Source organism: Narcine bancroftii, chromosome 5, assembly GCF_036971445.1.
Source record: "Narcine bancroftii isolate sNarBan1 chromosome 5, sNarBan1.hap1, whole genome shotgun sequence".
NCBI lineage: Eukaryota > Metazoa > Chordata > Chondrichthyes > Torpediniformes > Narcinidae > Narcine > Narcine bancroftii.
In genome coordinates, this window is record NC_091473.1 from 199,953,446 (window position 1) to 200,066,122 (window position 112,677).

The 112,677-nt window shown below is 45.6% G+C and overlaps 1 protein-coding gene across 1 annotated transcript; it reads right to left on the reverse strand.

Moving 5' to 3' along the window:
- Positions 1-6,967: 6,967 nt before the first annotated feature.
- LOC138765457 (zinc finger protein 850-like) lies at positions 6,968-75,287 on the reverse strand. Its single transcript, XM_069942497.1, has 15 exons — positions 74,616-75,287; positions 65,412-65,511; positions 63,552-63,680; positions 49,583-49,821; positions 48,013-48,148; positions 45,379-45,502; positions 39,273-39,382; positions 38,228-38,308; positions 37,928-38,075; positions 37,626-37,820; positions 37,405-37,526; positions 22,005-22,802; positions 20,299-20,304; positions 8,808-9,010; positions 6,968-8,723 (listed from the first exon to the last, which is right to left on the reverse strand). The coding sequence occupies exons 1-15, from the start codon at positions 75,197-75,199 to the stop codon at positions 8,054-8,056; spliced, it is 3,645 nt and encodes a 1,214-aa protein (XP_069798598.1). The 5' UTR covers positions 75,200-75,287; the 3' UTR covers positions 6,968-8,053.
- Positions 75,288-112,677: the final 37,390 nt, after the last annotated feature.

Genomic DNA, 112,677 nt, shown 5'->3' on the forward strand with positions numbered 1-112,677 from the left:
ACTCATATATGATGTGTGTTCCCTGTTAATGTTTGGAGGGGTATGGTTGTGAGCGCGGATGCATGTTGTGGTGTTGTGGGAGAATGGATATGTGGGGATGGAGTGGAGCAACAGGCAGATGGTAAGAGATTGGGTCTGTGGGGGGGGGGTGACAGTGGAGATGGCGAGGGGGGGGAACATTTAGAGAGGGAGCCCAGATGTAATGGCTAAAAGTGTAAAGTTTCATTGTTAACGGCTTAAACGGACTGGGTGAAACAAGAAAGGGTCTTGGCACACAAAAATGGGGATAGATCTGGCCTTCTTCCAAAAGACGCATTTAACAGAGCAGGAGCATCAGAAGCTAAAAAGGGGATGGGTGGGTTAGGTCATATCCTCTTCATTTGGGTCAAAGGCAAGGGGATAGCAATTCTAGTGGGGAAGTGCAGGTACAGAGAGTGATTAGACAAAACGGGAAGATCCATTATGGTGCACTGTCAGATATATTCAGATATATCCCTAGTGAGTGTCTACACCCCCAATTATGATGATGAAAATTTTATATGGGACATTTCCCTACAATTGGCAGTAGCAAATGAAAATATTCTAATGACTTTAATCAATGTCTGGACCTGGTGCTGGATAAATCCACAAAATGGATAACTAGGACTATAGCGACGAAAGCCACCATTGACTATATGAGAGAGCTGAATTTGATCAATGTGTGGTGGACAAAGCATCCAAGAGAGAGGGATTACTCGTTTTACTCTAAGCAACATGATTCCTACTCTAGAATAGACTATTTTCTGACTTCAGCCCATATAGAGGGTAGGATCATGGAAAATGAGTAGGGGGCAAAGCTTCTCTCAGCCCTCTCACCCCTAGTTTTGACTATAGAAATGCCAGATAAGCAGGACACAGCATACAAGAGACATCTTAATACCCTGTTGTTGAAAAAGCCAGAATGTAGTAGTTTCATAAGAGCTGAAATAGCCCTGTTTTGTGAAGCCAACTGCCCCTCTAGTCCAGATAAATTTCTACTGTGGGACACCATCAAGGCATACTTGAGGGGCCAGATAATTGGGTACTCAAAGACAGTCAAGAAAAATTATATGAGGGAGGTGGAGGAATTGGAAAAGGATATTACCCAATTAAAGAAGTATTTTCAGAAATCAGGCTTAGAGGACCTCTATAGAGGTCTTACAAACAAGAAATTGGAAAATAATATGCTTCAAATGTATAGTATGGAGAAGGCCCTTATGAGGTCGAGGCAAAAGTATTATGAGTTGGGGGAAAGAGCTGACAAGGTCCTTGCTTGGCAGTTAAGGGCAGAACAAGCCTCTAAAACAATCAATGCAATACAAACAGGGAATGGCCAGATCTCATATAAACTAAAGGAAATTAATTGAGACCTTCAGAGAATTTTATCAAAGACTGTACAAATCTGAATTGACTGGGGATTCTAATCAAATAGATGACTCTCTGGCCAGATTAGATCTCCCAAACCTAAGCCTGGAAGAGCAGGAGGGAGAGGAAGAGCTGGGGAAAGCATTGAGTGTGTTATTAGCTGGAAAGTCTCTGGGGGAGGACGGATTCCCACCTGAGTTCTATCGAGATATTAAAGATTTACTAATGCCTTTGTATATGGAGGTGATAGACCAGGCAAGGGAGATATGATCCTCCCCAATCTTTCACAACAGCGATTGTTATGACGACCTTGAAGAATGGTAAAGATCCACTTTTGCCTTCTTCTTATAGACCAATCTCCTTGCTGAATACTGATTATAAGATCCTTGCCAAGGCCCTGGCCAACAGATTGGGGTTGCATTTACCAAAATTAATAAACAAAGACCAGGTAGGCTTTGTGCAGGAGAGGCAAGCAGCGGATAACATTAGCAGACTGCTGAGTGTAATGCATCTGGCACAAATCAGAAATGAGAAGGGATTGGCTGTTTTCCTGGATGCAGAGAAGGCTTTTTGATGGACTGAAGTGGGAATTTTTATTTCAGGTGCTGGAGAAGGTGGGGTTGGGACCAACATTTTGAAATTGGATTAGGGCGCTATACCATGCACCCAAGGCAAAGGTTTCGACCAATGGACAAATCTCTTCAGCTTTCCCACTTAGCAGATCTAGTAGACAAGGATGTCCACTGTCACCGGCTCTCTTTGCGCTAGGAATGGAACCTCTGGTGGAGGCCATTCATCAGGATCCAGACATTAAAGGTTACAGAGTGGGCCAGGAGGAGCACAAAATGAACTTGTTCGTTGATGACATGCTGATATATCTGACAGACCCTGCAACTTCTCTGCCTCAACTGCACGTGGTACTGGAGGGTAATGGGAAACTCTCCGGGTATAAAATCAATTGGGGAAAAAGTGAGGTGATGCCAATCAGCGAGGGGAATTATAGCCAAATTAAAGAAAATAGTAATTTAAAGTGGCCACAGGAGGGGATCAAATACCCAAGAGTTAATATTGATGACAACTTGAATAATCTATATGTTAATCTATTCTCTCTTGCTGGAAAGAGTCGAGGAGGATTTAAATTGATGCATATCTCTGCCCATAACATTAGTGGGCAAAGTTAACTGCATCAAAATGAATGTGTTGCCAAGATTCCATGATTTTTCTCAGACATTGCTTATGCTGTTGTGCCGAGGTTTCTTCAAACAGCTGCTATGCAAGGTCAGAATGTTTCTCTGAAATGGTAAGGTGGCAAGGGTTTCTATGGAAAAATTAACATGGGATTATAGTTTGGGTGGATTGAGGATGCCAGACTTTAAAAAATATTACTGGGCAGCCCATTCGAGATACATCGCCTCTCTTCCAGGGAGGAGGTGTACCATCTTGGGCACAAATTCATCTGCACCTGGTGGTGAAGGGATGGCAGAGGACTTTATTTATAAATGGGATGCTAAATTGCTGTCAGGAAATGACAGCCATATATTAAAACAAGTGATTATTATCTGGAACAAAATTTAACCAATATTTGAACATCAAAGTGGGGCTGTCCCCAAAAATGCCCAACTCCTAATAAATTAATACCATTAACAGCAGGTAACAAGATTCTGGACACCTGGTACTGTAATGGCTTCAAATGCATAGACAACTTTTACGAGCAGGGGCAATTAATGCTGTTTGAGCAACTCAAAAATAAATATCATTTGCCAAATCAGACATTCCACTACTATCTTCAAATAAGATCTTTTTTACGGGATGTATTGGGTCCAAGTATGGCCCTACCTCAGTGCAGTGTCATAGAGGACATGATTTGAAGGGGGAGTGGAAAGAAATTCATTTCTGCCATGTATTTCCTGCTCCAGTCGGATGGAGCCAAGCCGGGAGTCCATAGATTGAGGGAAAGATGGGAGTTGGACTTGGGTATTATAATTGATGAGAAGTGTTGGTCTGACTTGTGCCGAGACAGCATGACCACGAATAATTTCTAATGCCACAGAAATAAACAGGTCAAAACCAGAACTCTCGGATCAATGCTTCATATGCAGCATGGTGACTGGGACGTTCATGCACGCAACCTGGTCATGTACCAAGGTGAGGTCCTTTTGGGTAGATCTAGGCCAAGTCCTGGAGAAAATTATAGGCAAACTATTCCCTCAGGACCCAGAGTTGTTCCTGTTGGGAAATATAATAAACATAGGGCTTACAATAAAGCTGTCCAAATTTCAAATCCAATTTATGTTAATTGCATTGGCAGTGGCCAGGAAGGGCATTGCAGTGACTTGGAAGCCCAACTCTAGTCTTAGTATTGAACGATGGAACAATGAAATGCAGAGCTGCGTTCCCCTGAAGAAAATAACATAACCTGAGAAACAGGTAAGATCTGGCAGCCGTACATGCGCTACATAGGCACATGGCGGTGATTGGTTTCCCCGTTCCTTGCTGCGCCTTCCACTCCCTCACACTGATCCCAATCAAGGAAAGTCAAGAATGAATATCGCCCCAGAGGCCACCCACTGAGCTGTGACAATCCCTGCCCCTCATTAGTTATTTTCCTGGTGTGAAAGTTTTGTTGTTGTTGGTTGAGTCACCTTGTTTTATATGTGGGGGGAGGGGGGTTGGTAGAGGGGGATTGTATATATAATCATAAAGAAAAGGAATATATGTATTTTTTCTTTGGCTTGGCTTTGCGGATGAAGATTTATGGAGGGGTATATCCACGTCTGCTGCAAGCTCGTTGGTGACTGACAAGTCTGATGCGGGACAGGCAGGCACAGTTGCAGTGGTTGCAAGGCAAAATTGGTTGGTTGGGGTTGGGTGTTGGGTTTTTCCTCCTTTGTCTTTTGTCAGTGAGGTGGGCTCTGCGGTCTTCTTCAAAGGAGGTTGCTGCCCGCCGAACTGTGAGGCGCCAAGATCCACAGTTGGAGGCGATATCAGCCCACTGGCAGTGATCAATGTGGCAGGCACCAAGAGATTTCTTTAAGCAGTCCTTGTACCTCTTCTTTGGTGCACCTCTGTCTCGGTGGCCAGTGGAGAGCTCGCCATATAACACAATCTTGGGAAGGCGATGGTCCTCCATTCTGGAGACATGACCCACCCAGCGCAGTTGGGTCTTCAGCAGCGTGGATTCGATGCTTGAGTACTTTGCCAGCTTGAGTACTTCGATGTTGGTGATGAAGTCACTCCAATTAATGTTGAGAATGGAGTGGAGACAGCGCTGATGGAAGCGTTCTAGGAGCCGTAGGTGATGCCAGTAGAGGACCCATGATTCGGAGCTGAACAGGAGCGTGGGTGTGACAACGGCTTTGTACACGCTGATCTTTGTGTGTTTCTTCAGGTGGTTGTTTTTCCAGACTCTTTTGTGTAGTCTTCCAAAGGCGCTATTTGCCTTGGCGAGTCTATTGTCTATCACGTTGTCGATCCTTGCATCAGATGAAATATTTGAATGCAAACTGCCATTGTTGGCAGGATACTGTATATGGCTGTACAAGTTTGTTTGAAAATATAAATAAAACATTCCAAAAAAAAGTGGCAAGTACTAAAGGGAGAAATGTAAACAAGGAAGTGTAAACTAATTGTACAATACTGGAAATAGACATTCAATCATATATAATGCTGCAGTCCTTAAATGAGTCCCTGATTGAGTTTGTTGTTGAGGAGTCTGATGGTGGAGGGGTAGCAGCTGTTCCTGAACCTGGTGGTGTGAGTTTTGTGGCACCAATACCTCTTTCCTGATGGCAGCAGCGAGAACAGAGCGTGCGCTGGGTAGTGTGGATCCTTGAGGGTTGCTGTTGCCCTCTGACAGCAGCGTTCTCTGTAAATGTGTACTCCATAGTGGGGAGGAGTTTGCCTGTGTTGAAGTAATAGCCAATGAACCAGACAGTGTTTAATTTTAAGACACTATTCTTATTTCTAACTCTTAAACTATAGTCTTTTAACGTTTAAATTATCCTGAACACTAAATCTATCCCCACCCTTGCACAAGTGTGTGTGTGATATACCCAAACCATTACAATCCAGGACAAAATACAAGTTACTTCAAAGTTCAGTCTTTCAGATTCAGTGTTGAATCATAGGCCTTTGAAATGTGATGCCCAGAATTAATTTTGAACTGATGGGAAGACTGGAGTTGTGGCTGCTACAGACTCATGAATTCTCCTTGCGTTGCCTTCGAGAAAATGTCCATCCACACGAGCTGTGGTCACAACACTCCTGATCCTTTTGTAGGTGAGACTGGGAACTCCACGTAGCTTCCAAGACCCTGGCACCAGTCTCTCCAAGTCACTTTACTGTTTGTCACAATCAAAATGAAGCACTTTGCTTCCCAAAAGACCCTCCTGGCACAGGCCAATCCACTGAAAAGGCCCAGTCATTGACAGAACCGGCTTTGCTCTGAATTCCACAGAAATGGCCGGCTACAAGAGCTGCTTCCTCTGCAGTCGTCAGCTTGGGACTCCCTTGCAAAATCACAGTGTCTTTACAAATGTATTGGATCTGGAACAGACTATGACAAACCTTCCTTCAGTTCTTCCAATGTATCGAATTGTCGCTGGACAGTGACTTGTGATGTGATGGTGCTTGTGTGAAATGTTAACTGTGACCATTCAGTTCCTCCTGTTTATATACTATCCCTTACAGTGAAAATCCCATTTTACTAAAACAGAAGCTTGTAATACCCATGAAGTCCTTATGTTTATACTTAGGTTTATACTCGGAGGCATTGGTGTCCCCATACCAGACCGTGATACAGCTGGTCAACACACTTTCATTATCATTTCTATATGCAATAGTGGGGTGGTGGGGGTACCCTTTCCCAAACAGAGAGAGAGATAGATATGGGTGTGTGGTTCAGAGGATAAGAAAAGGAAGAGGAAGGCAGTCATGATAGGGGACTCGATAGTGGGTCAGACAGGCGACTCTGTGGACGCAGGAAAGAAACTCATAGTTTGCCTTCCAGGTTCCAGGATATCCAAGATATCCTGTATTATGAGCTCCTATTTTAGTAAAATGGGATTTTCACATGTGGATGGACATTTCTTCAAAGGCAACAAAAGGAGAATTCTTGAGTCTGTAGCAGCCACAACTCCAGTCTTCCCATCAGTTCAACATTAATTCTGGGCATCACATTTCAAAGGCCTACACTTCAACACTGAGTTTGAAAGACTGAACTTTGAAGTAACTTTCTAGATTTTGGCCTGGACTCTAATGGTTTGGACACACACACATCTGCACATAATTGGGGATAGATTTATTGTTCAGGATAATTTAAAAGTTAAGACTATAGTTTAAGAGTAAGAAATAAAATTAATGTTTTAAAATTAAACGCTGTCTAGTTCATTGTCTATTGCTGCTTGTTACGCACGGTTCGTATCATCTGCTGTGGGATGGAGAACAGCCAGAGGCCATAGTACATATTGATGCCAATGACATAGGTAGGAAAAGGATGCTCCCAGTGTGGCCCCAGATGGACTGAATGGCCTTGTCTTTGTTCTCTGCATTGAGTGTATTACAGACGTACAAGGGTATGAGACAGTTTTCAAACACAGCTGCTTTATTTGGTATAGATCCAGGACATAAAATTGTAATTGGGTGGCATGGAAAGTGGCGCCTCTCACAACACCACTTTGTCCAGCACCCCTGAAAGAAACCAGGTGCTGTAGTTTTCTGTGAGGGGCGCTGGACAAAGTGATGATTCTCTGTCTACTGTACAGTAGACAAAGAATTTCATGTATGTTACATTTAGAATGTAGCATTACATGACAACAATGGAACCTTTACCTTGGTTAGTGAAACATTATTACAGCACCAACAACCCAGGTTCAAATCCAGTCCGTCTGTAAGGAGTCTGTACATTCCCCCGTGATTGGTAGGTTAATTGGGCATGAGCCGGAGAGCCTTCAACATTGCTGAATTGTTAATGTTTAAAAATATTTAATCAGTCACCTGCTCTGTCAATGACATTGACGGAGAGAATCCATTCCACCTCCACTTCCCACTGCCTTGGAAAAGCAACCAACATATTAAAAGACTCACCCCTCCCCAGACACCCTCTACCCTCCTCCCCGTGGGGAAGAAGATTCCCCAGTGTGAGATCACACCCACCAGATTCAAGGACATTTCTTTCCCCATGTTATCAGACTTTTGAATGATCTTCACACTTGTAAAATAATGCTGCTTTTGCCTTGTACCCATTGATCTGTCCCTGGAACTTGCACTCTGGCACTGTGATTTATTTGCTGGACTATGTACAGGATGTCCAGCTGAACTGCTCCAAAACAAACCCCCACTGCACCTTTGTACATGTGACAATAAATCTGAACCTGAAAACAAATTACAAATTGACAACAAAACCAAGACCTGTTCTGATTTGTTTCATCAATAACCACAAGACTCCAGTCCTTCCTGGTGTTTGAGTGAGTGATGATTAAATATTGCACACCCTGCAAACTTTCTGTATGAACTCACTGGTGTTTTACCAGGCTGTGGGACTGGTACTGAGGGACTACTTCCTGCACTCAGAGAGGGTGAATGGCCTCTCCTGCGGTGTGTTTTCGCTGGCGGGTCAGCAGGTTGGAGATTGGCTGAAACCCTTCCTGATTTTGACCCAGATGAACAGCCTCTACCCATTGTGTTCTCGCTGGTGGGTCAGCAGGTGGGAGGATCGGGCAAACCCCTTTCCACACGTGGAACAGATGAATGGCCCCACCCCAGAATGGACCCATTGGTGGGTCATCAATTGGGAAGACTGGGTGAACCCCTTTCCGCACTGGGGGCATATGAACGGCTTTTCCCTGGTGTGAACCTGCTGATGGGTCAGCAAGTGGGAGGTTTGGGTGAAGCCCTTCCCGCACTCTGAGCAGGTGAATAGCCCCTCACCAGTGTGACACTGCCGGTGGATCCTCAGGCTGGATGACTGGGCGAATCCCTTTCCACAGTCGGGGCAGACGAACGGTCTCTCCCCAGTGTGGACCCGCTGATGTCTCAGCAGGTCGGAAGACTGGGTGTACCCCTTCCCGCACTCGTGGCAGATGAATGGCCTATCGCTGTTGTGAATCTTCTGGTGGGTCAGCAACTTTGATCGCCAGCTGAAGCTCTTGCCACATTCAGGGCAGGTGAAGGGCCTCTCCCCAGTGTGCACCCGCTGGTGGGCCAGCAGGGAGGAGGATTGGGCAAACCCCTTTCCACATTCAGGGCAGATGAATGGTTTTTCCCCAGAGTGAACTTGCTGGTGTCTCAGCAGGTGGGAGGATTGGGTGAATCCCTTCCCACACTCAGGGCAGGTGAACGGCCTCCCATTGATGTGGATCCGCTGGTGCCTGCTCAACTTGCGAGATTCACTAAACCTTTCATCGCACTCGGGACAGGCAAAAGACCCCTCCACTTTGTGCATCCGCCGGTGTGTTTCAAGGTTGGACCATCTGGTGAAAGCCTTCTCACACTTGGGGCAGGCGAACGGCTTTTCCCCGGTGTGAACCCGTTGGTGCCTCCGCAGGTTGGAGGTCACGGTGAAGCCCTTGCCACACTCAGGGCAGGTGAAGGGTCTCTCCCCAGTGTGGACCCGCCGGTGTTTCGTTAACTCACTTGACCTTTTAAATTTCTTCCCACAGACAGAGCACAGAAACGGGTTCATCGCTATGGGGATGAGAGGGTGTATTCAGGAGTTAAATCAGTGCAGTCCTGTCCCAGGGAAAGCTGGTTGGTGGGTTAAATCAACACCGAGGCTGGGATTAGGGCTGAGACCTAAGGAGAAGCGTCCTCTAGCCAGGTGTTGCAAGCCCCAGAACCACAGGAGCCCTCTGTTCTGGTACCCGGTGCTGCGCTCTGCTCCTGGCACCCGGTGCTGAATTGCCTTCAGTCCCCAACAAAGGCCTTACCTAGAATGCAATGGCAACTCCCCCAGAAGGCAGTTGCGTGGTGCTCAGAATGGTGCCTGCGGAACCCTTTACTGAGTGTGGGGCATTGTGGTAAGAGAAGCTGCCAGGTGCTTCGTGGGTGGTGAGCAAAACCCCCACCTTGGAAATGCAGGTGGGGAGAGTGATGTCCGGGCGCTTGGAGTTGGGGTTGCCTCTGACACACAGGGGCTGATTTCCGATCCAAGTGAGGAAACCTCTCTTGATGCTGCAAACTTCATGGACGTGATGTCAGTTGCTGACTGAAATACAATAAGATCATAAGCAGGTTAAGTCATTCGGCCCATCTAACTTGTCCTGGCTAATTTACTATCCTTTTAAACCCCATTCTTCTGCCTTCTCCCCCCCCCCAATCCTTGATTCCCTTCCTACTGCCACCTTAAATATCCCCAATGAATTGGCCTCCACATGGCAACGAATTCCCCAAATTCATCACCGACTAGTTAAATAAATTCCTCCTCTCTGTTCTAAAGGGACGTTTTGTATTCCAAGGCTGTGCCTCTGGTCACAGATACCCCCACCAGAGGAAACCGTCTCCACGTCCACTATATCCAGGCCTTCAGTATTCCATGGGTTTCAATGAAACCCCCACGCTCATTCTTTTCAATCCCAGTGAATACAATCACAGAGCTTTCGAATTCTTCTATGAAAATCTGAAGCTTCAGGGATCACCCTTGTAAACCTCCTCTGGGTCCCTCTCCAATGCCAACACACCCTTCCTTTGATATAGAGCCTATGACAGAGTATATAGATACGTTTTTGGGAGATAATTTGGTAGACTAGGTCACATAAACACACTTTAGAACAGATCTTATTTGAAATATTGGAGCTCTGCAAATGCACGGCATAGTGGCTTCTCATGCCTTTTGCAAGAGCTTTGAAGAGTGCTTAAGTGACTTCATTAGCTGAGACTGGAACAGGACAAGCTGGCAAGCTCATTTGGAAGACGGCCTGGTGAAAGCCCTTGTGGTTAATGAAAGAGGAGAGGACTACCTGTCTAATGTTTCACTTGGAATAAGGAAAACAAAAAGGAACTCTGTGGTGACCTGAAAGAAAGAGGTTTTCATCTGTTGAATCCTAAAGGGGCAAGTTTCGTCAGCAAGACACTGGAGTGGCTGATGGACGTACATCAGTTGTGGATGTCCTGGAACAACAAATCTCTCTCTAAAAACCGATGAGAACCTTCCTGAGCTGTAACTATTTACCTTTCAAGCACAAAAGCCTGGTGAACTTTAGAAATGTTAAATTCTGTACACAGTATAAGAATTGCCTGCAACCAGTGAACTTGGAGGAATGAGAAGTGAGATTGGACTGTGAACCAAAGAACTTTTCTGAACTTACACACACATTACATACACGTGAGCTTAGAATTAGAAGGGGGTTAAGTTAAGTTAAGTAAGTCAATAGAGATAAGTTAAAGTTTGATTCTATTTTCATGTTTAAAGATAATTAAAAGCAACATTTGTTTAAGAAACCATTTGTCTTGGTGAATATCTATTGCTGCTGGGTTTTGGGGTCCCCTGAACTCGTAATACTGCCCATTTCAATTCTCCATCCCATTCCCTTGCTGACATGTCTGTCCATGGTTTCATGGACTGCCAATCTGAGACCACCCACAAATTTGAGGAACAACACCTCACTGGTCACCTTCTAACTGGATGGCATTAATTTCCACTTCTCTGCCATTTGTTAAACCCCCTTGCCCGGTGGCCTTTCCTTATCCCTGTCTCCTTTCACACAAACATGGTCAATTCTCACCTCGACCCTTATCCAATTAACACCTTTAGTTAAACTGGATTCCTCCCCCTTTGTGAGAATTCTGAGATTTTCTGCTTCTGACATTCTAATTATTCCTTGAAGAAGGCATCTGGCCTGAAACATTGGTAATTTATCTTTGTCTCCTATGGACACCGGCATTTTGGTGTGTTTTTAACTACCTGCCTGTTCTCCCATCTTTGTATCAGCTGCAAAGGAAAACCCTTCAGGGTGGGCATTCCTCAAAGTGACTTTGCAGTGGAGCTGAATGGAGTTAAAGAAAGAAGCCCCGAGTTGCTGGTTGAGAGCAGAGGATTACAGAGGGGGAACAATAAGAGAGACTCTCACAGACCTCCCTTCAAACATAGAAATGTATATTAGTTCTGTGTATGTATCTCAATCAAAGGTTTTCCCCTCTTATCCACTGATGTGATCAGCAACTGAAAAGAATTGGTTATGGAGTTTGTTAAGATCAGCCAATACTGAAGACTTTGGAGGGATGATGTGAAGAGAGTATTGCATTCAGTCCTGGTTGCCTCATTACTGGAGAGATGTAGATGCTTTGAATTGGGTGAAGAAACTGGGGTGACTTGGTTAGCATAGCGGTTAGCGCAACGTTGTTTCAAGGCCAGCGATCGGGACCGGGGTTCAAATCCACGCTCCCTGTGTCTGCATAGGTTTTTCCTGGTGGATCTGGTTTCTTCCCACCATTCAAAACTTATTGAGGATTGTAGGTCATTTGGGTGCAATTGGGTGGCACAGGTTCGTGGGCCAAATGGGTCAGTTACCGTATGTCTAAAAAAAATTTAACCTAAAAACCCTGTACATTTAAAAAGGCATTTTTAACTGCAGCATCCAGCAAAAATGCACGCAGACACTGGGAGAACATACAAACTCCTTGCAGACAGCACGGGATTTCTGCCCACGTTGCTGAAACTATAACATCATTGCACAAGTCGCTAAGCTGACTGTGCCACCGTTGGCGGTGATATCGTTCTCTGGGAACTTTAAGCATATCTTTGGATATTTTGAAGATGAATTGGGAAATTGTCCCAGTTCATTCACAGGATGAGGGCTTTCCATTACCTGGTTTGTGGAAAAGCTGCACAACTCGCTTAGGAATCGAGGAAATTTGTAATGAGCTTTCTAAATGGAGAGAAAGGCAGATTGTGACCATGAATCAAATATTGACCCCCAGCCATTTTATACTCTTCAATTACCTTATTTGATAGATGTTGCCTATACCTGTTATATGCATCTCTCTTCTTCCAAACCCCTAAATCCCTCGAAAATCAAGGTTCCCTCTGCCTGCTAACCTTGCCTTTGATCCTGACAGAACATACAAACTCTGTACTCTCAAAATTTCACCTTTGAAGATCCTCCACTTAACTCACACATTCTTGCCCAAAAAAACAATTTATCCCAGTCCACGCATTCTGGATCCTTCCTCATTTCCTCAAAATTGCCCTTTCTCCAATTCAGAATCTCATGGCGAATTAAATCAAGTCTGTCCATCCGCACAGTTCAATGTGCAGCAGCGAAGTGGATATTTCCCCATCTTTAACTGGAAACTAATGGCATGATGATCACTGGACCCAAAATGTTCCCCTACACATATTTCTGTCACCTGTCCTGTCTCTTGTGGGTAACGGAGTTAAGGGTTATGGAAAGGGGTACTGATGGTAATGATCAGCCATGATCTAAAATGGCGGTGCTGGCCCGACGGGCCAAATGGCCTACTCCAGCTCCTATTGTCTATTGTCACCTTTAAATATTGATTTTGAAAACTTTCCTCAACAGATTTGACAAACTGCAAGCTACCCAGCCCTTTGACAGTATGGGAGTGCCAGTCAATATGTGGAAAGTTAAAATGTCCCACTATCACCACCTGATGTTTCCTGCAGCTGTCTGCTATCTCCCTACAGATTTGCCCCTCCGATTCTCGCTGACTATGGGGCAGTCTATTATACAGCCCCATGAGTGCAGTCATGCCTTCCCGTTCCTCTGCTCCACCCATCAGTGGATGCCCTCTAGTCTGTTCTGCCTGCTATTTTCCCTGACGAGCAATGCCACTTCTCCCCCTTTTACCCACCCCCTCCTTTCTAACACGTCTAAACCAATGATAGTCCGAAACATTGAGCTGCCAGTCCTGCCCCTCAAGCAAACAAGTTCCACTAATGGACACAATGTCGTAATTCCACGTGCCATTTCACGCTCTAAGCTTGTCTGTCTTTCCTACAACACTCAGCACATTTCAAGAGATGTACCGAAGAACATTTCCACCATATTCAACCCATTGCCTCTGGTTCCCCTGGGCACCGGGACTGAGCGTCACCAGGCTTCACAGCAGCTCCAGTGGTGGGGCCACGGACCAGGCTGATGCTGCTGTTCCCGCAACAGCCGGGGACTGTGACAGTGGCCTCCTCCCCCTCCCCAGCGAGCCGGCCCGCCCTGTGGTGGGGACCCCGTCCCTGCCCATCCTGTTTGGGACCCAGTCTGCCTCCTGTCTCCACGTCAGTCCGACTGCTGCCCCCACCCATCCGTGCGTCAGGGGGGACAGGGGCTGCAGCCGGACACACTCGCTGCCCACGGCGTTGTCAGGGATCGCTGATCCCGATCCCTCCCCCTCCCCCTCCCCCTCCCCGTGTGACAGGAGGCGCGGTCCCTGCCCTCACACCCTCCCCTCCCCTCCCCTCCCCTGCCCGACTGTGCGGGGACGAGGCCCCGACCGGACTTTGGTGTCGCTCGCCGCGGCTCCAACAAGGGCCCGACCGGGTGAAGTCTCACCTCCCCTCGTCCTCCTCCTCCTCCTCCAGAGATCAAACCAACCGGTTGCTGAAAGAACGGCGCTCAGAAACGCTCCCGGGCCCTGTGACGTCAGGGCACACACGCCTGGGCCGGGCCAATCCGTCACGTGACATGGAGGAGGGATGGAGGGAGCTGTCAATCAGAGGAACTGTCAACCTACTTCCACGGGCCCCCGGGCCAGAGGGGAGCATTAATCTCCAGTGCGGAAGCAATAAATGGGAACCTTTCCAACAGCCCTAACTCCACATTGGATGAGAACTCAGATCAATGACGGATCTTCACTCACATGGTTCCAATTCTGTTCAATGAGGAAGCTCATGTTCACCAAGTCCAGCCCGATGACGGAGCTCCGCCCCTTGAAGGAGGCGGGACAAAGAGGGACACACTGGGTGAACGTCATCACGGTACACGGCACGATGACGCGGGTCTGCAGCAATGAATGCGTTTACAGACATGCGCAGTGATTCAGCGCTGGGAGCAGGCCGCAGCACCGGGTCCCGAAATGGGAGGGTACTGTGGTTCCAGGGCTTGCAACGCCCGGTTAGATGACGTTTCTCTCCGGGTCCTGGCCCTTGTCCCAGCCTCGGTGTTGATTTAACGTGCAGCCCAGCTCTCCGGGACCCTCCAGGACTTCATTAATTTTTATCCTGGTCACATCCTCTCGACCCACATTGATGAACCGGTTTCAGTGCTCTGACTGCGGGAAGAACACTGGGGAGACACCCTTCGCCTGCCCCGATTACGGGAAGGCCTTCACTTGCTGACCCATTAAGCTGCTCCACACTGGGGAGAGGCCATTTGTCTTCTCCAAGGCCTCCTACCTGCGGAGGCACCAGCGGGTCCACACCGACGAAAAGTCTTTCCCCTACCCCGAGTGCGAGAAGGTGTTCAATAGATGCGCAGTGTCCATCCACACTGGAGAGGCCCTTCACCTGCTCTGAGTGTAGTAAAGGCTTCAGCTATGCCTCCCGCCTGATGAACCACCAGCGGGTCCACACCAGGGAAAAGCCCCAAATGCGTAAAGGGGTTCGCCCGGTCTGACATACTCCAATTGCACCATGCTGGGGAAAGGCCATTCGTCTGCCCCGACTGCGTCAAGACCTTCATCCATATCTCCAACCTGTGGACCGACCAGAACATTCACAGCAGCAACAAGCCGAATGTGACAAGGGCTTCCACTCCTCCCATTTGCTGACTCACCAGTGTGCCCGTAACAGAGAGTGGCTGTTTGTCTTCCCACAGTGGAGAAAGGGGTTTGCCCAGTCCTCTCACCTGCTGGACCACTCTGGGTAGAGGCCTTTAGTTCAGAAAGGAGTTTGCCCAGTTCTCTCACCTGCTGATCCACCAGCTGCTCCACACTGGGGAGAGGCAGTGGAGAGCCAAGTGTGGAAAAGACCATTCAGTCAAACAGTCTGGTGAAATACCAGCGAGTTCACACAGAAAGTTTGCAGAGTGTGGACTATTTAAATAGGGTTGGTGGGGGGGGTTAGGACAGCACTTTGGTTAATCACAGGGACCAGGTGGAATTTCCTTTGGGAATCCACCCTTTGACTTTAAATCTCAAACACCAGGAGGGATTGGAATTTTTGAGGTTATTGAGGAAACAGGTCTTGGTTTTGTTGTCAATTTGCAATTTGTTTTCAGGTTCAAGTTTATTGTCGCATGTGCAAAGGTGCAGTGGGGAAGTTTGTTTTGGAGCAGTCCAGCTGTACATCTCGTAACTTAGTCCAGCAAATAAGTCACCTTGCAGGAGTGCAGAGTTCCAGGGACAGATCAGTGAGTACAAGGCAAAAACAGCATTATTTTACAAACATAGAAAATAGGAGCAGGAGGTGGCCATTTGGCCCTTCAAGCCAACACCACCATTCATTTTGATCATGGTTGATCATCTACTCAGTCCCCAGTACCTGGCTTCTCTCCAGAATCCCTGATACCCTTAGCCACAAATGCCAAATCTCACTTCCTCTTAAATATAGATAAGGAACTGGCTTAAACTACTTCCTGTAAAACTCGCTAGTGAAAAAAAATCTAATCTGTCCTAAAAGCCTTCCCCCTCATTCTTCAACTGTGACCCCTGGTCCTGGTTTTCCCCAATCGGCAACACATATCCTGCATCCAGCCTGTCCAATCCCTTAAGTATTTTAAATATTTCTATAAGCTCTCCCCCCCCCCCCCACAATAGTTTTAATTCCAATGAGTGCAAGCCAAGTCTTTCCAGCCTTTCTTCATATGCAAGTCCTGTCATCTCTGGTATCAATCTAGTGAACTTTCTTTGCACTCCCTCTTTGGCAAGGATGTCTTTCCTCAGATTAGGAGACCAAATCTGTCCAGCTGCAGTAGAACTCAGCTCCTGTACTCGAATCCTCTTGCTATGAATGCCCATATACCATTCAGATTCCTCACTACCTGCTGTACCTTGCATTAAAAATACGCCCACTCTCAATGACTGGTGCACAGTGACACCCAGGCCTTGTTGCATCTTTCCTTTTCCTAATCTGACACCATTTAGATAATAACCTTCTATCCTGTTCTTGCCTCCAAAGTGAATAACATCACCATTATCCACATTATATTGCATCTGCCATGCATTTGCCCACTCACCTAACCGTCCAAGTCACCCTGTATCCTCTTAGCAACCTCTACACAGCTAACCCTGCCATCCAGCTTCTTGTCGTCTGCAGACTGGGAGATGCTGCTTCCTATTCCCTCATCTGAGTCGTTGGTATATATTGTAGATAACTGTGGTCCCAGCAGTGAGCCTTGCGGTTCCCCACTAGTTACTGGCTGCCATTCTGAAAAGAACTCATTTATTCCCTCTCTGTGCTTCCTGTCTGTCAACCACAATACAATGTCAATACCAATGACAATCCACCTCAATACCAACCTCAATACTATATCAATACCAACCTCAATCCACCACAATACCATATCAACACCAACCTCAATCCACATCAATACCATATCATCACCAACCTCAATCCACATCAATACCATATCAACACCAACCTCAATCCACCTCAATACAAACTCAAACCACCTTAATAAAATATCAATATCAACCTTGATGCACCTCAATAGAATATCAATAGCAAATTCAATCCACCTCAATACCATATCAAAACCAATCTCAATCCACATCAATACCATATTAATACCAACCTCAATCCACCTCAACGCCATATCAATAGCAACCTCAAACCACATCAACACCATGTCAATACTAACCTCAGTACATCTCAATACCATGTCAACACCAACCTCAATCCACCTCAATACCATGTCACCAACCTCATTCCACCTCAATACCATGTCAACACCAACCTCAATCCACCTCAATGCCATGTCAATACAATCCCCATCCAACTCATTCCAACTCAATACAATGTCAATATAATCCTTACCTACCTCAATAACATGTCAAGATCAATCTCATTCCACCTCAATACCATATCAATACCAACCCCAATACCATATCAATACCAACCCCAATCCACCTCAATACGTCGATAGCAATAGTAACATCAATCCACCTAAATACCATATCATTACCAACCTCAATCCACCTAAACACCATATCAATTCCATCCTCAATACCATATCAATTCAAATCTCAATCTACCTCAATACCATATGAATACCAACCTCAATACTATGTCAACACCAACCTCATTCCACCTCAATACTATATCAACCAGCCTCAATTTCCAAAAACCTATCCACTTCAATAGCATGCCAATACCAACTTCAATCCATCTCAATACCATATCACGTGTTGCAGCAAATTCTATGAAGGGCCCTAAAGGTGAAGTCACTGATGCGGGGTGGGGGGGGTTGGTGGGGGGGGGTTAGGACAGCACTTTGGTTAATCACAGGGACCAGGTGGAATTTCCTTTGGGAATCCACCCTTTGACTTTAGTGGTTTAATGAAAGGCACCTCGACTAATTACGACAGGAACCATGTTTAACGTTGATTGCGATTTTCTATCTTTGTCATACGACAGATCCCATGCCATACCCTGATGGTGCTAATGTTCATAGACCAGGAGTTCATCTGAGGATTGAAGTGGTATGGATGCTCCCTGGACTCCCTGGCTGGTGTCTGGGGCCAATATTCGATTCATACAAAACCTTGTTTAGAGGGAGGGGAAGATGAGGAGGGAGAATTATTTTTCCTTTTTATTATTAAGACGAGCAAGTAAATAGGGTTTGGGTTTAACAGATTATATCACAGAACAACATGATCATATCAGAGAAGTATAAGGGAATTTTATGTGTAATTTTCATATAGTTTTTGTATCATCATCCCACCAGGCATGTAGCGAGCAAAAGAACCACTCAGAGTCGAAAGTTAGTTGAACCAACTGACTTTAGTAGAACTCTCGCACATGTTTAAATCCCTCAGAACCCGATGGTGCGACTCCTGAGATCTTTATAACATCAGCCACCAGGCTGTGGGCTTAACCCGCACCCAGAGCTCTCACGATCACATCTGCCGTGGACTTGCCCATGACTCCGTGAGTCAGTTCGTTTGTTGTGTTGCCGAGCCGTCCCAAATGCTTATACTATGTAGACATGGACAAACCATTTTACTTGTGTTATATCTATTCCCCTTTTACTGTGTTTATTATGAAACGTTAAATAAAAAGATTGAAAAAAAACTTTCTCCTTATTCTTTGACCCCTGGGGATAAAGACCCAACCTATTCAACCTTTCCCCATAACTCAGCTCTTCAAGGCGCAGCAACGTCCTTGTCAATTTTCTCTGCCGTCTTTCAACTGTGTCCACATCTTCATTGTGTTCATACTTAAGGAAAAGTCTATTCTATCGCAGGCCATTCACAGAAGGTTCAGTGGGGTGACCCTGGGTGCAGAAAGTTTGCCTTAAGGGGATAGGTGAAAGAGTTTGACCCGTCACTTAATGAAGTCGAGAAAAATGTTGAGGTGGGGAACAAGCTGAGCAGATGTTTCCTCTAACTCAGGAGTGGCCAAACTTACTTAATGCAAGAGCCACAATGTTATCAACTTCAGATGTCTGAGAACTGCAACAATCACTCAAGCCCTGTCCACCAAAATTCACATTGTGAGCAGCGGCTTGAACCATTCCTGTCACAGTCAACAGCACAGGCACTGTATGTGCTGTTGTATAGGATGTCATAAGAGTGAGTGTGTGTGTTAGTTAGAGTGTGAAGTCTTTCTCTCTCCCCCTGGAGAAACACTATTCCATCTGGGTGTTTAATGTAGTCAGGTGATATTGAACTTGAACTCAGTGCCTGCACTCATACCTTTGGAACCCAAGGTTTGCACGTTCTCTCCAATTCCTGAAACTCGACGCGGGAATCCAGCACGATGGATATGGGGAAGGGGGAGTGTCGAATGTGGACTTTCTCCAGACAAGATTTCAACCAAGAGACATGAGCTCGCATGGGTGAACTTGAACATCAAAGATGTTCAATCTCACACGGGGTTCCAGTAGGAAAGGAGGACAAACAAGAAGCCCGTAGATGATGCAAAACTGGAGCAGGGCGCAGAGTGCTGGAGGTACTCAGTGGGTCGGGCAGCATCTGTGGAACAAAAATGATAGTCAACGTCTTGAGCAGGAACATTCTGATTGGAGGAAGGGAAAGGGGTGGGGAGCTGGAGTAATGTGTGGATGACAGACAGGGAAGCTGGTTGGGGGGAGGGGAAAGAGGAGGAAAGGTACCAGGGAGATGGTGAAGTAAGTTGGAGGGTGTGTGGGTCAATGAAAACTGAGGGAGAGGGGGAACGGGCTAACAGGTAGATACTGGTGAAAGGGCAGAAGGGAAAGAAGCTGAGAAGAGGTGGGAAAGAGGGTCATGAAGGGGTGATGGGGGGAACATGTTAGAAGAGGTCAAGAAGCAGTAAGTCCTGGGCATGTGTTAGTATAAACTATATAATTCGTAACAGGGAACAAACTCACTGTGGTGAAGCCACTATTGTATATTACTGTACATGAAGATAACATGACCTGGTATGGGTGACCCTGTTCTCACAGGCCGGCTTGTGACTCCTCCCCTGTCGCCCCCATAAAGGCTGTCATGCAACAAGCCTGCCCCCAGTTCAAGACTGGGTCAGTGAGAGCCAGCAACACAAGAGATGCTGTCCATCTCTTGCTAATAAAAGCCTTCAGTTCTGATACTTCAGTCTCTGCATAATTGATCGTGCATCACTCACACACACAAAGCAACAACACACGAATCACAAACATTGGACACTGGTTAATCACAAATAATCACACCTCCAAATTGTGAAACAAGGGTCAAACAAACGATACCCACCTCCTCTCTACAACAAGCAGATTCAGCGCTCCAATCAGTACAGGATCACAAATGAATCATAAACGTCTGCAGATGCTGTGATTGTCATAAAAACACACAGGGCTCAGGACTGAAACATCGAGAATATATCTTTACCTCCCACAGATGTTGCAAGACCAGCTGACTCCTCCAGCATTTCTCTGTGTGTTTTATGAGGGAACATGTCCAGTTACAAATTACAAAGGGTGAGACACAATAGCCTCTCCCAGGCATATGTCAAAATAACCTCCACCCTTTACCAACACACACCATTCACCGCCCACGGCCCACAACCTGGAGTGGACCCTCCACCCTTTACCGACGTACACCATATATTGCCCATGGCCCACAACCTGGAGTGGACCCTCCACCCTTTACCGACATAACCATACATTGCCCATGGCCCACAACCTGGAGTGGACCACTCACAAATAGTTTTCCAGCATAAACCGGCAGCTCAAAACCTGGAGCGGAGTCAGGAGCCAGCTCAAGGGGAAAAGAAGATCAATTTGGTCAACGTGATGGGCTTTTTGTTGCTGCCATAACAGAAAGGCAGCTCTCTGATCGGACTGGAAGAGGGTGGGGAGGGAGAGTCTGGGGGAAGGTGTTAAAGGAAATTGGAGAAAGCAATATTCACGCCATGCAGTTGAAGGTGCTGTTCCTCCCATTTACGAGTAGCCTGAATCTGGCAATAAATGAGGCCACGGACTTACAGGTCAGTGTGGAAATAGTGCATGGAAATTACATGGTTGAGAACTGGTAGGTCCTTGTGGTTGCAGCAGACAGAGGGAAGGTGCTCAACAAAGTGATCTCCCAGTCTGTGTCCAATCTCCATGATGTAGGGGCCCCGGACACAGGGGATGACACCTTGCAGAGTCAGATGTTGCTTCACTTGTAACAACTGTTTGGGAGGCGAGCCAAATGTGGGTGGTTATCGGGTGGGGGGGAACTAGGAGGAAGGGACGAGCGGGTGAGGGAGTTGCAGAGGGAGCGGGTCCCTGCGGAGAGTGGAGGAGAAAAGTGTGTTTGGTGGTGTAATCCTGTTGTAGGTTGTGGACCTTGCTTAGAAATTCCCATTTGATGCAAGGGAAAGAAACAAGGGAGTTGGTTACAAAATGATTGGTTACAAAATGATAACTTAATTACAAAATTAGGAAAGTCCCTTCCGTGCAGGGGTCTGGGAGAAGCTGCAACAAAGGCAGGTGGACACCAACTCAATTTCTTATTAAAAATATTAAATTTAGACATACAGGTCATTTCGTCCCACAGCCCCTGTAGATTTCAGGAAAATTATGTAAGTGCAGAGATATTGCCTCAAACTCAGCTGAATGAGCAAAAAAAATGAAATCAACATCCTTGTGAATTGTGAGGAGAGGCTGGAGCAGAGGGGGCTGAGGGTGACAGGACCTTATGAAGGTTTATAAAATCACCAAGGGCACGGAGAAAGTAGTCAGTCATCATCTTTTCCCCAGGGGAGGGGAAATCTAAAACTAGAGGGTGGAGATTTAAGGCAAGAGGGGCAAGATTTTCAACAGTCCAAAGAGGGCTGTTCAAATAATCCAAACTAAAGCCCAAGTCCAGCCCTCAGTATTCAACAGACAACACGTCGGATGTTCAAGGTCCAGTCATTTATTTGGCATGTGCCAAGTACATTAAACTCCAGGACAGTTACAGGGGCCATTAAGATCAGCTGGACAGGCTGGTTGGAATGACAAGGATGTGGGATCAGATCAGGAACAGAATCTGTTTCACTTGTGGACACGCTGGTGCTTCAACAGACTCGCTGACAGGGTGAAGCTCTTGCCACACTCGTGGCAGGTGAAGGACCTTTCCACTGTGTGGACCCGCTGGTGGGTCAGCAGACTGGCGGTCTGGGTGAACCCCATGCCACACTCAGTACAGATGAAGGGCCTCTCCCCAGTGTGGACCCTCTGGTGGGTGATCAAGTTGGATCTCTGGGTAAACCCCTTGCCACACTCAGTGCAGTTGAAGGGCCTCTCCCTGGTGTGGACCCACTGGTGTAACTCAAGGCTGTACAACCTGGTAAAGGCCTTCTCACACACGGGGCAGGTGAAGGGCTTCTCCCCCGTGTGGATCCGCTGGTGTCTCAGAAGGTGGCAGGACCGGACGAACCCCTTCCCACACTCGGAGCAGATGAATGGCCTCTCCCCGGTGTGGACCCGTTGGTGTCTCAACAGGTTGGACGTCTGGGTGAAGTCCTTGCCGCAGTCGGGACAGTTGAAGGGCCTCTCCCCGGTGTGGACCCGCTGGTGTTTCATTAACTCATTCGACTTTCTAAAGTTCTTCTTGCAAACGGAGCATTGAAACGGCTTCATCGCTGTGAAGAACGAGTGTGTGACCAGGGGATAAATCAATGCAGTCCTGCCCTGGGGCCCACAACGCTCGCTCAGCCAAATGGGCGCTCCCGGAGAACTGTGCCGCACCGAGGCCGGGATCCGGGGAGAAGCGTCCTCTAGCCGGGCGTTGCAAGGGAACCCCGGGAGCCCCCCGTCCCGGCGCCGTATTACCCTCAGTCCCCAACCAGTGGTGGGACGATCATAATTGTTACACACACCCGGATAACGTTATGGCGTTACTCCCGCCCTTCCAGCTGATTGACAGGAGCAGCGTCAAACAGCGTGCGGGCCGGTGTCAATCACAAAAACAGTAGTAACTGCAGCGGTTGGAACCTGGAGCAAATAGAAGGAAATGCGGGAGAAATTCTCGCAGCGTCCACGGGGAGTGAAGGGAACCACCGTTACGGAACATTCTCTGTCTTTCCCTCCTCTGTCTTCTTCCCTCCATCCCCTTCCATTCTGCTCTCTACCCTCGCCCATCACAGCTCTCCTCACATCATTTCCCTGTGCGTGTGGAAGGGGTGTGTCCTCCCCTGGGGAGAGTTAGTTCTCCTGCCGAATGTAGAAGGGGTGTTATCACCTGGGGAGATTTGGTTCACAAGCTAAAAGTGGGGGTAGGGGTGTAATCCCCCGGGGAGCGTTGGTTCACCTGCCGAATATGGTGGAAAGGGTGTGTTCCCCTGGGGAGCGTTGGTTCACCTGCCGAATGTGGGGGACGGGGTGTGTTCCCCTGTGAAGAGCCTGTTCACCTGCTCGTGTGTGGAAAGGGGTGTGTTCCCCTTGGGGAGTGTCCTTTCATCTACTGTGTGTGTGTCAGAAGGGGTGTGTTCCCCTGTGGAGAGTCTGTTCGCCTGCCTCCTGCAACACGAGAACACGCACTCTGGGGAGAGCCTTTAAATGCCGAGTGTGAAGAAAGGAGTTGATGCGATCCCTTAATCTGCTAAGGCACCAGAGCAATTACATTGATGAGAGACTGTTCACCTGCTCCCCGTGTGGGATGGGGGCTTTTCAGCCCTCAGGACTCTTGGTGCACCAGCGCATTCACACCTGGGAGAGATTGTTCTCTCGTAGCAAGTGCGGGATCTCAACTCTCCAACCTGCAGCCACCCCAGAAGGTTCACATTGGGGAGATATCATTGACCTGCTCCCTGTGCGGGAAGGGGGTTCTGACACTCTTCCACCTTGCTGGGAGTTACTCCAATGCCACCATGGCCATTTGATACTGTACAGATAGATTTTATTGACCTACCAATTATGTTTTGTTTAATAATAATTGACCTTTTCAGCAGATGGATCGAAGCCATACCCACCAGTAATGCTACTGAGGAAACTATGGTGGAAATCCAACTACAAGAGATTTTCCCCAGATTCCCAAATATCATCAGTTCAGACAACGGGCCACACTTTAAAAAACAAATTTAGCAAAGCTGACTGAGGAGACAGGTTTGAAATGGGTCAAGGTCCTGCCACTGGCGCTATTCGAAATGAGGGTAACCCCACACACAGCCACCAGCTTGACTCCAGCAGAGATCATCTATGGCCGACCCCTGCGGACCCCATGGGGGGCAGAAACCAGCGTGCAGGTGACCCTCGACCTACACGCCCTAAGTGAGAGAATGACCAAGTACGTAAAGAAACTAACCCACATGCTGTAAGCTCTACATTCACAGGTTATCATGACCCAGAAGCCAGTATCCAAAAGACAAGGCGACACTACCATCCAACCAGGGGACTTCATGCTCATTCGCAACTAGGGCTGCAAGAAGCTGCAACCACGGTGGAAAGGACCTGCCCACACATTTCTCTCCATGCCAACCGCACTGAAAGTCGAGGGAAATCCCAGGTGGATTCACCATACTGACTGCAAGAGAATCATTACCACTGCCGAGAAAAAGACATTTTGAGTGATTGAACTGAAAAATGTGATTCTTTTATACTATGCTCCATACTCCAACCACATTATTTAGTAAATTATCATTTCCATGATAAACAGGGGGGAGTGTGGTATTGGTTGACAATGTCATGAAATGAATGTGCCGTGTATAAGAGTTAAGAATTAAAAGGGACAGACAGAGTAAACGTGGATAGGCTTTTTCAGTTAAGAATGGGGGAGATTCAAACTAGAGGGCATGGTTTAAGATTGAATGGGGAAAATTATAAGGGGAACATGAGGGGAAATTTCTTTACGCAAAGGGTGGTGGGGATGTGGAATGAGCTTCCGACAGACGTGGTCGAGGCGGGATCATTGGTTACATTTAAAGAAAGACTGGATAGTTACATGGATAGGAGAGGACTGGAGGGGTATGGACCGGGTGCTGGTCAGTGGGACTAGGAGGGTGGGGATTTGTTACGGCATGGACTAGTAGGGCCGAACTGGCCTGTTCTGTGCTGTAAGTGGTTATATGGTTAAGATGTTATTATAAGACTTAAATGATTGCTGTGAATTACTAAGAAATGGGTATTGGGACACTCACACAGACAGGTCAGCTGCAACTAACAACTTCCAGACAACTATCCATTGTCACCTCTTCCATAAAACTATCTCCTGGTCCTGTACACAATAACACTATTACCTGCTGTTACACATAAGCAGTTGTCAGACGCAGCACATTCATAAACATGTTCGCGCCCAAAAACAGCTGCCAGCGCTACAAGCTTGTGGATATCAAAAGCCGATGGAAATCAACTAACCATGTTCAAAATAATGAATATGGAGATCACTGGGGAAGCAAGATTTAAATGTTCCAAGAGCCAGGCTAACACAGTCTTAAAGGCTCCTTTTGATCATGTCTGCCACGATTCCATATCTTTTAATTATAGAAAGCCAATTCAATTATAACTTTTTTTCTGTCTTTAGAAATAAGCAAACACTGACTATAACACCTCAGGTTGAAACAATCCCCTCAAAGAAATGGTTACTTAATTAAATGCAGCAAAATGCCTTCAATATTGTACTCTGTAAACTTGTAGTTTGAATGAGTTTTGACAGTAATGGGGAGGTGACCTTGTCGATCCAACCCTAATTACTGCTCATTCCCGCTAGCAGGACTCGAATCAATTCTCTGTGAGTTGTATTTTGTGGTTTGGTTAGACTTCTTCTACCTTGACAGGACTAAACTATAACAGCATTACGTGACAATAATGGAACCTTTACCTTGGTTAGTGAAACATTATTATCGCACCAACGACCCAGGTTCAAATCCAGTCCTGTCTGTAAGGAGTCTGTACATTCCCCCTGTGACTTCTCACTTCTCACGGCTTTTGCAAGAGCTTTGAAGAGTGCTCAAGTGACTTCACTAATGGATTGTCACTTAACAAAGGCTAGAAAAGAATGCTAGAGCCGCTGCTGTCTGGAAAGAGAACTTGCTGTTGTAAGAGTGTGGTTTTGCATGCAGAGAGAGAGAGAGAGAGAGACAGAGACAGAGATCACTTGACAGTGTTACAGACAGCAGAAGTAGCTGAGACTGCAACAAGCCCATTTGAAAGACGGCCTGGTCAAAGCCCTTGTGGTTAATGCAAGAGGATAGGACTGGCTGTCTAATGTTTCACTTGGAATAAGGGAAACAAAAAGGAACTCTGTGGTGACCTGAAAGAAAGAGGTTTTCATCTGGAGAATCCTGAAGGGGCAAGATTGGTCAGCAAGACACTGGAGTGGCTGATGGACGTACATCAGTTGTGGATGTCCTGGAACAACAAATCTCTCTCTAAAAACCAATGAGAATCTTCCTGAGCTGTAACCATTTACCTTTCAAGCAAAAAAGCCTGTGAAATTTAGAAATGTTAAATTCGGTACACAGTATAAGAATTGCCTGCAACCAGTGAACTTGGAGGAATGAGAAGTGAGTTGGACTGTGAACCAAAGAACTTTTCTGAACTTACACACACATTACATACACGTGCGCTTAGAATTAGAAGGGGGTTAAGTTAGGTTAAGTAAGTCAATAGAAATAAGTTAAAGTTTGATTCTGTTTTCATGTTTAAAGATAATTAAAAGCAACTTTTGTTTAAGTAACCATTTGTCTTGGTGAATATCAATTGCTACTGGGTTTTGGGGTCCCCTGAACTCGTAATACCACCCATTTCAATTCTCCATCCCATTCCCTTGCTGACATGTCTGTCCATTGTTTCAAGGACTGCCAATCTGACACCACCCGTAAATTTGAGGAACACCTCATCTTCCCACTGGTCACCTTCTAACTGGATGGCATTAATTTCCACTTCTCTGCCATTTGTTAAACCCCCTTGCCCCATGGCCTTTCCTTATCCCTGTCTCCTTTCACACAAACTTGGTCAATTCTCACCTCAACCCTGATCCAATTAACACCTTTAGTTGGTCTTGATTCCTCCCCCTTTGTGAGAATTCTGAGATTTTCTGCTTCTGACATTCTAATTATTCCTTGAAGAAGGCATCTGGCCTGAAACATTGGTAATTTATCTTTGTCTCCTATGGACACCGGCATTTTGGTGTGTTTTTAACTACCTGCCTGTTCTCCCATCTTTGTATCAGCTGCAAAGGAAAACCCTTCAGGGTGGGCATTACTCAAAGAGACTTTGCAGTGGAGCTAAATGGAGTTAAAGAAGGAAGCCCCCATTTGCTGGTTGAGAGCAGAGGATTACAGAGGGGGAACAATAAGAGAGACTCTCACTGAACTCCCTTCAAACATAGAAATGTACATTAGTTCTTGTGTATGTATCTCAATCAAAAGATGTGAACTGATGTGAACAGCAACTGAAAATAATTGGTTATGGAGTTTGTTAAGATCGGCCAATACTGAAGAGTCTGTAGGGATGATGTGAAGAGAGTATTGCATTCAGTCCTGGTTGCCTCATTACAGGAGAGATGTAGATGCTTTGAATTGGGTGAAGACACTGGGGTGACTTGGTTAGCATAGTGGTTAGCGCAATGGTGTTTCAAGCTAGCGATTGCGACCGGGGTTCAAATCCACGCTCTCTGTAAGAAGTTTGTATGTTTCCCTGTGTCTGCATAGGTTTTTCCTGGTGGATCTGGTTTCTTCCCACTATTCAAAACTTATTGGCGATTGTAGGTCATTTGGGTGCAATTTGGTGGCACAGGTTCGTGGGCCGAATGGGACAGTTACCGTATGACTAAAAAAAAATTTAACCTAAAAACCCTGTACATTTTAAAAAGGCAGTATATAACTGCAGCATCCAGCGAAAATGCACAGAGACACTGGGAGAACATACAAACTCCTTGCAGACAGCACGGGATTTCTGCCCACGTTGCTGAAACTATAACATCATTGCACAAGTCGCTAAACTGACTGCCACCGTTGGCGGTGATATTCGTTCTCTGGGAACTTTAAGCATGTCTTTGGATATTTTGAAGATGAATTGGGAAATTGTCCCAGTTCATTCACAGGATGAGGGCTTTCCATTACCTGGTTTGTGGAAAAGCTGCACAACTCGCTTAGGAATCGAGGAAATTTGTGATGAGCTTTCTAAATGGAGAGAAAGGCAGATTGTGATCATGAATCGAATATTGACCCCCAGCCATTTTATACTCTTCAATTACTTTATTTGATAGATGTTGCCTATACCTGTTATACGCATCTCTCTTCTTCCAAACCCCTAAATCCCTTGAAAACCAAGGTTCCCTCTGCCTGCTAACCTTGCCTTTGATCCTGACAGAACATACAAACTCTGTACTCTCAAAATTTCACCTTTGAAGATCCCCCACTTACCTCACACATCCTTGCCCAAAAAAAAACAATTTATCCCAGTTCACGCATTCTGGATCCTTTCTCATTTCCTCAAAATTGCCATTTCTCCAATTCAGAATCTCATGGCGAATCAAATCATCTGTCCATCCGCACAGTTCCAGACAGGAAGATCTCATGCTGCTCAGGGTCAACGTTGCCTACAATGTGCAGCAGCGAAGTGGATAATTTCCCATCTTTAACTGGAAACTAATGGCATTATGATGATCACTGGTCCCAAAATGTTCCCCTACACATACTTCTGTCACCTGTCCTGTCTCATTGGGAATAGGAGATCCAGTATTGCCCTCTCTCTAGTTGGCACCTCTAAATATTGATTTAGAAAACTTTCCTGAACAAATTTGACAAACTGCAAGCCATTCAGCCCTTTTACAGTATGGGAGTCCCAGTTAATATGTGGAAAGTTAAAATCTCCCACTATCACCACCTGATGTTTCCTGCAGCTGTCTGCTATCTCCCTACAGATTTGCCCCTCCGATTCTCACTATGTGGCAGTCTATTATACAGCCCCATGAGTGCAGTCATGCCTTTCCCGTTCCTCTGCTCCACCCATCTAACCTCAGTGGATGAGCCGTCTGGTCTGTTCTGCCTGCTATTTTCCCTGACGAGCAATGCTACTTCTCCCCCTTTCACCCACCCCCTCCTTTCTAACACGTCTAAAGCAACGATAGTCCGAAACATTGAGCTGCCAGTCCTGCCCCTCCTGCAACCAAGTTCCACTAATGGACACAATGTCATAATTCCAAATGCCATTTCACGCTCTAAGCTTTCCTACAACACTCAGCACATTTCAAGAGAAGTACCGAAGAACATTTCCACCACATTCAACCCATTGACTTCAAACAGTGCTTGCAACTTTCACATCATCTTTTCCCTCCTCCACCCCTCTATCTGCTCCTGCTCTCTGGTTCCCCTCCCCCCTGCAAATCTAGTTTACCCACCAGAGAAGCATTAGCAAACCTTACTGCAAGGATATTAGTCCCTTTCCAGTTCAGATGCAAACAGTCCCATTGCTACAGGCTCCACCTTCCCTGGAAGAGAGTCCAATGATCCAGAAACCTGAAGCCCCCCCCACCCCCGCACTATGTCATAAGCCACATGTTGAGCTGCTTTATCCTCCTATTTCAAACCTCACCAGCACTTAACCAGGTAGCAATCTTGAGATCACTTCCCTGGAGATCCTGTCCTCAATCCCAGTGCCCAACTCTCTGAATTCTCCATCTTCCCTACCCACGTCGTTGGTCCATAATGAACCATGACATCTGGCTGCTCACCCTCCCTCCTGAGAATACCATGAACTCGATTTGATAAATCTCGGACCCTGGCACCAGGGAGACAACATACCATCTGGGATACTCGATCTCCTCCACAGAACCTCTTATCTGTCCCCCTAACTATGGAATCCCCTATCCCTACAGCTCACCTCTTCTCCTCCCTTCCCTTCTTAGCCACAGGACTATTCTCCATGCCAGAGTCTCCGTGGCTTGTCCCTGGTAGGTCATCCCCCCACAATAATATCCAAACTGGTATACGTTATTGAGGGGGGACGGCCACAGGGGTTCCCTGCACTGCCTGCCTAGTCCTTTTCTCTCTCCTGTCACCCATCTACCCACCTCTTGAGTTCTAGGTGTGATAGTGCCCCTGTAACTCCTGTCTATCACCCCCTCTGCCTCTCGAATTATCCCTAGTTCATCCAATTACAAATCCAATTCCTTAACTTGCCGAAGCCTGTTGAGTTTCTCACAACCTCAGGGAAAAGCCTGCTTGCATTTACTTTCTCTGTACCCCTCCTCTGAAATTCCAGGTACTAGTTCTAAACAATGTAATCTTTCCCTGAAACTCAGTTCCTTAATTCCTGGAAACATCCTTGTAAATATTCTCTGCACTCCTTCAATTTAACTGATACCTTTCCTGTAGCTGGGTGACCAAAACTGCACACAATAATCCACACTTGGCCTCACCAACTTCAGCAAAACATCCCAACTCCTATTACTCAATACTTTGATTTCTGAAGACCAATGTGCCAAAACCTTTGAATTTTCTAATCATGGGCTGATCCATCCTCCCACTCATCCCCACTCCCCAGCCGACCCATAACCCTTGAGGCCCTGACTAATCAAATACCTGTCAATTTCTGCCTTAAATGCAGCCAATAACCTTGCTTCCACAGCCGCCTGTGGTAACAAGTTCTAAAGACGCACAACCCTTTGACTAAAAATTTCTCCACATGTTTTTATAAACTGACACCCTTTTATCCTGAAGTTATGCCCTTCGGTCCTCGACTCCCCTACCATGGGAAACATCCCAGCCACATCTACTCTGTCCAGACCTTTCCACATTCAAAATGTTTCTATGAGTTCCCCACTCATCCTTCTGTACACTAATGAGTACAGTCCGAAAAATGACAAACGTTCCTCATATGCTAACCCCATCATTCCTGGTACCATTCTGGTAAATCTTCAGTGAACCTTCTCCAACTCTAGCACATCTTTTCTCAAATAAGGTGCTCAACTTGTACATAGTTCTCCAAGTGAGGACATACCTGTGCTTTATAGAGCCTCCACATTACATCCCTGTCCTTGTAAGCCATTCCTCTAGAAATTATTGCCAACACTGCATTCGCCTTCTTCACTACTGTCTCAACCCGGAGGTTAACCTTTTGGGTATCCTGCACGAGGATACTTCAAGCCTTTTGTACCTTAGAACTTTGAATTTTCTAATCTAAATAGTCTGCCCGACTATGTCTTCTACCAAAGTGCACGACCATTGTGACAGAGTATATAGAAATGTTTGGGAGATAAATTGGGAGGTTTGTTAGAGCAGGTTACACACAAACACTTTAAAACACAGAATTTTTGCAGGAGCTTTTACAGAGTGCTCACAGATTCATGATGGACTGCTATTTCCAGGACCTTTTTCAAGAGCATTGATTACAGTGATATCAGAGAAAGATAGGGACCCTTTGAAAGTGGCTTCATATAGACCAGTATCATTATTGAATGTTGATTATAAGATTATGACTAAAGTTTTAGCCAATAGATTAGCTAATTATTTACCAAATTTGGTGCATATTGATCAAGGTTTTGTTAGAGATAGATATTCAGCGGATAATATAGTTACATTAATTTCATGAATTAATGCAGCTAAACAATAATTGAATATCTTTGGATGCTGAAAAAGCTTTTCATCGAGTTGAGTGGAAATTTTTGTTTAAAGTATTAGAAAGATTTAAGTTTGGTCCATTATTTAGAGGTTGGGTTAGAGCTTTATATGACGAACCTACAGCAAGAGTAATGACGAATGGTCAGATTTCAGAATCCTTTATTTTATCTCGCTCAACAAGATAGGGTTGTCCTCTTTCCCCTGTGTTGTTCGCTTTGGTAATAGAACCTTTGGCTCAGGCTGTTCAACAGAATTTGAATATTCATGAAATAACTGTGAAAAGAAATGAATATAAAATTAGTTTGTTTGCATATGATGTTTTGATCTATTTAACAAATCCAAAAAATTCATTGAAGTTATTACAAGATTTGTTAAATCAATATGGTAAGTTATCAGGTTATAAAGTTAATTGGGAAAAAAGTGATGAAGACTATTCAGATTGCAAGCAAACAACTAAATTTAGATGGACTACTAAAATTAAATATTTAGGAGTATTTGTAAATATAAAATATCAAGATTTATATAATTTAAATTATATACCATTATTAAATAAGATTAAAATTGATTTGAATGTGGAAAGATTTACCATTGACTTTAATTGGAAGGGTTAATTGTATAAAGAAGAATTTGTATCCTCGTGTTCAATATCTTTTTCAATCAATACCATACTTATTACCAAAAAAGTTTTTTAAGGAAATAAATAAAGCAATTAGGTTATTTTTATGGAAAGGTAAATTGTCGAGAGTTTCTATTCAAATATTAACTTGGGGTTATGAATTGGGAGGTTTGCAGTTGCCTAATTTTCAAAATTATTATGAAGCAGCACAATTGAAGTTTATTAATAGATTATTTGATACAGTACAACTTCCTAGATGGGGAAGGATAGAAATGGATCAGATTTCTGAGAATAATATTGTTGGTTTTATTTATAAATGGAATCCTGTATTATTACAAACATAATGAATATTTTAAATTTAATTATAGGTTTAAAAGGGAAGATATCTATAAAGGCACCATTATATTAAAATAAATTAATTCCATGTTCTTTAAATAATCTCCATCATAAGGAATGGCAGATTAGAGGGTTAGTTCGTATATTAGATAGTTTTGAGGCAGGGAAGTTCTGTTTGTTTGAAAGGTTACAAGTCAAATTCTTTGTTTGTTTATTATCAACTTTGTAGTTTTTTGAGGAAGAATTATGGACAGGAATTAATTTTGCCAGGTCAAACAAAATTAGAGTTATTAATTGGGGATCAAGGTGAAAAAGGTTTTATTTCTGATATGTATAGGTTGTTGCAGGAAAAGGTTAATATTAATAAGAAATGGGAGAATGATTTAGGTATTGTTTTGACAAGGGTAGGTCTAAAATATGTGTAGATAGTGTTACAAAGTTAATTAATGTGAGGTACAATATAGTTAATTATAATTTTTTGCATCAATTATATTTGACTCCTGAGAAATTGAAGAGATATGGATTTAGTTTAACAGATTTGTGTTTTAGGTGTAGGAAGCAGAAAGGGACTTTTATACATTCAGTTTGGACATGTGAGAATGTTATATACTTTTGGGAGGAAATTATAAAATTTTTGAGATTTTTTTCAAAATAAATTTGAAATTGAATCCGTTGATGTGTTTAATGGGTTATATTAATTTACCTTTTTTAGAATTACAAATGACTAAACTAGGACTAAGGCTAGGATTAGCAGTTGCAAGAAAATGTATTGCTGTAACATGGAAAAATGATATTGAGTTTGCAAAGATGGCAATAACAAAATGCAATCATGTTTATATTTAGAAAAGGTAACATATAATTTACAGAATAATTTTTATTTTTTTACTGATATGTGTAACATATTTAGAGTATATGTTATTAGAAGTTATGTAAGTGGCACTTCAAACATAAAGGTTTTAATATTTAAAAAATTAAGCTCTGAAGTGGGAGGGGGAGGGGTATTTTTCTCTTTTTTTAATTAGTTTAGTAGGGGGTGAGGTGAGGGTTGTGGTTGATAGTTTATTTTATTGAAATTGTAGAGGATTTTATATGTAATTTTAAAATAAAGTTTTCAAAAAAAAATGATGGGCTGCTATTTGCAAAGGGCAACAATGTAGCAACGTACAGCAGCAGCAATGCCTGAAAAATAGTTGGCTGTCTGGAAGAGCAGGTGATCTTTGTAGGCAAGAGGAGAACAGCTTGGCTCTCAGAGTGGGAGGGAGTGAGAGAGAGGAGAGACACAGACTTCAGTTCCAGAGAGACAAGCTGGAAAGTTTAGAAGGCTGCCTGATCAAAGGAGAAGACTGGCTGTCTGGTGTTTCCCTTGGAATAGGAATAAACAGAAAGGAACTCTGTGGTGACCTAAAAGAAAGAGGTTATCATCTGGAGAACCCTGAAAGTGGGCAGGTTTCATCAGCAAGACACTGGAGTGGCTGTCCTGGAACTTTAGATCAAGGTCCCACATAGGAGGTTAGTCAGGAAGGTTCAGAAGTTAGGTATTCATGGTGAAGCAGTTTGACAATGGCTGGACAGGACAGTTGTGGTGGATGATTGCTTCTCATATTGGAGCCTGTGACTAGTGGTGTGTCTCAGGTACCATTGTTGTTTGTCATCTGTATCAATGATAATGTGGTAAACTGGATCAGCAAGTTGACATGAAGATTGGAGGTGTTTTGGACAGCAAAGAGGGATCTGAACAAGCTGGAAAAGTTGGCTGTAAAATGGCAGATAGAATTTAATTAAGACAAGTGTGAGATGTTGCATTTTGGAACGACAAACCAAGAAAGGACATACACGGTAAATGGTATGGCACTGAGGAGTTGCGGGAACAGAGGGATCTAGGAATGCAGATACATAATTCCCTGAAAGTGGTGACTCAGGTGGGCAAGTTGGAAAGAGAGCTTTTAGTATATTGGCCTTCATCAAAGTATTGAGTATAGGAGTTGGGATGTTATGGTAAAGTTGTACAAGACAACTTTAGAGTACTATGCGCAGTTTTGGTCACCTATCTACAGGAAGGATATCAATTAGGTAGAAAGAGTAAACGTAGGCTTTTTCCACCAAGGCTAGGTGAGATGTAAACCAGATGATATCGGTGAAGAGTGCTGGGGTGTGGAACGAGCTGCCAGCAGAAGTGGTGAATGCATGCTAAATTTTAACATTTAAGAAGAATTTGGACAGGTACATGGATGGGAGAGGTCTGGAGGGCTATGGACTAGATGCAGATCAGTGGGTCTGCGTAAAAAAATGATTCGGCACAGACTAGAAGGGTCGAAAGGGCCTGTTTCTGTTCTGTAATGTTTTCTGGTTCTGTGGTTCCACCTATCCAGGTGCCTCTAAAATTTTGTGTCTGTTCCTGCTTCCACCACCTCTTTTGACAGCTCATTCCAGACACCAGCTCGTGTGTGTGTGTGAAACATTTACACCTCAGATCCCCTTTAAACCTCCTCCCTCTCACCCTCAACCCAATCCCTCCAGTTTTTCACACTCCTACCGTTGGAAACAGACCCTGTCCATCAACCCTATCTGTGTCTGATCTAATGTTCTGTCCCCTCTCATGTCACCCCTCAGCCTCCTTCACTCAAGGGAAACCAGGAAACAGCCAATCCAATCTCTCCTTGTAACTCCAGACCCTCCAATCCTGGCACCATCTTGTGACCCTTTCCTGCACAAGGCCCAGTTTAATCACATCCTTCCTGCAGTACGACGACCAGAATTGCACATCACATTCCAGGTTTGGACCAACCAGCACCATGTCCAAGTGGATCATCACTTCCCAGCTTCTGCACTCAATGCCTCGGCTGATGAAGGCAAGCATGTATCTACCTTCTTCCCCACCCCGTCTACCTGTGTCCCCACTGTCAGAGAACTGTGTACTTGTACGCCAAGGTTTCTCTGCTCCACAACACACCTGCCCCAACCATTCCAATTCATGAACAAGCACAGAAACATACTGCAATTGCTTGGAATTTAAATAATAATCTGATCTTCCATTTTTCCTTCCAAAGTGGATCACCTCATATTTGCCAACATTATACTCCATCTGCCAGACCCTTGCAAACTTATTTAACCAATCTATAATGTCTCTGCAGCCTCTACAATTCCTCTGCACAATTTGCTTTTCCACTCAATTTAGTGCAATCAGCAAATTTCGATACACTACACTCTGACCCTTTTCCAGATCATTGATGCGTACTGTGAACAGTTGCAGGCCCAGCATCGACCCCTGACTTGCCTCTTGTCCTCTCAACCTGCATCCTTTAATCTGTTTATCAGCCACAGCTTTCTTATCTGAAAGACGACTGGTTTGGGTCAAATCCCCTGCCAGATCAGCCCCAGCACATCTCCCTGACATGGACCTCCACTTCAGGCACACCTGCCCCATCCTTCACCAGTTGTTCAGCCAAAGAATCTTCACTATCTTTCAATTCCTTGCTGCTCTGTGGCATGTGAGTAAACCTCAGATTGGAAAACTCGAGAGCTTTTAACTTGTTATCAAAAGCTTGAATTTTTCTTTGAGAAACCTCATCTTGTTTATGTGACTGATTGTTGTTGGTACGAAGAACCCCACTGATCTGCCCCATTGTACCCATCCCACCCACTTTGAAATAGAGCCTTATATCTGAAGCCATCACATCTACAACAGCTCCTTAGTCACAGGTTTGACTAGAAGGTTTTCCAATTTCTCCCCTCACTACATCACTGGTTCAGGACATTCTGAGACGACAACACTGCATTTCTAATTTTGGATGCTGCAAACTCTACCTGCAAGATTTCATCTCTCTTCCTGCCAATGTCATCAGTACCACGATGAACCACCAACTCTGGCTGCTCTTTCTCCCCGTCCAGAAGACTGGACCCTGAACCTGCTGTGAAACATCCGTGACCCTGGCACCAAGGAGGCACCTCCCTGTCCTGGATCCCCTCCTCCCCCCCCCACCCTCACACAAGTGCGTGCCTGTGCCCCGGACCCCAGAGTTCCCAATCACTGGGCACCGGGACTGAGCGCCACCCGGCTTCACAGCAGCTCCAGTGGTGGGGCCACGGACCAGGCTGATGCTGTAGTTTCCCCTGCGAAGGGATCTCCCCCCAACAAAATGCCCCGGGTGTCCGTGTGTGAGACGGGGACTGTGACAGTGGCCTCCTGCCCCTCCCCCAGCGAGCCGGCCCGCCCTGTGGTGGGGACCCCGTCCCTGCCCCTACTGTTTGGGACCCAGTCTGCCTCCTGTCTCCTCATCAGTCCGACTGCTGCCCCCACCCATCCGTGCGTCCGGGGGGACAGGGGCTGCAGCCGGACACACTCGCTGCCCACGGCGTTGTCAGGGATCCCTGATCCCGCCCCCTCCCCCCCCGCCCCCCCTCCCCTCCCCTCGCGCCCTGCCCAACTGTGCGGGGACGAGGCCCCGACCGGACTTTGGTGTCGCTCGCCGCGGCTCCAACAAGGGCCCAACCGGGTGAAGTCTCACCTCCCCTCGTCCTCCTCCTCCTCCTCCGGAGATCAGACCAACCGGTTGCTGAAAGAACGGCGCTCAGAAACGCTCCCGGGCCCTGTGACGTCAGGGCACACACGCCTGGGCCGGGCCAATCCGTCACGTGACATGGAGGAGGGATGGAGGGAGCTGTCAATCAGAGGAACTGTCAACCTACTTCCACGGGCCCCCGGGCCAGAGGGGAGCATTAATCTCCAGTGCGGAAGCAATAAATGGGAACCTTTCCAACAGCCCTAACTCCACATTGGATGAGAACTCAGATCAATGACGGATCTTCACTCACATGGTTCCAATTCTGTTCAATGAGGAAGCTCATGTTCACCAAGTCCAGCCCGATGACGGAGCTCCGCCCCTTGAAGGAGGCGGGACAAAGAGGGACACACGGGGTGAACGTCATCACGGTACACGGCACGATGACGCGGGTCTGCAGCAATGAATGCGTTTACAGACATGCGCAGTGATTCAGCGCTGGGAGCAGGCCGCAGCACCGGGTCCCGAAATGGGAGGGTACTGTGGTTCCAGGGCTTGCAACGCCCGGTTAGATGACGTTTCTCTCCGGGTCCTGGCCCTTGTCCCAGCCTCGGTGTTGATTTAACGTGCAGCCCAGCTCTCCGGGACCCTCCAGGACTTCATTAATTTTTATCCTGGTCACATCCTCTCGACCCACATTGATGAACCGGTTTCAGTGCTCTGACTGCGGGAAGAACACTGGGGAGACACCCTTCGCCTGCCCCGATTACGGGAAGGCCTTCACTTGCTGACCCATTAAGCTGCTCCACACTGGGGAGAGGCCATTTGTCTTCTCCAAGGCCTCCTACCTGCGGAGGCACCAGCGGGTCCACACCGACGAAAAGTCTTTCCCCTACCCCGAGTGCGAGAAGGTGTTCAATAGATGCGCAGTGTCCATCCACACTGGAGAGGCCCTTCACCTGCTCTGAGTGTAGTAAAGGCTTCAGCTATGCCTCCCGCCTGATGAACCACCAGCGGGTCCACACCAGGGAAAAGCCCCAAATGCGTAAAGGGGTTCGCCCGGTCTGACATACTCCAATTGCACCATGCTGGGGAAAGGCCATTCGTCTGCCCCGACTGCGTCAAGACCTTCATCCATATCTCCAACCTGTGGACCGACCAGAACATTCACAGCAGCAACAAGCCGAATGTGACAAGGGCTTCCACTCCTCCCATTTGCTGACTCACCAGTGTGCCCGTAACAGAGAGTGGCTGTTTGTCTTCCCACAGTGGAGAAAGGGGTTTGCCCAGTCCTCTCACCTGCTGATCCACCAGCTGCTCCACAATGGGGATAGGCAGTGGAGAGCCAAGAGTGGAAAGGACTTCATTCAGTCGAACAGTCTGGTGAAACACCAGCGAGTTCACACAGAAAGTTTGCAGAGTGTGGAATATTTAAACATCATTCACTCAAACACCAGGAGGGACTGGAGTTTTGTGGTTATTGAGGAAACAAATCAAAACAGGTCTTGGTTTTGTTGTCAATTTGCAATTTGTTTTCAGGTTCAAGTTTATTGTCGCATGTACAAAGGTGCAACATGGAAGTTTGTTTTGGAGCAATCCAGCCGTAACTTAGTCCAGCAAATAAGTCACCATGCAGGTGTGCAGAGTTCCAGGGACTGATCAGTGAGTACAAGGCAAAAACAGCATTATTTTACAAACATAGAAAATAGGAGCAGGAGGTTGTGATTTGGCCCTTCAAGCCAACACTGCCATTCATTTTGATCATGGTTGATCATTACTTAGTCCCTAGTACCTGGCTTCTCCCCAGACTCACCTATCCCCTTAGCCACAAGGGCCAAATCTCACTCCCTCTTAAATATAGATAAGGAACTGGCTTCAAGTACTTCCTGTGGAAAAGAATTGCACAGATTAATCCCTCTCTTAGTGAAAAAAGTTCTCATCTTGTCCTAAAAGCCTTCTCATCCTTAAACTGTGACTCCCTGGTCCCCAAACACCAGTAACACACATCCTGCATCCAGCCTGTCCAATCCCTTAAGAATTTTTATGTTTCTATAAGCTCCACCCTCAATCTTCATAATTCCAGTGAGTGTAAGCCTAGTCGATCCAGCCAATCTTCATATGTAATTCCTGCCATCCCTGGTATTAATCTAGTGAACCTTCTTTGCACTCCCTCTCTGGCAAGGATATTTTTCCTCAGATAAGAAGACTAAAACTGTATACAATACACCAAGTGTGGTCTCAGCAAGAACCTGTCCAGCTGCAGTAGAATTTCTCTGCTCCTGTACTCAAATACTTTTACTATGAATGCCCACATACCATTCACTTTCCACAATGGCTGTTCTACCTGCACACCCACTTTCAATGAATGGTGCACAGCGACACCCAGGCCTCGTTGCATTGTTCCTTTTCCTGATCGGACATCATTTAGATAATAATCTTCTCTCCTGTTCTTGCCTCCAAAGTGAATTACATCACATTTATCCACATTACATTACATCTGCCATGCATTTTCCCACTCACCTAACCTGTCCAAGTCACCCTGTATCCTCTTAGCAACCTCTACACAGTTAACCCTGCCACCCAGCTTCGCGCTGTCTGCAGACTGGGAGATGCTGCTTTCTATTCATAGAACTCATTTATTCCTACTCTGTGCTTCCTGTCTGTCAACCTCAATACAATGTCAATACCAACGTCAATTCCGCTTAATCTGCCTCAGTACCAACCTCAATATCTTGTCAATACCAACCTAAATCCACCACAATACCATATCTACACCAACCTCAATCCATCTCAACACCAACCCATTCTACCTCAATTCCACGTAAACACAAACCACAATCCACCTCAATACAATGTCAATACTAACCTCGATCCACCTCAATAAAATATCAAAATATCAACCTCGATGCACCTCAATACCATATCAATGCCAATCTCGATCCACCTCAATGTACCATTTCAATATCAACCTCAATCAACCACAATACCATGTCAATACGATCCTTTATCCACCTTAATACCATATTAATACCAACCTCATTCCACCTCGATACCATATCAATACTAACCTCAATCTACCTGAATACATATCTATACCAACCCAAATCCACCTCAACACCACATCAATACCAACCTCAAACCACATCAACACCATGTTAATACTAACCTCAATATATCTCAACACCATATCAATACCAACCTCAATACCATGACAATACAAACCTCAAACAACCTCAATACCAAATCAATACCAACCTCAATCCACCTCAGTACCATGTCAATTCCAACCTCAATCCACTTCATTACCATATCAATACCAACCACAATCCACCTTAATACCATGTCAATACCAACCTCAATTCAATATAAATACCCACCTTGATCTACCTCAATAACATGTCAATATCCACCTCGGTCAACCTCAATTCCAAATCAATACCCACCACATTCCACCTCAATACCATGTTAATAACAACCTCAATCCATTTCAAGACCATGTCAATACCAACAAAAATATGATATCAACTCGGAACTGAATCCACCTCAATATCATGTCAATACTAATCTGAATCCACCTCAATACCATATCAATACCAACCTCACTCAACCTCAATACCATATTAATACCAACCTTGATATACCTCAATAAAATATCAATATCAACCTCAATGAACCTCAATACCATATCAATACCAACCTTGATCAACCTCAATACCATATCAATTCCAACCTCAACCCACCTCAATACCATATCAATACCAACTTCAATCTATCTCAATACCAACCTCAATACCATATCAATAGCAACCTCACTCCACCTCAATACAATATAAATACCCACCTCAATCCACCTCAATAATATGTAATACCCACCTCAATCCACCTCAATACCATGTCAATAAAAAACCTCAAACAACCTCAATACCATATCAATACCAACATCAATCCACCTCAATACCATGTCAATACCAACCTCAATCTACCTCAATACCATGACAATACAAACCTCAAACAACCTCAATACCAACCTCAATCCACCTCAATACCATATCAATACCAACCTTGATGCACCTCAATACAAAACCAACACCAACCTCAAACCACCTCAATACCATATCAATACAAACCTCAAACAACCTCAATACCAACCTCAATCCACCTCAATACTATGTCAATACAAAACTGAATGTACCTCAATACAAATCCAAGACCAACCTCAATCCACCTGAATTCCATATTAATATAAATGCCAAACCACCTCAATCCCATATCAATACCAATCTCAATCTACTTCCAAACTGTATCAATATCAACCGCAATCCACCTCAAAACCCTGTCAATACCAACCTCAGTCCACATCAATATCAACCTCAATACCAAAAATCTTTCCACCTCAATACCATTTCAATACCAACCCCAATCCACTTCAACACCATATGAATACAAACCTCAATGCAACTCAGTACCATATCAATATCAAACTCAATGCCATGTCAATACCAACCTCGATCCACCTCAATATCATATCAATACCCACCTCAATATCTCAATATAAACCTCAAACAACCCCAATACCATATATATTGCAACCTCAATACCACAGTAATACCAACCTAAATCCACCTTAATACAGTCAATACCAACCACAATCCAACTCAATACCATGTCAATACGAAACTCAAATCAACACAATACCGCATCAAAACAAACCTCACTACAAATCAATCCCAATTTCAACCCACCTCAAAACCATATCAATATCAAACACAAAATACCATGTCAACACCAACCTCAATGCACCTCAATACCATATCAACTCCAACCTCAATCCACCTGAATTCCATATCAATATCAACCCCAAACCACCTCAATGCCATATCAATACCAATCTCAATCTAACTTCATGCTGTATCAATATCAACCACAATCCACCTCAATATCATGTCAATAAAAACCTCAAACTACCCCAATACCATATATATTCCAACCTCAATCCACCTCAATACCATATCAATACCAACCTCAATTCACCTGAATTCCATATCAATATCAACCCAAACCACCTCAATGCCATATCAATACCAATCTCAATCTACCTCCATACCGTATCAATACGAACCGCAATCCACCTCAATAACATTTAATACCAATCTCAATATACCTCAATAGTATATCAATATAAACATCAATCCAAATCAATACCTTACCAATATCAATCGCAATCCATCTCAATACCATGTCAATACAAACCTAAATCCACCTGAGTACAGTATCAATACCCTCAAACAAACCCAATACCATATAAATTCCAACCTCATTCCACCTCAATACCATATGAATACAAATCTCAATGCACATCAGTACCCTATGAATACCAATTCAGTCCACCTCAAATATCAAACTCAATACCATGTCAATACCAACCTTGATCCAGCTCAATATCATATCAATACCCACCTCAATCCACCTCTACACTATGTCAATATAAACCTCAAACAACCCCAATACCATATATATTGCAACCTAAATCCACCTTAATACAATGTCAATATCAACCACAATCCACCTCAATTCCATGTTAATATCAACCTCAATCCACCTCAATATCAACGTCAAAACACCTCAATGCCATATCAATATGAACCTCAATCCACTTCAATACCAACCTTATTCCAATACACTACCATTTCAATACAAACCTCAATGCCACATCAATAACAAAAATCTATCCACCTCAATACCATTGCAATACCAACCTCAATCCATCTCAATACCACAGGAATACCCACCTAAATCCACCTTAATATAATGTCAATACCAACCTCAATCCACCTCAACAGCATATGAATACCAACCTCAATGCACCTCAGTACCATATGAATACCAATTCAGTCCACCACAATAGCATAATCAACCTCAATCCATATCAATACTATGTTAATACCATCCTCAATCCATTTCAACACCATGACAATAACAACCTCAATAAACCTAAATAAAATATCAATATCAACCTCGAAGGAACCTCAATATTATGTCAATACCAAACTCGATCGACCTCAATACCATATCAATATCATCCACAATTCACCTCAATACCAAACTCAATCCAACTCAATACCATGTCAATACGAAACTCAAATCAACACAATACCGTATTAAAACAAACCTCACTCCAAATCAATCCCAATTTCAACCCACCTCAAAACCCATATCAATATCAACCTCAATCCACCTCAATACCATATCAATACCAACCTCATTGCACCTCAATACAATATCAATACCAACCTCAATTCACTTCAATACTATATCAATATCAACGTACATCAACCTCAATACAATATTAATACCATCCTGAAGTCACCTCAATACCATATCAATACCAACCTCAATCCACCTCAACATCATATTGATGTCAACCTCAATCCACCTCAACACCATGTCAATACCCACCTCAATACCACCCTCAATCCATCTCAATACCATGTCAATACTGTTAGAAATAGATGTACCTTTAAAGAAATTGCTCGAGACAAAAATTGAGAACAAAGAACATTTATTACAGCAACAATGCAAAGTTGGGTGCTTCCCCTTACCCTGGGAATACACACATACACTGGGGCTCACCCAACTTTTATACAGTTGATTTCAGTATAGGAATACCCTCCCCCTTACATTCTTCTGCCTCCTGCTGGAGAGGTTTGGCATTAGGCGATCTTTCCTGCCTACGTGCAATTTCAGTATACTTGGAGGACCAGGGGGTATCCTGTCGGTGTCCCTTCATGTTATTGTCCTTATTCACACCTTCCTGATTCTCGGGGCTACAGTCTCTTGGTATGCAGAGTTGGCTCATCCTGTCTAGGGTTGGCTAATTTAGTATGTATAAATCTGTGTAAGGTTAGCTAATTAGATATGTAGGACTTGGTACTTCTGTCCAGGGCTAGGAGACCCTTATCTGATCCAGACTACCTCAACTTCCTACATTCTATTGTTCCTTACCACTCCTTATCTTAGTCTTATGGTGGCTCTTGTCACAAAGAGTAGAAGATTCTTATGTTAATCGTGCTGACTCTGCTTTCCTGCATCCTAATCCCCAAGCTCATCCTGTTTGTACTGGTTACAGCCATTAACTGATGTATGAATTTTAGTTTCCTTCATGTTCATAATTTTAGATCAGTTTTCCCATCTCTCACAATCCTCACTTTTCTTTTAGATCAGTAATACTGATCTTTGGTTACTGGTCTCAGTGTGACTGATCCCCCCCTTCCTCACTTTTCTTTTTGATCAGTATTACTGATGTTGTAAAGTGCAAGGTGTTGTTTTTCCCAGCTGGTCAATAACCGAATTGTAATCTCTGTGTAAAGTCTTTAGGTAGGGGAGCACCATAAAGGTCAGAGTAGCGAGTCCAGCTGCTATTAGGGTTGCGAGTATCAGACTCCAGTTCTCAGTAGAGTCTAGTCCATCCCACATCAGTCCGAGGTTGCCAAGTCTGAACATGGGCATGGGCAGATTCTCGTTGAAGTCCTGAAGCAGTCTGTGAGAAACGCTGCCTTCAGCAGCGAATGAGTCCTAAAGAAGTCTGTGAGAAACGCTGCCTTCAGCAGCGAACGTGCCCTGAAGAAGTCTCTGAGAAATGCTGCCTTCAGCAGCGAACGTGCCCTGAAGAAGTCTCTGAGAAATGCTGCCTTCAGCAGCGAACGTGCCCTGAAGAAGTCTCTGAGAAATGCTGCCTTCAGCAGCGAAGGAGTAGCGAGAGTCAGGCGATTCCGTTGAATTGTGGCTCGTATCTGCCGTTCCTCTTCAGCCCCGAACCCTAGGGACACCGATCTCCGAAGGCTGTCTGGAGTCTGATATTGAAATGCCAAGCAGCTTTAGAGTACTGTAGCAGCTCACGTTGTTTGTAACTGGTGCTCCCCTTCACGGGGTGGTGTTTGTGATGAAAAGAGACCGAGCTGGGGGGATTGTTTCTTGTGATTTAATTGTGTGTTGCAGCTTGTCTGCTAACATTAGCATGGGTATCATTGAACTTGTGAGTTGCAGCCTGTCTGTGTACATTAGCATATGTATTAACTCTCTCTCTCTGCGACATGTACAATCCTGACTACCATTCTGTATGTCTTTGTCCCACCATGTCCTTTGTGCTATCGCTTTAAAACTCCTGTCTTTAATACCTGTGTAGGCTAAGATACAAATTAGATGTACTCCACTAAAGCTGTTCAGTTCCCCTGGTCCGTATTGGAATCCCTTGTTAACCCATACCCCACTATGACTATACATTAAATCTATGCCCTGTCTACATTCTAAAGGAAAATAATTGTGACCTCTGCTGCCCCTATCCCAGGAGGACTTAATACATTGTGAGTAATTAAGTGATGTCCCAGAAATGGAGAAGCAACAATTAAACAATACAATAAATGGTAAAAAACAACATTACGGCACTTTTTCACGGTGTAGTGTCACTTTCAGGTCAGAAGGATGAGGCACTGCACGCCAGGTGGAGGGTTGAGTTTGACCGTCGTGATTCTGTGGTTCGGTGGGTCCAGCCTTTTTCTCTTGTTTGTACTGCGGTGTCTGTAATTAAAAGTACACAGTAGGGACCATCCCAGGCAGGTTTTAGTTGATCCTCTTGCCATGCTTTTACATATAACCAATCACTAGATTTTAATAAAATGAATAACAATCTGACTTTCCTTAGTGTTAGTGTAAAAATTGTAAAATGAAACACAAACCATATTTCCATGGGTTTTGAATATGTTAGACCTTATTAAAATGCAGTTGGAGCTGCTTGTCTGTATGGGGCACAACCCTCCAATTTGTTAGAGTGAGTACATAACAGACATTGCAGCACAAGAGCCCCTGCAAGAGAACTTGAAACATATTCAACCTTTAGTTCTGCCTTAAGTAAAATGCCTTGTGCCACAGCTCACAGGAGCTGGCCTTATTTAAAACAGTCTGTAAAACAGGCACCAAAAAAAGTGAAAAGATGTTCTTATGAAGATTGCACACACAATCATTTAAGTACAGGCTAGTTTCTATTATATTCCACTTAAAAGTTCTGCTGCATGAATCCTGTAGCTTGTGGAGTCATTATTGAATCAAGAAATATTGGTGCCGTGCCAATCTCATTCTAACATGCCAATTTCTCCAGTCCTTAAGTCAAGATGTACTGAATAGCATCTGGTACAAGATCTGTGAGTTATTAATGATATTATTATTCTTATGCACCCAATTGTTCTGAACTATGCCACCAATTTAAGTCATATTCCACCTATTGTAGTACTCACACAGCACCATAGACCAGTTCGCAGGTTTATTTCTCTATTAAGCTGAATCCAGTTGCGCAGGGTTTACCTCCGTGATTATTTACAATGTAACTTCCACACTACCAGATTTAAATATAAACCTGATGAATGGGGGGGGAAAGTTATCATGAATTAAATAACAGCGGCAATACAGAGAAATTGTGCTGAGGCATTAATTTCACTCCGGAGGTAAATGCACCAGAGAAATGAATGATTAAACTTATGGGAATCCCCAGAGGTATCTTTATTCTCCAGAGGTGGGCAATCTTTAAACTCACGGACCTTGACTGCTGAATGTGTAGAAGAAATGTACTAAATCTGTTGATAGGGCTCCATACCTCTAACTGCAAGACAAGAGCCTGAAGCCTCAATTTCAAGTGCCACAGTGCACTTAAAGGGACATGCACACTCCCCCTTCAACTGGCTGATCCAGCCACTTTACACATCAGATCCTTTCTTTATCTCACATACACTTAAAGTTAAGATGTATAGAACTCACCCTATTTGCGCAAACATTTCTCCCTGCAAATGTTATAACATCACTCAACTCTCAGGTACTCCCTGTGCAAAATCACATTTGAATACAATTTATTTCATAAATTGGAATTAACTGGTAGTTAAATTCGCTCATTCTACAGTATTCATAAATGATCATTTATGACATTTAAATTTTAGCATGAATTTTAATCAATATTGGTCAGTGACTGAAGTGGGAAATCATGATTTATGAAATTATCTCTGGTCTCTACTCTCCCATTCCGGCACTTCTCCCAACATTCAGGAGCTGGCACACAGTCCCTTCCTTTTTCATGTTACTCATCTACTATTCCTTTAACTGCTTGCATTAAAATTTTAGCCTTTGCTTTCTGCTTATCCTCAGATGTCTGGACAAATGCTTTTTTGTGCTATCTGTAGAAGCTGGGTTATTCCCTGCTCATGCCAATTTTCTGTCTTTTGTAATTTTCTTCTAATGTCTGGGGCTGAATTGGTAACAAAACCTGTTAGTACCAATTGTTCCCCTGCTGGGGATTCTATGTCGAGACCCCCATATTGTATATATATTTGGTCCCAAAAATTGGTCTAACTGTTCGGCACATCCCTGGGGATCTTTTATCAGGGAGGTCAGTTCTTTCTTAAAGTTACGCACTTCAGTACTGGTCAGGGGCACATTTACGAAACCGAGACCCTCTCCCATGGGAACTTCCCGCAGTGGTCTCATCCAGTTGGTTTCTAGCTTATTAGGTCTGGGTTCCTGCTCCCTGGGAAATGAATCAAAGGGTTCTGCCCTTTCTTCCTGAAGAGTCTCGCGCTGTTCTGAATTAAAGTTACCTCTCTCTCCTGTCAACAGAGGTGGTAATCGAGTGCTTTGTGAGCAAGTCATCATACCACTCCTATTCTCTTCTCTCTTCTCTAGCTGTGGGGGAGGAGGGGAAGGTGCAGAAGGGTAGGGCATAGGAGGGGGAGGAAAGATAGGAGCCGGCATAGGAGGAACATAAGGTGGAGGGAGGGAATGTAACACATCCCACCCTTGTGGTTCAGGGACAAAAGGTTCCTCCTCTCTCTTGTCTTTGTACTCTTTTTCTTTCAAAACCAATTGATCAAACGATCCCTAAGCCAGTAGGCTGCATATTCTCTCCTCTCGAGGTTATCTCTCTGGTTTTGATAGAGCCAGATGTTCAATGCTTGACACATCCAGTCATCCTCGGATCCGAGTTTTGGCCAGTACACGGAGCTCCCTTTTATCGGGTATTTAACCCAGTCCCTACAACAATACCTGACCATGGTCAGTTTGTCCTTTCCACGGGTCCTTCCCGTGCCCCACTCAGATAACATCAACCCGGGCGGGCTGTATGTAGTTATCTGATCCTCACATCCTGAACCAGGACTCTCTTCCTTGCTACCCATATTTCCCATACTGAGAGGCAAGTAAAATTCCTCTTACCGGGTTCCAGTAGCAATGCTCTAGCGCACTTCCTTCCGTCGTTTGTTCTCAATGCCTCTTCTCGGATATCACTCGCTTCTTCCACTGACCAGCCACCCGTCGTCCGTGAGTCCAGCTGAATCAGCCGGGGTGCACCTACTCTCGTCGTCGGGGTACTCTGTCAGTGGAGGGAGTGTGATCCCGGAGGAGCCCCCATTTGTTAGAAATAGATGTACCTTTAAAGAAATTGCTCGAGACAAAAATTGAGAACAAAGAACATTTATTACAGCAACAATGCAAAGTTGGGTGCTTCCCCTTACCCTGGGAATACACACATACACTGGGGCTCACCCAACTTTTATACAGTTGATTTCAGTATAGGAATACCCTCCCCCTTACATTCTTCTGCCTCCTGCTGGAGAGGTTTGGCATTAGGCAATCCTTCCTGCCTACGTGCAATTTCAGTATACTTGGAGGACCAGGGGGTATCCTGTCGGTGTCCCTTCATGTTATTGTCCTTATTCACACCTTCCTGATTCTCGGGGCTACAGTCTCTTGGTATGCAGAGTTGGCTCATCCTGTCTAGGGTTGGCTAATTTAATATGTATAAATCTGTAAGGTTAGCTAATTAGATATGTAGGGTACTACATGCCAATTTTCTGTCTTTTGTAATTTTCTTCTAATGTCTGGGGCTGAATTGGTAACAAAACCTGTTAGTACCAATTGTTCCCCTGCTGGGGATTCTATGTCGAGAATACTTCTGTCCAGGGCTAGGAGACCCTTATCTGATCCAGACTACCTCAACTTCCTACATTCTATTGTTCCTTACCACTCCTTATCTTAGTCTTATGGTGGCTCTTGTCACAAAGAGTAGAAGATTCTTATGTTAATCGTGCTGACTCTGCTTTCCTGCATCCTAATCCCCAAGCTCATCCTGTTTGTACTGGTTACAGCCATTAACTGATGTATGAATTTTAGTTTCCTTCATGTTCATAATTTTCGATCAGTTTTCCCATCTCTCACAATACCAACCTCAATCCACCACAACACAATGTCAATACCAACCTCAATCCAGCTCAATACAATGTCAATACCAACCTTGATACACCTCAATACCATATAAATACCAACCTCAATCCACCTTAACGTCATATTAATACCAACCTCAAACCACCTCAATACCATATAAATACCAACCTCAATCCACCTTAACGTCATATTAATACCAACCTCAAACCACCTCAATACCATGTCAATACCAACTTCAATCCACCTCTACACCATGTCAATACCAACCTCAATCCAACTCAACACCATGTCAATACCAACCTCAAACCACCTCAATACTAACCTCAATCCACCTCAATATCAACCTCAATCCTCCTCAAAACCAACCTCAATCCACCTCAACACCAAGTCAATACCAACCTCAACACCGTCAAAACGAGTTTCAAAAGACTTCGAGGGACTGAAGAGTGAGATAGAGAGAGGGGGGGTGGAGAGAGCGAGCACTGGGGTCTTGAGTTGAGGCAAGACAACACATTATCTTGCAAAATGCAGCCATGCATCCTTTTCTCGCTGGCATTTGTGCTGGTGATAGTCCTGTTGGCAGGAGGCTCAGAAGCTGGGAGGAATAAGAAAGAGAAAGGCAAGAAATCCAACTCAGCCTGCAAGGAATGGGAGTGGGGAGTGTGTGAGCCAGCCTCAGGTGATTGCGATATTGGGCACCACGAAGGAACCTACAAGGAAAACGAGGAAACGAAAATCGTGAAGTGCAAGGTGGTATGTAACTGGAAGAAGCAATTTGGAAGTGACTGCAAGCACAAGTTTGGAAATTGGGGCGAATGTGACTCTGAGACTGGGATTAAGACTGGTAATGGCACCCTAAAAAAGGCTCTGTTCAATGTGAAGTGTGAGCAGTCGGTGAAGTCGAAGGCAAAAGGAAAGAAAGGAATATGAAGAATTTCCAAGATATTTCATCATATAACCCACCTTCTGTTGTCCTGAGCTTCAGCACAATCTGTACAGCCTCCCTTCACCAAAATACCTTTTTACCAAGCTGTAAAATACAATGTGTTCACAAGCACTACTCAGGAGACAAAGTCTTGGAGAACAAGTTCGATTTTATTTCGGGTCTGCAGAGCCGGGTGTCTCTTAGTCCCAAGACACACCGGAGGTCCAGATCATCACTCTTTTGTACAGACCCGCACTCAACATCACCACACCTCCGTTTAGTCTTTTCCAATTGGAATTTCAATACCTTACAACCTTCCCCTTTTCCCTCTCATCCCTGCAGATACCACAGTCCCTCCCTCATCATACATCGCATGTTATGTTAATTAGGCAGTCTCATCATGAGGGGCATCTAAGTTAATATTCATGTCTTCATTAAGCAAGCGCAATGGTTACTGTGGGGTACCCTAGGTCACCGTGCCAGTCTGAACCAGACTCCTTTATCCTTGAGGCTTCTGATAAGAAAGTGGCCCACTAGTTTGTACTGCATATTCTCAAGCTCTAATCTACATATTTTTCATTACATCACCTTTCACAGAATGTGGCTAGTTTAATCATCTTCAGCCATTTTTCACAAAGCTTTGTTGTAATCCCTAATTTGTAGAATTTAATTTCAAGGAACAGCCTTTTTGAATGGTTGTTCTTTTTTAGTCATCGCTTATAAACTTGAGACGTTGGCCTGTGTACAGTTTATTTTTGCAACAATTTCGTTTCCAAACAGAATGCCTTGGAAATCTTTAGCATTGTAGAAGTTATAACTGTGTATCAATTGTCCTTTTAAATCTCATTCAAAATGATTTTTAGCGTCTTGGTATTCTTCATAGAAGTTTAGGGCATTCATTTTCCCAGTCTGTTTCACCTGCACATCGGAATGCATTCAGTATTTGTTTTGTAAAAAATAAGTTGTAATCGTTCCTTTTCAGTGTGGACTACAGATAAATATTAAAGCAGTGGGTGATGCAATCAGAAGTGGCAATTTTGCTCTACTGGTAATGGATGTTATTGACATATTTAAGACATTTAACAAACCCACACAACTAAAACAGATTTTTTTCAAAGCTGTGAATTGAAGATTTGGAAGGCATAAAGTTCTTCATTAACAATAATACATTTCCTGTCATAAATATTTCCCATTCACTGAACATCTTTTTTTAACAAATGCCATGTCAAAACCAACCTCAATCCACCTCAACACCATGTCAATAAAAACATCAATCCACCTCAATAACATATAAATACCAACTTCAATCTCCCTCAATTCCATATCAATACCAACCACAATCCACCTCAACACCATGTCAATATTGTGAGAAACAGAAGTACCTTCACAGAATTTGCTCAAGACAAAAATTGAGAACAAAGAACATTTATTATACAACAATGCAAAGTTGGGTGCTTCCCCTTACCCTGGGAATATGCACACACACTGGGGCTCACCCAACTTTTATGGAGTTTTATATTTCAGTATAGAAATACCCTCCCCCTTACATTCTTCTACCTCCTGGATGAGTTTGGCATTAGGCAATCCTGTCTGCCTTCCTGCTGTTTCTGTGAACTTGGAGGACCAGGGGGTATCCTGTCAGTGTCCCATTGTGAGAGATGGGAAAACTGATCTAAAATTATGAACATGAAGGAAACTAAAATTCATACATCAGTTAATGGCTGTAACCAGTACAAACAGGATGAGCTTGGGGATTAGGATGCAGGAAAGCAGAGTCAGCACGATTAACATAAGAATCTTCTACTCTTTGTGACAAGAGCCACCATAAGACTAAGATAAGGAGTGGTAAGGAACAATAGAATGTAGGAAGTTGAGGTAGTCTGGATCAGATAAGGGTCTCCTAGCCCTGGACAGAAGTACCAAGTCCTACATATCTAATTAGCTAACCTTACACAGATTTATACATATGAAATTAGCCAACCCTAGACAGGATGAGCCAACTCTGCATATCAAGAGACTGTAGCCCCGAGAATCAGGAAGGTGTGAATAAGGACAATAACATGAAGGGACACCGACAGGATACCCCCTGGTCCTCCAAGTACACCGAAATTTCACGTAGGCAGACAGGATTGCCTAATGCCAAACCTCTCCAGCAGGAGGCAGAAGAATGTAAGTGGGAGGGTATTCCTATACTGAAATCAACTGTATAAAAGTTGGGTGAGCCTCAGTATATATGTGTATTCCCAGGGTAAGGGGAAGCACCCAACTTTGCATTGTTGTTAAAATAAATGTTCTTTGTTCTCAATTTTTGTCTCGAGCAGTTTCTTTAAAGATACTTCTATTTCTAACAAATGGGGGCTCGTCCGGGAAACACTCCCTCCACTGACAGAGTACCCTGACGACGAGAGTAGGTGCACCCCGGCTGATTCAGCTGGACTCACGGACGACGGGTGGCTGGTCAGTGGAAGAAGCGAGTGATATCCGAGAAGAGGCATTGAGAACAAACGACGGAAGGAAGCCGGATTGAGGTTGGTTTTGACATGGCATTTGTTAAAAAAAGATGTTCAGTGAATGGGAAATATTTATGACAGGAAATATATTATTGTTAATGAAGAACTTTATGCCTTCCAAATCTTCAATTCACAGCTTTGAAAAAAATCTGTTTTAGTTGTGTGGGTTTGTTGTGTGGGTTAGTTGCTACTGGAACCCGGTAAGAAGAATTTTACTTGCCTTTCAGCATGGGAAATATGGGTAGCAAGGAAGAGAGTCCTGGTTCAGGATGTGAGGATCAGATAACTACATACAGCCCGCCCGGGTTGATGTTATCTGAGTGGGGCACGGGAAGGACCCGTGGAAAGGACAAACTGACCATGGTCAGGTATTGTTGTAGGGACTGGGTTAAATACCCGATAAAAGGGAGCTCCGTGTACTGGCCAAAACTCGGATCCGAGATGACTGGATGTGTCAAGCATTGAACATCTGGCTCTATCAAAACCAGAGAGATAACCTAGAGAGCAGAGAATATGCAGCCTGCTGGCTGAGGGGATCGTTTGATCAATTGGTTTTGAAAGAAAAAGAGTACAAGGACAAGAGAGAGGAGGAACATTTTGCCCTGAACCACAAGGGTGGGATGTGTTACATTCCCTCCCTCCACCTTATGTTCCTCCTATGCCGGCTCCTATCTTTCCTCCCCCTCCTATGCCCTACCCTTCTGCACCTTCCCCTCCTCCCCCACAGCTAGAGAAGAGAGAAGAGAATAGGAGTGGTATGATGACTTGCTCACAAAGCACTCGATTACCACCCCTGTTGACAGGATAGAGAGGTAACTTTAATTCAGAACAGCGCGAGACTCTTCAGGAAGAAAGGGCAGAACCCTTTGATTCATTTCCCAGGGAGCAAGAACCCAGACCTAATAAGCTAGAAACCAACTGGATGAGACCACTGCGGGAAGTTCCCATGGGAGAGGGTCTCGGTTTCGTAAATGCGCCCCTGACCAGTACTGAAGTGCGTAACTTTAAGAAAGAACTGACCTCCCTGATAGAAGATCCCCAGGGATGTGCCGAACAGTTAGACCAATTTTTGGAACCAAATATATATACAATATGGGGGTCTCAACATAGAATCCCCAGCAGGGGAACAATTGGTACTAACTGGTTTTGTTACCAACTCAGCCCCAGACATTAGAAGAAAATTACAAAAGACAGAAAATTGGCATGAGCAGGGAATAACTCAGCTTCTACAGATCGCACAAAAAGCATTTGTCCAGACATCTGAGGATAAGCAGAAAGCAAAGGCTAACATTTTGATGCAAGCAGTTAAAGGAATAGTAGATGAGTAACATGAAAAAAGGCAGGGACTGTGTGCCAGCTCCTGCATGTTGGGAGAAGTGCCGGGAGTGGGAGAGTAGAGACCAGAGATAATTTCATAAATCATGATTTCCCACTTCAGTCACTGACAAATATTGATTAAAATTCATGCTAAAATTTAAATGTCATAAATGATCATTTATGAATACTGTAGAATGAGCGAATTTAACTACCAGTTAATTCCAATTTATGAAATAAATTGTATTCAAATGTGATTTTGCACAGGGAGTACCTGAGAGTTGAGTGATGTTATAACATTTGCAGGGAGAAATGTTTGCGCAAATAGGGTGAGTTCTATACATCTTAACTTTAAGTGTATGTGAGATAAAGAAAGGATCTGATGTGTAAAGTGGCTGGATCAGCCAGTTGAAGGGGGAGTGTGCATGTCCCTTTAAGTGCACTGTGGCACTTGAAATTGAGGCTTCAGGCTCTTGTCTTGCAGTTAGAGGTATGGAGCCCTATCAACAGATTTAGTACATTTCTTCTACACATTCAGCAGTCAAGGTCCGTGAGTTTAAAGATCACCCACCTCTGGAGAATAAAGATACCTCTGGTGATTCCCATAAGTGTAATCATTCATTTCTCTGGTGCATTTACCTCCGGATTGAAATTAATGCCTCAGCACAATTTCTCTGTATTGCCGCTGTAATTTAATTCATGATAACTTTCCCCCCCCCATTCATCAGGTTTATATTTAAATCTGGTAGTGCGGAAGTTACATTGTAAATAATCACGGAGGTAAACCCTGCGCAACTGGATTCAGCTTAATGGAGAAATAAACCTGCGAACTGGTCTATGGTGCTGTGTGAGTACTGCAATAGGTGGAATATGATTTAAATTGGTGGCATAGTTCAGAACAATTGGGTGCATAAGAATAATAATATCATTAAGAACTCACAGATCTTGTACCAGATGCTATTCAGTACACCTTGACTTCTTCTTTGGCTTGGCTTCGCGGACGAAGATTTATTGAGGGGGTAAAAAAGTCCACGTCAGCTGCAGGCTCGTTTGTGGCTGACCAGTCCGATGCGGGACAGGCAGACACGATTGCAGCGGTTGCAAGGGAAAATTGGTTGGTTGGGGTTGGGTGTTGGGTTTTTCCTCCTTTGCCTTTTGTCAGTGAGGTGGGCTCTGCGGTCTTCTTCAAAGGAGGCTGCTGCCCGCCAAACTGTGAGGCGCCAAGATGCACGGTTTGAGGCGTTATCAGCCCACTGGCGGTGGTCAATGTGGCAGGCACCAAGAGATTTCTTTAGGCAGTCCTTGTACCTTTTCTTTGGTGCACCTCTGTCACGGTGGCCAGTGGAGAGCTCGCCATATAATACGATCTTGGGAAGGCGATGGTCCTCCATTCTGGAGACGTGACCCATCCAGCACAGCTGGATCTTCAGCAGCGTGGACTCGATGCTGTCGACCTCTGCCATCTCGAGTACCTCGACGTTAGGGGTGTGAGCGCTCCAATGGATGTTGAGGATGGAGCGGAGACAACGCTGGTGGAAGCGTTCTAGGAGCCGTAGGTGGTGCCGGTAGAGGACCCATGATTCGGAGCCGAACAGGAGTGTGGGTATGACAACGGCTCTGTATACGCTTATCTTTGTGAGGTTTTTCAGTTGGTTGTTTTTCCAGACTCTTTTGTGTAGTCTTCCAAAGGCGCTATTTGCCTTGGCGAGTCTGTTGTCTATCTCATTGTCGATCCTTGCATCTGATGAAATGGTGCAGCCGAGATAGGTAAACTGGTTGACCGTTTTGAGTTTTGTGTGCCCGATGGAGATGTGGGGGGGCTGGTAGTCATGGTGGGGAGCTGGCTGATGGAGGACCTCAGTTTTCTTCAGGCTGACTTCCAGGCCAAACATTTTGGCAGTTTCCGCAAAGCAGGACGTCAAGCGCTGAAGAGCTGGCTCTGAATGGGCAACTAAAGCGGCATCATCTGCAAAGAGTAGTTCACGGACAAGTTTCTCTTGTGTCTTGGTGTGAGCTTGCAGGCGCCTCAGATTGAAGAGACTGCCATCCGTGCGGTACCGGATGTAAACAGCGTCTTCATTGTTGGGGTCTTTCTTGGCTTGGTTCAGCATCATGCTGAAGAAGATTGAAAAGAGGGTTGGTGCCAGAACACAGCCTTGCTTCACGCCATTGTTAATGGAGAAGGGTTCAGAGAGCTCATTGCTGTATCTGACCCGACCTTGTTGGTTTTCGTGCAGTTGGATAATCATGTTGAGGAACTTTGGGGGACATCCGATGCGCTCTAGTATTTGCCAAAGCCCTTTCCTGCTCACGGTGTCGAAGGCTTTGGTGAGGTCAACAAAGGTGATGTAGAGTCCTTTGTTTTGTTCTCTGCACTTTTCTTGGAGCTGTCTGAGGGCAAAGACCATGTCAGTGGTTCCTCTGTTTGCGCGAAAGCCGCACTGTGATTCTGGGAGAATATTCTCAGCGACACTAGGTATTATTCTATTTAGTAGAATCCTAGCGAAGATTTTGCCTGCAATGGAGAGCAACTTAAGGACTGGAGAAATTGGCATGTTAGAATGAGATTGGCATGGCACCAATATTTCTTGATTCAATAATGACTCCACAAGCTCCAGGATTCATGCAGCAGAACTTTTAAGTGGAATATAATAGAAACTAGCCTGTACTTAAATGATTGTGTGTGCAATCTTCATAAGAACATCTTTTCACTTTTTTTGGTGCCTGTTTTACAGACTGTTTTAAATAAGGCCAGCTCCTGTGAGCTGTGGCACAAGGCATTTTACTTAAGGCAGAACTAAAGGTTGAATATGTTTCAAGTTCTCTTGCAGGGGCTCTTGTGCTGCAATGTCTGTTATGTACTCACTCTAACAAATTGGAGGGTTGTGCCCCATACAGACAAGCAGCTCCAACTGCATTTTAATAAGGTCTAACATATTCAAAACCCATGGAAATATGGTTTGTGTTTCATTTTACAATTTTTACACTAACACTAAGGAAAGTCAGATTGTTATTCATTTTATTAAAATCTAGTGATTGGTTATATGTAAAAGCATGGCAAGAGGATCAACTAAAACCTGCCTGGGATGGTCCCTACTGTGTACTTTTAATTACAGACACCGCAGTACTGTTAGAAATTAAAGTACCTTTAAAGTAATTGCTCGAGACAAAAATTGAGAACAAAGAACATTTATTACTACAACAATGCAAAGTTGGGTGCTTCCCCTTACCCTGGGAATACACACACATACTGGGGCTCACCCAACTTTTATACAGTTGATTTCAGTATCAGAGTGCCCTCCCCCTTACATTCTTCTGCCCCCTGGATGGGTTTGGCATAGGCAATCCTTCCTGCCTACGTGCAGTTTCAGTACACTTGGAGGACCAGGGGGTATCCTGTGGGTGCCCCATCATGTCATTGTCCTTATTCACACCTTCCTGATTCTCTGGGCTACAGTCTCTTGATATGCAGAGTTGACTCATTCTATCTAGGGTTGGCTAATTTCATATGTATAAATCTGTGTATGGTTAGCTAATTAGAAATGTATGACTTGGTACTTCTGTCCAGGGCTAGGAGACCCTTATCTGATCCAGACTACCTCAACTTCCTACATTCTATTGTACCTTACCATTCCTTATCTTAGTCCTATGGTCTTGTCACAAAGGATAGATGATTCTTATGTTAATCGTGCTGACTCTGCTTTCCTGCATCCTAAGCCCCAAGCTTATCCTGTTTGAACTGGTTTCAGCCATTTTACTGATGAACTTTAGTTTCTTCCATGTTCATAATTTTAGGTCAATTTTCCCATCTCTCACAATCCTCACTTTTCTTTTAGATCAGTAATACTGATCTTTCACCATGATCAGTGTTACTGATCTTTGGTTACTAGTGTCAGTGTGACTGATCCCCCCCCCCCCCCCCCTTCCTCACTTTTCTTTTAGATCAGTAACACTGATCTTTCAAGTGTAAGGTGTAGTTTTACCCAGCTGGTCAATAACCGAATTGTAATGTCTGTGTAAAGTCTTTAGGTAGGGGAGCACCATGAAGGTCAGGGGAGTGAGTCCAGCTGCTTATTAGGGTTTGGAGTATCAGGCTCCAGTTCTCAGTAAAGAGTCTAGTCCATCCCATACGTTGAAATATTGAAGCAGTGTCTTTGAAGCACACGACCTTTGTAAGTGTTGTCCCGACGAAGTCTGTGAGAGGCGCTGCCTTCAGCAGCGAACAAGTAGCAGTCTCTGAGAAGCGCTGCCTTCAGCAGCGAACGAGTAGCAGTCTATGAGAAGCGCTGCCTTCAGCAGCGAACGAGTAGCAGTCTATGAGAAGCGCTGCCTTCAGCAGCGAACGAGTAGCAGTCTATGAGAAGCGCTGCCTTCAGCAGCGAACGAGTAGCAGTCTATGAGGAGCGCTGCCTTCAGCAGCGAACGAGTAGCAGTAGTCAGGCGGTTCCGTTTGATTGTGGCTCGTATCTGATGTCCTCTTCAGCCCCGAACCCTAGGGCCACCGATCTCCGAAGGCTGTTTGGAGCCTGATATTAAAGTGTCAAGCAGCTCACGTTGTTGGAAACTGGTGCTCCCCTTCACGGGGTGATGAAAAGAGACCAAGCTGGGGGGGGGATTGTTTCTTGTGATTTAACTGTGTGTTGCAGCTTGTCTGCTAACATTAGCATATGTATCATTGAACTTGTGAGTTGCAGCCTGTCTGTGTACATTAGCATATGTATTAACTCTCTCTCTCTCTGTTACATGTACAATCCTGACTACCATTCTGTCTGTCTTTGTCCCACCATGTCCTTTGTGCTATCGCTTCAAAACTCCTGTCTTTAATACCTGTGTAGGCTAAGATACAAATTAGATGTACTCCACTAAAGCTGTTCAGTTCCCCTGGTCCGTATTGGAATCCCTTGTTAACCCATATCCCACTATGACTATACATTAAATCTATGCCCTGTCTACATTCTAAAGGAGCACAATTGTAACCTCTGCTGCCCCTATTCCAGGGGGACTTAAAACATTAACGAACAATATTCCAAAAAATGAGTAAAACAACAATGAAAGTAAAACCCATTGAAAGCAGCAATAAAATATAACAATAACTGAATAAACAACAATAAATGTAAAGCTCATTGAAAACAGCAATAAAATACAATAACTGAATAAACCACAATAAATGTAAAGCTCATTGAAAACAGCAATAAAATACACAAAACTGAATAAACCATTAAAAAACGAATAAAATTGTAACATTATGGCACTTTGTCATTAATTCTTTGAATGTGGGTCCAGCCTTTCTCTCTTGTTCTTACTGCGGTGTCTGTAATTAAAAGTACACAGAAGGGACCATCCCAGGCAGGTTTTAGTTGATCCTCTTGCCATGCTTTTACATATAACCAATCACTAGATTTTAATAAAATGAATAACAATCTGACTTTCCTTTGTGTTAGTGTAAAAATTGTAAAATGAAACACAAACCATATTTGCATGGGTTTTGAATATGTTAGACCTTATTAAAATGCAGTTGGAGCTGCTTGTCTGTATGGGGCACAACCCTCCAATTTGTTAGAGTGAGTACATAACAGACATTGCAGCACAAGAGCCCCTGCAAGAGAACTTGAAACATATTCAACCTTTAGTTCTGCCTTAAGTAAAATGCCTTGTGCCACAGCTCACAGGAGCTGGCCTTATTTAAAACAGTCTGTAAAACAGGCACCAAAAAAAAGTTAAAAGATGTTCTTATGAAGATTGCACACACAATAATTTAAGTACAGGCTAGTTTCTATTATATTCCACTTAAAAGTTCTGCTGCATGAATCCTGGAGCTTGTGGAGTCATTATTGAATCAAGAAATATTGGTACCATGCCAATCTCATTCTAACATGCCAATTTCTCCAGTCCTTAAGTAAAGATGTACTGAATAGCATCTGGTACAAGATCTGTGAGTTCTTAATGATATTATTATTCTTATGCACCCAATTGTTCTGAACAATGCCACCAATTTAAATCATATTCCACCTATTGCAGTACTCACACACCACCATAGACCAGTTCGCAGGTTTATTTCTCCATTAAGCTGAATCCAGTTGCGCAGGATTTACCTCCGTGCTTATTTACAATGTAACTTCCGCACTACTGGATTTAAATATAAACCTGATGAATGGGGGAAAGTTATCATGAATTAAATAACAGCGGCAATACAGAGAAATTGTGCTGAGGCATTAATTTCACTCCGGAGGAAAATGCACCAGAGAAATGAATGATTAAACTTATAGGAATCCCCATAGGAATCCCCAGAGGTATCTTTATTCTCCAGAGGTGGGTGATCTTTAAACTCACGGACCTTGACTGCTGAATGTGTAGAAGAAATGTATTAAATGTGTTGATAGGGCTCCATACCTCTAACTGCAAGACAAGAGCCTGAAGCCTCAATTTCAAGTGCCACAGTGCACTTAAAGGGACATGCACACTCCCCCTTCAACTGGCTGATCCAGCCACTTTACACATCAGATCCTTTCTTTATCTCACATACACTTAAAGTTAAGATGTATAGAACTCACCCTATTGGCGCAAACATTTCTCCCTGTAAATGTTATAACATCACTCAACTCTCAGGTACTCCCTGTGCAAAATCACATTTGAATACAATTTATTTCATAAATTGGAATTAACTGGTAGTTAAATTCGCTAATTCTACAGTATTGAAAAATGATCCTTTATGACATTTAAATTTTAGCATGAATTTTAATCAATATTGGTCAGTGACTGAAGTGGGAAGTCGTGATTTATGAAATTATCTCTGGTCTCTACTCTCCCACCCCTGCACTTCTCCCAACATTCAGGAGCTGGCACACAGTCCCTGCCTTTTCCATGTTACTCATCTACTATTACTTTAACTGCTTGCATCAAAATGTTAGCCTTTGCTTTCTGCTTATCCTCAGATGTCTGGACAAATGCTTTTTGTGTGATCTGTAGAAGCTGGGTTATTCCCTGCTCATGCCAATTTTCTGTCTTTTGTAATTTTCTCTTAATGTCTGGGGCTGAGTTGGTAACAAAACCTGTTAGTACCAATTGTTCCCCTGCTGGGGATTCTATGTCGAGACCCCCATATTGTATATATATTTGGTCCCAAAAATTGGTCTAACTGTTCGGCACATCCCTGGGGATCTTCTATCAGGGAGGTCAGTTCTTTCTTAAAGTTACACACTTCAGTACTGGTCAGGGGCACATTTACGAAACCGAGACCCTCTCTCATGGGAACTTCCCGCAGTGGTCTCATCCAATTGGTTTCTGGCTTATTAGGTCTGGGTTCCTGCTCCCTGGGAAATGAATCAAAGGGTTCTGCCCTTTCTTCCTGAAGAGTCTCACGCTGTTCTGAATTAAAGTTACCTCTCTCTCCTGTCAACAGAGGTGGTAATCGAGTGCTTTGTGAGCAAGTTATCATACCACTACTGCTCTCTTCTCTCTTCTCTAGTGGTGGGGGAGGTGGGGAAGGTGCAGAAGGGTAGGTCATAGGAGGGGAAGGAAAGATAGGAGCCGGCATAGGAGGAACATAGGGTGGAGGGAGGGAATGTAACACATCCCAACCCTGTGATTCAGGGACAAGAGGTTCCTCCTCTCTCTTATCCCTGGATTCTTTCTCATTCAAAACCAGCTGTTCAATGGATCCCTTGAGCCAGCAGGCTGCATATTCCCTGCTCTCAACATTGTCTGGCTGGTTTTGATAGAGCCATAAGTTCAAAGCTTCACACATCCATTCATCCTCGGATCCGAATTTTGGCCAGTACACGGAGCTCCCTTTAACCGGGTATCCCACCCATTCATTACAACAATACCTGACCGTCGTCAGTTTGTCTTTACCGCGGGTCTTTCCTGTGCCCCACTCAGATAACATCATCCCAAGCGGGCTGTACGTAGCTATCTGGTGGTCACGTCCTGTGTCAGGACTCTCATCTCTACTGCCCGCTATTCCCATACTTAGGAACAAGTAAAATACTCTCACCGAGTTCTGGCAGTACTGCTCTAGCGCGCGTCCTTCCGCCGTTTGTTCTCAATGCCTCTTCTCGGATATCACTCGCTTCTTCCACTGACCAGCCACCCGTCGCCCGTGAGTCCAGCTGAATCAGCCGGGGTGCACCTACTCTCGTCGTCGGGGTACTCTGTCAGTGGAGGGAGTGTGATCCCGGACGATCCCCCATTTGTTAGAAATTAAAGTACCTTTAAAGAAATTGCTCGAGACAAAAATTGAGAACAAAGAACATTTATTACTACAACAATGCAAAGTTGGGTGCTTCCCCTTACCCTGGGAATACACACACATACTGGGGCTCACCCAACTTTTATACAGTTGATTTCAGTATCAGAGTGCCCTCCCCCTTACATTCTTCTGCCCCCTGGATGGGTTTGGCATAGGCAATCCTTCCTGCCTACGTGCAGTTTCAGTACACTTGGAGGACCAGGGGGTATCCTGTGGGTGCCCCATCATGTCATTGTCCTTATTCACACCTTCCTGATTCTCTGGGCTACAGTCTCTTGATATGCAGAGTTGACTCATTCTATCTAGGGTTGGCTAATTTCATATGTATAAATCTGTGTATGGTTAGCTAATTAGAAATGTATGACTTGGTACTTCTGTCCAGGGCTAGGAGACCCTTATCTGATCCAGACTACCTCAACTTCCTACATTCTATTGTACCTTACCATTCCTTATCTTAGTCCTATGGTCTTGTCACAAAGACTAGAAGATTCTTATGTTAATCGTGCTGACTCTGCTTTCCTGCATCCTAAGCCCCAAGCTTATCCTGTTTGAACTGGTTTCAGCCATTTTACTGATGAACTTTAGTTTCTTCCATGTTCATAATTTTAGGTCAATTTTCCCATCTCTCACAGTACAAACAAGAGAAAAAGGCTGGACCCACATTCAAAGAATTAAACCAGCTACCGAACCACAGAATCACGACGGTCAAACTCAACCCTCCACCTGGCGTGCAGTGTCTCATCCTTCTGACCTGAAAGTGACACTACACCGTGAAAAAGTGCCGTAATGTTGTTTTTACCATTTATTGTATTGTTTAATTGTTGCTTCTCCATTTCTGGGACATCACTTAATTACTCACAATGTATTAAGTCCTCCTGGGATAGGGGCAGCAGAGGTCACAATTATTTTCCTTTAGAATGTAGACAGGGAATAGATTTAATGTATAGTCATAGTGGGGTATGGGTTAACAAGGGATTCCAATACGGACCAGGGGAACTGAACAGCTTTAGTGGAGTACATCGAATTTGTATCTTAGCCTCTACAGGTATTAAAAAGAGTTTTAAAGAGATAACAGAAAGAAGATAGTGGGACAATGACACAGAATGTTAGTCAGGATTGTACACGTAGCAGAGATAGAGTGAATACATATGCTAATGTACACAGACAGGCTGCAACTCACAAGTTCAATGATACCCATGCTAATGTTAGCAGACAAGCTGCAACACACAATTAAATCACAAGAAACAATCCCCCCAGCTCGGTCTCTTTTCATCACAAACACCACCCCGTGAAGGGGAGCACCAGTTACAAACAACGTGAGCTGCTACAGTACTCTAAAGCTGCTTGGCATTTCAATATCAGACTCCAGACATCCTTCGGAGATCGGTGGCCCTGGGGTTCAGGGCTGAAGAGGAACGGCAGATACGAGCCACAATTCAATGGAACCGCCTGACTCTCGACTATTCGTTCGCTGCTGAAGGCAGCATTTCTCAGAGACTTCTACAGGACAATGCTTACAACAGTCGGGTGGTTAAAGACACTGCTTCAGGACTTCGACAAGAATCTGCCCATGCCCATGTTCAGTCTTGGCAACCTTGGACTGATGTGGGATGGACTAGACTTTTTACTGAAAACTGGAGCCTGATACTCACAACCTTTATAGCAGCTGGACTCGCTACTCTGACCTTTATGGTGCTCCCCTGCCTAAAGACTTGGCTGCAGTTTTTAATTCATCGAACCCCTCGTCAGAACACTATACCCCAAAGAAAGTATGTTTCCCTAACTCTATCCAACGACACAGAGACTGCAATTCGGTTATTGACCAGCTGGGTAAAACAACACCTTACACTTTACAGCATCAGTAATACTGATCTAAAAGAAAAGTGAGGAAGGGGGGGTGGTGGATCAGTCACACTGAGACCAGTAACCAAAGATCAGTAACATTGATCATGGTGAAAGATCAGTATTACTGATCTAAAAGAAAAGTGAGGATTGTGAGAGATGGGAAAACTGATCTAAAATTATGAACATGAAGGAAACTAAAATTCATACATCAGTTAATGGCTGTAACCAGTACAAACAGGATGATCTTGGGGATTAGGATGTAGGAAAGCAGAGTCAGCACGATTAACATAAGAATCTTCTACTCTTTGTGACAAGAGCCACCATAAGACTAAGATAAGGAGTGGTAAGGAACAATAGAATGTAGGAAGTTGAGGTAGTCTGGATCAGATAAGGGTCTCCTAGCCCTGGACAGAAGTACCAAGTCCTACATATCTAATTAGCTAACCTTACACAGATTTATACATATGAAATTAGCCAACCCTAGACAGGATAAGCCAACTCTGCATATCAAGAGACTGTAGCCCCGAGAATCAGGAAGGTGTGAATAAGGACAATAACATGAAGGGACACCGACAGGATACCCCCTGGTCCTCCAAGTATACTGAAATTGCACGTAGGCAGGCAGGATTGCCTAATGCCAAACCTCTCCAGCAGGAGGCAGAAGAATGTAAGGGGGAGGGTATTCCTATACTGAAATCAACTGTATAAAAGTTGGGTGAGCCTCAGTATATGTGTGTATTCCCAGGGTAAGGGGAAGCACCCAACTTTGCATTGTTGTTAAAATAAATGTTCTTTGTTCTCAATTTTTTTCTCGAGCAATTTCTTTAAAGGTACTTCTATTTCTAACACCATCATGTCATTGTCCTTATTCACAAACCTGCCTTTGTTCTTATTCACACCTTCCCGACTCTCAGGGCTACAAACTTCTTATATGCAGAACTTGCTAATTCTGTCTAAGGCTAGAAGACCCTTATCTTATTCAGACTAACTCTACTTCCTACATTCTAATATCTATCCTTATCCTATTCATACTGGCTTTATTCATTATACATATATCCATACTAGTTTCCTCATCTTTCATATTTTCATATTAGCTTTACTCATCTCTCACAATCCTCACTTTTCTTTTAGCTACGCTTCGTGAATTCTCAACTGGAATGTATTACTTGTAAACTTGATCTTTTTCCCAGCGGGTCAGTAAACGAACTGCAGTCTCAGCATCATCAGACAGAATTTGGGAAACATACATCCTTTGGGTTATAGTGATCTGACGAGGGGTCTGTTGAATTAAATACTGCGCACAAGTCTTTAGGCAGGGGATCACCATAATGGCCAGAATAGCAACTCCAGCTGCTATAAGGGCTATGGGTATCAGACTCCAGTTACCAATAAAAAGTCTAGTCCATCCCACACTGGACCAAGGTTGCCCTGTCTGAACCTGGGCATGGGAAGATTTTCGAACTCCTGAAGAAGTGTCTTTAACCGCCTGACCATTGTGAGCATTGTCATTAACCAGTCTTTCACAAACGCTGCCTTCAGCAGCCAACGAGTAATCGAGAGCCAGGCAGTTTTGTTGAACTGTGGCTCATATCTGTCGTCTTTCTTCAGCCCATAAATTCAGGGCCATCGCTGTCTGTTCGGTGATTATCTCCAAGGCTGCCTGGAGTCTGATTAAACGATTTAAATGCCTAGCAGCTGTGGTGTTCTGGAGCAGCTTATGTCGTTTACAGCTGGAACTCCCCTTACCGAGGTGGTGCCTAACATTCCGAATGTCTGTGTGACCCAAAGGATGATTTACAGGAGACCAAATTGGGGAGGGGTGTTTCTTGTCACTGGACCTGTGAGTTGCAGCTTGTCTGCGAACATTAGCATAAGTATCACTGAACCTGTGAGTTGAGCTGCAGTCTGTGAACATTAGCATATGTATTCACTCTATCTCTGCTACATGTACAATCCTGACTAACATTCTGTCTGTCATTGACCCACCATCTTCTTTATGCTATCTCTTTAAAACTCCTATTTTTAATACCTGTAGAGGCCGAAATACAAATCAAATCTACTGCCCTAGGGCCGTTCTGTTCCCCTGGTCCATGTTGGGATCCTATATTAACCCATACTAAATAAGGTACCCCACTATGACTATACTCTATACCTGCGCCCTGTTTGCATTCTAAAGGTAAATAATTGTCACCTCTGCTGCCCCTATTCCAAATTGTTCCATTTTGAACAATTTGGTGATTTCCCAAGAATTGGGAACCAACAAGTAAACAAAACAGTAAATGGTAAAAACATTGCAGCACTTTTTCCCGGCATAGTGTAACTTTCAGATCAGAAGGATGAAGGACTGCACACCAGGTGGAGGGTAGATTATCAATGTCATTAGTCTGTGCTTCAGCAGCTCGTTTAATTCGTTGGTTGTGCGCTCCATCCCTTTTCTTTCGTTCGCACGGCAGTGTCTGTTATTAAAAGTACACAATAGGGCCATCCCAGACAGGTTTTAGTTGGTGATCTTGCCATGCTTTTACATATACCCAATCACCAGGTTTAATAAAAAGAATAGGATGCTCCAGGGGTGGGTTTTGAACTAATAAACCCTTCTGTCTTAATTAACTGCCAATGTATTCCCAGGATTTATTAGTTCACGATCCTGTTTACTTGGTGAAACTCTAATTAAAAGTGAATAGCTGCAATTTAATGCCTTATCTGTTCTTACAATAGTTTCCAAAATCGTTGTGGGGCAAGACACCGTTTACCATAACAATCTGACATTTCTTTGTGTTAGTGTAAATGTTATATGTAGAATTATTGTGAAATGAAACACAAACCATATTTTCATGGGTTTTGAATATATTATACCTTATTAAAACGCAGTTGAAGCTGCTTGTCTGTATGTGACAACCAACCTGCAATTTGTTAGAGTGAGTACATAACAGACATTGCAGCACAAGAGCCCTTGCGAGAGAACTTGAAACATATTCAACCTTTAGTTCTGCCTTAAGTACACAATTAGCCATAATGATTCGGCGAGTGATATTAACTGTATTCTAAATGAATTTATTTTAAAAATAGCCGAGTGGGAATAAGACATGTCTTTGTCACTGCAGACGGCAATGAATTTGACAATTATTTAACGTCGTTATTGTAATTTAAACATTAAATGCCTTGCGCCACAGCCTACAGGAGCTGGCCTTATTTAAAGCAATCTGTAAAACCGGCACCGAAAAACATTTAAAATATGTTCTTATGAAGATTGCACACACAATCATTTAAGTACAGGCTAGTTTCTATTATATTCCACTTAAAGTTCTGCTGCATGAATCCTGGAGCTTGTGGAGTCATTATTGAATCAAGAAATATTGGTGCCATGCCAATCTCTCTGTAACATGCCAATTTTTCCAGTCCTTAAGCCGAGACGTACTGAATAGCATCTGGTACAAGATCTGTGAGCTATTAATGATATTGTTATGCCTATGCACCCAATTGTTCTGAACTATGCCACTAATTTAAATCATATTCCAGCTATTGCAGTACTCACACACCACCATAGACCTGTTTGCAGGTTTATTTCTCCATTAAGCTAAATCCAGTCGCGCAGGGTTTACCTCCATAATTATTTACAATGTAACGACCAGATTTAAATATAAACCTGATGAATGGGGGGAAAGTTATCATGAATTAAATAACAGCAGCAATACAGAGAAATTGTGCTGAGGCATGAGTTTCACTCCGGAGGAAAATGCACCAGAGAAATGAATGATTACACTTATGGGAATCCCCAGAGGTTTCTTTATTCTCCAGAGGTGGGTGATCTTTAAGCTCACGGACCTTGACTGCTGAATGTGTAGAACAAATGTACTAAACCTATTGAGAGGGCTCCATACCGCTAACTGCAAGACAGGAGCCTGGAGCCTCAGTTTCAAGTGAACAGAATACAATTCATTAGTGCCACAATGCGCTTAAAGGGGCATGCACACTCTCCCTTCAACTGACTGATCCAGCCACTTTACACATCAGATCCTTTCTTTATCTTACATATACTTAAAAAATAAGATGTATAGAACTCACCCTATTTGAGCAAACATTTTTCCATGCAAATGTTATAACATCGCTCAACTCTCACGAACTCCCTATGTAAAATCACGTTTGAATACAATTTATTTCATAAAATGAAATTAACTGGTAGTTAAATTCGCTCATTCTACAGTATTGATAAACGATCATTTATGACATTGACATTTTAGCATGAATTCCAATTAATATTGGAAGTGAGAAGTCGTGATTTATGAAATTATATCTGGTCTCTACTCTCCCACTCCCGGCGCTTCTCCCAACGTCCAGGAGCTGGCACACAGCCCCTAACATTTCCCTGCTGTCCCTCTACAACTTCCTTGACTGCCTGCATCAAAATCTTAGCCTTTCCTTTCTGCTTATCCTCAGACCTCTGGACATATGCCCTTTGTGCGATCTGTAAAAGCTGTGTTATTCCCTGTTCATGCCAATTCTCAGTCTTCTGCAATTTCCTTCTAATGTCTGGGGCTGAGTTTGTAACGAAGCCCGTTAATACCAATTTTTCACCTGCTGGGGATTCTATATCCAGACCCCCATATTGCTGTATGGCCGTACGCAATCTATTCAGAAATACAGAGGGGGTCTCCTCGGGACCTTGGGGAACCTCAAATGCTTTCTTAAAATTCTGTCCCTTTGGAACAGATTCCTTGATTCCTTTTATCTGATTAACCCTATATTCCTCCATTAATGTGCGACCATCATTATTATTCTTACCCCAGTTTGGTTTTGCGAGAGGGAATTTAAGTTCCCCAGGTATCGCCTTTGGTCCCCCTTGGTGTTCCCTATCCCAGACTCTAATCCCTGCCTGGCGAATCATTCCACGTTCATCCAAAGTGAACAGAGCCCTAAAGATTGATGTTAACTCATCCCATGTATATATATTTGGTCCCAAAAATTGATCTAATTGTTCGGCACATCCCTGAGGATCCTCCATCAGGGAGGTCATTTCTCTCTTAAAGTTACGCACCTCCGTACTAGTCAGGGCACATTTACGAAACCGAGACCCCCCTCCCATGGGAACTTCCCGTAGAGGTCTCATCCAGTTAATTTCTGGGTTATAATGTCTAGGTTCCTGCTCTCTGGGAAATGAATCCAAGGGTTCTGCCCTTCCCTCCCGGAGGGTCTCACACTGTTCTGAATCAAAGTCTCCTCCCTCTCTTGTCAATAGAGGTGGTAATCTAGTACTTTGTGAATGGGTCATCATACTTTCTTCTCCTTTCTTTAGCTGTGGGGAGGAGGGGAAGGTGAAGAAGGGTAGAGCATAGGAGAGAGGGGAAAGATATGTGAGAGATGGGAAAATTTTAATGAACATGGAAGAAACTAAAATTCATCAGTTAATGGCTGTAACCAGTACAAACAGGATGAGCTTGGGGATTAGGATGCAGGAAAGCAGAGTCAGCACGATTAACATAAGAATCTTCTTTGTGACAAGAGCCACCATAAGACTAAGAAAAGGAATGGTAAGGTACAATAGAATGTAGGAAGTTGAGGTAGTCTGGTTCAGATAAGGGTCTCCTAGCCCAAGACAGAAGTACCAAGTCCTACATATCTAATTAGCTAACCTTACACAGATTTATACATATGAAATTAGCCAACCCTAGATAGGATGAGCCAACTCTGCATACCAAGAGACTGTAGCCCCTAGAATCAGAAAGGTGTGGATAAGGACAATGACATGATGGGACACCCACAGGATACCCCCTGGTCCTCCAAGTGTACTGAAACTGCATGTAGGCAGGAAGGATTGCCTATGCCAAACCCATCCAGGGGGCAGAAGAATGTAAGGGGGAGGGTATTCCTATACTGAAATCAACTGGGTGAGCCCCAGTATATGTGTGTATTCCCAGGGTAAGGGGAAGCACCCAACTTTGCATTGTTGCTGTAATAAATGTTCTTTGTTCTCAATTTTTGTCTCGAGCAATTTCTTTAAAGGTACTTCTATTTCTAACAGATAGGAGCCGGCATAGGAGGAGCATAAGGTGGAGGTAGGGAATGTAACACATCCCATTCTTGTGTTTCAGGGACAAAAGGTTCCTTATCCTTCTTGTCCTTACATTCCTTTTCATTCAAAACCAGTTGATCAAACGATCCACTTAGCCAGCAGGCTGCATATTCTCTGCTCTCAAGATTATCTCTTTGGTTTTGATAGAGCCAGATGTTTAATGTCCAGTCCTCCTCGGATCCGAACTTTGGCCAATATACCGAATTTCCTTTTATCGGGCTTTTAACCCGTTCCAGACAGCAATACCTGACCATGGTCTTTCCCATGGGTTTTCCATGCACCCCAATCAAATAGCATTAATCCTAATGGACTTTGCTTAGTTATTTGATTGTCCCGTCCTTCCTTAGGACTATTTCCCTTGCTTCTCACACCTCCCATACTAACAGGTAAGTAAAATTCCTCTTACCGGAATTGTCGGACTCTGGCTTTACCTTACTCTTAATTTAGTCTATGTGTGGTCTGAGTCCAGCGTGTTCTTTGAATGAAGTGATAGGAGAAGGTATTCGGTTCAACAGTCAATTTATTACACAGTACAAGAATAAAGCTTAACAGAGCTCTGGATCAGTCGTTAGTTCATAGGTCACCTGCACAGTGAGCTATTCCCCAAGACTGACCCCTATTGTCCAGTTGGCTCAGTTTATATAGATCAACCTTATCATACAGAACAAAAGTTGTCTTCCTTTGCTAGATCTTTTTGCATAAGGGTTATCACAAGTCATCTCCTGTTTTGCAGATATCTGGGGTGTAGCGCTCCCATCTTAATCCTCCAAGCCAGACTATCCTGTTGTTTTGATCAGAAATTAGTTCATCCCCAGATATTTCTAATCACCATTCTGTTCCTGTCTGGCCAATTTTTGATGTTCTCTTTAACACCTCCTCATGCCTTAATCTTCCTCCTAGACTGGTTTTCCATTCCCTTTGTTTCTTGCAGGCATTCTTTGTTCTGGTCTGGCCTGTGTCTCCTGTGCTACTCAACATCTCCTTCAGTTTGAACATTCCTCCTAAATCGTTTTATGCATTTCCTCTCCTTGTATTTTGGGAGCAGACATTTTTGCTCAGCCAACTTTGCTCCATGCTGTGATTGCCACTCAATCACATTCCTCTTTTTCCCTGAACCATGAAGTAAAAATAAAATTATTAATTAATCATTTCTTTCATAATGTTTTAACCCCTAGATTCCAACAGTCCCCCTTTTGGTCTCATGAAACTGAGACCAACCAGCTGTTACCTTATTCGGCCGAGACCTCAGGAGTTATTACCAGGATTGGCATTTCTGACCCCTTATAGTCATTATACTCTTGGGAGGGCAGTAGGGACAAATACATGCCTTGGGGTCTGGTGCAAACACTTCGTACAGTGGTTTTCTTCCCCAGCCCCTTCAAGGGCTCGGAACACCAGTACCCATAGTCCCCACATAGTATACATCACAGCTCCCTTCATTGTTTTGATGCCAATAAATTGATTATACCGTCAACCACTGATATACAGTCACCGTAGTCCAATAATCTCTTTAAAAAGGGACGTGTTAAGTGTTCTTAGTCCGTGGTTTCTTCACAGAGTCCCAGTCATCTCCGTTCGAATCTTTTCCAGTGTCCGTGTTGGTGGGTCCGTTGCTGTTCACTGACTCCAATGATACCACGTCTCGCCTTTTCCCTGTAGTTGAACCACGTGGGACGTTCTTTCCACCACTCTGTAGGGCCCTGTCCACCTGGGCTCTGAATACTTTCTCTTGATCACCTTTAGCAGAACCCACTCCGCAACTGATGGTATCGGGGTTTCACCTTTTCATTCGGTACTTGTAACCTGTTGTGAAAAAGCTGATACCAGAGCTGTTAATAAAACTTACATCTCATTGGACTTGCCTCTTCCTTCGTGGCCTGAATTCCGGCACCAGGTCCCGGAAACTGGTGCCCCATTTGCAGTTCATACGGAGTAAATCCTGTCACATAACTTACTGAACTCTTTATTGACATCAATGCCAGGGGCAGCGCATCCACCCAATTTAATTTGGTCTGTGCCTGCACTTTCCTGATCTTACCTTTTATTGTTTGGTTCATTCTCTCCACTTTTCCTTGGGATTGTGGATGATACACAGTTCCAAAGGCATGTTTTAACCCCAACATCGCTTCTACCTCTTGTAAATCTTTACTCTTAAAATGACTTCCATTATCGGACCTAATTTTTCTAGGAAATCTGTATCTCGGAATATACTGCTTGATCAGGAACTTACATACTGTCCTTGCATCTTCTCTTTTGGCAGGGATTGCCTCCGGCCACCCTGTGAACACATCTACTGCTACTAAGAGGTATTGATAGCCACTTACCCTCTCAATCATGTCCGTATAATCAAGTACAATTTCCTGCCCTGGTAACTTAAGTAACGGGAACTGTCCTTCATGTGGCTTTACAGTTGCCTTGACATTGAAAGTTATACATACCTCACACTCTCTAATATGGTTCTCCACCATCGCCGGCAGGAAGGGGTGCCACCAATGTATCAACTACCTTATCATCTGCTTCTTTCCACAGTGTGTTAGCCCATGCACCTCCTCGAGGAGGGGTTTCATGAGTCCAGATGGTAAAACTGGCCTCCCGTCTATCGATCTCCATAGTCCTTGATCCTCGGTTGCCCCCCTTTCCTCCCACACCATCCTTTCCTGAGGTGATGCCTTTGCTTGTTCCTGTATTATTACATCTACCCTACACAGTGGTAATAAGTCATGTTCTGTTCTGTCTGCCTGTATCATTGGGTTAACTTAAGGTGAAGGGATACTGGAATGTGAGGAGTCAAGCAAGTGCCAATTAAGAATAAAGTATTATGGGTTAACTTAAGGTGAAGGGATACTGGAATGTGAGGAGTCAAGCAAGTGCTCATTAGAGATGAAGTATTATGGGTTAAATCAGGGTGAAGGGATGCTGGAATGAGAGGAAGGGTTGTAAAAGTGTAATAAACTAAGGATCTTCAAAACAGGATAACAAGTAGATAGCTTTAGCAAGTCTTAGGGATTGATTAATGAGTGAAGAACAAAGACATGATACTTCTCTGGCTAACAAGTTTGCAGGAAGACACATAAACTGATGAGAAGTTAGAATCCATGTGGGCAGAATTACCTAATGCTAAACCAATCCAGGAGGCAGAAGAATGTTGGGGTGAAGGTATCTCTGTACTGAAATGAAATGTACAAAGGTTGGGTCAGTCCCAGTATCTGTGTGTATTCCCAGGGTAAGGGGAAGCACCCAACTTTGCATTGTTGTAATAGTATAATAAAAGTTCTTTGTTCTCAATTTTTGTCTCGAGCAAATTCTGTGAAGGTACTTCTGTTTCTCACATTGACAAGGGATGTTCCCATCCCTCAGAGAGTCTAAACTTCAGCAGTAGGACCACAGGCTCATATACCCCAAAAACAATTAATCATGCACCCACTCCCTCTAACATTTGTCAGTCAAAATCAAAGCTGAACATACTATTCTACAATTTAGAAGAGTGATTATTATGGAACCAGGATGCTATGATTTCCTGTTTTATCTCGTAGATACAAAGACTCATTAAAACTTCTTGAGCAAGACAGGTTGTGACCAATTCGTCAATTTCAGCGTGTCGTATTTGACAACTGCTTTCCCTGGGCCTCACAGTGGAATTCCATTTCAAAGTGTATCTTCAGATAAATCCCCATGGCTGAGTTTAATTACATCTGCTAGTTCTGAAAGTAAGGTGACCTAAGTGTGGCCCCAGTGTCGTCAGTTTCACATAAGCAAACAAGCATCTGAGCACATGGTTTTAATCCTCCATTACAGGACCTTGCAGAGAAATTCCCATTTGATGTAGGGGAGAAGAACCAAGGGAGTTGGTTACAAAATGATTGGGGCTGGCATTAGGAGAATCCCTTCCGTGCAGGGGCCGGCATCAGTCTGGGAGAAGCTGGAACAAAGGCAGGTGGACACCAACTCAAATTCTTATTAAAAATATTAAATTTAGATATCAGGCCATTTCAGCCCATGTCCAATTGACCTACATCCCCAGTAGATTTCAGGAAAACTGTGGGACTGTGGAGAAATTGCCTCAAACGTGACTGAATGAGTAAAAAATTTGAAATCAACATCCTTGTGAATTATGAGAGGCTGGAGGAGAGGGGGCTGAGGGTGACAGGACCTTATGGAGATTTATAAAATCACCAAGGGCACGGAGAAAGTAGTCAGTCATCATCTTTTCCCTAGGGGAGGGGAATCTAAAACTAGAGGGTGGAGATTTAAGGCAAGAGGGGCAAGATTTACAACAGTCCCAAGAGGACCATTCAAATAATCCAAACTAAAGCCCAAGACCAGCCCTCAATATTCAACAGACAACACATCAGATGTTCAAGGTCCAGTCATTTATTTGGCATGTGCCAAGTACATTAAACTGCAGGACAGTTACAGGGGCCATTAAGATCAGCTGGACAGGCACGCAATGGTGGACACAGTCCGACCCTGGTTGGAATGACAGGGATGTGGGATCAGATCAGGAACAGAATCTGTCTCACTTGTGGACACGCTGGTGCTTCAACAGACTCGCTGACAGGGTGAAGCTCTTGCCACACTCGTGGCAGGTGAAGGGCCTTTTAGCTGTGTGGACCCGCTGGTGGGTCAGCAGGCTGGCAGTCTGGGTGAACCCCATGCCACACTCAGTGCAGATGAAGGGCCTCTCCCCAGTGTGGACCCTCTGGTGGGTGATCAAGTTGGATCTCTGGGTAAACCCCTTGCCACACTCAGTGCAGTTGAAGGGCCTCTCCCTGGTGTGGACCCACCGGTGTAACTCAAGGCTGTACAACCTGGTAAAGGCCTTCTCACACACGGGGCAGGTGAAGGGCTTCTCCCCCGTGTGGATCCGCTGGTGTCTCAGAAGGTGGCAGGACCGGACGAACCCCTTCCCACACTCGGAGCAGATGAATGGCCTCTCCCCGGTGTGGACCCGTTGGTGTCTCAGCAGGCTGGACGTCTGGGTGAAGTCCTTGCCGCAGTCGGGACAGTTGAAGGGCCTCTCCCCGGTGTGGACCCGCTGGTGTTTCATTAACTCATTCGACTTTCTAAAGTTCTTCTTGCAAACGGAGCATTGAAACGGCTTCATTGCTGTGGAGAACGAGTGTGTGACCAGGGGATAAATCAATGCAGTCCTGCCCTGGGGCCCACAACGCTCGCTCAGCCAAATGGGCGCTCCCGGAGAACTGTGCCGCACCGAGACCGGGATCCGGGGAGAAGCGTCTTCTAGCCGGGCGTTGCAGGCCCCGGGAGCCCCCCGTCCCGGCGCCGAATCACCCTCAGTCCCCAACCAGTGGCGGGGCGGCGCGGAGGATCATAATTGTTACACACACCCGGATGACGTCATGACGTTACTCCCGCCCTTACAGCTGATTGACAGGAGCAGCATCCAACAGCGTGCGGGCGTCAATCAAAGAAACAGTAGCAACTGGAACCTGGAGCGAATAGACGGAAATGCGGGAGAAATTCATGCTGCGTCCACGGGGAGTGAAGGGAACCACCGTTACGGAACATTCTCTGTCTTACCCTCCTCTGTCTTCTTCCCTCCATCCCCATCCCCTTCCATTCTGGTCTCTACCCTCGCCCTGTGAGAAGTACCTTCGCGTTCACAAAATATGCTCAAGACAAAAGTTGAGAACAAAGAACATTTATTTATATTTACAACATTGCAAGATTGGGTACTCTCCACTTACCTCGGGAAAGTACCCCGAGGGCGGGAAGCCTCTTTGTTTCTATACAATTTTCACTTCACCTCCCCTTACATTTGTCTTACGTTTATCCTTCTTGGATTGTGTTATGGATAGAGAACTTGAGTTAAAAAAGGTTTAAGTTAAAATGTGATGATTAGTCATAAAAGGAGAAGCAAGAGTAGACAGGGGGCTAACCACAAGAGTTTAGCTGGAAAATGTTACAACAGACTTGCAACAGATTTAACTACAGAGAGACATGCAGGAGCCAAAGATTGATAAAGAGTGAAAAACAGGATTTGGTGTGGGCAGAGGTCATGAATGATCGTGGTGTTCGTGACTAACATGATACTAAACAAGTACAAGTGTAATCAGGATGATTCTGCAAAAACTAACCAATTAAAGCAGTGTAGTGGAGATGCCGAAGGACAAGCAAATTGTATAAAAAACAACGCACTGTATGTATCGGGGCTCGACTTGGCGAGAAGCCGGTTGAGTCCAACTCTGCAGACTTGTGAATAAAGCTTGTCGTGTCACCGATCTTAAAGAGACTCATTTGTGAGAATTTGTGTTTCTGACAGATTGGTTTGGCACTTTTCCCTATTCGTCTGACTCTTGACTGACTCCAACTTTCTCTTATCCCGTGCTCACACCTCCTTTCCCCACCCCCTATTAAACAAGCTCTTTCTGTGTATGTGCATATTTCTATGTCTGCTTGAATTCCTCTGTTATCTTGTTTACTTTGTTCTGCTGTTTTTCATGCACCATTTTACACAAAGAACATTTTAGCTTTTTTCTTGCTTTTTCTTTCTACCTTCTATAACTGTTTCAGAACTCCTACCATTAAAATAATAACTGTTTCTAAACTCCTACAATTAAAATAATAACTGTTTCTAAACTCCTACAATCCACCCCTTCAAAAGAGCTAAACGTTCAAACCTGTCTAAATAATAGAGGTATCTTTTTCCCATAGTTTCAGAAGGTTCTCTGCCGCTTCAGCAAAATCCTGTTGTTGCAGAACCATAATGGGACTGATGTGTCAAACGGCTCGTCTAACCAAACACTGGAGGCAAGAAAGGATGCAAGGGATCAGTATTAAGGCAAGAAGTATAAAGGCAATGAAGATAAGTGCTGAATGTATCCATGACCAGGAGCCACTAAACCATGTAGACAACCATGAGCCAATGGCAGGGTGCCATGTTTACACAGGCACATGGGAGAGTTTTCGTATACCTGAAGAGATATCTTAACAGCTTGTCCATTATTATCAATTTTAAGGCAGCAATTAGAGAGATTCAGCTTGCCACACACACCACCTTCTGCAGCCAATAAATAGTCCAGGGCTAGGCGGTTCTGATAAACGGTAGCCCGGATTTGCTGTTATTCCTCTGCCAACAAATCTAAGGCAGTAGCTGTCTGGTTAGTAATTACTTCTAGGACAGCCTGCAAACGGATTAACAATTAAGCATGTAGATTGGAGGTTGATACCCCCATGAACCCATCCCGTACCCACGTAGCTGGTCCATAGTATAAAATTATGCATTCAGGGGGCCAGTCATCCCCCCATTTGCCGATCTCAACCGAACGGCGTTGTATTGGGGAATGTAATCGAGTGGAAATATGTTCATCGGAATCTGGAGGAAGAAGATGAAAATGTGGTTGAATCATACCAATACAACAAGTCCCACTCCAGTCGGGTTCAAGGTATGTATAAGCCATATTCCCACAAATCCAATATAATCCGTCGGGTGCTTAGCCGGAAGGACTAGAATCTTCCCATAAGGATCTCAGTGCAGGAATGGCCTGATAAGGGTTGAAACCAGTGCAATTCCAAAACTCAATGTCGGCAAGGTCAGATGTGTCATTAATGGGAACCGGGGGTAAACAGGGAACATCTGATCGATTAGAAAGGGACAGGAAACAGGTAGGCGGGGTTGGAACCCAATTTCCACTAGTAATATTTTTCCAGCGCCGGCAAGCCAAATCGCCCTTTGGGTACCTGCCGTGTTCTTTTACCAAGCACTCAAAGCCTTGTGGATGATTTTCCAACTTCCAAGACTCACGGGATCGACCAGAAGTGCTAGTGGAAAGATTGGAGGCAAGAAGTGTACGATCATCTAATGGCTCACCTCTCCATGGCCAAGTTCCATCCCGGGTTGGTCCACTACAAATCCAACAGTTATGGACCCCAAGCTCCTGGACTGTAAGCTGGTGTAAATCAACCCATAAATTATCCCCAAGTCTGTGTCTATTCACCTGTTTCCTGGCCCTCTCATACAGGCTCCTGCGGACTCCATCTGGGGAGGTGGTAGTTGGAGCCATGGTCGTTTCCAGTTCCAGGTACGTTGCCGTTCTAATTAAGGGGTCCCTGGATTGCCGAAGCCAGGAGACATACATATCCGGCCCCGGGGTCGACAGCCACGAGACCCACTGCCCTCACGACACCAAAGAACCAAAATCGTCCTGCCCCCGAAGGAGTAAATCTTAAAGGTAACATTTGCTACGCATTGGACTGGCACATTCGACCAACCCCTCAAAGGTCCTCTCCTGTCTCATTCCACCTCCCTTCTCACCTCCCTCAGTGCTGCCCCGTATCCAGTAGGACTTTTCACAACCCAGCTGGGAACAGAGGGGTAAGGTAGTCCTCTTACAAATATTTTTCACACAGCTTGTAACATCAATTAGTTTAACAGCAGCAATGAAACAACCCATCCCCACAATAGAGAGTAAAAGACAAATTTTTAACATTTTCTTGGATCCTTCTTTCACAAAGTCAATTTAACTCTATCGGGGTGTAACTCGGACCACCACTCAGAGTCCCGTGGGTCCTCGTGAGTCTCGGGGGGCGAACGATACCGCTTTACTCGCTGAACATGTGTCCAACCCTTTTCTCGAGTGCGAACTGCAGTGTCTGTAACAAGAAGGACACAAAAAGGACCATCCCAGGTTGGCGTCAACTTAACATCTTTCCAACTCTTTATCAATACCCAGTCACCGGGCTTAATGGTATGTATGGGCAATTCCAAAGGCGGCACCTGCGCTAGAATCCCCCTTCTTCTCAGATCAGCCAACGTGGTGGAAAGTTCCTGCAGATACTTAGATATAAATTGGTCATTTGCCTCCGGTATTGGGAGGTCTGTATGGGAATCCAGATAAGGAAGGCCGAACATAATTTCATACGGGAAGACGGGAATATCACGACGGGGAGCAGTACGAATACGAATCAAAGCCAGGGGTAAACATTTAAACCAGGAAAGACCTGTCTCAGCACACAGGCGGGTGAGCTGAAGTTTAAGCGTTTGATTCATACATTCTACTCATCCTGAACTCTGAGGGTGCCATGGGGTAAGTAATTGCCAATCTACGCCCAAAAATCTACAGACTTCCTGCAACACACGGGTCATAAAGTGTGGTCCTCTATCCGAATCAATGGTCTCGATAATTCCGTATTGCGGAATTATCTGCTCTAGAGTTAATCGAACCACTGTTCCGGCTCGGTCATTTGAAGTAGGAAAAGCCTCAACCCAATGGGTAAAGTGGTCCATCATTACTAACAGGTACTTATAATTACCGGACCTGGGTAATTCAGTGAAATCAACCTGCATGCGCTGAAAGGGGCGCACAGTCAGGCCACGACTGCCACTCATGGACTTATGCATGGAGGCTTTATTTACCCATTGACATAGGGGACACCCCTGAACACTTTGCTTAGCGAGGGTATAAATACCAAAGCAATAGTACCGGCTACTAAAGGCATCAACCAATGCCTGTGTTCCCCAGTGCGATTGCAGATGGAGTCCGGTTATAACCTGTCTTGCTACTGCCGGATTTAATATTTGTAACCCACCTGTTGTCCACCACAGTCCATCTCGGGTTTTATACATCCCCTGTGTCTCCATCTGCCTTTGCTCTGCCTCGGTAAAAATAGGATTTTTCTGTAACTCCTGGGGTATAGGTAACAACACGTACATTTGTATAGTCTCTCCCATGGATGCTTCCTTTGCGACCTCATCTGCCTGTCTATTACCTCAGGCTTCAGGGCTTTCCCCTATCTGATGTCCCCGTACATGGACCACGGCCACCTCCTTAGGCACCATTAAAGCATCCAAACATTTGATTATTAAATTTTCATGGACTAATTTTTGGCCCTTTCCTGTAATTAACCCCCGTTCCTTCCAAATTTTTCCAAAGGTGTGTACAACTCCAAAAGCATATTTAGAATCTGTGTAAATTGTTCCTACTTTCCCCTGTAGCCCCTGGAGGGCTCGACACAGCGCATATAATTCGCATGTCTGAGCCAACCAGAGAACGAAGAGGCGACCAGCTTCGATAACAGAACCATCTTTTCCATCCACTATGCCATATCCACTGTAACGGGTTCCTTCTATACAATGAGTAGAACCATCTATAAACCATCTCTCACCCTCACATAGAGGCTCATCCCCTAGATCGCTCCAAATCTTAGTTTGCAAATCAATTATTTCCAAGCACTCATTTTCCAGCTGATCATAGGCCGTTTCACTTGACAGAGATACTAAGAATGCAGCTGGGTTCTGGTCCCGATTAGTAACCAGCATCAAGTCATCTCAGTCCATCAAAATTGCCTCATATTTTAGATTTGTCGAATCAGTCAACCATCTACCCGCACGCTTTAACAGAATAGTTCTAACTGTGTGCGGGGTATGGACAGTCATGGGTGCACCAAAGGTAATCTTTCGACCCTCTTCTACCAGGACAGCGGTGGCAGCAATAGCCTGGACACACTCCGGCCATCCGCGCCAAACTGGGTCCAATACTTTGAACAAAAACGCCACTGGTTGATGGAGCCCCATTCGCTCCTGGATCAATACACCCGTAGCTGCCCCATCTTTTGCATTAGTAAATAAGTCAAATGGTTTATTCAAATCAGGTAATGCCAACACTGGAGCCTTGGCGAGATAACTCTTTATCCTCTTAAATCACTCCATTTCTTCCTCTGTCCAGACAACAAGAGAATTATCTAGGCCAGCTAACTTATCATACAAAAATTTTACCAAACTAGAATAATTTTCTATTCAAATTCGGCAATATCCAACCAGACCAAGGAACTTCCTGAGCTCTCGGACATCCTTGGGAGGTGGGACCTGCAAAATACCATGTATTCTCTCCGGGCTTATTCACCCTGACCGATTAGATGGCCCAGGTATTTCACCTCAGGCTGCACAAATTGCAATTTTGCCTCACTTACTCTCAGCCCCTTTTCTCCCAGTAAGTTTAACATATCCACCGTATATTGTTTGACAGCCTCCTGTTCTTTTCCTGTGATTAATAAATCATCTACATATTGTATTAGTTGACAATCTGATCTTTTTGGAGCTTCTTCCAACACTTGTTCTAATACCTGGCCAAACAGATTAGGGGACTCTGTAAAGCCTTGCGAGTGAACTGTCCAGCGATACTGGTTCTTTCGTCCTGTATACAGGTTTTCCCATTCAAAGGCAAACATATCCCTATTACCCTCATCCAGAGGGCAAGCCCAAAATGTGTCTTTCAGGTCTATCACACTAAACCATTTACTATTTGGATCTATTTTTCCCATAATAGTATATGGATTAGGCACAACGGGGTATCGGGCCAGAATTACATTATTTAACTCTCGTAGGTCCTGTACCAGCTGAAGTATTGGGGTGTTAAAGGGGGACATACAGGGTTCAAGTAACCCATCCAATAATAATTGATCAATTACGGGTTGCAGTCCCTTCCTTCCCTCCATTGGGATTGGATACTGCTTTTGTCTAACTATCTGATTGGGATCTTTCAATGTGACCCAAAGAGGAGGTACATCAAGCCCCCCTCTATTTTCTTTCCTTCCCCATACCCTGGGGTCAACCAACTTGCGGTCTTCCTGTGTCAATGTGTAGAACTGGACCCCAATTCCCTTTCATTGAGGCCAGGTCCCGATACCCAATAAATCCTACAAATCCCGTCCCAGCAGGCAAACTCCTGCCTGGGGAATCAGTAGAATGTCTCCCCTTATTACTTTACTCCCCATTTGTATCCTGAGGTCCTTTACTTCTGGAACTTCAAAATTAGATCCCCCGACTCCCCAAATGACTACTTTTCCATTAGGCACCGTTCCTTTGGGTTTGGTTCGAATACTAGAACGAGCTGCTCCTGAGTCTACCATATAGATCATGTCCCCTTCGTAGGGTCCTATGCTTAAGTTTACCAATGGTTCTCCATGCAGCCCCACAGCACTCTTTACGGGAGAACCCTGACTTCCCTAATCATCCTCCTCCATCAGGGCATAGGACCGTGTGTCCCTGGCCCTCTGGGGGCATTCCCTCTTGAAGTGTCCCTCTCTTTCACAATAGTAACAAACCTTGGGCCCTGTCTGCCATTCTTTGTTGAAACTGTTAGAGATAGAGAATTTAGGTTAAAATGGCTTAAGTTAAAATGTGATGATTAATCATAAAAAGGGAAGCCAGAACGGACAGGGAGCTTACTAGCAGCCAAGGACAAAAAGTTCAGCTGGATATGTTTTTTTAAACATATCTTTTCATGGTCATAGTGAGAGACATGCAGGAGACAAAAGATTGATAAGAAGGGTGAGAAACAGAATTTAGTGTATGTAGAGTTCGCAGCGTACGTAACGAACGTGATAATTAAAAATGCAGTTGTACTTAGAATGCTTTTGCAATACTAACCAATTAAAACAGTATTAATAAGAAGGGGAAGGGCAAACAACAAGGGTATAAAAATCAATGCACTGTATGTATCGGGGCTTAACTGGTGAGAAGCCAGTTGAGTCCAACTCTGCAGACTTGTAAATAAAGCTTGTCGTGTCATCAGTTTTAAAGAGACTCATGTGTGAGAAGTTTTATTTCTGACAAATGGGGGCTCGTCCGGGATTTGAACCCGGGACCTCTCGCACCGGTAAACCGACCCTGGACAAGATCCCAGACTGGTCCAGGACCATCAAAGTTTTCAGTAAGCCTAAATCCCCTGAGGGAAGTTCCTATGGGAGGACCGGGAGGGGGAACGGGATATGTGAATGTTCCCCTAACTAGTACAGAGGTGCGGGGATTTAAGAAAGAAATGAAAAAGTTATTGGAAGATCCTATAGGACTGGCCGAACAGCTCGACCTATTCCTGGGACCAAACACATATACGTGGGAAGAGATGCAGGCAATAATGGGAACATTATTCTCACCCCAGGAGAGGCAGATGATTCGACGGGCTGCCCTCCTCATGTGGGAATATGAACAACCTGGGGACCCCAGACCCCATGAACAAAAATATCCCTTAAATGAACCCAGGTGGGACAAACGAACACCCGAGGGATTGGCAAGTATGAGACAATATAGAGAGTGGACAATTAAAGGGATACGGGAGGCTGTGCCAAAGGGTCACAATTTCACCAAGGCATTTGGGAACCACCAGGGGAAAGACGAGTCCCCTACTGATTTCTTGGAGAGGGTGAGAAAGAATGTCCAACAGTATGCGGGCGTGGACCCTAGTACACCAATGGGTGAACAGCTTATTCGAATTGAATTTGTTTCCAAATCATGGCAGGACATTAGAAAGAAACTAGAAAAGGAGGAGGACTGGAGCGAAAAACCCCTAAGCGACCTGTTAAAAAAGGCGCAAAAAGTATATGTGCAGAAAGAAGAAGATCAAAAGAGGGCGACAAAGGTTATGGTACAGACTATCCGACAGATGAATGCCGAATCCAGAGGGGAAAGAAAACAAAACCTTCCTCTAAACAATCCAAGATATCCAAGAGAGGGAAGACCCCGGAGGTTCGTTAAGTGCTATTACTGCAATGAGGAAGGACACTTTAAGAGGGAATGCCCCCGATACAAGAGGGAATTGCGTGCCCTCGAACTTATGGAAGAAGATTAGGGGGGTCAGGGGTTCCAAATGTTGGGGACCAAGTATAAGTGGGAACCCCTGGTAAAACTAAAAATTGGTCCCAAGGGAGAAGAGGTGGTGTTTATGGTGGACACAGGAGCGGAACGAAGTAGTGTAATAACTGTGCCAATCGGGACTGAACCTGTAAAAAGTAATTTAAAAATTTCTGGGATAGAAGGGGCTCCCAGAATGGTATCAATAATTCCCCAAGTAACAGTGAAACTGGAAGAAAGAGAAGGGGTACAAGACCTCTTGTTGTTACCGTCGGCTGGATTTAACCTCCTAGGAAGGGACTTACAGGCTCTCCTAGGTTTGGGTGCTCTCCCTGTGGACGGAGAAGTGCAAGTCCACCTCTGTGCTCTAAAGGAAGAGGATGAACGGCAGATTGACGAGAGAGTCTGGTATAAGGAGGGAAATCGAGGAGGTCTGGACATCCCACCTTTACATGTCACATTAATACCAGGTCATCAGCCTGGTACGTCAGTATCCTATTTCTTTGGAAGGGAGAAAAGGGCTACAGCCGGTAATTGAGATTCTAATACGAGACGGACTATTAGAAGAATGCATGTCACCTTATAACACCCCTACACTCCCAGTGAAAAAGTCAGATGGATCCTATCGCCTAGTTCAGGATCTAAGAAGTTTGAATGCTATTGTTCAGACCCGCCACCCAGTGGTGCCTAATCCCTATACTATTATGAGTCGGATTACCCCAGACCATGAGTGGTTTAGTGTTATCGACTTGAAGGATGCCTTCTGGACGTGTCCATTAGAAGAGGAAAGTAGAGATATGTTCGCGTTTGAATGGGAAAATCCATGGACAGGTAGACGGAGACAGCTTCGGTGGACTGTATTGCCCCAAGGGTTCACTGAATCTCCGAACCTGTTTGGACAAATGCTAGAACAAATCCTGGCGGACTATCCACAATCTGATGATTCCCAACTAATGCAGTATGTGGACGATTTACTATTATCAGGACCCAAGGAACAAGAAATGAGGGGAGATACAATTAGACTCTTGAATTATCTGGGGAAAAAGGGTCTACGGGTGTCCAGGAACAAGTTACAGTTCGTTGAGAGAACTGTGGTATATCTGGGACACCAGATAAGTAAAGGACAGAAACGGATTACCCCTGAACGGATTGCGGGAATCACTAGAATGCCGTTACCCCGTAATATGAAGGAAATAAGACAATTCCTGGGACTCTTAGGTTACTGTAGGTTATGGATAGAGGACTACTCAGCGTTGGTGAAGTTTATGTATGAAAAGCTGACAAATGAAAATGAATATCCATTGAAATGGACCCAGGAGGAGGAGGGATGGTTTGAGGACTTGAAGCATCGCCTGACACGAGCCCCGGTACTCACTCTGCCCTCTTTAAAACAGCCCTTCCAGCTATTTGTCACTCATAACCAAGGAACAGCTGTGGGAGTTTTAACACAGGAAAAAGGCGGTCAGCGACACCCAGTGGCTTTCCTTTCCAAAATGATGGACCCACGTCGGATGGCCGACGTGTATCCAGGGAGTAGCGGCTGCTGCTCTGTTGGTAGAGGAAGCACGTAAACTTACTTTTGGAGGAAAGATGACTGTGTACACCTCCCATTCTGTGAGTGTTTTATTAACACAAACTGCCCATCGATGGCTGACTGATTCTCGCATATTAAAGTATGAAACCATTTTAATGGTCGGAGAAGATCTACAGTTTGCAAAGATTAATAGCTGCAACCCAGCTCAGTTTTTATACGGCAGTGAAACAGAGAGAGAGGTGGAGCACGACTGTGTCGAGTTGACGGATCTTCAGACCAAGACCCGAGAAGACCTTTGCGATACTCCTCTGGGAGAAGGATATGAATTCTACATTGACGGCTCCGCCAGATGTGTTGACGGAATGAGAAGAAGTGGGTATGCTATAATAGAAGGAAATACTTGGAAAGTAGTAGAATCCACGAGACTACCCGGAAGCTGGTCAGCACAGTCCTGTGAACTATATGCCTTGCAGAGACCCCTCAGAATACTGGCAGAGAAAACTGGAACGATTTACACTGATTCCAAATACGCATACGGGGTAGTGCATACCTTTGGTAAGATCTGGAAGGAGCGTGGTCTAATTACATCAAGAGGAAAGGAATTGGCACACGAACAGATGATTACTCTGACTTTAGAAGCCTTGACATTACCCCAGGAAATAGCAGTGGTCTACATACCAGGCCATCAGAGGGGAGATACCCCGACAGCAATTGGAAACAGACTGGCTGATGAAGAAGCCAAAAGGGCAGCCATGCAACAAGAAGTCCGTTTGCTGACCTTAATCCCAATAAGACAAGGCATAAAGAAGGCTCCCATTTTCACTGCTAAGGAAGAAAAGGACATGGCTCAGCTGGGCGCAAGCCAGCTGCCTGATGGAACATGGAAGACACCAGATGGAAGAATGGTTCTAAATAAAGAAATAACTCGCAATATTTTAAAACACCTGCATCATCAGAGCCACTGGGGCACCCAAGCCTTATGTGACACAATGCTTCGAGAATATGTGTGTAAGGGAATCTACACCTTGGCCCAACAGGAGGTGCAGAACTGTCACCTATGCACAAAAATTAATAAGAAGATAATGAGGACAGGGACCATGGGAGGTCAACCATTAGCCATACGCCCTTTTCAAAGTATCCAGATCGACTTCACAGAGTTACCTCAAGTCCAAAGATGGAAGTATCTGTTGGTGGTAATAGATCACTTTACCCGATGGGTGGAAGCCTTCCCAACAGTAAATGCTACAGCCTCTACAGTAGCTCGCCTCCTCCTAGAGCAGATAATCCCCAGATATGGTATAATGGATTCTATAGACTCAGACAGGGGTCCACATTTTTGTTCAAAAATCCAGCAATTGATTTGTAATGCATTACAGGTCTCTTGGAAATTGCATACCCCTTGGCATCCACAAAGCTCAGGGAGGGTTGGACGTATGAATGGAACCCTAAAAATGCAATTGACAAAATTAATGGTGGAAACTAAAATGCCTTGGATAAAGTGTCTGCCCCTGGCTTTATTGAGAATTCGTACTGCCCCACGAAAAGATGTAGGGTTGTCCCCTTATGAAATGATGTTTGGGCTTCCCTTCTGGAGTACAGTTGAGGGGTGTCCCACCTTGGGGGAAGGGGATATATTTGTTAGGAACTATTTACAGGCACTGTCACGCTCTCTTACAGATTTACGAAAGAGAGGACTATTGGCACAAACACCGTCTCTAGACTTTTCTTTACACAAAGTGCAACCAGGAGACTGGATTCTCATCAAGACCTGGAAAACTGAAAAACTCCAGCCTCAGTGGGAAGGTCCATACCAAGTTCTCTTAACTACAGAGGCTGCAGCACGAACAAGAGAGAAGGGGTGGACACACGCATCCAGATTTAAGGGACCTGTAGAGGCGCCTCAGGACCCTGATACGAACTCAGATTGGACTTGTGTTCCTGGAGAAAAACCTCTTACCTTGCGATTTCGCAGAAAGACTTGATTCACAATGTTATTGTTATGTTCTTTGATTTTTCTTAGTTTGCCTATGTCTTTATCAGGTGTGAAATGTAAGAAATGCAGAGACACAGTGGTCCTGTTTCAGGACCGCACTTGGGGAAGAAAGGAGGGTAATTTTATTTCCCATACCTCAGTTCCTGAGAAATGCTGGGCAGAAAATACCACCCAACATCCATATACCCCTTGTGTGGAAAAAGAAGGAAATAATATGGGTCATTATATACAGATTCCTAATACCACTCCTTTCCCTCTTAACGGTTGGAAGGGTGACTCAGACCCACCATGCCCTGATGGACTCTGGTTTTGCATACACCAGCGTACTGTTCCAATAAGAAATTACACTCCACACTCAAAAGTGCCTGCCCCTTTAAGACAGCCGGACTTAGTTCGAGTCCATCCAAATAACCATGAAAGTTTCGGTCACGCAGTTGGGGGAGATAACCTTTTTGTTGATCTTGCAACTAGAATTGCAGGAACTTTTAATGTAACCAATTGTTGGGTCTGCGGGGGTCCACGGATGTCAGAGCAATGGCCTTGGTGGGGGGAGTCCCTCAATTCATTGACCATGATTTCCCGAATTTGGACAACTAACCGAACGAGATCAAGAGAAACTTGGTCTCTCTCTAACGTCCCCTCTGGTTTTTATTGTCTCTCACGAACCGGCAAATACCCAGTAGGAAAAAGTCCCTGCAAGGCTGTATGGATTCGCATTTCGCCTGGTAATTTCATTTGGTTTCCTAAACCCCTGACTTGGTTCTTATCCACTGTTTTTAAAACTAATTGCCTACCCCTGTCTAATAGCAGTATTCAGCTTTGGAATTGTACCAGTTCCACCATCACAGGACCATACCAATCAAACCCCACTCTTAAAAGAGTTTGGGAACGGGGATATGGAGTATCCCCAAATGGATTATTCTGGGTATGTGGTAATAAAGCTTATACTCGTCTCCCCTTACAGTGGAGTGGAACTTGTTTCCTAGGAATAATCCGCCCAGAATTTTTCCTCCTACCCCACGATCACGGTCATAAATTAGGAGTGAAGATTTTTGATACATTACACCGTCAGCCCCGCTCTAGCACGGTACATTTGGGACAATGGGGAGATGATTGGCCTCCAGAACGCATAATTCAATATTATGGTCCCGCTACATGGGCTCAAGATGGATCCTGGGGTTATCGTACTCCTATTTATATGTTAAATCGCATTATTCGCTTGCAAGCAGTCCTTGAAATTGTTACAAATCAAACAGCTCTAGCCCTGCAATTACTTGCATCCCAGCAAGGTCAAATGCGCTCTGCTATATATCAGAACCGTCTGGCCCTAGACTATCTCCTAGCCACAGAAGGAGGTGTATGTGGAAAGCTTAACTTGACTAACTGCTGCTTACAGATTGATGATAATGGCCAAGCCATTCGAAAAATCGCTGATAATATTCGTACTTTGTCCCATGTACCGGTTCAAACCTGGCATCCTTTTGCAAAATTAAATTGGATGGACAAATGGTTTGGAGGAACCTGGTGGCGTACCTTATTGTGGGTCATCGGAGGTATTTTATTCCTCCTACTTGTTTTGCCCTGTATTATTCCCTGTCTACGCAGCCTGGTGATTTCCATGGACCAACAGGCTATGCAACCAGGGGAACTGGGAGACCCCGTTAGAATTTTACTTCAGCACGAAATTAATTTATCATGAGACGTTTCTCTTCCCCGAGTTAAAATCCCCATTCATATATATAATACACACATTTTAAAGAGAGAAAGGGGTGGATTGTTAGAGATAGAGAATTTAGGTTAAAATGGCTTAAGTTAAAATGTGATGATTAATCATAAAAAGGGAAGCCAGAACGGACAGGGAGCTTACTAGCAGCCAAGGACAAAAAGTTCAGCTGGATATGTTTTTTTAAACATATCTTTTCATGGTCACATGCAGGAGACAAAAGATTGATAAGAAGGGTGAGAAACAGAATTTAGTGTATGTAGAGTTCGCAGCGTACGTAACGAACGTGATAATTAAAAATGCAGTTGTACTTAGAATGCTTTTGCAATACTAACCAATTAAAACAGTATTAATAAGAAGGGGAAGGGCAAACAACAAGGGTATAAAAATCAATGCACTGTATGTATCGGGGCTTAACTGGTGAGAAGCCAGTTGAGTCCAACTCTGCAGACTTGTAAATAAAGCTTGTCGTGTCATCAGTTTTAAAGAGACTCATGTGTGAGAAGTTTTATTTCTGACAGAAACCACCTCTTGGGGCCCTCGCTCATGGTTGGGGATCCTGTGGTTCATCCCATCCTTCAAATCCTGGCCCTCCTCTTTCTCTCATTCCCATCCATCTGCCCGGACCATTGGTCCGGCATCTTTGACTTTCCTGCTGTCCATCTACGACTTCCTTTATCGCCTGCATTAATATCTTCAGCTTTCCTTTCTGCTTAGAACGTAAGTTCTCTGGGCTATTTGTAGAAGTTGTGATAATCCCTGTTCGTGCCAATTTTCAGTCTTTTGGAGTTTCTTTCTTATATCTGGGGCTGAATTTGTAACAAATCCTGTCAAAACTAACTGTTCCCCTGCCGGCGACTCTATATCTAACCCCCCATATTGCTGTATTGCCACCCGCAATCTAGTCAAGAAAGCTGAAGGAGTCTCCTCTGGGCCCTGAGGGACTTCAAATGCCTTTTTAAAATTTTGTCCCTTGGGTACTGACTCTCTCATTCCCTTTGTTAAATTAACCCTATATTCTTCCATTCGAGTTCGGCCTTCAGCAGTTCCTTTATCCCAATTTGGATTCACCAAGGGAAACTTATCTTCTCCCGCCACAGCTCCTGGACCTCCTTGGTGTTCCCGATCCCATACTCTAATTCCCGCTTGTCTAATCATTCCCCTCTCATCTAGAGTAAACAAAACCTTAAAAATGGACATCAGTTCGTCCCAGGTGTAAATATTTGGTCCCAAAAACTGATCTAATTGCTCTGCACAGGCTTGGAGGTGCTCTATCAAAGACTTCATTTTTCGTTTAAAATTCCTCACTTCTGTACTAGTTAGCGGAACATTAACAAATCCCATCACACCTCCTGGACCCCCCCAAAGGCACCTCACGAAGGGGACACATGTGTGCCTGGGACGGATCCGATCCCCAGGCTCCTGGTGAAGCGGAGTCTCCTTAACGTCGTCTCGGACCCAAATCAAATTCCCTGGCTTCTTCCTCATGGAGGGTCTCACACTGCTCTTCCGGTAATCCCGTACAGCCTGGGTTATATGCCTGGGGGGTAAGAGGCGGCGGAGGTCCCTTAGCTTGTAACCTAGACCTTATCGTATTTTCTCGTTCATTTTCATTAATGAGTCGTGGAGGGGTTGGAGTGGAAGACATAGGGAGGGGAGGATAAAGCGGGCGGGGAGGAGAGGGCAAGGGAGGAGCTGGCTCAGAACATGGTGGAGGTAATGCCTGCAAGTGGTCCTAGTTTTCAGGGAGAGGAGCCAAGGGCTCCTGTTCCTTAGGTTTTGCCAGATCCCTTGTAGTCATCACCATTTGGTTCGATTCTACAAATAACCAACAGGCAGTGTAATCCCTTCTCTCGGAGTCATCAGGTCTATTTTCATAAAGCCATGTATTCAGTGCCTGACATACCAAATCCTCATCCAAACCATATTTTGGCCAAAATACTGAAGACCCCTTAATTGGATTCTCAGGCCACTCATGGCAACAGTACTGGATCATTTTCTTTTTATCTTTCCTGCAGGTCTTTCCCGCACCCCAATTCATCAATTGCCTCCCCAATGGGCTTCCCGGGGGAATTCTGTCAACCGGTCCTATTCTCAGACCTTTCTTTTTGCTCCCTCCCCCACCCATGGTGGAAAAAAAAAAGATCTTACCTGGCTGTTGAGCCTTCCCAGCACGTCACTTATATGTCTGTCCCGTTGTTTGTTCTCAACGCCTCTTCTCGGATATCACTCGCTACGTCCACTGACCGGACACTCGATGACCAGGAGTCCGGCTAAATCAGCTGTGGTGCACCAACCCCCTTTCAGACAAGCACCAGTCAATGGAGGGAATGTGATCCCGGACGAGTCCCCAAGTTGTGAGAAGTGCCTTCGCGTTCACAAAATATGCTCAAGACAAAAGTTGAGAACAAAGAACATTTATTTATATTTACAAAATTGCAAGGTTGGGTACTCTCCCCTTACCTCGGGAAAGTACCCCAAGGGTGGGAAGCCTCTTTGTTTCTATACAATTTTCACTTCACCTCCCCTTACATTTGTCTTACGTTTGTGCTTCTTGGATTGGTTTGGCACTTTTCCCTATTCGTCTGACTCTTGACTGACTCCAACTTTCTCTTATCCCGTGCTCACACCTCCTTTCCCCATCCCCTATTAAACAAGCTCTTTCTGTGTACATGCATATTTCTATGTCTGCTTGAATTCCTCTGTTATCTTGTTTACTTTGTTCTGCTGTTTTTCATGCGCCATTTTACACAAAGAGCATTTTAGCTTTTTTCTTGCTTTTTCTTTCTACTTTCTATAACTGTTTCAGAACTCCTACCATTAAAATAATAACTGTTTCTCAACTCCTACAATTAAAATGATAACTGTTTCTAAACTCCTACAGCCCCATCACAGCTCTCCTCACATCAGTTCCCTGTGCATGTGGAAGGGGTGTGTCCTCCCCTGGGGAGAGTTAGTTCTCCTGCTGAATGTGGGGGCAGGAGTGTGCTCTCCCTTCGGAGTGTTTTTTCTAATTTTTCACACTATGAACCATATTGACCAAAATACACATGAACCTTTCCCTCTTGAATATACAGTGTTATTTTCTCTCCTTTTCCCCCCTCCCTTCCCTCCCTCCTTCCCACCCCCCTCCCCACCCACTCAACATTCAACATATATGATACATTAAACCCATTAAACAATGTCATCACACAATGAAAATAAACAAGAAAATTGTGTCATCTACTTTTACACACTGGGTCAGTTCATTTCATTTTCTTCTCATTCTGTCATTTTAGGGGGTGGAAGTCCGTGGTAGGACTTCTCTGTTGTGTTCCATGTACTGTTCCCAAATTTGTTTGAATACAGTGATGTTATTTCTTAAATTATATGTTATTTTTTCCAATGGAATACATTTATTCATTTCTATGTACCATTGCTGTATTCTCAGGCTATCTTCTGATATCCAGGTTGACATAATACATTTTTTTGCTACAGCTAAGGCTATCATAATAAATCTGTTTTGTGCTCCATCCAAATCGAGGCCAAGTTCTTAACTTGTATTACTTAGAAGAAAGATCTCTGGATTTTTTGGTATGTTGCTTTTTGTGATTTTATTTAATACCTGATTTAGATTTCCCAAAACTTTTTCACTTTCTCACATGCCCAAATTGCATGTACTGTTGTTCCCATTTCCTTATTGCAGCAAAAACATCTATCTGATCCCATTTATTTAACTTTTGGGGCATGGTGTATAGCCTGTGTAAACAATTATATTGTATCATGCGTAACCCCGTGTTTATTGTATTTCTCATAGTTCCAGAGCACAGCTTTTCCCATGTTTCATTCTTTATCTTTATGTTTAGATCTTGTTCCAACTTTTGTTTGGTTTACAGCTTATTTCATTGTTCTCTTTCTCTTGTAGTTTGATATACATGTTTGTTATAAATCTTTTAATTATCATTTTGTCTGTAATCACATATTCAAAGCTGCTTCCTTCTGGTAACCTCAGCCTGCTTCCCAATTTGTCCTTCAAGTAGATTTTCAGTTGGTGGTATGCAAACATTGTACCATGAGTTATACCATATTTGCACTTCATTCGTTCAAAAGATAATAATTTATTTCCCTAAAAACAATTTTCTATTCTTTTGATCCCTTTTCTCTCCCATTCTCTAAAGGAAAGGTTATCTATTGTGAAAGGGATCAGTTGATTTTGCGTCAATATTAATTTTGGTAGTTGATAATTTGTTTTTTTCCTTTCTACGTGAATCTTCTTCCAAATGTTGAGTAGATGGTGCAGTACTGGTGAATTCCCCTGTTGCACCAGCTTTTCGTCCCACTTATATAGTGTATGGCCAGGTACCTTCTCCCCTATTTTATCTAGCTCTAATCTGGTCCAATCTGGTTTTTCCCTTGTTTGATAAAAATCTGATAGGTGCTGCTCTATAATAATTCTTAAAGTTTGGTAGCTGTAAGCCCCCTTGTTTGTACAATTCTGTTAATTTATCTAGTGCTATCCTCATTTTCCCCCCTTTCCATAAGAATTTCCTTATTATTTTCTTTAACTCCTTGAAGAATTTCTCTGTTAGGTGAATTGGTAACGATTGAATCCTTGGGAAGATATTCATTTTAATGCAGTTTACCCTTCCGATCAGTGTTAGTGCTAAATCCTTCCAATGTTCTAAATCATCTTGTAATTTCTTCATTAATGGCTGATAGTTTAATTGGTATAGATGGCCTAGATTATTATCTAGTTGTATACCTAGGGATCAGATTGCTTGTGTTTGCCATTTAAATGGTGATTCTTTCTTAAACTTTGTGAAATCCACATTATTCATTGGCATCGCTTCACTTTTATTTGTGTTGATCTTGTACCCTGATACTTCTCCATATTTCTTCAATTTCTTATGTAATTCTTTTATTGATAATTCTGGTTCTGTTAAGTATACTATGATGTCATCTTCAAATAGACTGATTTTATATTCCTTCTGTTTTATTTTTATCCCTCTTATTTTATTTTCTGTGGACATCCCTGCCTAGTTGACCTGCTTAATTTAAATTGGTTTGATATATTTCCATTTGCTGTCACCTTTACCAATGGTCCTCCCTCGGGAGTGTTGATTCAACTGACGGATGTGAAGGAAGGGCTGTGTTCACCAGGGGAGAGTTGTTTACCTGCCGAATGTAGGAGAAGGAGTGTGCTCCCCTGGGGAGAGTTGGTTTAACTGCCAAATGTGGGGAAGGGATGTATTCCCCTGGGGTGACTTGGTTCCCTTGCTGAATATGGGGCCAATGGTGTGTTCCCCCTGCCGAATGTCGTGGAAGTGTTGTGTTCCCATGGGGAAAGATGGTTCACCTGCTGAATGTGGGGGGAAGGAGTGTTTCCCTCCTAGGGAGAGTTGGTTCACCTATCGACTGTGGGTGAAAGGGTGTGTTCCCCCGAGTAAAAGTTGGTTCACCAGCCAAATATGGGGGAAGTGTTTTGTTCCCCTGAGGAGTGTGGATTCACCTGTAGGGACAGGGGTGAGTTACACTCGGGAGACTTAGTTCACCTGTCGAATGTAGGAGAAAGGAGGTGTTCCCCGGGGAGGGTTGGTTCACCTGCTGCATTGGGCAAAGGGGTGTGTTAAACTAGTGTGAGTTGGTTCACCTGCCAAATGTAGGTGAAGGGGTATGTTCCCCTTGGGGAGAGTTGGATCACCTGCAGAATGTCGTGGAAATGTTGTGTTCCCCTGTGGAGAGTTGTTTCACATGCAAAATGTGGTGGAAGGGATGAGCTCCCCTGGGGAAAGTTGGTTCATCTGCCAAAAGTGGGGGAAGGGGTGTGTTCCCACTTTGGAGAGTTGGTTCACCTGCCGAATGTGGGGGAAGGAGTGTGTCCTCCCCTGGGTGGAATTAAATCACCTGCCGAAAATGGGGGTAGGGGTGTGTTCCCCCTGGGGAGCGTTGATTCACCTGCCAAATGTGGGAGAAGGGGTGTGATCCAACTGAGGGGAGTTGGTTCACCTGCCAAAAGTGGGGGAAGGAGCATGTTTCACCTGCCGAATGTGGGATAGGGGTGTGTTACCCGGGGAGAGTTCATTTACTTGCTGTTTGTGGTGGAAGAGGTGTTTTCCCTGTGGAGAGTTGGTTCAACTGCCAAATGTGCCCGCAGGGGTGGGTTCCTCCTGGGGAGAGTTGAGCCACATGCCCAATGTGGGAGAAGGCTATGATCCTGTGGGGAGAGTTGGATCACCTGCCAAAAGTGGGGGAAGAGGTGCATTCCACCTTTGGAGATTTGGTTCACCCACCTATGTGGGGGAAATGGTGTGTTCCCCCTGGGGATCAATGGCTCTCCTGCCGAACGAGAGGGTAAAGGCATGTGCCACTGGGGAGAGTTAGTTCACCTGCCGAATGTGGGTTTGTCAGTGTGCTCCACCTGGGGAGAGTTAGTTCACCTGCTGAATGTAGGGGAAAGGGGGTGTTCCCCGGGGAGTTGGTTCACCTGCCGAATGTGGGGGAAGGTGAGTGTTCACACTGTGGATAGTTGGTTCACCGGTCGAATGTGGACGAGGGGTGTGTACATCCTGGGAAGAGTTGGTTTGCCTGCCGAATGTGGGGTTCAAGTGTGTGTTCCTCCTGGGGAGAGTTGGTTCACCTACCGAATGTGTGGGGAGGAGTGTGCTCTCCCTAGGGATTGTTTATTCACCTGACGAATGTGGGAAGGGGATGTATTCCCCCTTGGGGAGTTGTTTACCCTGCTGAATGTGGGGGTAGTGGTATGTTCCCCCTTGGGAGGGTTGGTTCACCTGCCGAAAGTAGGGGAAATGTTGTGTTCCCCTGCCGTAAGTTGGTTCACCGGCCGATTGTAGGGGAATGGGGGTGTTCCCAGGGGAGTGTTGGTTCACCTGCCACATGTGGGGGAAGGGGTGTGTTAAAATAATGAGAGTTGGTTCACCTGCCAAATGTAGGTGAAGGGGGATGTTCCCCCTGGGGAGAGTTGTTTCACCTGCTGAAAGTAGGGAAAAGTTGTGTTCCCCTGCGGAAAGTTAGTTCACCTGCTGAAAGAAGGGAAATGCATGTGTGCCCTTGGGGAGAATTGGTTCACCTGCTGATTTGAGATAGGGGTGTGTTACCCGGAGAGAGTTCGTTAATCTGCTGATTGTGGTGGAAGGGGTGTGTTCCCCTGGGGAGAGTGGTTTCATCTACCAAATGTGGGGGTAGGGTGTGTTCCCCCTGGGAGAGTTGAGCCACCTGCCAAATGTGTGGATAGGGGTGTGATCCCCTGGGGAGAGTTGGATCACCTTCCAAAAGTGGGGATGGTGGTGTGTTCCCCCTTAGGCAAGTTGGATCACCTGCTGAATGATGGGGAAAGGGTCTGTACCCCCTGGGGAGCAATGGCTCACCTGATGAATATGGGGTTAAGTGTGTGTTCCACTGGGGAGATTTGGTTCACTTGCCAAATCTTAGGGAAGGGTGTGGTCCCCCTGGGGAGAGTTGATTCACCTGCTGAATGTGGGGAAAGTGTTTTGTTCCCCTAGGGAGTGTTGGTTCACCTGACAAATTTGGGGGCAGGGGTGAGTTACATTAGGGAGAGTTAGTTCACCTTCCGAATGTAGGGGAAAGGGGGTGTTCCACGGGGAGAGTTGGTTCACCTGCCATATGTGGGGGAAGGGGTGTGTTAAACTAGGCAGAATTGGTTCACTGCCAAATATAGGTGAAGGGATATGTTCCCCTGTGGAGAGTTGTTGCACATGCCAAATGTGGTGGAAGGGGTGAGCTCCCCTGGGGAAAGTTGGATTACCTGTCGAAAGTGGGAGATTGGGTGTGTTCCCAGTTGGAGAGTTGGTTCACCTACCGAATGTGGGGGAAGGAGTGTTTTCCTCCTGGGGAGAGTTGGTTCATCTTCTGTCTGTAGTTGTAAGGGTGTATTGCCCCTGGGGAGAGTTGGTTCACCTGCCAAATGTAGGGGAAAGGGGTTGTTCCCCGGGGAGAGTTGGTTCACCTTCCGCATGTGGGGAAAGGGTTGTGTTAAATTAGGGATAGTTGGTTCACCTGCCAAATGTAGGTGAAGGGGGATGTTCCCCGTGAGGAGAGTTGGTTCACCTGCTGAAAGTAGGGGAAAGGTTGTGTTCCCCCAGGTGAGAGTTGGTTCACCTGCCAAATGTGGGGGTAAGGGTGTGTTACCCGGAGAGCATTTGTTTACCTGCTGTTTGCGGTGCAAGGGGTGTTTTCCCCTGTGGAGAGTTGGTTCAGCTGCCAAATGTGCGTGCAGGGGTGGGTTCCCCCTTGGGGAGAGTTGAGGCACCTGCTCAATGGGGGGATAGGAGTGTGATCCCCTGAGGAGAGATGGTTCACCTGACGAATGTGGGGGTGGGTTGTGTTACCCATGGAGAGTTCGTTTACCTGCTGATTGTGTGTGAAGTGATGTGCTCCCCAGGGGAGAGTTCTTTCTGCTGCTAAATTTGAGCGCTGGGGTGTGATCCCCCTGGGAGAGTTTGGCCACCTGCCGAATGTGGGGGTTGGGGTGTAATCCCTGGGGAAGAGTTGGATCACCTGCCAAAAGTGGGGGAGGTGGTGTGTTAATCCTGGGGAGAGTTGGTTCACCTGCTGAATGTGGTGTAAAGGGTGTGTTCCCCTGCCGAGAGTTTGTACACCTGTCAAATGTGGGGGAAGATATTGTTCCCACTGGGGATAGTTGGTACCCCTGTTGAATGTGGGGGAGGGGTATGTACATCCTAGGGAGAGTTTGCTCACCTGCCGAATGTGGGTTTAAGGGTGTGTTTGCCAGGGGAGAGTTGGTTCACCTGCCGAATGTGGGGTAAAAGTGTGTGTTCCTCCTGGGGAGATTTGGTTCACTTGCCGAATGGTGGGGAGGCGGGTGTTCCCCCTATGGAGAGTTGGTTCATCTGATGAATGTAGGGGAAGGGGTGTGTTCATCCTAGGGAGCTTTGGTTCACCTGCCGAATGTGTGGGGTGGAGTGTGCTCTCCCTAGGAAATCTCTATTCACCTGACAAATGTGGGAAACGGACATATTCCCGTTAGTTGAGTTGTTTACCCTGCCGAATGTGGGGTCGTGGTGTGTTCACCCTCGGGAGAGTTGGTTCACCTGCCGCAAGTAGGGAAAAGATCATGTTCCCCTTGGGAGTGTTTGTTCACCTGCCAAATGTAGGTGAAGGGGGCTGTTACCCCTGGGGAGAGTAGGTTCACCTGCCGAGTGTAGGGGAAAGTGTGTGTTCCCCGGGAGGAGTTGATTCACCTGCCGCATGTGATGGAAGGGGTGTGTTAAACTAGTGAGAGTTGGTTCACCCACCAAATGTAAGTGAAGGCGGATATGCCCCCTGGGGAGAGTTGGTTCAGCAGCTGAAAGTAGGGTAAATGTAGTGTTCTCCTGGGGAGAGTTCGTTCACATGCCGATTGTGGGATAGCATTGTGTTACCTGGAGAGAGTTGGTTTATCTGCTGATTGTGGTGGAGAGTGGTTTCATCTGCCAAATGTGGGGGTAGGGTGTGTTCCCCCTTGGGATGGTTGAGCCATCTGCCGAATGTGGGGGTAGGGTGTGATCCTATGGGGAAATTGGATCACCTGCCAAAAGTGGGGGAAGAGGTACATTCCCCCTTTGCAGATTTGGTTCACCTGTTGAATGTGGGGGAAAGGGTGTGTTCCCCCTGAGGATCAATGGATCTCCTGCCGAATGTGACGGTAAAGGCGTGTTCCACTGGGGAGATTTGGTTTACCTGACAAGTGAGGGGAAGGGGTGTGTTCACCCGAGGGAGAGATGGTCCACATGACGAATGTGGGGAAAAGGGTGTGATCCCCTGGGGAGACTTGGTTCACCTGCCGATTGTGAGGTAGGGGTGTATTACCCCGAGAAAGTTGGTTCACATGCCGAAAGTAGGGGAAAGTGTGTGTTCACCAAGGGAGACTTGATTAACTTGCCATTTGTGGGGGTAGGGTTGTGTTACCTAGAGAGATTTGGTTTACCTGCTGATTATGGTGGAAGGGGTGTTTTCCCCTGTGGAGAGTTGGTTCAGCTGCCAAATGTGCGCGCAGGGGTGTTTTCCACCTGGGGAGAGTTGAGCAACCTGCTGAATGTGGGGATATGGGTGTGATCCCCTGGGGAGAGATGAATATCCTGTCAAAATTGGAAGAGGTGGTGAGTTCCCCCTGCGGAGAGTTGGTTCACTTTACAAATTTGAAGAAAGGGGTGTCTTTCCCCTTTGGAGAGCTGTTTACCCTGCCGAATGTGAGGGTAGAGTTTTGTCCCCCTCGGGAGAGTTGGTTCACCTGCCAAAAGAGGGGAAAGGTTGTATTCCCCTGGGGAAAGTTTGTTCACCTGCCGAATGTGGGGTTCATGGTCTGTTCCACTGGGGAGATATGGTTCACGTCAAATCTTGGGGAGGGGTGTGTTCCCCTGGGGAGAGTTGGTTCAACTACCGAATATCGTGGAAGTGTTGTGTTCCCCTACAGAATGTGGTGTAAGGGGTGTATTTTCCTGTGGTGATTTTGTTCACCTGTCGAATGTGGTGGAGGTGTGTGTACATTCCTGGGGAGAGTAGGTTCACCTGCCGAATGTGGGGTTTTCGGTGTGTTCCCCCTGGGGAGATTTGGTACACCTGCTGAAAGTTGGTAAATGTGCATGTTCCCTGGGGAGAGTTGGTTCACCTGCCGATTGTGAGGTAGGGGTGTGTTACCCCGAGACATTTGGTTCACATGCCAAAAGTAGGGGTAAGCTTATGTTCACCAAGGAAGACTTGGTTCACCTGTTATTTGTGGGGGTAGGGGTGTGTTCCCCAGGGGAGTGTTGTTTCAGCTGCCAAATGTACACGCAGGGCTGTGTTCCCCTTGGGAGAGTTGAGCCACCTTCCGAATGTGTGGATAGGGGTGTAATCCCCTGGGGAGAGTTGGATCACCTTCCAAAAGTGGGGTTGGTGGTGTGTTCCCCCTTAGGCGAGTTGGGTCACCTGCTGAATGATGGGTAAAGGGTCTGTAGCCCCTGGGGAGCAATGGCTCACCTGTCGAATGTGGGGTTAAGTGTGTGTTCCACTGGGGAGATTTGGTTCACTTGCCAAATCTTGGGGAAGGGTGTGGTCCCCCTGGGGAGAGTTGGTTCACCTGCTGAATGTGGGGAAAGTGTTTTGTTCCCCTAGGGAGTGTTGGTTCACCTGATGAATTTGGGGGCTGGGGTGATTTACATTAGTGAGAGTTAGTTCACCTTCTGAATGTAGGGGAAAGTGGGTGCTCCCCAGGGGGAGTTGGTTCACCTGCCGCATGTGATGGAAGGGGTGTGTTAAACTAGTTAGAGTTGGTTCACCCATCAAATGTAGGTGAAGATGGATGTGCCCCCTGGGGAGAATTAGTTCACCAGCTGAAAGTAGGGTAAAGGTCGTGTTCTCCTGGGGAGAGTTCGTTCACCTGCCGAATTAACGTTTTTCTGTGTGTTCCCCTGGGGAGATTTGGCTCACCTGCAGAAAGTTGGGTAATGCATGTGTTCCCCATGGGGGAGTTGGATCACCTGACAAAAGTGGGGTAAGGGGTGCATTCACCCTTTGGAGAGATGGTTCACCTGCCGAATGTGGGGGGAGTGTTGTGCTCTCCTCTGGAGAGTTGGTTTACCTGATAAATGAGGTGAAGGGGTGTGTTACCCCTGGGGAGAGTTGTTTCACCTGCTGAAAGTAGGGGAAAGTTGTGTTCCCCTGGAGAATGTAGGGAAATGCGTGTGTAGCCCTGGGGAGACTTGGTTCACCTGCCAATTGTGGAATAGCGTTGTGTTACCCGGAGAGAGTTGGTTTATCTGCTGATTGTGGATGAGAGTGATTCCATCTGCCAAATATGGGGGTAGGGTGTGTTCCCCCTTTGGAATGTTGCGCCACCTGTCGAATGTGGGGGTAGGGTGTGATCCTATGGGAAAATTGGATCACCTGCCAAAAGTGGGGGAAAGGATGTGTTCCCCCTGGGGATCAATGGCTTTCCTGCCAAATGTGAGGGTAAAGGCGTGTTCCACTGGGGAGATTTGGTTCACTTGCCGAATGTGGGGGGAGTGTTGTGCTCCCCTGGGGAGAGTTGGTTTACCTGACAAATGAGGGGAAGGGGTGTGTTCACCCTAGGGAGAGATGGTCCACATGCCGAATGTGGGGGAAAGTGTGTGATCCCCTGGGGAGACTTGGTTCACCTGCCGATTGTGAGGTAGGGGTGTGTTACCCCGAGAAAGTTGGCGTGGGGCTAGGGGTGTGTTACCTAGAGAGATTTGGTTTACCTGCTGATTGTTGTGGAAGGGGTGCTTTCCCCTGTGGAGAGTTGGTTCAGCTGCCAAATGTGCGCGCAGGGGTGTTTTCTACCTGGGGAGGGTTGAGCAACCTGCCGAATGGGTGTGATCCCCTGGGGAGAGATGAATATCCTGTCAAAAGTGGAGGAGGTGGTGTGTTCTCCCTGTAGAGAGTTGGTTCACTTGTCGAATTGGAAGGAAGGGGTGCGTTTCACCTTTGGAGAGTTGGGTCAGCTGCCGAATGAGGGGGAAGAGGTATGTTCCCCCTGGGCAGCAATGGCTCACCTGTAGAATGTGGGGTTCAGGTCGTGTTCCACTGGGGATATATGGTTCACTTGTCAAATCTTGGGGAGGGGTGTTTCCTCCTGGGGAGTGTTTGTTCACCAGCCAAATGTATTTGAAGGGGTGTGTTCCCCTGGGGAGAGTAGGTTTACCTCTCGAATGTGGGTTTTTTGGTGTGTAACCCCTGGGGAGATTTGGTACACCTGCTGAAAGTTGGGAAATGTGTGTGTTCCCCTGGGGAGAGTTGTTTCACCTGCCGATTGTTGGGTAGGTATGTGTTACCTGGAGAGAGTTGGTTTCCTGCTGATTGTGGTGGAAGGGTTGTGTTCCCCTGGGGAGAGTGGTTTCATCTTCCAAATGTGTGGGTGGGGTGTGTTCCCCCTGGGGAGATTTGGTTCACCTGCTGATTGTGAGGTAGGGGTGTGTTACCCCGAGACATTTGGTTCACATTCTGAAAGTAGGGGTAAGCTTGTGTTCACCAAGGAAGACTTGGTTCACCTGCCATTTGTGGGGGTAGGGGTGTGTTCCCCAGGGTAGAGTTGTTTCAGCTGCCAAATGTGCACACAGGGCTTTGTTCCCCCTCGGAGAGTTGAGCCACCTGCCGAATGTGTGGATCGAGGTGTGATCCCCTGGGGAGTGTTGAATCACCTTCCAAAAGTGGGGATGGTGGTGTGTTCCCCTTAGGCAAGTTGGGTCACCTGCTGAATGATGGGGAAAGAGTCTGTGCCCCCTGGGGAACAATGGCTCACCTGCCGAATGTGGGGTTAAGTGTGGTTCCACTGGGGAGATTTGGTTCACTTGCCAAATCTTGGGGAAGGGTGTGTTCCTCCTGGGGAGAATTGGTTCACCTGCTGAATGTGGGGGCAGTGTTTTGTTCCCCTAGGGAGTGTTTGTTCACCTGTCGATTGTGGGGGCAGAGGTGAGTTACGTTAGGGAGAGTTAGTTCACCTGCTGAATGTAGGGGAAAGTGGGTGTTCCCCAGGGACAGTTGGTTCACCTGCCGTATGTGGGGGAAGGAGTGTGTTAAACTAGTGAGAGTTGGTTCACCTGCCAAATATAGGTGAAGGGGTATATTTCCCTTGGGGAGAGTTGGATCACCTGCAGAATATGGGGAAAGGTGAGTGTTCCCAATGGTCATAGTTGGTTCACTTGTCAAATGTGGGTGAGGGGTGTGTACATACTGGGGAAAGTTGGTTCACCTGCTGAATGTGTGGAAATTTTGTGTTCCCGAATGGAGAGTTGGTTCACCTGCCGAATGTAGTGTAAGGGGTGTGTTCTCCTGCCGAGAGTTTGTTCACCTGTCAAATATGGGGGAGGGGTGTGTACATCCTGGGGAGAGTTTGTTCACCTGCCGAATGTGGGTTTAAGGGTGTGTTCCCCTGGGGAGAGTTGCTTCACTTGCCAAATGTGGAGGGAGTGTTGTGCTCCCCTGGGGAGAGTTGGTTTACCTGACAAATGAGGAGAAGGGGTGTGTTCATCCTAGGGCGAAATGGTCCACATGCCGAATGTGGGGGAAAGGGTGTGATCCCCTGGGGAAACTTGGTTCACCTGTCAATTGTGAGGTAGGGGTGTGTTCCGCCAAGAAAGTTGGTTCACATGCCGAAAGTAGGGGAAAGCGTGTGTTCACCAAGGGAGACTTGATTCACCTGCCATTTGTGGTGGTAGGGGTGTGTTACCCGGAGAGATTTTGTTTACCTGCTGATTGTGGTGGAAGGGGTGTTTTCCCCTGTGGAGAGTTGGTTCAGCTGCCAAATGTGCACGCAGGGGTGTTTTCCACCTGTGGAGAGTGGAGCAACCTGCCGAATGTGGGGATATGGGTGTGATCCCCTGGGGAGAGATGAATATCCTGTCAAAAGTGGAGGAGGTGGTGTGTTCCCCCTGTGGAGAGTTGGTTCACTTGCCAAATTTGAAGAAAGGGGTGCATTTCCCCTTTGGAAAGTTGGGTCACCTGCCAAATGAGGGGGAAGAGGTGTGTTCCCCCTGGGCAGCAATGGGTCACCTGCAGAATGTGTGGTTAAGGTCGTGTTCCACTGGGGAGATATGGTTCACTCGTCAAATCTTGGGGAGGGGTGTGTTCCTCCTGGGGAGTGTTTGTTCACCTGCCGAATGTATCTGAAGGGGTGTGTTCCCCTGGGGAGAGTTGGTTCAACTATCGAATATCGTGGAAGTGTTGTGTTCCCCTACAGAGAGTTGGTTCACCTGCCGAATGTGGTGTAAAGGGTGTGTTCCCTGTGATGATTTTGTTCACCTGCTGAATGTGAGGGTAGGTGAGTGTACCCCCTGGGCGTAGTTGGTTCACGTTCTGAATGTGGGTTTTTCGGTGTGTTCCCCTGGGGAGAGTTGGTTCACCTGCCGATTATTGGGTAGGTATATATTACCTGTAGAGAGTTGGTTTCCTGCTGATTGTGGTGGAAGGGTTGTGTTCCCCTGGGGAGAGTGGTTTCATCTTCCAAATGTGTGGGTAGGGTGTGTTCCCCCTGCGGACATTTGGTTCACCTGCCGATTGTGAGGTAGGGGTGTGTTACACTGAGACATTTTGTTCACATTCTGAAAGTAGGGGTAAGCTTTTGTTCACCAAGGAAGACTTGGTTCACCTGCCGAATGTGTGGATAGAGGTGTGATCCCTGGGGAGAGTTGGATCACCTTCCAAAAGTGGGGGTGGTGGTGTGTTCCCCCTTAGGTGAGTTGGATCACCTGCTGAATGATGGGGAAAGGGTCTGTACCCCCTGGGGAGCAATGGCTCACCTGTCGAATGTGGGGTTAAGTGTGTGTTCCACTGGGGAGATTTGGTTCACTTGCCAAATCTTAGGGAAGGGTGTGCTCTCGCTGGGGAGAGTTGGTTCACCTTCTGAATGTGGGGAAAGTGTTTTGTTCCCCTAGGGAGTGTTGGTTCACCTGACGAATTTGGGGGCCGGGGTGAGTTACATTAGGGAGAGTTAGTTCACCTTCTGAATGTAGGGGAAAGGGGGTGTTCCACGAGGAGAGTTGGTTCACCTGCCATATGTGGGGGAAGGGGTGTGTTAAACTAGTGAGAATTGGTTCACTGCCAAATGTAGGTGAAGGGGTATGTTCCGCTGTGGAGAGTTGTTGCACAAGCCAAATGTGGTGGAATTGGTGAGCTCCCCTGGGGAAAGTTGGTTTACCTGGCGAAAGTGGGTGATTTGGTGTGTTCCCACTTTGGAGAGTTGGTTCACCTACCGAATGTGGGCACAGGAGTGTTTTCCTCCTGGTGAGAGTTGGTTCACCTGCCGAATGTAGGGGAAAATGGTTGTTCCCCGGGGAGAGTTGGTTCACCTTCCGCATGTGTGGAAAGGGTTGTGTTAAATTAGTGACAGTTGGTTCACCTGCCAAATGTAGGTGAAGGGGTATATTCCCCTGCGGAGAGTTGTTGGACATGCCAAATGTGGTTGAAGGGAAGAGCTCCCCTGGGGAGAGTTAGTTCACCTGCCAAATGTGGGCTTATCGGTGTGTTCCCCGCAGGAGAGAGTTGGTTCACCTGCCGTTTGTGGGGGTAAGGGTGTGTTACCCGGAGAGCATTGGTTTACCTGCTGTTTGTGGTGGAAGAGGTGTTTTCCACTGTGGAGAGTTGTTTCAGCTGCCAAATGTGCATGCAGGGGTGGTTTCTTTCCCCCTGGGGAGAGTTGAGGCACCTGCTCAATGTGGGGGTAGGAGTTTGATCCCCTGGGGAGAGATGGTTCACCTGATGAATGTGGGGGTGGGTTGTGTTACCCATGGAGAGTTCGTTTACCTGCTGATTGTGGGTGAAGTGGTGTGTTCCCCAGGGGAGAGTTGTTTCTGCTGCTAAATTTGAGCGCTGGGGTGTGATCCCCCTGGGAGAGTTTGGCCACCTGCCGAATGTGGGGGTTGGGGTGTGATCCCTGGGGGAGAGTTGGATCACCTGCCAAAAGTGGGGTAGGTGGTGTGTTCCCCCTTTGGAGAGTTCAATTACCTGCCCAATATGGGGTTAAGTGTGTGTTCCACTGGGGAGATTTGGTTCACTTGCCAAATCTTGGGGAAGGGTGTGTTCCCCCTGGGGAAAGTTAGTTCACATGCTGAATGTAGGAGAAAGTGGGATAAATATCCCTGGGGATCGTTGGTTCACCTGCCGTATGTGGGGAAAGGGGTGTGTTAAACTAGTGAGAGTTGGTTCACCTGCCAAATGTAGGTGAAGGGATATGTTCCCCTTGGGGAGAGTTAGATCACCTGCAGAATGTCGTGGAAGTGTTGTGTTCCCCTGTGGAGAGTTGTTTCACATGCAAAATGTGGTGGAAGGGGTGAGCTCCCCTGGGGAAAGTTGGTTCACCTACCGAATGTGGGGGAAGGAGTGTTTTCATCCTGGGGAGTGTTGGTTCACCTTCTGTCTGTGGGTGAAAGGGTGTGTTGCCCCTGGGGAGAGTTGGTTCAACTGCCAATTATGGAGGAAGGGGTGAGTTTTACCACGCAGAGTTAGATCGCCTGCCGCATGTGTGGGAAGTGGGGAGTGTTATGTTCCCCTCGGGAGAGTTGCTTTACCTGACAAATGAGGGGAAGGGGTGTGATCTCCCTGCGGAGAGTTGGTTCACCTGCCAAATGTAGGTGAAGGGGGATGTTCCCTAATTTAACTAGGGAGAATTGGTTCACCTGCCAAATGTAGGTGAAGGGGGATGTTCCCCCTGGGGAGAGTTGGTTAACCTGCTGAAAGTAGGGGACTGGTTGTGTTCCCCTGGGGAGAGTTAGTTCACCTGCCGATTGTGGTTTAAGAGGTGTGTTCCCCTGTGGAAGTTTATTCACCTTCCGAATGTTGGGGAAGGTGAGTGTTCCCACTGGGCATAGTTGGTTCACCTGTCCAATGGGGGGGGGGAGGGATATGTTCCCCCTTGGGAGAGTACATTCACCTGCCAAAAGTAGAGGTAAGGTTGTATTCCCCTGGGGAGAGTTGGTTCAACTGCCGAATCTAGGTGAAGGGGAATATTATACCTGGGGACAGTAGGTTCACCTGACGAAAGTAGGGGGAAGATGAGTGTTCATACTGGGGTGAGTTGGTTCATCTGCCGAATGTAGGGGGATGGTGAGTGTTCCCCTGGGAAGAGTTGGTTCACCTGCCGATTGTAAGGTAGGGGTGTGTTACCCAGAGAAAGTTGATTCACATGCCGAAATTAGGGGAAAATGTCTGTTCACCAAGGGAGACTTGGTTCACCTGCCATTTGTGGGGGTAGGGGTGTGTTACCCGGAGAAATTTGGTTTACCTGCTGATTGTAGTGGAAGGGGTGTTTTCCCCTGTGGAGAGTTGGTTCAGTTGCCAAATGTGCGCACAGGGGTGTTTTCCACCTGGGGAGAGTTGAGCAACCTGCCGAATGTGGGGATATGGGTGTGATCCCCTGGGGAGAGATGAATATCCTGTCAAAAGTGGAGGAGGTGGTGTGTTCCCCCTGCAGAGAGTTGGTTCACTTGCCGAATTTGAAGGGGTGTGTTTGCCCTTTGGAGAGTTGGGTCACCTTCCGAATGAGGGGGAAGAGGTGTGTTCCCCCTGGGGAGTAATGGCTCACCTGCCGAATGTGGGGTTAAGGGCGTGTTCCACTGGGGAGATAAGGTTCATGTCAAATCTTGGGGAGCGGTGTGTTCCTCATGGGGAGTGTTTGTTCACCTACCGAATGTATCTGAAGGGGTGTGATCCCCTGGGGAGAGTTGGTTCAACTACCGAATATCGTGGAAGTGTTGTGTTCCCCTACAGAGAGTTGGTTCACCTGCCGAATGTGGTGGAAGGGGTGTGTTCCCCTGTGGTGATTTTGTTCACCTGCCGAATGTGGGGGAAGGTGAGTGTTCCCCCTGGGCATAATAGGTTCACCTGCCGAATGTGGGTTTTTCAGTGTGTTCCCCCTGGGGAGATTTGGTACACCTGCTGAAAGTTGGGAAATGTATGTGTTCCCCTGGGGAGAGTTGGTTCATCTGCCGATTGTTGGGAAGATGTGTGTTACCTGGAGAGAGTTGGTTTCCTGCTGATTGTGGTGGAAAGGGTGTATTCCCTTGGGGAGACTGCTTTCATCTGCCAAATGTGTGGGTAGGGTGTGTTCCCCCTGGGGATATTTGGTTCACCTGCCAATTGTGAGGTAGGGGTGTGTTACCCCGAGACATTTGGTTCACATGCCAAAAGTAGGGGTAAGCTTGTGTTTACCAAGGAAGACTTGGTTCACCTGCCATTTGTGGGGGTAGGGGTGTGTTCCCCAGGGTAGAGTTGTTTCAGCTGCCAAATGTGCACGCAGGGCTGTGTTCCCCCTGGGAGAGTTGAGCCACCTGCTGAATGTGTGGATAGGGGTGTGATCCCCTGGGGAGAGTTGGATCACCTTCCAAAAGTGGTGGTGTTATGTTCCCCCTTAGGCGAGTTGGGTCACCTGCTGAATGATGGGGAAAGGGTCTGTACCCTCTGGGGAGCAATGGCTCACCTGCCGAATGTGGGGGAAAGGGGTTGTTCCCCAGGAAGAGTTGGTTCACCTTCTGCATGTGGGGGAAGGGTTGTGTTAAATTAGTGATAGTTGGTTCACCTGCTAAATGTTGGTGAAGGGGGATTTCCCCGTGAGCAGAGTTGGTTCACCTGCTGAAAGTAGGGGAAAGGTTGTGTTACCATGGGGAGAGTTAGTTCACCTGCCAAATGTGGTGTAAGAGGTGTGTTCCTCTGCAGAAAGTTTGTTCACCTGCCAAATTTGGGGGAACGTGAGTGTTCCAACTGGGGATAGTTGGTTCACCTGTCGAATGTAGTGGAGGGGTGTGTACATCCTGGGGAAAGTTGGTTCACCTGCCAAATTGGGGTTAAGGGTGTGTTTCCCAGGGGAGAGTTGGGTCACCGGATGAATGTGGGGTAAAAGCGTGTGTTCCTCCTGGGGAGAGTTGGTTCACCTGCCAAATGTGGGGGAAACAACTTGTTCCACTGGGGAGATTTGGTTGACTTGCCGAATGGTGGGGAGAAGGTTGTTCCCCCTGTGGAGAGTTGGTTCACCTGATGAATGTTGGGGAAGGGGTGTGTTCATCTTGGGGAGCTTTGGTTCACCTGTCGAATCTGCTGGGAGGAGTGTGGTCTCCCTAGGGAGTGTTTATTCACCTGACGAATGTGGGAATGGGATGTATTCCCCCATGGTGAGTTGTTTACCCTGCCAAATGTAGTGGTAGAGTTGTGTTCCCCCTCGGGAGAGTTGGGTCACCTGCTGAATGATGGGGAAAGGGTCTGTACCCTCTGGGGAGCAATGGCTCACCTGCCGAATGTGGGGGAAAGGGGTTGTTCCCCAGGAAGAGTTGGTTCACCTTCTGCATGTGGGGGAAGGGTTGTGTTAAATTAGTGATAGTTGGTTCACCTGCTAAATGTTGGTGAAGGGGGATTTCCCCGTGAGCAGAGTTGGTTCACCTGCTGAAAGTAGGGGAAAGGTTGTGTTACCATGGGGAGAGTTAGTTCACCTGCCAAATGTGGTGTAAGAGGTGTGTTCCTCTGCAGAAAGTTTGTTCACCTGCCAAATTTGGGGGAACGTGAGTGTTCCAACTGGGGATAGTTGGTTCACCTGTCGAATGTAGTGGAGGGGTGTGTACATCCTGGGGAAAGTTGGTTCACCTGCCAAATTGGGGTTAAGGGTGTGTTTCCCAGGGGAGAGTTGGGTCACCGGATGAATGTGGGGTAAAAGCGTGTGTTCCTCCTGGGGAGAGTTGGTTCACCTGCCAAATGTGGGGGAAACAACTTGTTCCACTGGGGAGATTTGGTTGACTTGCCGAATGGTGGGGAGAAGGTTGTTCCCCCTGTGGAGAGTTGGTTCACCTGATGAATGTTGGGGAAGGGGTGTGTTCATCTTGGGGAGCTTTGGTTCACCTGTCGAATCTGCTGGGAGGAGTGTGGTCTCCCTAGGGAGTGTTTATTCACCTGACGAATGTGGGAATGGGATGTATTCCCCCATGGTGAGTTGTTTACCCTGCCAAATGTAGTGGTAGAGTTGTGTTCCCCCTCGGGAGAGTTGGGTCACCTGCTGAATGATGGGGAAAGGGTCTGTACCCTCTGGGGAGCAATGGCTCACCTGCCGAATGTGGGGGAAAGGGGTTGTTCCCCAGGAAGAGTTGGTTCACCTTCTGCATGTGGGGGAAGGGTTGTGTTAAATTAGTGATAGTTGGTTCACCTGCTAAATGTTGGTGAAGGGGGATTTCCCCGTGAGCAGAGTTGGTTCACCTGCTGAAAGTAGGGGAAAGGTTGTGTTACCATGGGGAGAGTTAGTTCACCTGCCAAATGTGGTGTAAGAGGTGTGTTCCTCTGCAGAAAGTTTGTTCACCTGCCAAATTTGGGGGAACGTGAGTGTTCCAACTGGGGATAGTTGGTTCACCTGTCGAATGTAGTGGAGGGGTGTGTACATCCTGGGGAAAGTTGGTTCACCTGCCAAATTGGGGTTAAGGGTGTGTTTCCCAGGGGAGAGTTGGGTCACCGGATGAATGTGGGGTAAAAGCGTGTGTTCCTCCTGGGGAGAGTTGGTTCACCTGCCAAATGTGGGGGAAACAACTTGTTCCACTGGGGAGATTTGGTTGACTTGCCGAATGGTGGGGAGAAGGTTGTTCCCCCTGTGGAGAGTTGGTTCACCTGATGAATGTTGGGGAAGGGGTGTGTTCATCTTGGGGAGCTTTGGTTCACCTGTCGAATCTGCTGGGAGGAGTGTGGTCTCCCTAGGGAGTGTTTATTCACCTGACGAATGTGGGAATGGGATGTATTCCCCCATGGTGAGTTGTTTACCCTGCCAAATGTAGTGGTAGAGTTGTGTTCCCCCTCGGGAGAGTTGGTTAACCTGCCGAAAGAGGGGAAAGGTTGTATTCTCCTGGAGAAAGTTGGTTCATCTGCCGAATATAGGTGAAGGGGGATATTATACCTGGGGAGAGTAGGTTCATCTGCCGAATGTGGGGGAAGGTGAGTGTTCCCACTGGGGATAGTTGGTTAACCTGCTGAAAGTAGGGGACTGGTTGTGTTCCCCTGGGGAGAGTTAGTTCACCTGCCGATTGTGGTTTAAGAGGTGTGTTCCCCTGTGGAAGTTTATTCACCTTCCGAATGTTGGGGAAGGTGAGTGTTCCCACTGGGCATAGTTGGTTCACCTGTCCAATGGGGGGGGGGAGGGATATGTTCCCCCTTGGGAGAGTACATTCACCTGCCAAAAGTAGAGGTAAGGTTGTATTCCCCTGGGGAGAGTTGGTTCAACTGCCGAATCTAGGTGAAGGGGAATATTATACCTGGGGACAGTAGGTTCACCTGACGAAAGTAGGGGGAAGATGAGTGTTCATACTGGGGTGAGTTGGTTCATCTGCCGAATGTAGGGGGATGGTGAGTGTTCCCCTGGGAAGAGTTGGTTCACCTGCCGATTGTAAGGTAGGGGTGTGTTACCCAGAGAAAGTTGATTCACATGCCGAAATTAGGGGAAAATGTCTGTTCACCAAGGGAGACTTGGTTCACCTGCCATTTGTGGGGGTAGGGGTGTGTTACCCGGAGAAATTTGGTTTACCTGCTGATTGTAGTGGAAGGGGTGTTTTCCCCTGTGGAGAGTTGGTTCAGTTGCCAAATGTGCGCACAGGGGTGTTTTCCACCTGGGGAGAGTTGAGCAACCTGCCGAATGTGGGGATATGGGTGTGATCCCCTGGGGAGAGATGAATATCCTGTCAAAAGTGGAGGAGGTGGTGTGTTCCCCCTGCAGAGAGTTGGTTCACTTGCCGAATTTGAAGGGGTGTGTTTGCCCTTTGGAGAGTTGGGTCACCTTCCGAATGAGGGGGAAGAGGTGTGTTCCCCCTGGGGAGTAATGGCTCACCTGCCGAATGTGGGGTTAAGGGCGTGTTCCACTGGGGAGATAAGGTTCATGTCAAATCTTGGGGAGCGGTGTGTTCCTCATGGGGAGTGTTTGTTCACCTACCGAATGTATCTGAAGGGGTGTGATCCCCTGGGGAGAGTTGGTTCAACTACCGAATATCGTGGAAGTGTTGTGTTCCCCTACAGAGAGTTGGTTCACCTGCCGAATGTGGTGGAAGGGGTGTGTTCCCCTGTGGTGATTTTGTTCACCTGCCGAATGTGGGGGAAGGTGAGTGTTCCCCCTGGGCATAATAGGTTCACCTGCCGAATGTGGGTTTTTCAGTGTGTTCCCCCTGGGGAGATTTGGTACACCTGCTGAAAGTTGGGAAATGTATGTGTTCCCCTGGGGAGAGTTGGTTCATCTGCCGATTGTTGGGAAGATGTGTGTTACCTGGAGAGAGTTGGTTTCCTGCTGATTGTGGTGGAAAGGGTGTATTCCCTTGGGGAGACTGCTTTCATCTGCCAAATGTGTGGGTAGGGTGTGTTCCCCCTGGGGATATTTGGTTCACCTGCCAATTGTGAGGTAGGGGTGTGTTACCCCGAGACATTTGGTTCACATGCCAAAAGTAGGGGTAAGCTTGTGTTTACCAAGGAAGACTTGGTTCACCTGCCATTTGTGGGGGTAGGGGTGTGTTCCCCAGGGTAGAGTTGTTTCAGCTGCCAAATGTGCACGCAGGGCTGTGTTCCCCCTGGGAGAGTTGAGCCACCTGCTGAATGTGTGGATAGGGGTGTGATCCCCTGGGGAGAGTTGGATCACCTTCCAAAAGTGGTGGTGTTATGTTCCCCCTTAGGCGAGTTGGGTCACCTGCTGAATGATGGGGAAAGGGTCTGTACCCTCTGGGGAGCAATGGCTCACCTGCCGAATGTGGGGGAAAGGGGTTGTTCCCCAGGAAGAGTTGGTTCACCTTCTGCATGTGGGGGAAGGGTTGTGTTAAATTAGTGATAGTTGGTTCACCTGCTAAATGTTGGTGAAGGGGGATTTCCCCGTGAGCAGAGTTGGTTCACCTGCTGAAAGTAGGGGAAAGGTTGTGTTACCATGGGGAGAGTTAGTTCACCTGCCAAATGTGGTGTAAGAGGTGTGTTCCTCTGCAGAAAGTTTGTTCACCTGCCAAATTTGGGGGAACGTGAGTGTTCCAACTGGGGATAGTTGGTTCACCTGTCGAATGTAGTGGAGGGGTGTGTACATCCTGGGGAAAGTTGGTTCACCTGCCAAATTGGGGTTAAGGGTGTGTTTCCCAGGGGAGAGTTGGGTCACCGGATGAATGTGGGGTAAAAGCGTGTGTTCCTCCTGGGGAGAGTTGGTTCACCTGCCAAATGTGGGGGAAACAACTTGTTCCACTGGGGAGATTTGGTTGACTTGCCGAATGGTGGGGAGAAGGTTGTTCCCCCTGTGGAGAGTTGGTTCACCTGATGAA

Excerpts from the sequence above, each read along its gene's own strand:
- LOC138765457 (XM_069942497.1), bottom strand. The coding sequence starts at position 75,199 with ATGAAGCCGTTTCAATGCTCCGTTTGCAAGAAGAACTTTAGAAAGTCG. Across the intron at positions 39,383-45,378 it reads CCTGAAAGTGACACTACACC|GCAAGAACAGGAGAGAAGAT; the intron begins GTGAAAAAGTGC and ends TTCACTTTGGAG. Across the intron at positions 37,527-37,625 it reads ACTGAAACCGGTTCATCAAT|GGCCAGGACCCGGAGAGAAA; the intron begins GTGGGTCGAGAG and ends GGCTGGGACAAG.